The sequence below is a fragment of the Fringilla coelebs genome, assembly GCF_963513975.1.
Source record: "Fringilla coelebs genome assembly, chromosome: 2".
In the NCBI taxonomy this organism is placed as follows: Eukaryota; Metazoa; Chordata; class Aves; order Passeriformes; family Fringillidae; genus Fringilla; species Fringilla coelebs.
The window spans coordinates 35421890-35540181 of NC_140029.1; the positions used below are offsets into that span (position 1 = coordinate 35421890).

The 118292-nt window shown below is 39.4% G+C and overlaps 4 protein-coding genes across 5 annotated transcripts; 3 read left to right on the forward strand and 1 right to left on the reverse strand.

Annotated features, from left to right (window-relative positions):
- The first annotated feature begins 13232 nt into the window (after window positions 1-13232).
- Window positions 13233-40695, forward strand: LOC311166286 (CD99 antigen-like). 2 transcript variants are annotated; one of them, XM_084226181.1, is made up of 11 exons: window positions 13233-13373; window positions 30225-30263; window positions 30590-30634; window positions 31111-31143; window positions 32058-32099; window positions 32254-32286; window positions 33307-33378; window positions 34774-34815; window positions 35322-35432; window positions 36216-36272; window positions 38861-40695. In XM_084226181.1, exons 1-11 carry the CDS (start codon window positions 13313-13315, stop codon window positions 38884-38886), a joined length of 561 nt encoding a protein of 186 aa, XP_084082307.1. In that variant the 5' UTR covers window positions 13233-13312; the 3' UTR covers window positions 38887-40695. The 2 variants fall into 2 exon arrangements, with proteins under 2 accessions (XP_084082307.1, XP_084082308.1); XM_084226182.1 differs by having other exon boundaries at window positions 36219-36272.
- Window positions 40696-45225: 4530 nt separating this feature from the next.
- Window positions 45226-64391, forward strand: XG (Xg glycoprotein (Xg blood group); the record flags this gene model as incomplete). Its single annotated transcript, XM_084200997.1, has 9 exons — window positions 45226-45286; window positions 55122-55163; window positions 55495-55551; window positions 59080-59115; window positions 61577-61642; window positions 62527-62574; window positions 63204-63242; window positions 63518-63637; window positions 64384-64391. 9 exons carry the CDS (start codon window positions 45226-45228, stop codon window positions 64389-64391), a joined length of 477 nt encoding a protein of 158 aa, XP_084057123.1.
- Window positions 64392-67291: 2900 nt separating this feature from the next.
- GYG2 (glycogenin 2) lies at window positions 67292-84112 on the forward strand (the record flags this gene model as incomplete). The annotated part of the gene is made up of 9 exons (XM_084226375.1): window positions 67292-67352; window positions 73787-73928; window positions 75643-75817; window positions 77075-77237; window positions 77742-77868; window positions 78754-78976; window positions 81123-81263; window positions 82966-83076; window positions 83951-84112. The coding sequence occupies 9 exons, from the start codon at window positions 67292-67294 to the stop codon at window positions 84110-84112; spliced, it is 1305 nt and encodes a 434-aa protein (XP_084082501.1).
- An 8682-nt stretch (window positions 84113-92794) lies between these two features.
- On the reverse strand, window positions 92795-109285 carry LOC311150941 (arylsulfatase D-like; the record flags this gene model as incomplete). Its single annotated transcript, XM_084200998.1, is given in 14 exon segments — window positions 92795-93153; window positions 96704-96825; window positions 97630-97717; window positions 97720-97791; window positions 99136-99247; window positions 99250-99287; window positions 100986-101122; window positions 102013-102190; window positions 102193-102435; window positions 103276-103398; window positions 104222-104340; window positions 105070-105210; window positions 106133-106198; window positions 109272-109285. Coding segments are annotated over 14 exon segments (1812 nt in total).
- Between the last annotated feature and the right edge of the window lie 9007 nt (window positions 109286-118292).

The window sequence follows — 118292 nt, forward strand, 5'->3', positions numbered from 1 at the left end:
AAAAGGCACTCCTTATGACTGCTTCTGCAATTACAAAGCAAGTCTCCTAGATACTATTTTCTCTTTACTTGGGCAGATGAAGTCCTTATGTAATAAACATGCCTTCAATTTCTGAGCATCTGTACTGTATTTACCTCAAAGGACAGACATACTCCACAGCAGGACCATAACATATTGTGATTCCCAATCACCCTGATTATGGGATCTCCTGGAAAATCTTGCAACTATATCCCATGTTCAAATTTTCAGGAGAGATGTATATGCAGGTCTTCACCTTACTCAATACAGAAATGGTGCAGAGAGGTACATCTGAAGCCGAGGGGTGGGAATCGCTCCCAGGTTCCCCTGGTAGAAGCGCAGCTTATGCAACTGTTGAAGGAATTTTTTCATCTGTTTGAGAAGAAAGTGCATGTTTCCAAGACAATTTAGCTATCTTTCTGTTGTGTATATCTCTCTATCTGCCTGCTTTCCCAAAGACAGACATCAGGAGTAACAACATATAGCCTTGTAATTTGAAGAAATTAATACTGCTTTTTTCAGGAACACTGGAATAAAATCTTTTGCACTCCATCTATTACATATTTAACACTAAGGGGAAAAAGGCTGAAGAATCCAAATGTTCTCTGACAGTGTCTTCCCTGGACAATTTTCAGTTTCATCCTATTGCCTTTGCTCTAAGTTTTCTCAGATTGCAGCTCCATAACACAGCACCACTGCCAGTGATCTCTTCAGGTTCCCCATTTCTAATGAAGAACAAAAGGTCTTGGCTTTGCAGGTGACATGTCAGCTTTTCTTCTCAATACAACACAAGGTTCTGGTTCCTTCCCCAGAACCTCAAGGACCAAGCACCAAGCCCAAATCTCTCAGAGCCCTCTTGTAGAGCTCTGAAATCCAAATAAAAGCTGAGGTTGAATTCTTCTTCCTGATTTTCCCCTAGACAGAAGAGGCTAACTTCACTCAGCCAAGAGCAGGAACACTTCCTCAGCCCTATCCTCATCTGAGATGCATTTAAGCAACCAGTCAGCTGCTTTGAGCAACACAATGTTAAAAGGAAATAAAATATTTTAAATTATATGTAAAGCCTATAGAAATAACCAACATAAAAAAATCACACTGAATATGACTGTTTGAGTATGCACCAGAGAAAACAAAATCAAAATTCTAGATATTCTAGCACAGAATTTATAAGAGAGATACAGAAATAGTCCAGCCAAGCACTGTGGGAGTTGCCTTTGAGCTAAAGATCTGAAAATATTTGGTCTTTAAACTAAATATTTTGTGACCAACTGTTATTTGGGGCCAGCTTTGTTAGTAAGATTCACAACAATTTAAGAAGAAAGGTGCAATAGCCTGAGGCTAGAATTCAGTATTTTTTCCTGCAGTTCCTTTTCATACTGCATTTAGTCAAAATATTACAATATTTCCAGTGCAGGGGAAAAAAAGGAAAAGAAGCACAGAAATTTTCAGCTTCAGTTGCTCACAGACCAAACTATGCTGACCTTTTCCAGACAATTACATAAACCAGCAATGATAAGCAGTAGGGATCCCTATTAAAATATAACCCACAGCTTTTGTGTGTGTGCATGCCTCCTTTTTGACCCACGGTTACTGGCTACACAAAAGAAGATTTTATGAAGAAAAACAACAGATATGACAAATTCCAACAGAAATCAACTTCCAAATAAGAGCAGCAAGCATAATCACAGCTGAATCCAGCATTTGCTTAATTCACCAGGGATGGTCCAAGGTATTTTTTATCCTTCATATTCAACTCAAACTAGGCATGCCAGTAAACCCCCATTCATCTGTTTCATGAGTCATAAGCATCTTTGTTCTGTGCGCTTTGCTGACTGCTTCCTCTATCTGAGGGTGGAGAATGTGCTTTGTATAAAGTTTGAAATTGCGGGTAAGTTCTCTCTGGCAGAGTGCATGTGCCCCACCCAAAAGACCGCCTTCCTTTGCCACATACTTCTGCAGCTGAAATTAGCTGGAAAATCTCAGGCAGGATATCCCTTAACCTGAACTACAGAGTTGTGCTTCCTATAGCTCCTATTGCTCATTCATTGTGCCTGCTGCAACTCCCAGTTCCTCTTTGCCCAGACTTGGTAAGAAATGGAAATAACTGAGCAGGTCATTGGTTGCTTGTATGTTAACATAAGGTGTAGGCAATTGCATCTAACAAAGAAAGTAACTAAATCTAGCATCAATGCTGCCTTGTAGGAGTGATTGTGGTTGGGAAATAAGTTATGGTGGGTTTTTGTTTGGAGAAAGCATTTTTCTATGGAAAAAGAAAAGCAACCTTTCCTGCACAGTTTGGAGGACATCAGGTATCAGTTCATGGCTACTCTTCTTGACTTTTCCAGCAAGAGTGGGCATTTCTCAGACATTCCCCAATGTTTGAGGATGGCAGCATAAATGAATGATATTTTCTTCTTGAAAACAAGCTCAAAAACACAACCAGTAAAACACTCATGGCAACATAAAAATGCATCCTCCTCTCAGCAAAAAGAAAAAAATGTCCAACTTAGGCTTCTGAAGGAGCACACTTCTGAGGATGTCTAGTCAATTATTTTCTTCCACTCTTCCATTCTCTATTAAGGAATTCTTTCTGAGCTCTAAAATAGCTCCACACAAAATTAATGTTGTTGAAATAATGAAGGGTCTGCAAGCCAGATGCCTGAGAATTTTATCAAGTGATCAAGTGTTGATTTTTACCTTCCCCTATGATAAACTAAAACCCTTGAAAGAGGATGTAAAAACTTAAGCAATGTAAACTTAATCTAGTTAAACAATATTATATTTTGTTTATATAACAAATTAGTTGTGTGTATCAACCTCATCTTTTATGATTTAAAATCCTTTCTATCACTGTACAAACACTTCACTGAAGACATACTGAGCACAAAGCAGAAGACAATATATATTATACTGTAAATTACACTGGTAATTAAACATACTTGTAAATTCACAGGAAGCTTAAAAGAGTAGTATAAAAAAAATTAAAGTTGTATAAATTATTATTTGTAAATAAAGGCTAACAGGCATGTGCAAGAACAGCACAAACTTGACATTCAACTGTTGCCAAAACTGATGTGCTGAGCTGATGCTTTTCTGAAATCCCATTGTGTTGAGTTTAAAAAGTTCACTGCAAAAGCGCTGGGTGAGAGCAGAACTTGTCGGGTCAGATGCATGTTTGTCCATTGCTTCACCCTCTTAATGCATCCTCTCCTGCCCAGCATTACCTCTGAAGCAGAAAATTCACTACTCTAAGACAAACAAGCAAATCTTGATTTTCCTTCTCATTAGCTAAAGGTGTGAAGACTAAGGCCAATGAGTAGAGTTAATGCAGCAGAGAAAAATGCTGTGAAACCTGAAGGTGTTTCAAAATATTTTCAGCTGTGCATAAGAGTAAAGAAGAGATTCTTCTACCTCTGTCTCAGTGCTGTCTTCAGAAAGTGAGCTGGGAAGCTAATGTAGAAAATGGCTGGCAGAGCAGGGAGGAGACCTTTGTACAAAGTTAAGCCTCTGGAAATCAATGGGTTGTTGCTGCTATGTCAGAGATTGTAAACATCTGCTTTTTCTGGCGGTATCGGTTTCGTGATGACAAGTCCCCCCAGCACCAGAACGTAACACAGCTGAGGCTCAGTGTGCTGCATGCTCCCGCTCACACAGCCTCTGCAAAAACGTTGCAATAAAGCTTTGGTCAGTTTTTCAGCTGTGTCCATTTCAGCTGTGCAGCCTGAAACATATCCTTCCTGGTTCTGTATCCAGGAAGACATAAATTAAAGACATAAATTATGTTTATTCTACCTGTGGTTTGTTCAAGTCATCCAATGAATCTGCATTAGCTGTATCCAAGGTCAGCACCAGACACATTTTATCTTGTTAAAAAAATCTGAGCTAAATTTTGGAAGTTTAAAGGGTGTCAGTCCGCATGTAGAGCTATGGAAAGAAATTAGAAGCAGAGATTCTGGTGCTTTAAGATCACAAACCAGGAATACAAATCTCAGTTTGTGATCTCCCTATTTGCATCACTAAACAATCACTGCCTTTGCTCAAAATATGGAAAGTCCTATTTGAAAGTCCTTTATACAAGCCAAAAATAACTTTGTACATTCTGTACCCTAATATAGCAGTGGAGGTCTGTAGGATTGGGCTACTTTAATTATAAAAAGACAATTCATTCCCCATAATCACATTGCCCCACAGAATATTCACAGAAAGAGGCTAAGGGCACCCTTCTCTACCTTTCTGCAATGTTCATCTAAACCACACGCTGCAGCTGTCCCCAGTGTGTGCCATTACATGGTAGTCTCCCATGCTAACAGGATGCATATGGTGGTAAGGGTAAAATATATTTGGCACACAAAGCACAGATGTGAACATGCAATTAGTTTTTACTAATAAGCAGGAAGAAAGTAATTACAGGCATCTGTAGTATTTTTTACCTTTAAAAAGATTGTCCCTAGCACATATATCAGCAAATGCTAATTAGAACTGGGGACCACCTATAATAAAATATATCATTAAGGTAGAAATGCACTTTGCAGATCTATAAACTTTACTGCCCTTCTGAGATATAAGATATGATCAACTGACATGCTCCACTTTCTTATCTGGTTTTGAAGTACTGAAGTCTGTCACTGCACTTAACACAGTGCAGGCTGAAGCATAACAAACCATCCCAGTCATTAGGGTTTGGCAACAAATGAGATGCAACGTAGTCAGTAGCAATGCAAGAACTCATCAATACACATTTGTGCTTTTGATCCCTACTCGACATCTGATATCACTATGTAGTTTTAGCTTCTTTTAAATCTTGGCAAGCTGATTTTACATTAGAAGGCTGCAGGGGAAGGGTCTGCAGTTAATCTCTCTTTCAACATGTTCTCCTCTCTGACTTCATTGCACCAGACATAGCTGGGGGTGCTTAACATTAAAGCTGTGGTGAATTCCTTTGCTGGCTCCTGTCTACTGCTTTCTGCTGACAGCCAGGGCAAGTCTAATTGACTTTTCCTATTACCCAGATGCAGAAGAAGGAGACAAGGCAACAAAATGAAGCAGCATCTGGGGAAAAGAAAGCAAAGCAATGATAAGAATAGCAAAGAATAATAACTGAGATTTTTAAACCTGGCAATAACAAGCCTTATAAGTGAAAATCCAGCTCTGTAAGGACAAATAAGACGTCACTCCAATTCCCCACTCCACTCCTGGAAAAAAAAAAAGGCAAGAGGACTTGCTGTCATTTGTTTAAGCTTTCTGATAGCACTCCAGGCACTTAGGAAAACAGCAGCATAAAAATAAATGAGTCACAAAAATGGATGTGGGAATGACAAATGCATGAGCTATTTTTCTCAAGTGACGCTTGCTTTCCACGTTTCCCTTATTCTGTGGAGAAGTTATTCACAGCTAGTGTTCCCAAGGCAGGAAGAGTTATGCTAGCTTGTTTTATGAACTCAAATTTTATGAGTTCAAATGGAAAATGCTGTATTGTTTGACTGAATGGCTTTTCTTAAATTACACAGGCAGGAAAAGGGGGTGTTCCAGCTGTGTGGTTTGTATTTCACATACATACCAGTTTGCCATTTTGCCTTGTATTTATCTTTTTTTTTTTTTGTAATTTTGCAATGTAGTAAAATTTAGACAATCAAGAACATTATCATTTTACTTTAGAAAGCTGCACTTTCTTTTTTACATTAGATAATAAGAGGAAAATATTATAAAAATACAGTTGGGAATGTTCTTGATAAGAATTAAAGTGTAGATCTGCCTCCCCAGATCCCAGCATTAGCAACAAAAACACATATAAATATGTATATTTTTATTCATAAAATATCCTTTAAGGGAAAAAATAAAAGAGAACTTGAATTATTTAGTCGTACTAAGTGCCTTTCTGTTATATATGCTTTTATTTTGCATGCAAAGGGAGAAAGGCAGAAGTGAAAAGGAAGCAAATAATTAGTAGAGAATAGGAGGAAAAACTATTGTTGTCTGTAGTATGGAGAAAACCCCCAACCAGTTTTACTCTTGACCTTCAACTAAATTTAAATCACTAGTTTCAAAAAAAAAAAAAAAAGTCCCAATAGGAATTAGCTGATTAATTTGTGAAATTCCTTGCAAGTTGAATCATGTAATAATTTTAACTGCTTTTGTTTTCTTTTCAGCTGGACTACAATATCAATATCAATATCAATATCAGCAACTCCTCAACTCTCTGCTTTCTCCACCCAGATGAATATCTAGGCTTCCCTATCATTACACTGTTCTTACCACCACTGTGGTACACACTGCAAGGGAAATGATACCAACAGCCCCAATCTGGGAGCAAACCCAGGAAACCAACTTCTTTTCACCAATGATATGCACAAGAACAGCCATGTATTTCTGTGTCATGATCTGAAAAAAAGCTCTCTGGGCTGGGAAGGGAACCTCATGAGCTGGCTCATCAGCATCATGTCCTAAACAGATGAAGAAAAAAAACACAAGAAAGATCCTAAAGCAGGAAATACAGTGCAATGCTGAAAATTATTTTTTAAAGGAGAATGTTCAAGTTTTCAAAGGGAAATAAGAACTATGTTTCCTAGACATCTTTTCAAACACCCACCCCACTGGGTGGTATTTGACCCACCCCACATTTGACTATTTGGATTCATTTGTTCCTCAGACCACCCATGGCTAGCAACATGTTTAGTTCTCTTGTGCATGACAACAGATATATTCTGGGTATTCCCATATTTAAAGCACTGCAAGTTTCTCACAGCCATGACTTTGCATTCATGTTTATAACTATGTCTTTTCTAGATCAGTGTCTTACTGTCTTCATGAACAGGCACCAAATTGAGCATCTTTCCCAACACATGACTTGAGTTTCTTTTAGTCTCATAGTCCATAGCCAGGCTACACTCTGACAAAGACCACTTTCTTTCAAACTGTATTAGGGGTTGAAACATAAATTTAAAAGCTTTAATCACAGAATGGTTTAGATGGGAAGGAATCTAGTTCTAACCTCTTGCCATGGTCAGGGACACCTTCTGCTACATCAGGTTCTCCTAGACTACCCCTTGTCCTCTCACTACACTCCAGATAAAGAGTTCCTCCCCCTCTTTCCCGTAGCCTCTTTAAGGCTAAGGGCAACAACAGTACACTTCATAACGTACTGGAGCAGCTGCAGCACAGAACTAAAATAGTTTATTCCTGTCAGGCTGTAGATGGCTGAAGTTGCCAACAGCATTTGCCACAGCATCTTAATGAAGGAGATCTAAGCAAGGAATACAGAGATGGTTTTGTTTTATCAGTGGAGCTCAAGAGATTTTGCCCTGATGTGATGCATCTCGCATGCATATACGAAAATCATTATGAAAAAAATGCCTTCACAGATGGCTGTAAATTCTTGCCATGTTTGTCAGATCTGCTGGCCTCTTTCAAGAATCCAGCTACACCCTCACCATGTTTACGAAACTGAGCAGTCACATAACTCATCCTACATAACAGAGGTGGAGATACAGAAGACAACAAACCATAGAAGAATAATTAGCATTCATTAAACCTTCGTTTTCTTCCTTGTTCTAAATCAGTTTTTTTTTAACCCAAGCCATCAGCATAGCACATAACCTGGGATTATCTCATTGGAAATTCCTAAATCCTGGTCACCTTAGAGTTCATGCAGTTGGTATCAAACTAAAAGCCCCTCAAAGGCCACTGGTCCAGCTCATGTCCCTGGGGCAGGTGTCCTTGCGGCCAACACTGCAGGAAGCTGCAGCTGCATGGAACAGAGGCCGCACAGGAAAGGAAGCCCTAATAAGCCCTGGTTACACAGAGCTGCATCCCATGCAGTGACAGGTATGACTGCTTCCTTCCATTCTTACAGGAAATATGTTTTAGGCAACTTGATTCTGAAACAATGAGACATGCAGACTTGAACTTGAAAGGAAGATTTTCAAGAATAAGGGAACTTTTTTTTACTGTCTAGACAATGTCAGTACTGGGAATACCACAAACATTGCTCTGTTACTGAATATGAAGGCATTCCAACTCTGTTTTACTTCTTGTGAATATAACAGCTTATGACAATGAGCTATTTTTCCTTTGAGGAGAAAATGCAAATGGGAACAAAAACCTTAAATAGGAAATATTTAGATAATTTGGCAAATGGCAGCAGTACTTGAACAACTAAAACATATACTCACATGCTCCTGTTTTATAGAATAAAAGACCTCTAATATATGTCAGGAGTGCCAAAATTACATTCACTTAGACTTGGAAGGATGCAGCTCAATCAAACAGTATAAACTGAATGTGGCACTTACCTGTTTAAGAACACCTTCAGTCAGTTTTCTCTTTCCTTTCTCTCTGAAGAGCAGAGACAAGCAGAACTTTGTATCAGGAGAGACAACATAAAAAACCAGCATAAAGTTATAATCTTAAAATTTAATTATTTTCTTCTTGAAACAAAAGGAAAGAAAAAATTGGACATCACATGTTTTTCAAAAGGAACAAACACTTAATTACTAAAAATGTCCCTTTTCCAAAAAGAGAGGAAAGGTATTCTAGATTTTTTTTAGTAAATCAAACATTTATATTAAATAACAATGACGTAAAATACTCAAAACGAAATTTTCATGGTAAAATGAAGAGATAGAAGAAACAGGTTTGAAAAGATATGCAGTAAACCACGAAACCTGAAAGTCAGCAGTTAAATACTAAGACAAGTTTATACAAATAGCATAAATTTAAAACATTATTAGAAGAATCAAGAGCTCCTATCAGCAGAAGACCTACTTTACTTTCCTTGGAAAAATTTATACCATAACCTGCTTTAAAAGGCTTTATCTTAAAAAAAAAAAAAAAAAAAACCCAAACCAATCTTTTCACCATAATTTATAGGCCTGTGTAGAGGTCTGTACCATCTATTGCTACAACCAGACTACTTACAGCATTTATATTAGACTAGATATTTCTAGCTCGCACTTTATGAAGAAAAACTGACATAAATGTCTCTCTAGACACTAAAAAGCTCAACTTTCTAGAAGTCAGTGAAGATTCTGTAGTCTAATAAAACAGGAGTTAAAGAAAAACCATGTTAAGGGTTGTTTTTGAAAGGAGTGCATGAAAAACAGTATCTGTTTTAGATAAAATACAATATTACTAAGAAAATTCTTTCAAGAGATACAAATTATTTAATTAATTAACAAAATGCATTTTCTCTTATGGAACTAATCTTTGATGGCATCCATGTCATAAAATAACAGTTACTTTATAAACAACATTTTGGGTAATGTCTTTTCCAATGCAGATCAGTATGCAGAAAATATGATCTAAAAATCATATTTTCCTTTATGAACTGTTATATAAAAAGGTGTAATAGACTTAGGACACAGAAAGGTATTTGAATAATTACTGAAAGATTAAAACCAACAAAACAAAGTACAAAAATATGTGGGGAAAATCTGAAAAGGAAATAATACCCAGCTAGTATTTATAGTGGGAGAAATGGGCTGAGTTTTAAAGGAGATGGGCTTTCAGTTGCCATAGACCTGGGTACCAAAGCACAAAAGCCAGTGCTGAAAGTCATGTAAGCACACTGCAATTATTGCTGCTACTGGAGGGAACAAGAGGTACCAACATGGAGGACATTTGCTGCAGGAAAAGCTCAGGGTGGCAAGGATCAGGTAATTTGCAGTTGTTCAGAATCACCTGCAGAAACTCCTTGCTGAAGCACTATTTGTTATCAACCAGCTCATTTTAGAGAAATATAGTTTGCTTCCTTAGGAAGAAACACTTAGGCTACAACTCCCTGAAAGGTGGCTGTAGTCAGGTGGAGGTTGATCTCTTTCACCAGGCAGCAGCTGACTGAACCAGAGGACACAGTCTTAAGCTGCACCAAGGGAAATACAGGTTGGATATATGGAAAAAGTTTTTTATGGAAAGAGTGATTAAGTTCTGGAATGGTCTGTCCAGGGAGGTGGTGCGGTCACCATCCCTGGATGTGTTTAAAAAAAGACTGGATATGGCACTTGGTGCTGTGGTTTAGTTGAGGCGTTAGGGCATAGGTTGGACTCGATGATCTTAGAGGTCTCTTCCAACCTAGTCATTCTGTATCTTAATGTCTGCTGTCTTGCAAGACACAGAGCATCAGAAAATAGCATCCAAGGTGGAGTCAGCAGAGATTCTGGAGCCTCTTTGGACTCTTGCTTATTCTGAATATATCTTTAGATCTGGGAATACTACTATCACTTAAAAAAAAAACAAACCAAAAAACAACCAAAACCTAACCAAACAAAACCGATAAAGTTTTTATAATTTCTGACCAAAGATCAAACAGGGCTTACCAAGTTCTTTATATTTAATCCTTTAAAAGAAAAAATCATGATTGTATTGACTGACTATACCATATCTGATTTTTTGTAGTCCTAAAACTTCCCTTACTGATAAAATATTACATGAAACTTTGCTGGTGGAACTAGCCCCTTGTTACTGCTCAAGATGAAAAGGCTGGGAGAAGATAAGGTGTTTAAGTTAAAAATACATACAAATGTAAACATTTATATCCTCACATCGAGAAGAAACCTAAAGATGAGAGCACATACTTCAGTAATGACATGACAGAAACCAGAGATGAAACCCCCCCCTTCAGTTTGATCTCCAAATGAGTAAAAAACATGAGATACTTTTGGCAAATACTCTTCTAATACACCCAAATCCACTCCTTAAATGTGTGTTCTTAGCCTCAGAAGCATTGTACCTGAAATATAGTCATTACAGAGTATTGCCAGATGCTGGTGAATTGAAAAAGCAAAAAAAGACAACATAATTTCTAGGGTTATTTTCACGCTCATCCCAATTTTATAGCATGTAACAGAACACAAGGTTGAACCAAAATATAGTTTGCCAATCCTGCCTTTATTTTTTTCTTAGTGCCATCTTTGTCCATCTGCTTCACCATCCATGGACAGTCGCCCTCTGACCACACCATGAAGATCTGGTTTTTAGCAAATGAAAATCTATTTGACTTTCCTTTGCTTCTTTAGACACCTGGAGAGCTATGATGCTTCTGGCAAGGTTGAAAACTCATAAGTAAAAGGGGAAAAAAATTAGGGTGAGACAGTAAAAGAGCAACAAGGATCTTATTTCAGAAGAGGAACTGGGGGAATCTGACAAGAAAGAACATTTACCTTCATAGCTCAGAGACAGCTCTTCAGTTGTGCACATCACAGATTTTATTCAAGTTGGTACAGTTTCACCAAGGTTTACAACTTCCAGCCTTCATTGTGATGCTCTATAAGTCACATTTTTATGCAGGTCAAACCACAGACCATGCATGCCTTTTAAAGTTCCTGTTCTTTAGAAATAAGCCATAAGGCAAACTTTTCTCCTACTACAGCATCTTCAGATCAGAAAAATGCCCACACTGTCTGCAGAGACTTCCTGGCAGAGGCAGTGGACAGTACAGAGAGAGTAAAAGACCTGCTAGGTCAACCATTGCAGGCTGGGCAAGACAGAGAAAGGTGCTGTTGGAAGAAGTGGGTCTCAGATTATGACTGTTGCTCACACAATAGGAAAAACTGCCTTGCTACTAAATTATTTTGATTTTTTACAGAAAAGTTTGCTTTATGTGTGAAACAACAAAGCCTGGACTTTTTTTTAATCAAGTCCACACACAAAAGAGCTGGTAACAACAAATCAGGAACGTCATTTTCACAAAATATCAGTGAAAATTTCAGATCATAAGATTAGTAAGACTGAAAAAAAATTACCAGATATCTATAAATTTGGAAAATTTATTAGCCATTAAGTGGCTAGTGCCAGCTAGTTGTGCCCCTGCCTCAAGGACTGAACCAGGCACAAGCTGTAGTACAAAGTACAGTTATTTCATGTCTGTTCTAACAGGAAGTTGCTTTTACTTCATCTGAAGAAGGTAGCTCTGATGAAGAGTAATTTTGGCAACAGGAAGCTACAGGGCCCTGTTCTGACATGGTAATATCCGAGAGATAACTAGGTTTTCTCTGTTAGCTCTGCAGTTCTTAGGCAGGAAGCATGTTTTGGTATGATGTGATTAAAGTGTGCAGTAGTCTAAGGAGTACCAATTCATGTTCTTTTTGGCAAGGGACCAACTTCTTATGCAATTCTTAACAACAACCATAAGCACTCTGTTAAAGGACATCCTTTGAGCAACATGAATAATTTCCTGTATATATGCACACAGCATTAATGGCAAGATCCACACACTGATGGATTACACAATGCATGTGTACATATTCAATCTTACCTTCCAGGCTTGACGTCTGGCAAAAATGGCAGCTGGTAACCACTACATAATGTTGACTTCAATACCACTTCTGCAAAACTCAGATATTTTAATGAAAAAGCTTATCCTTAAATTAAAACACAGCATAATTTTAAGTGCTTTTATTAGTACAGTTAAACTCTTTTCTGCCTTAGAGTAAATCTAAAAATAACCTGATTAGGCACTGTCAAAAAATAAAAAAAATAAACACCCACCAATTTATGGACTGGTGACAATGATTTGACATTCCACCTTTCCAGCTGGCAAGGTCCCACAAATGCTAAGTAACAGGTATGGACCTCTCTGAGGAAAGTATAGGTCTATGACTACTGAATCCAAGTCAGCTACCTTCTAAATGATACTGTGTGTGTCCCTATACTGTTTATTAGCCAGTCAATAACCAGTGCATACCTAGCAATTGAACCAGGATTTGGGGGCAGTGTATTTTTCATATACACCCCTCAACACAGCTCAGCACAAGTGTCAAATACAAAACTCAAAACTCTTTTCTTCTGACTAAAGAAAAAGCAAGCCTGCCACGGGCAGCATTATTAGGTGCCCTGGTGTGTTTTGTGTTGGGTGACTTTTCTTGAGGAAAGGCAATGAACGGGAGTGCCGGGTTTAAGAGAGGGCAGCGGTACTTGAGCCCCTGAGCATTCACCTCTGCTATTAAAACCTGGGACCAGATTTAAGCCCCGTAGCCTCCTTTCGGAGCTCCCTTCGGTTCGCAGGCAGGCTGCACGGCAGCGGTTCGGGCTGAGCAGCACGACGAAGCAGCACCACGAACTCCTTTATCGGGGCCGGCAGGGAAAACCCCACCCCCGGCACCGGGCGCCGGCTCCCGGAGCTATCCCGCCTCCCAGCTGGAAGGAGGGCCCCGGGGCGCGGCGGCCCCAGCGCGTTGGGGCGGTGGCCCGGCCCCGGGGCGGTGCCGCCCTTGCAGCCCGGGGAACAGCTGCGGCGGTGCTGGGAGCGGCTGTCAGCTGCGCGAGGTGGCTGTTTGTCTGTGAGTTTGTGGGGCGGGCAGCCATGTGGCGCTGGAGGCTCCTTCTCTTCCCGCTGCTCCTGGCCGTCCTGGTCTCCGTCAGAGGTGAGGAGGGGTGGGAGTTGCGGAGCGGCCGTGCCGCGGCTCGGGCGGGCAGCGCTCCCCTGCCCTGAGCCCCTGGGGCGGGGGCCGAGCGCTGCCGCTCGCACGGAGCCGGGGCAGCAATGCGGCTCGGCCAAGCCGTGCCGGGAGGGAGCCGGGCGGGTCTCTGGCTGGCCCTGTCTATTAGACCGGGGAAACAGCGCTCTCCCTCCTCCGGCCTTTTTTTTTTTTTTTTCCTTCTTCTTTCTTCTCATTTTACTCGCTGGAAAAGTATTCCTGAGCTTTCTGCCCGCCTTCCGCACTGGGAACTGACTGGTTTATCATCTGCGGTGGATACGTGGTCCTCGCTCTAGTAGGGCTCTTGGGTGCACGGTGGTCCTCGAAGGGGGTTTCGGGTCCTGGGGAGCTCGGCTGGAGCGCAGCTTCCATTTTAGGAGAGAAAGCGGAGTCACGGCAGTCCCGGGGCATCGGATAGTTACTCACCAGAAAGTCTGCCGTCACACGACAGCCTTTAAAAAATAATTATAGCAAAACCGCACGGTGAAACACACTGGTATGTTTTCTGAGAAGCTTCTCGTTGCTTCAGTATGGATTAGGGACGATTTTCCTGAACCCTGATCAAAAAAAGTCTGTATGTAATAGCACGTTGGTATTTGGTAAAAAGAAACATTTGGGGGTGGAGAAAATAGTAAAGTCCCCAGTACGAAGGTATTTTTCCCGGTGGAGCACTGCTGAACTGGAATATGCAGTCCAAGCTGTCCTTTCCCATTCATATGACTTTTTTTTAAGACTTTTTTTTCTTCTTTTTACTATGCCAGTAAGCCTACTTGTTGCTACGTCTAGGCTGTTTAGTTTTTTTCCCAGGTACTTCATAAAAGCAGCACCTCAAATCTTAAGTACCTACCTCTTCACTGTGAAAGAGAAGGAAAAATGCATGTTCTTAACGTTGATTGGAAGCTGTAGGTAGTGCACACGTGATGCCAGATAAGCAGTTTGACAGCATGGCTGCTTGAATTCAGTTCTGTTGTGGCCCTATTATGCTCTTGATTTGCAGGTTGGGAAAGCTGAGCTCTTGGAAAAAATTGTACAATTTTATGGAAGCCACCTTTAAAACTGAGTGATGACTCAGGCTGCTTACATTTATCATCTTACTACTTGTGTGGAAAATTTCCTCCTGTACTTCTGCAAGAAGTCCTCATGTTTGTGGACAGCAAGATCTTTGCTGTGATGCTCTTTACACGTGGAAGTATTTGGGGCCACTGAGAAACAGTGTCTTCTTACACTTTTTGCCAAGAAGTGTAGACATGAAAAGAGATGTCAGGATTGTGCTTTACTGGAGGGAAGGTATACAACAACTGCCTCTAAGGGTTTTGTTTTGAATTCTGAGGAAAATTATACTACTGCTTCAAGCAATCTAAAAGATTGCATTTAGAAAGCTATTAATTTATATGAGTACTGGTTAATGTCAGTAATGCAAACTGAGTAGATAGGTTATAATTAGCTTGGACACTTTTTCCTTAAACAAAATGTGTAAGAATTTGAGAACTGCAGAGAATGTCAGCCTGGAGAGGGTGGGGCCCTCCAGGGGAATTTCAGATTTGTGCTTGTGCCATCTTAAATGACAAAAGCAAAACCTGAATTAAATGTTTTTGAAAAACTTAATTTTCACTGTTGGGCTGTCTGTAGTCTGAATTTACAGAACTACTATAGAAAGTTAAGGGTCTTGCTTTATCAGCAGGCCAGCTATTAAGAAACTCTGTGGAGTTGACTATTTTCAGTGGGGGACTGCCTGCTTTCATGATTCAAGCAGAAGAATATGTGCACTGGACTGATAACAGGATCATCCATTTTAGGCACAGGAAAGTTGTTAGTGTTATATCAATGTTCACTATATCAACAAGAATTTGAATGGATTATTAAGCAAGGATGCACTGTGTTATTTGAGCTTACTTAGAGAAAGTGCTCACAGTTTTAACCTCAAAGCTGCTATTTAAGTGTTGTCTCGTGTGCCAAGTATGAACTCTGCCAGTCTGGCAGAGCTGGAATTTAGATACTGTTGGGGCTGTATCCATAGGAAGGTTAAATGTCAGTTTTTATATCACCAGTCTATAGGCAGTCTGACAACTTGCCCCTTCTGAGGAGCGGGATCTCTGTTTCTCTTCCTTTTTTTTTTTTTTTTTTTTTTTTTTTTTTTTTTGGTGCCCATCTAGGCGTGCACTGAGATGATTCAGCTTGATAAGTCAGCAGATGACTAATCTGCATTGAGTTTGCTCTTCGGAGTGTTTGATGGGTGTTCCTGCCAGCACAAGGGAGTGGCCCAGCCTGGCATGGGAGAGTGGAAATGAAGTGGGGACAGGGAAGAAAGGGCAAGAGGCTTCCTGCTGTGGCTGGCTGTGAGGGGTGAGACCAACTCAGCCATCTTATACCTGCAAAATCATCAGGTTAGTCCTGTGTCTAATTTGAGGCATGTGGTTTTCAAAATACAATACAGAAAAAGCAATGTGTATGAAGACCACAGCAGATGAAGAATCAAACAAAAAAAGCCTTGCATGATACTCCACGCCTGAAACTGCTGATCTTAAAGATCTAAACTAAGCTCAGTGATTCTCTGTGATTCTGTGCATGATGAGCAGCAAGAAACTGCTGTATTCAGACACAAGGCTCAAAAGTCTCCCTTATCTACTGCAGAAAGATCAAAGCATGAAAAGCTGTCTGCTTACTGCAGGCCTGGAGTTTGGACTGGGATATATGGTTTACCTATCTGTTGCAAGAATTGGGGAGAGCTTGTTGATTGAAACACAGCTGCCAAAAGGAGGTGAGCAAAATACAGGCTGGAAAATGAGGTACCCATGTTGAAAGATCAGTAGCCTGGGGTGAAGTGCAGGTGGAGATCCCTTCTTTCTAACACCTCTGTAATCAGAGGGCCCTGAGGAAGGGAAGGAAGCACTTGAGCTTCTGACTTCTTGCTGAGGCAATTCAGTGTTGAGAGAGATGACTAGTTGGATGGAAGATGGTGAAATGATCCTGTTTGTAATCCAGTAGGTAGAGTTTCAGCTGGGACAGGGAGGTGCTGTAGGGACTCCTGGAGACTGAGCTCTGCTTTGCAGGTTCTGTAGTTTTTTGCCTCTTAAATCTGATTTTAAAAACCTAAACAAAACCAGTAATAAACCAACAAGCCACCCCATAGTTTTTATTTGAAAAATTTCAGTAGCAGTGCTAGAATGCATTCATGGCAGTATGAACTTTAAAAACAAAGTGCTTGTTTCTCCATCTTTCTATTTTCTCTAATGTGAAACAGCTAATAATTTTTTCATGTGGTGTTATATAAAATGGCCACTGCACTGTTATATCAAAATGATGTCACTGCAACAATCCATAAGCTTTCCTTAAGCTATAACTGTTAGTTACACTGATTTAGCTTGGCAAGAGCTAAGTGTGACTCAGCCTACTGCCATCTAGCCAAGACCAATTTCAATATTTTCCTGATGTTACTCTGGTTCATATGATTGGTTCGCCTGTGCTTGAGACTCTTGCCTACTTTAACTCTTGCTGTCTTGAACTTCCCACTGAAATGACTTTGTATTTCATCAGGTGTCAGCTGTGTTAGAAAATGCAATGATAGTAGTAGTCATTGGTTAAGATCATTTTGATGGGAGCATTCCAATTTCTTCTAGCCTTCTGCAAACTGCTTTTGGCACAGGAACCTACTCTCTGGAGTCTAGTAAAAATGTTTTGAGAGAGCATTATGAGCAAAACAGTCTCAGTGCATGGGACTTATACTTAAATTAGCTCTCAATCAATGCAAACTTCTAATCATGGGTTTGAGAATTGAGAAAAAAAAGTTGATCCATCAAAACCTAAAGGCCCTCCCTCTTCCCTGCTTCAATTTTAAGCCCAAACAACCCTACCTACTCTATATCAGCTTCCCTGATTTTCACTGCAGGTTGTGCTCAGCCCATCTTCTACACCTTTGCTGGGGTAATATCAGAGCAAGAAGTTGTAATGAGCTTAATGGTGTCTTTCTGCTTCTCCTTCATGCTTCATGCTGATCTTCCTCTGCTCCTATTTGCTTTTCAGTGTCCTGTCCACTATCGGGGTCACTTATGGTCCCTCGGGGCTGTCACTGTTCTGTTGTGGGTGGCCCTGGTGTGAGTGGCCACACTCCCTCAGGTGTGTCTTTGCCATAGTACCTCCAGGAGGTCTCCTGTTGGCATGGAACCTCTACTGTCCAGAGCACATCTACAGCCACATGTTCCCTCTCCAGTCTCCCGCTGTGAGTCTCTCAAACCATGTCTTCCTGTGTCTCCTGTCCCTGCTGGCTGACTCCTCATGTGTGCTCCAGCAGGAATACTCTGTGCTCCTGAGACCAGCAGAAGGTTTGGTGTTGTTGGAGTTTACGATCTTTCCTATTGCTTCTCTCTCTCATGGAATTTTGTCCCATCTGTCACTAAGAAACCATGACTGATGCTTGGGAGAGACAAGTTTCCACAGGAAGGGTGTAGCTGCCCGCTCTCTTAGCTGGGGGATTTCTCTTGGAGGGGCAGAGATACCACGAGGATTGGGCTGGGGAAAACGGGGCTAGGGCAGCTCTTAGCCCTCTTGCTCTCTTGACTTTGGAGAAGGATGGTCGAGCTGTTGCTTGGTGGGGGCTGCCAGAGCCCAGCCCTGCCCTGCTTTCTCCTGCCATGGGTGAGCCTTTGCTCATGAGCGCAGCCATTGAACTGGGACCTTACTGGCACCCTGCCTCACTGCAATGGACCCTTGCCATCTGTTCGGGTGCCTCAGAGGAAAAAACCGATACCCGAACCCTGTCCCCTTTCCTGGAGGGTGTGTCTCCGCGGCAGCTGCTGAGGAGGAGCCCGGCTGCCACTGCCCGGCCCTGCTGCTTTCTGCTGCTGCCTCGGGCTTTTTCACTGCGCTGTAACCCACACCTCTGCCTGCTCGGACACCCCATGGCCCCTGCAACAGCTGCGGAGTTTCTGCTGCCTCTCCCGCTCCCTGGGCTGAGCCCAGCCTGCCGTTCCAGCGGCCTCTCTGCGGTTCCTGCTGCGGCCGTGTTTGCCATCCAGCCCGTGCACCATTGCCGTGTGAGGGCGGCGCGGCTGAGCTGGGCCACAGCGCCCCCTGCGGGCGCGGGGGGATCGTGGCACCGCCCTGCCCGGCCGGGAGCCCGCAGCGCCCCTGCTGGCCGTGCCCGGAACTGCTCCAAAGGGAAGCGCCTGCGGCCGGGGGGCTGGGCTGGGCTCGGCTCCCCCTGCTCTGTCTGCTGCTGCTGTGCTTGTCTTCTATCAATAGAGTAAAGAACTGTTAATCCTTTTCCCATATCTTTGCCCAAAATCCCTGTAATTTCGAAGTCATAGTAATTCAGAGAGAAGGGGGCCATAGTCTCTTTTCCAAGGGAGGTTTCTGTCTCCCTTGGCAGACACCTGTCTTTCAAACCAAGACAGGTGTGCACTAGCAGTGTCAGTGCCACTGTGACATAACCATAAGTGATGCTGGGCAGTTCGTGGCCTCTTCCCAGACAGGGCAGCTTGCTGCTGGAAACCTGCCAAGTTCATGTCCTGTACTTTCATTGATTTTCATTGCATGGTCATAGGATGGTTTGGGTTGGAAGAGACCTTAAAAATCATCTGGTTCAAATCACCTGCTATGGGCCTGAACACCTCCCATGAGACCAGGTTGCTCAAAGCCCCAACCTGAGCACTTCCAGGAATGGATCATCCATGCAACACATTCTTGACCAGCCTGTACCCAGGAATTGCTTGGACATAAATCTTCAAATGCCTACATCTTGTGTCTCCGAAACACATGGCATGGTTTAGAATTAAATTAGGACTATTTAGGGTATATAATGGCACATATCTAATTTCTTTATCATTTTTTCAAAGGCTTCTTAGTAGGTAATACCTGGTCCTCAAGTGATAAGGACTTCTTCCTTAGGAATTTCAGTTGCTGCAGGAGGATAAACACAGCCTTGTGTTCTAATTCTGGCACCCCAGGGGCTGGCTGGTTCTTTGTCACCCAGTTGAAATTGGGATAAATTGCTATCTATGAGACTGCTATGGTGAGTTCCTACGCTCGTGTTGACTGGCTCCCCCCACCTTCATAGAGTTGAGGTTTGCTCTTCCTGGAGTGTAGTTTGGAGTGAGACATCGTACAGTTCTACCTTTCTAGATGCCAGGGGTTAGAAGGAATATGATACACCATCTCTGCTCCACGATCTTCCCCTCATTCTTCGACAGCTGTGGTTTTGAAATGATTACTGCTAAGCCTAGCCAAGGCTGCATTCCGTCATGCCAACACACACACATACATTTGTTGCATCTAGGGTGCCACCTACATTATCTTTCCAAGTAGAAAATCGTCTGGCAGCTCCTGTCTGACTTTGCTGCTGCATGGACTGGTGTTGTGAAGATGAAGGGGGCTGCTCTACTTGCCAGGCTTCTTCAAACTTCCCTTCCTCCCATCACATTTACAGTTTCAACAACTTTTCATGCATGTCCTATTATTCTGCTGATTTCACACTGCCTTATTGCTTGCACTGTGGCTTCCTGAGACCAGTCTAAGCTGTATTTCCTCCCTCAACCTACCTGGCTAAAAATATCTTTCCTTTGCGCCCACGCCATAAGCCTGTACTGGCAAGTCTGGCTAACTGATCAATGTGGTTACTATGTTTCTTAAATTGCCTCTGAATTTCAGATAATCTTATTTACATCATATGTTCAAAATATTTCTGAGTAGCTGTTGTATTGCTTGCCATTCTTCTGATATTGGAAATGGTTTTCCTCCTTGCTGCTGATTAACATGACTCCAGTCTCTGAGCCTTTTCTGGACTACATTACTGATCACTCAGGAGGCTGTGTATATGGATTCTCAGGGCCACTGGGGCTCCCAAGCATGTTCTAAGGCTAACACAGGCCATCACTGCTGCAAATTCATGGCAGCCTCTTCAGCATATAACTTGTCAAATGCTGGGGCATTTTTTAGCCTGAGGAGTTCAGCCTTCGTGTTGATTTGCTGGCTTCAGATTAATCAGATCAGGCTGGGGAAAGACAAAGACTACATGGTGCCCATTCCTTAGTACTGTTTTGAAGGTTTTTCCTTCAATCAATATAGCATCAGTACCATGGAAAAATTCTCCAGAGATGTTGCCTTGAACCTTTTTGGATGGTGCCATGGAAGATGGTAGGGCTGCATTTCTGTCCCTTGTAACAGCCAGTTCCAGATATATTGCACACCATTCCAGGTGAAGGCCGACCAAAAACTAGTGTTTGGAAGGTTGCTTGCTATCATACAAGATAGTTTTAGTTTATTTTTCATTTAAAAAGAATCATTTCTCTATATGTTTGTAAAGTCTAGTCTAGGAAGGATTTCCCAGCTTGCTGCAGAAAATTTGTTGCTCCTTCCACGGGTACAGTTTTCACCTGTTGAAAATAAATGCAGTGATAGTCATCACAAACTCCTTTTTAACTGGTTTAGTCTCCACATTTGATATGACTGTGAAGCCCAGAATAATAAGATCCAGAAGATTTTCTACAAAGAATTCCAAAAAGTCATAAGGCACATTCACGTGAAATTACAAGAACTTAACATCTTTGTGGTGTAGGGCCTGTTTACAGTAGTGTGTCTAAATCTTGAATGGGTTTTTTAAATGTAGAACAGTGCCTTTAAAATACAGAGTTGACATGTAAAATGCAGGAGAAATTCAGATATGTTTTGGGAAAAAGATTATTTTAAAAGAGAGCATTTACATTTTAAGCCAGGTCTGATCACACAGCATCATAGGTTGCATTTGGCTTACTCTGTGCACGTTTCAGTCGCTTGTTAAGTGCCCACATGCTATAAACATCTAAAACTGGCATCCTTAACAGTACTTGTAAAAAGGAAGGAAGGCCTCTTGACTGGAGCAGTGGTTATTTAAATGCAGATGTTAATTCTGCTCTACTTTTCTCATAGTTTGCTTCATGTAAAACTCCCATTGGATCTCTTCTTGCTCCCAAATTTTTCACAGGAAGTGGTATCCATTTCTTGATGTGAGTAAAGTACCCACAAAGCTCATTTCACTCTGAGCCCAAGAGTTTTAATCATGGCAAAATCCAACTTTTTTTAGGATAGCAGTTTTTTTTCCACTGGTTACAAGTTCAACTCAGTATACAAGTTAATCTTTCCATGAAATAGAAGTTCTTTTTGATTAAACACCCATCAATTTAATTAGTAAAAATTTGATTTTAATTATCAAACTGTCTTTGCATGCTTTTTTTGCTTAACCACAGAAAAATGTTGCTTGTGTATTTTCTGTTTGTGTAGAACTATAACATTGTGAGGATAACGTAAAGTGAAAAATTTTGAAACTAATATTTCCAGGAAAGCAAATTCAAGCAATATTGGTAGGATTACTGTTTTTATGACTGACACAAAAATATTACACTCTAAACCTTCTGTTTCTGGAAGAAGTGAAGCTAGAGTGTTTAGACTTCTATTTTATTTTGTTCCCTGTGATTTGGAGGAGAAGAGTAAACTATGTGAAAAGGAACTCGTGGCGATAGTAGCAGTAGTAGAAGTGAGATGTGAATAAAAAGTGAGGCTGTTGTGGTGGGTGGTATTCAGTGTTTATTAGAGCTGATGCTATTGTTGGACAAACCAGACAGCTCTAGAGTCACAGAAGTCGTTGTTAAATTTAGAAATGAGATTTTGGGATATGCTTTGGGGGAGGGGCTTTGGGAATTCTATGCAAAAAGCTTTTAGATAAGTCTTTTTCTACATTTTATATCCTTATCTTTCAATGTACTGATTCTTCCCTCACCTCCAGCTACCCAGACCTGTCTGTGGTTTTTCAACACTAGAAATGCTTTCCTGCCTTCTCTCTGGTTCTCATTCCATCCTGGATGCCAGGCCTCTTGCCATTGGATCTCAAATTCAGGAGTTACTTCACCATCTATTCCCTGCTCTCTCCCTCCCCATATGTTGCAAATGGTTATTGAGACATCTCTTCTTCATCTCTGCTTGTCTTAGCCAGCAAGTTTGCAGTGTGATTTACAATATTCTTCTCTACTGTTCTCAAAAAAACTTTCAGCTTTCCTTTTTTCTAATTTGGACTTCTGTGAAGCTCTTTGTATACTAAGCAGAGATGTGGACCTTTTTCCCCCAAACTTCAGGCAAGACTTGAGATTCTGAAGCTTGTGGCTGTAGTGAACTGACAAGTCCTCTGCATCCAGATTTCTCCCTCTCCTTCCCCTTCCCTGTTGCTTCTACTTCTATCCCATTGTCAGTGGCTCCATTGCCAGTCCTATATCCTGGCCCAGCTCCTTCAGCTTGCAATTCTTACCTGTCCTGCATCCATTCTTATTGCTTTCCTGTGAAATTCTATGAAATTATTAAATTTTTTAAAAATAAGTAAATTTATGGTGCAAACTGAAGTCTGGCATGTGTACAGGCAGCCTGCAAGTGATTAACACTGGAACATAAAATCCAGTTTGATTTTAGGAGGTGATACAGAATCAAAGCGAAGATTATGAAAATAATTCTTAGAGTGGACATGGAGAATTCTTGTTAAAGGTTTTGTCCAAATATAGCAGTAGTACTTTCACAAGATGCAGTTGAACTGGAAATACTAACAGTCCCACTGTGAATGCATTCCAGCTGTTTTTCTGGGCTCATGAACACACTGAAACTACTAAGAACGTAACCTTGGTACAAAAGGGAAAACTTGCCTTTTCCTCAAGTACTAAAGGATAGGAAGTTGAAAGGAAAACCTCTCAACCTTATTTTAAATGAGTAACAAAACTTATACCATGCTTCTGGTTTGCCATATATTTTTGCCAACTCCTGTGATTCAAATCATTGCAAACACTGTACTGAGTCTGGTTTCCTCAACCCACACCTTCCCCACAGGAAACCCTCATCCTAAAACCCAAAGTCTTCCCCTCTCTTTTAGCACAGGAGGTTGTAGCTCATTTCAGGTACACAGATTGAAAAGCTTGAAGAGTCTTTTTAGCCATAACTGAACAAGTCACAATGAAAATAGTCTGGGAAAACAAAGTTAGTTTTACTGTTCAGTTAATGTTTCTGGTTAGATTGCAGATTTTGTTTGGACTTTGCTATTAGCATACAAACTGTATTGAATTGTTGAGAATTGTGGTGAGGAAGGTGAAAGAAACAAGCTGTGAAATTGTCATCTTACAAGTATGAGCAGACACAGGAGTTCTCCTTACTGTGAATCTTCATTTCAGTGTGCTGCTATAAAAATAACAGGGTTGATCTGGCTCTGTAAGCATTGCAAGTGTATATTTCAAATACATTTTATTTTAAAGAAGGAATTTATAAATGAAGATCCAAGTTCCATTAATTTGTTCAGCAGAAATTACAATTTAACCTTTTTTTTCCTTAATCAGAGTGAGGATTATTTACCAGTCCAACAGTTGAGGTTTTGGGACCAATGCCCTTGCCAGTTTTTACTCTATGTCGGCCAGATCTCAGATTTTGGGTTCTTAGTTCTTCCTCATTTCTTGTGCTAAAACTTTACCATATTTCATACAATGCAGATTGCCCCAATCTTTTGGCCCCTGAACCTTGCTGCTAGACTTTTTTTTTCTCCTTTGAGCCCCCCACTACACCGGGATTCCTCTTACTTCCATTCCTTCCTGCCCCTATCCAAGAGGCCACGAGTGATGCAGTGTGAGGATGCAGACCAAACAAAATGCTGATGTTTCCTGACTGTTTCATGTGGAGTGAAACCTTTAATTTATCATCTTACCCACTTTATTGCTGTATAAAGTGTTTTACTGAGTTGGGATCAGCAGGAAAAGCACACAGCCCTTGAAGTCATGCCCCAGACATCGCACAATTGCCCTGCAAACACTTCACCCTTTCTCTGCAGTAGACTGGGCAGGGTTCTGAGCTCTAGAAATGCATGTAGAGGTTTGGCTGCTTGTGATGGGGCCACTGATTTTAGGTACACAGTTCAGGCCAAGAGGCTTCATGGATGTCAGTCAGAAAGGTTCTTGTCAAGAACTGCTGAAGCTATTGCCAGATGTAAGTGTAGAAAACCTCGAGGAGTAACAAGAGTCTTTGACTGGAAGAGGGAGAGGTGCTGACATACTAGCTTTGACCTTTGGAGGATGTTATGAAAATGGGCAACAGACCCTTGAGGACTGAGGAGGAGGGCTGGGATGCAAAATGCAAAACTACAAGAATAAAATTTGTGTGCATGAGGTATCCTAAAGAATTTGGGCCATCCTGAATGTGGTTTTACACTGGGTTCTTGTAGATTTCAAATGTTGAATACAACACAATTTGACTAGTCACTGACACCCACAGTACTGAATACTAATAATGGTAAAACTTTAGAAAGCACCTGTATTTCTTACTGCTTTTCAACTGATCCAGACATTCTTGGAATCAGATTCACTTTATTTAATTATTTGTGATGCCAGCCAATACTGGGAGGGTTTCTTAGAGGTGTTAGAGTGGTTAGGATGCTGACATTATGTTGGTTGCCCAAGCATGTATTTTACTATATCTAAGCTTCTAAGAAATAAAGTCAGTATTTACAGGGCCAAGCTGTCCTTTGGTTTCTTTTACTTTAGCATGTTCAATACCAAAGTGTCCAGTAAAATTCCACTACCCACATTGCATTGTAATCTAAAATGTGAACTAACATATATTAACAAAGTTAATATGAAACTGACTGATATAGTGGTTAGGAAAGGAATCTTACATAGCAACAGTAAATGTGAACCTTGTGGTCAGAGTGCACCTGGTTATGGAAATGTAGAGTATGTGAGTAGTAGCTGCAAGGCTTGTCAGCTTTGTGAAAGCTTAAAATCCTGTCTGTTGAACAGCTTAAACTTTGAAGCTGTAGACTGTGAGCAACATGTAATTAAAGAATTTTGGTATCTTAGGCCTATAAAAAAAGAACAACTGACATTTCTTATGCCAAGACAGAACTTCAGAAGTGTCTGAATGCAAAGCAGGTGCACAGTCTTTCTTGATCTGGGTGAGATTTGAGAACAGATTTTCCTAAGGCTGCTTCAGAGCTCCTGATCCAGCCCCATGATCACAGAGGCAGTGGTGGAGGTCAGAGAGGTCTTGGCCCATTGTGAGCCTCCCTGGAGGAACAGTGATGACCCTGAGACCTGGGAAGAGGGGCAGGGGTACTCCTTGCCTGCTCCAGGGGGTGAAGGACAGGGCTGGCTTTGCTCTGCTGGTGGAAGAGAAGGCAGTGGCAGCCGTGGCTCTGGGGCTGGCCTTGATGACATCAATTAACTTTATGTTTAATGCACAGAGCAACCTCAGTGTGCTTTAGGGTGGCTGTGAGGAAGGTGCCTTGAACTGCTGCACACAGATGCAGACAAGCCCCTGTTTCTGTCTGTCAGTTGTATGTTGCTTTAGTCCCTGAATTGACACAAAAGGTAACTTAGTAATAATTAAAATGCTCACTAATTTTAGTAATGTGTTTGTGTTTGGTATGGGCAAATACATTGGTGAAATAGCAATAAGTATATTATATGACACTTGCAGTCTTCAATTGTGGTCAGGCCCTCCTGAAATTACAGGTAAGAAAAATGGGACAAAAAAATCAAATAAATACATCCAATGACTTTGATTGCTTGCCATGTGGATTCAGTACCTTTGTTACATTTTGCAAAACCCTTTTCCGTTCCTTCTACTTCCCATCCCAGTGCCCCCAAAACTTGTCATTTCTTGGTGGAAGTGTCACGCTTCCATCACCCAAATGTTCTTCTAGCAGCTTTTGTTAGTGTACTTAGGTTTCTGCTTACAAACTTCAGGAGACAGAGCAATGTATTTCAGTTCTCATTTATAAAAAGAATTGCAGACAGAGTGACTTACTTTATTTTTAGTTCTGTGACTGCAGCACAAGGAGTATAGTCCAGTGACTAGGATTGGTCCTTCTCACAGAACCATAGGCTGCTGAAGCTGGTGCCCTTTCAGTCCCACCCTCTGCTTCAGAAGGGTCAGCCTCTGCAGGTTGCCCAGGACTGTGGTCAGCTGGGTTTTGCTTATTTTGAGTGTGTGGAGGTGGTACTTCTCTGCCTTCTGCAGTGGAATGTGAATATGACCAATCTAATACTGTAGCAGGAAGTGTCTGAGAACAGTGACAGGTCTTTGCACAGGCCTTTGCACTCTTATTTGCTTACTTGGATCTCTTGGATACCCTGTAGTTCTCCAGCTATTCAAAACCTCTGTTTGCTCTTTTTCTTTTGCCTATTGTTTTCCCCCCAGCTAACACAAGCTGCGTTGGTTACTAGAGACGGCCTGGTGAACATCTGTGTGGGAAATTGAGGACTCCTGGACAACTAACCAATATGATTAGCAGAAGCTGTTTATTGTTTACATTATGCACTTATTTGTACATTCTAACTCTACTGCCCATGCTGATCAGGCATTTCTTATTGGTGCCTTTGCTCATCCATGTGTTTTGCATGCACTTCTCAGAATTTGTGATTGGTTACTGCCCAGGTGGCTCACAGCTCTCTGGTATCTCCTTCTTGTGGTCTTGGAATTCAGTTTCTTAGCTTCTTCTTTCTTACTTTAGCACAGTTTATGTTTTAGTAACCTTGATGAATTCCAGAGAGCAAAATGGTTGGTGCACACTGTAGTCTGAGTGGTTCAGATGCATTGCTGCAGATCTGTCTCTTGAGATCCAGGTATTTGAGATACAGAGGTGAAAGGAAAATAGTGTAGACACTTCTAAAGTATTCTTTAATCTGCTCATGCTCCTAGGAGCTAGAAATACCTGCTGTATTGTTCTTTATATGCAATACAATATCTGCTCTATTTGTAAGTATCCTTGTTTATACTAAGAAAATGCTCATAAGTGCAATTGCTCTGGGTGTTCCTCAAATCTGTAGGGAGTGCAGCATATTCTTGCTGACTTTTCCTTCTTGGGCCCTGATAGTACCTTTGTTCTTCATCTTTATCTCTTGTTTTGTAATTACTTTTTTCCTGGAACCATCTGAATCATACTGAGCTTTTCTTCTTTTAGACTATGTCACTGAACTTCTTCTTTAGTTGGACCCACCCATACCAAAAGAAGAGTGACTACATTTATAAAAGCAACTGTTTTAAAGACGTAGGAAGGTTTGTCATGAACAGTGGAGAAATACCTTTCTTTGCTGGGAAAGCTGACTTCCACCACCTTAGAGGGCAGATTTTTATTGTAATGAGTTCCATAACCTAAGTTTTGGCATTTTTTGCTACCTTATCTCAAAAAAGTAATGTATATTAGAAGCCTGATATGCTTGCTGCATGCTTGGAAAGCAGAATTTTGGTTTCAGAGTAGTAATTCCAGTCAATAAAGCATGATTATATTTTTCTTTTATTGGCTCTCAATTTTATTTATTCCTCTGTCAGAGCACTTTTTAGATGAACTTGGCAGTGAGCAATCTCATCCTAAATTATTTCTCTGTGAAGCTCATGTACAAAATCCGTTAAAATGGCAATGTCACTGGAAGCACACCCTTTTACAAAGGTTTCCTCCTCTTGAGGGAAACTGCTGCAGCTGATGCCATTCTGAGTTCCTGGACTGAGTTTTATGCTGGCATTGGGAAACTCTTCATATAGCCTCTTTTCTGCTCCAGGTAAAATTTCAGCCGCACCAACTTTTGTAAAGTTGAGTGTATGTGCTTGTTTTTCCATCTGCCTGGAAAGAAACAGGGTTCTTGAAACAGACACAAACCAGTGTAATGTTCATTGTGTTTAGTGCTATACCTTGGACTTTGAGACAGATGGTGTCACCAGTTCCTGATGGTCCCTCCTCTGGGTGCTGCTCTGGGAGAGTGTTTTGAGGATTGTACATTTTCAACAAATTCCTATGCCTGCCCTCTTGGAGTTACACTACCACATTCTGATCAGGTCCTGTCTTAGGCATACCTCCCAAAGGACTGTAGCCTGAGAGATGTATGTGCTTGAGAACACAAGCAAACTAGAACTCAGCTTTGAGGAACAGCTGTGCAAATGCCTGTTAAAATTTCTTATGAGTGCTTAGACCTTGTTTTGCCTGTCAATACAGAGGTTTCTTGGTGTTGTCTAACCAAAGGAGTAACTTCAGAAGTAACTGGCATTTGGGTCTTAGCACCTGCTAACTTTACAGAGGTTTATAACATTGTATTGCAAGTTGGTGTAGACTTCAGTTAAATGACCTGCAAATATTTTGCATTCTTGTGATCTAACAGAGCTTTTGGCCTCCACCTGAAATAAGGGATACCAAGTAAAATATCTTCTTGCTTTCTGTTCAAGATCTACTTTTTTTATTCAGGAAATTTTAAATGTGCTTTACTCATGCACCACAATAAGGCCATCAACCACCTCTGTTTCCATGAAAGGGCTCTGTCAGAAACCAGGTGGGTCTCCTTACTTGGCTGTGAGCAAGGTGATTTTAGTTCAAATATTCCAGTATGGGAATTACTTCTTTGACTTCAGATTTCAGTTTCTGCTGTAGCAGTTCAGTTGGCCAGAGTGCACGTATTTTTTTATTCCATTCCAGTTGCTTCCCTATTACCAAAAAAAAAAAAAAACCAAAGGTATCTTGCTCTCCTTTTCTTTTTCTAGAAAAAAGGCATTATTAATGCAATTATATGAGAAGGAAAAGGGATTTCAATTTTGACCTCAGTTATGGCAAAAGATGTCACCAGCTATATAGGCACCCATCATTCTTGATATTAGACTCATGACTTGGTCTCTCATGTAAGTGAAAGGTGCATTCTGCTTCTAGTTTGATTTTGATATTTGTTTTTATTCCTCTCTTCAGACTTTGCAGTAGCTGCTTCTGCCAGACACATAATACTTTATGCAGGTATCTTCTGAACTAAGGTGGTTTCTGTTTGGACATAACTTTTGCTCTGGCTGGCTTGATCCTCAGTAGGTAGAAGAAGTCCTCCAGCTTCTGTGGGGCTGAAGCAGTTTATTTAGATGTATTTTTCTGGAATGGCCGATAGTTACTTTCCGGTCTTTTTCTTATTCCACACTTCAGTGAAAGTAGGGATGATGAAAACTTAAAAACACCTCAAGCAGTTGTTTTAGCTATCCACTTATCTTACAAGGCTCTGCTGTTGAGATCACACCGCTCCATTTGTGCTGGGAAATCAGTTTGTGTCATGTATGTCTTGAGTTGGTGTGTTTGCAGTTGGATGGGTAAGCAGCAGTAGCTCTAGCCCCTGATTTAATACACCAAGAGACAGTGTTCTTTTCCTAAGGACTGAAAATAGAATCTAATCTCCCTGTAGTGGAGACCCCACGGTGGTGCCAGCTGCATTTAGCTGGGTTTTAGGAAGTTGAAAAACTGTTCAAGATCATTTGTGCTAATATCTTAAGCACCTCCATACTGGTAACCCTAGTTAGGGGGAAAGGTAAGTCTTACAAACCCATTGAAATTAATTTTTAATGCCAAGGTATGAATTCTATTACATCACTTTCATAATGGCCTTTGTGCTCCAAAGCTTTTAGCTTATTTTGTGGTCCAGGGGAAAGAAGGGTGGGAAAGAATAAGCTGTGGATGGCTCTAAGGAAACATGCAATAGCAGTGGCAAGAATAAAGTGCATTATTGGCTGCAGGAATGTATGTTCCAACCCTTAAGGTCATTTCTAGAGAACAAATTTTTTGTATGGTTCTTTTTTTTTTTTTTTTTTTTTTTTTTGAAAAGACGTATGGATAGTGACCTGGAGAAATAGAGAAGAATGTCTGTCTTCAATCCTGACTCAAAATAGTCTTCTAGATTGACTCAGGAAGCAGAAAGCATACCTCAAGATTGATCACAGATATGTTTATGACTTTATTAAATGTTGGGTTTGTGTAGGAAAAAGTAGTGTCCTTACTGTTTCTTTTATCTTCTATAGGCCAAGATGAATTCTCCTTAGAAGATGCACTTTGGGGAGGTAAAAAAGTTTCTTTCACCTGTTGATTTGTTAGTATCACTGCATGACCAAGCATGACAACTTTGCCACATATGGTTTGTTTAAACCTCAGTGGAACAATTCTCAACCATGTGTTTGTCAAGGTGTTGACCACACAGAACTCAAATCTGTCTTTTGAAGACTTAAAGATTTCTCTTTGAGGCAAAATTGTCTTGATGTATAGATTTGATCTTGTGCATTTTGATGTATAGACATGTACTTAGATTTGTCCTTTGTCCTTCATGTACCTTCTGAACAGTGTGTTAAATAGTCTTTAATTATTTTTTTTCCCTAACCATACCTGACAGAAAGTACAAAGAAGCCTCCTGCAACTCAGAAGACGCCATCATCAGGTGAGATCTAATTGGCTTGTAATGCCTTTTGCTGTAAAATCAAGTGTAGTATGCATACCAGTTTGAGGTCCTGAATTTTTCAATTTAGTGACACACAGGGTTGTGATATTTCTATTAAAAAAAGCAGTTCCCTAACAGCAAAAGGATTTTTTCATTTTGGAATCTGCTCTCAGAAATGTGTTTTGTGATTTCACAAGCTTCAAAACCCTGTGAAAATGCCTTCTGTTGGCTTTCAGTCTACGTGGTTGGAGCTTGCTCACCTTGAGCTGGCCCGTGACAGGTCCCATCTACTCCAAAAGCAGCAAGTCACTTGGTAGGTAATGCCTGGTTCACTTTGTAGGCTTTTCTGTGAATCACTGATGAGTGAGCACATCTTTCATTTGTGGAAAAAACATTGTGAGGTCCATTTTGTTTAAAAAGTAGTCTAAGAGTACAGTTTTTGCATTATATTTAAAAATTCCCTTCTTTCTTTGTAGGTGATTTAGACTTGTCTGATGCTTTTGATTTTGGTAAGTATCATATTTTCCTGGACACTGCTCAAATGGTGCAATATCTATCCATCCTATATGATCTAAGTATAATAATGCACTGACTTGATTAGGGTAGCAGACTGTTGATAAAAATAACTGCAGCCTAGTTATGTTTGTTAATCTTAAGGTTCTGGATCACTAGAACTGTAGGAATTTCAATAATTTCTTAGCCAGCTTCTACTTGTTTCATTGCAGTTTTTTCACTAGATGGCACTGACTCCATAAACTATTACTTATGGAAGTAAATGTTAATTCCAAAGTAATCTCTTCCATTTCAGGAAGTATTTTTAGTAGCACAAGGAAACATTAATCTGTTACAAATAATTTGAAGAAAAGTACTTTTTCTAATGTGAAGGTTGTGACAAAACTGTACAGGGATAATTTCTAAGATCTCTTATTTTCCTATTTTGTGGCAAGCCAAATGAAATGTCATTGTGGGGACCTAGTCTATCTCTATTCTCTGTACTTTTTCTTTTTTTCAAGTGAGATACTAGACTTTATATTCTATTAAAACCTGGAAATTTTAAAAAAGAAAACAGACAAGTAATCTGTACCTGGTAGAAAAATTTTAAGAAACTCAGCCTTTGAAATTAAATGTTCAAACTAAAATGCTGCTTAAGATTTAATGAGTTTTTCTGTGTATGTTCCATCCTAGCAAGGATCTGACATGCTGGTTAATGTAGCAGGAAAACCCTTTTTGGCATTAAAACACAGTGTTTAGCTAAAATAGCCAAAGAAACACAGCATTAGCTAATGAAAATAAAATGACATGGGGAAGTTTTGATATAATTTAGGTCACATCATCTTTCAAGGTCACTCACTCCATGCTCTGCTTTTGGTTTCCTCACACTAGCAATTTTGCTCAATTTATTCTAACTATTATTTGTCTACAGGTGATCCCAAGCCACATCCTCCTGCAAATCCTAGAGACACTGGTAAGACTGATCTAACAGGAATTTCTGAACAGTAAAAGAGTATTTGTTAATCTCTCCTAATCCCTTTGAACATTACTGTGTTTTAGTCTGGTTTTGTTATCGTAACATTTTCTTTTTTTTTTTTTTTTCCCCTACATCGCTCTTCTGTTATTAGATAACCCCAAGAAAGATCAGCCTAAAAATTCTGGTAAGGCTTCTAGCACAAACTCCTGGTTTTACTGTCTCAGTTCCACTTCCAATAATTGATCCTTGTTCATTGCCTGCTGTGGATGTCAGGTGTGGCATACATCAAACACTGAAGATTGAGAAAAAGTTGTCTTGCAAATAAGCTTTGCACCAGTCTTGAAATTCCATAACAAACCTGTTGAGTCACTTTCACTTAAAAACAGGATGAGATGGGGAGGAAGCAGGATAGGATAGTGTGTGTGTGTGTGCTTGGGGCAATGCTCTTCTTGGCTGCCTGTGGTGAAGTAGCCATGTATTGAATTGAGTTCTTTCTTCTTTACAAACTCAATACCTTCTAGTCATGCTCAAAATTAAGTAGCAACTGCCTATGATCTTTATTCTTAAAGGATCTAAATTAAAGGGAAAGCTCTAAGTTAAAGGGTTGCTTTTTTTTTTTGTTTCATTTTGTTTTGTTTTATTTAAAGTCCCCATTAAGAAATACAACTCTTTGTGTCTGAAAGTTAGGTTTTAAATACATGTCATTTCCTGCATGTTCTGCTTTAGAGGTCCTCCCTATCTTTGCCTAACCCAGAAAAAAAAAACTGACTGTGACTTAGAGACCAAACTCTGAAGAATCATTCACAGTTGCAGCCTTGGAAGTAAATGGTCCTTTTCTGTCCACATTGTTACTTTGCTTTCACAGGCCAGTGAGATTTGGGCTATTAGAGTTTAGCAGCTTCTGGGGCTCCTTGCTTGCTTAACCTGTTTGTGCAGTACTGCCTGCTCTTGGACACTGACTTCTCTCAGTTGTTCAGAAAGTCCGGAGAAAGGAGTGCTGCTGTCAAACTCTGTAGTGCTGAGCTGAAGGGACTTGACATTGGGAGGGCTTTTAAAGGTTAAATGTTCTGACTCTGGTGATGAGCCTAAAACCGCCACAAATTCAGTTAAATGGTCTTGAGAAAATTTCCATGTTATTATATGCCTTGGTGTGTCTTATTCACTGAACTTAAAACATGGTAATGTTATTTGCCTTATTTTATAGACAAATTTGATGATTCAGATCTATTGGATGGCAATTTACCAAGAGGAGGAAGTGATGGCAGTGACAGCAATGGTAAGATAGCAGGCTGTGCTTCCTGTTGTTTCTATGGCTACCTGAGCTTTTGATTGAAGCCTGCTCACAAGCTGGTTAGACATGCTCTAATTTGTAATGCATTTGGTTCTGGTAACTGAAACTTAAGAGCAAATTTTCGAGTTCAAAAGTTACGTGTCCTGTCTCTGACAAAAAAAAGCCCCAAATATTTAAGGGGTAAAACTGATCTACAGCAAACATTTTCAGTGATTTTTTTACTGTTGTGCTAAGAAATATGGCTTCTGAAACTGAAATGTGAACACACTACTTACTTCAAAATTCACCATAAATGCAGTTTTTAAGGGCATCCAAGTGCTGTTTTTGATCTTTTATGGCATACTCTTAGTTTATTTTAGTTCTTGTAGGCAGAGAGCCTAGGAGTGGGCCAGAAGAGGGTCCACCTTCTGTTCTCAAAGATTTCCTTTGTCCCACAGGATGAACTGATATTTACACTTCCAAGTGATCCTTAGCCTTCACTTCTTTGCTGTGGTGGCAGTGAGGCAGGTGAGGGAGTGAGAAGTTGTAGATGCTCCATCCCTGGAAGTGTTCAAGACTAGATTGGATGGAGCTCTGAGCAGCTTGGTTTAGTGGAAGGTGTCCCTGCCCATGGCAGAGGATTTGAAGCTTGGTGATCGCTAAGGTCCCTTCACCACCATATGATTCTAAACTCTGAACAGTATAAAACCATTTCATAGCTTGCCAAACTTTTTTTGGTAATTTGCCATGTCTAAAATTAGTGCTTTACTGCAATTTTACTATTTCCAAATCAGAATTAGTGTAAATATCTTGATGGGGTTTGGGATGTGCTAATGGTAACTGACTTCTCTGAAGAGTTGTCCTAGGTAGAGACTAGTGATGCCACTTTTTTGGGGTAGGGTTCCTTTGGGGCAGTACTTGAAAATTGGAAGGGGCAAGGAACATCTGTGGAGACTTGTGGTTTCATCTGAGGTGGATCCTGCCTCAGTGGTACGAGTTGCACAGTGACAAATAGAGTTAGTATTTATAGAAATCCTGGCTTGCTTGTGAAGAGAATTGCAAAGGTAGATGAGGCTGGGATTTTAGGAAAAGGTTCTGTGGAAATACAGCTGAATGTTACTCTGAAATCATATGTGTTCTCTGTGGTTGTGCACAGGCTTATTAAACCAGATTTCACAAATGTTATTGGCTCATCTTGTAGAAGTGCTGAGCACTGAAGGCTGGAGTTGGCACTGCTCTGAGCCATGCTTTGAAAATAGAAAGTTTCAGTGCCAGTTTAGCTCTGTATGTATATAATAAATGGCTGGTATTTTTGCATAATTAATTGACAAAATGGTTGTCAGTTATGATATGAGTGTTCTTTAGACATATGAAATGTAAACTCTCCATTTATTTTTACAGAACGGAAGGGTCCAACTCCAAATAGTGGCCAAGAAGGCGAGGGTAAGTGCATGAGTGTGTGTGTATGATGGTGTTTAGATGTATGAAACGTGTTTTCTTGGGGTTTCTGATTGCTAATCTTCTGCTAGAATGGTCACTGCTGGGAGTGGGTTACAAGTGAAAAGCTTTTGTGCAGTCTGCAATTCTTACTTTTAAGCTCTGCCTCCATAGTCCTTTAACATTTCTATGTTACAAATGATTCCCGAGTGTGAAGGTCTCAGAGATGCTGGTGCAGTGATTGCATGCATACAAAGTAGATATGGCAATGAAAGGGTTCCTTTAGTTAGTGGAACTTAAAACAGGCATGCTCAATTTCTTTAACAATGGGCACTGCTAAGAAATCAATGGTTATAAAATGAGAGGATTCACTTTTCATTGTGCACAGGGTTGAATATTACAATTTTACATAATTTCAGTTTAATGTTTTTTGGAAGTGTTTACTTTGAGACAATATTTTGATGTGGCTTTGAGTTCTGAAAAATGTTCATAAACATCTCTGTTTTCTTCAGGTTCTCAGGGAGTACTAGCTGGAATTATAAGTGCTGTGGGTGCTACTGTAGTTGCATCAGTAGGTAGTTTCATTGCTTACCAGAAGAAGAAACTCTGTTTCAAACAAAGTGGTAAGAGTTCCAAATTAATTTTGGGTTCCTACTGTTTAAAGAGAGGCATTTTTGTATTTATGTGTGGACTATAAATTGATCTGGTTTATAAGGTAGTTGTAATAGCCCAGTGAATTTATGTTCGCAGGGAGTAACCTTTCCTACTAGTCATTTAAGACTGACAAATTCCTTGCCCAAAAACTAGGAGGACTTAAAACTTTAAATTTCTTAAAATAAAAGCACTTCTGGCTAAAATTAAGCAGGAGAGACTGCAAAAAATACTTTTAAGGAGAATCAAGTGAAGGTTGGGATTAGAGATTTTTCATGCTGAAAAATATTTTGTAGTTTCTAATGTTATAAATTTTGGCTTTGTCTTCACAAGATGTTTGCTTACTTATTAGTTTTATGACAACTTACCCCAGTATTCATCCCCAAATTATTCTTCTGCAGTGATATACTGCTTGATTCCTTTCCACCTAAGTAAGATATAATTTTGTGAGAGAACTTTGGGAGTACTGTGGGGGATAGGATGGGCAGAAGCTTTGGTTTTGTCTGTTTCTTTCTGACTGTTTATGAAGAGCAGTCATTCAGCCAGGCACTGCTGTTTTGTAATTTGGGAAGTTTGGAAACCGAAAAAGATCTCTACTATGTATGTTAAAATTAATGTGTAGACAAAACAGGGCAACTCAACTGCTATCAGTAGCCCATTGTTTTCACTGCTGTTTCTTCTCTCAAATTATCTCTATTTATCAAGAGCCTCAAATATAAGAGAATTTGAATGCTGAATATCTGTTTTTTCCCCAGCAGATGAAGAGAATGTGAATATGGATAGCCACAGGGGAGCACAATCTGAGCCACCTGGTAAGGCAAGAATCTAGATGGAAGATCAGGTCTTCACTGGGGATCCTGTTAAATGCACTTTATTGACCATCCTGGAGAAAATGAATTGTGCTGTTTTGTTAAAAAAAAAAAAAACAATTAACAATTTTGGCAGAATATGAGCTGACAGTGTGCCCAGGTGGCCAAGAAGGCCAGTGCCATCCTGGCCTGTATCTGCAGGAGTGTGGCCACCAGGACCAGGGCAGTGATTGTCCCCTCGTACTTGGCTCTGGTGAGGCCACACCTGGAGTGCTGTGTCCAGTTCTGAGCCCCTCGCTTCAGGAAGCACTGGGGTGCTGCAGCATGTCCAGGGAAGGGCACTGGATCTGGGGAAGGGCTTTGAGGAGTGACTGGGGGAGCTGGGAGATGTTTAGCCTGGAGGAAAGAAGGCTCAGGGGTCATCTTTTCACTCTCTACAGCCACCTGAAAGGAGGTTGTAGCCAGGTGTGTGTCAGTCACTTCTCCCAGGTAACAGGTGATAGGACAAGAGGAAATGGCCTCAAAGTTTGCCAGAAGAGGTTTAGATTGGATATTTGGAAAATCTTTTCATGAAGAGGTTTATCAGGCATTGGAACAGGCTGCTCAGAAACTTCTCAGGAAAGCACAGGAGCTGTCATCCATGGAGGTATTTAAAAGATATATAGATGTGGCATATAGGGACATGGTTCAGTGGTGGACTTGGCAGCCCTAGGGTAAGAGGTAAAATGGATGATCTGAAAGGTCTTTTCCAGCATAAATGATTCTGTGATTCTATGATTTTACCATGAAGACAAACTTAGAAGTGAATCAAGCTTTCAGTTCTGACAATATGGTTGCTTTTCTCGAGTTTTTTATTGAACAGATTGGTTTATTGCCTTGAGAGTGCATTGAAATGTAGGTGCTTAGAGAAAGTGAAGAACTGAATTTTCTCTGCAGAAGTATCATTAGAGGCAATTGGAAAAACACAAGCCTGCTCTATCAGTGTGATGAATAGCTACAGTTGGAAGTTTTTAGTGCATATTTTTTCTGATTAGAATCTGAAATTTTTTCTAATCATAAACTGATTCAGAGCACTGCAAGAATGTATAGTAAAAATTTTATGATATTTGGACAGAGATGAAACCAGGCTGGAAGCAAAGAGGACTGAACTCACTAGCATGTTGTAATTAAAGCATTCTCTGTTGTGAACAGAGAATGATTTTAGTATGAAAGAACCATCACATGATTAATCTTTCTACAAAGGTGAGAGCTGTGGAGGGATCTCATTTAAAGCAACAAACACTGAGAACCTCACCCTTCCACGTATGGTTGTGTAGGGGATTTGGATGATGGAGCAAGTGATAAGCTCCAGGAATCCATGGATAGAGCTAGAAGGCATGGTATAGGTGAAAACTTGGCCTTATAGTCCTTGTGACCGGTCAACAAAGGAAGAAGCACTATAACCTCATGCTGAAGTTCATTGGTTTTGAAGTACTGAGTATTAAAATCTCAAAGCAATATATATTTGCAGTATATTCTTCTGTGAGTTTAATCTTAAACCTGCAGAACTATTTCTGGGGTTTTTATAATTGAAAAATAATTATGCCTTATTTCTCTTGGGTATTTCATCAGTTTGTTATAAACTTTCATCTGGTTCATTATCTTCTTTATAAACACTTTAAGCTGTTAAATATATGAAACTCTCAAGTACAAAACATTTTCTTGTGACTGGCTGTAAGCACTGAAGAGACTCAGGTATCCTCAATTCAGCTGTGCATTAGGGAAGCAAGTAGTATCATTTAAAGTCCTCTACCAAAGGCAGTTAAAATATTAAAATATGACCTCTAGTTGGGTTATGGTGAAATTCTGGCCAAGATTCACCAGAACTCAAAAGTGAAATGCCTCAGATGATGCAACCTTATTTTAACCAGTAAAGTCCCACTTGGAATGTTGTCAAGTGTGATTACTTCTGCATGTTGATCTAATCTAATTTATTATTGATGACATATTTTGTCCCAGATTTCATACCTCTGTTATATTTTGCAGACAAGCATGATCATGTGTTGAGCTGAGACTGGGCAGCCATGGTCATGATGGTGCTGCTCCTGATTTGAGTTCTGGGAGTCAGCAGATGTTAGGTCTGCTTCTGGTAAGAGATGTGCCTACATGGCTTCCAGTTAGAAGCAGTCTCTCATTAAGCCAGGTCAAATGGCATAGCAGAATAGGTCTGTGTTTTTAAAATTTTGTCTAAACCTACCTTTGACTTCCTGAACCTAGGAGCTTATTTCCAGTAGCTTACTTTTTGTATGAGCAGCCTGTTTGCATCTGCAGGACCTGCCAGCCTGATCTGAGTGCTGGGTTACAGTGCAAGTGTAGATAGCTTCCCTGTATGTAGTAGGATGTGGTTATTTGTGTGAGAAATCTGGGTATAATGTTCCTTGCTATGCAGCCAGTTGGCTTCATAGAATCAAGCCTCTACTTTCCTAAATTTATCACAGGGTGTCAAACATCTCCTCAGTGTTGTTGACTGCATAAAGTGTTACATAGTAGTGTATAACTTGCATTGTGTACTAACTTAGTGCACTTATCTTGAATTGTTTTTCACTTTTCAGTTCAGCGCACGCTTCTGGAGAACTAAATTAACGGAAGAGTGGTGAAGAGCAGATCTTTGGAACTGGATAAACAACCTGCATTCTGCCAAAAAAAAAAGAAAATGAAATGGAAAAAAAAGCATAACAAACAGCTTCATGAGAAAACAGCTCTTGTTTGAAACACCTCTGTGACTGTGACTTAGACCTGAGTACTTCTGTATGGTTAGCCCTGTGAAGCACTGTTGCACACCAATACACAGCCTTAATGACAGGAGTGTAGAAGTATGTTGTGCCTTTACATTCTTTCCTTTACTCCTCTGACAAATAGGTGTGTCTCAAGTGCATTCAGTGTAGTTAACTTTTCCTTACCTCTCCAAAACCAATATGCAGTTATGGTTTCTGTTATGTTATTGCTCTCAGGCAATACAAGCCTTTTTTAAAATAACCTGAACTCAGTGAGTGGACCAACCAACCAGCTTGGTGTATGTGGTAGGCACATGAAAGCAAACAGCTCACTGTGGATGGATGGTGGATCTAGGTGTGGGTGCTGCTGATCCAATCTGTGTAGCTGCCTGGGCCAGCTGCCAGGGAAGAGCTGCTTGTGCTTGAGCATTCAGGAGACAAAAATTTTTGTTTTGTTTTTAGATTTTTTTTCATTGCATCTGTCTGGTACAGATTGAGAAAACCCAAAGTTAATGCACACCAAGCCTTCATCCTTTCTGGCTCTTCCTGCTTGACAAGTACTGAGCTGGTCAGTTGTGGAATAGCCTGTTTTGCAGATCAGAAACATAATTGGACTTTGTATTTCTGGTGACATTGATGTTTGGCATCGTCTAAAAAGCTGTGGATGAAGAACTTGGGAGTGGGGATTAACATTTTCAGATTTCCGTAGCCAAAAGCTTAAGTAAAAATAGTGTTGAATTCAGAAGGCTTATTATACATGTGTAAGGGACAGAAACAGTTCCAAACTACAAACAGCAAGTGTGACCAGAACAAGCCAGCCTCACTCCACAGGCATCCACTGAACAGTAGAAATAACAAACACATGAGAAATGCTTTTGGACTTGTGAAGGATTCCCCTAGGGTGATCCCCTATGGTTGCATCCTCCTCTGAAAGCACTGGTGACCACTGCTGTGGCTCTTGAAAGCAACAGGAAGGTTTCAAGGATCTGTGGAAACATGGAAAACTACAACTCATAAAGGACTAAATCTGGAATAATAACTAGTTCTGTCAGGAAGGAATGGTCTGACCAGTTTTGTTGGCTTTCATTCTAGTTGCTTTAAATTTTCAAGCAGTTTTACCATATGTGTCTTATTAATGGGCTTCAGCCACCTGACAAAGTTCTACAGAAGATGACATTTCATGGAACATCTTAGAACTTAATGAATTTGGGTATTAAACCTGTAAATATATCTGTACATTCAAATGCGAATGTATGCCAAGGATAATTCATTTGAGAATTTCTTGTACATGTTTCTTAGCTTGCAACAAAGCTTTTCACAAATGTTAGTATTTTCTTATGGAATTAATTTGTAAGTCTCTCTTTGCCCTATGTCTGCTTTTAGTATGAAAGTGCTAAAGCTTTTAAGTGTGTTTGAGAGTGTTAAAGTGATTCCTACATAAGCATTTGCTTTATGTAAATACAAAGAAATGTACTGCTTGCCTACATGAATAAACAGATACATCTATGCCAAGTGTAGAGTAAATAAAAATAACTGTTTGTTAGGGATAAAATGGCAGGAGGAGCTCAAACTAGCTTTTAGCTAACCAAGACTGTTGAATCCTTTTTCAGCTTTTGTGAGCCTTAAAATTACTTACTAAGACCTATCAACATTGTGATTTTTCTAAAAATAAATTTAAAGGAAAGGTTTGTGTGTTCTTCTCTTCTGTAGTTCTGAAAATAAAAAAACTTGGTGCTCACTCACCTAGGGGAGGATCCTTTAAGTAGTTTGTCTACCATCAGCAGCTCAGGTTTATTTCCTACAGACATTTTAATCATTTTGGAATTAAGTTAGCCAGAAGCAGCAAAGCTTTGAGCTGCTTACCTAGGTGAAGTGTAAAGAAGACATCTGTCTGTTTGAAGGACAGGCATGGCTTTTGAAGAAAAAGATTTGGTAACCCAGGATCTACTGAAAAGATGCACTTAGACATCTTAGTATGGGCAAACCTAACAGTGTTCAATTTTCCTCATCGAATCATCAGACCCTGGAGCAGTAGACACTTCTGCAGGGCCTTGTGTTCTCACTTTCGGACGTGGGAGGACCATAAGAGAAGGAAAAGGCAAAGCAGGGGTTGCCAAGTGCCTGAATAGTAACAAATTTACACATTTTTCCAACTTACTGATTTGTCCAGTAGTGGTTCCACAGTCTGGAGTTGTGGAAGAAAGAAGAAAGACTGGTTGCTGCCACCTGGATATAAAAGGTTAAACAGAAGAACTGAAATTTCAGTCTGTTCTCTTGTGATAGTGTGCCAGTTTATGGGTTTCTGTTACTTACCTGTGGATAAAACATAGCAGTTCACTTGCACTTATTGGGGTATTAATTGTTGCATTGCTATTTGTCTCACTACCCACAGAAAATATGATCTTGTGTCCTTCTCACTCAACTGCCGTTATGTTACAGAGCTAAGTACTCCAATTCATTATTTCTCCCACACATTGGGACAGGAAACATTATCAGTCAACCATTATTGACCACTCTATTGAAGTCACATCCCACAGATCAGCTGCTGCCCATCGTGGCCTTATGAGTTTCCATTTGACTTTCTTTCAGATGTGGGAATTAACATCGTTTCTATACAGGTTTTGATCAGGCTGTGCAATGGAATGAAAAGAATACTGTCCTTTGAGTCCAAACTGCAGCTTGATCCCTGTGAGGTACCTTTATCATCAGAGTTAAAATGGGTGGCAACAAAGAGCGCTGTCCCATTCCTCTGGCACACGCTCTTCACTTCCATTTCTTACTCCAATCCACCTCCTCTGAGGATGAGGAGGGGTCACCATCAGTAGTAGGAGGAAAAATAATCTAAGCAGGATCTTATTTTAGAATAATACATTACTTCAGCTTCTACAAGGTAGTTGCAGTGGCAGTTTATTCATCCTATTGGTGGAAAAGACTGCTTGAAAAATGTTTTGATGGTTTTCAAATGCAATGTTCATTTCAAATAATTATTCAAAGTTATCCAAATGAATTCATTGGATTGTGCAAATGAAAGCAAGTAAATCTTAAGCATAACATTTGGCAGCTTTTTGCTGTAGCACCTCTTTGTCCATATTTCAGTGTCTGTGCCAAGTTTTGAATGCTAAGAAAAATATTTTAGTGCTCTCAGTTTTCAGTATATCTTGGGCTGAATAACACTTTCAATGCTGCTTTTCTGTGTTGGCTTTTTTTTTTTCCACTTTAGGCCACAATCTCAACCACATGTTCTATGTGTGTTTTTCACTTGAGAGGCAAGTTGAAAATGTTACTTCCTTTTTGCTCTTTTCTGTTACACAGATACAAAGACATGTTTAAAAGGAAGTGAAGAGATTATTAGGAATGGGAAGAGGACTTAAATGGAGCAAACCCACAGTTTTCCCAAATCTCTGTATTTGGAGTATGTTAATAACCACAAGAATGAAATACATGATGCTCCATCTGCTTGTGAAAAGTCATTGAAGCTTTAGCTAGTACGTAGTAATTTTATTCTTCTGTTGTCAAGAAATTGTATCACCAATTCACTTGTGTGTTTGGCTTACATTTACATTAATGGTTTATATTACTGGATGCTTCATTATTTTAATTAAAGTACTTTGCTTTTATGAAAAAAGCAGATGAGTAGTGTAGGATATTAGTGGCATTCCCGAGTAGTTCTAGTGTATAATTCAGTTGTTTCATCTCCAATAGGCACATAGAGCAGGTTACCCACACCAAAGAGAGCAATGTTTGACCTCTGCCCACAGGAAGATGGGGCTGCCACTGTGATGAGTTGTGACTGAACTCTTGTTCCCTTTTAGCTTGTCTCATCTAAAAAAGGCCTGATGGGGGAAAAGTATGTGGTGTAAAGAATGGACAGACACACTGTCTCCTTTTCAACCTCCATTTGAGTTTCTAAAGTATTGGAGTTTTCCTTAAAAGACAAATAAAAAAGTAAAAAAATGTAGGCAACTCATCCACCTTTTCAGGTGAATAGTAGAGAGAACTTTGTTTCCCTTTCTGCAGAAAAAGATGGGTCAATGATTTTTCAAGTGTTAAAACTGCTATTTATGGTCAGGTATTAGCTCAAATATTTCCTTTTAATATACAGCCTTTTTTACTTGCTGTCTTGGGCAAGCTCTTGTATGTTTTTGACAGCACCAAGATCAGGAAGTTCCTGTGATGCTCCCAAGAACAGGGAGGGGCATAAGCATTCAAGACATCCTGACTCCTATGCTAGATCCACTCCTTCCAGTGCTGCCTACTTTCATATTGTTACTTAGCTAGACAGGGCAATAGAAGAACTGAACAAGATGTGCATCATCCTCAAACTTTCCCTGAGAATGTTCAGTATCACAATGAAGTTGTGCCAGCAGGCAGGTGAGACAATGCATTTTGGGAAGACTTCACTTGCAGGAACAACTGTTTTGAAATAAAGCTACTGAATGTGTGTAAGCTGTTCAGACCTGCCTGGGACTAGTACCTGACCCTGCCAACATTCCTGTTCCCTTCAGGCAAATTCATCACTTGTATGAAGATTTGCACATGTGGCCCTGCTTTGGCATTCTGGAAACAAAAAAAGCAAAACCCCAAACAACCACTGGATTTATGGGATTGCTCATTTCATGGTATAATTCTTGTTTTAACTGACTGAATAAGTCACCTCTTCAGCCTAAATGTCCTTAGCTGTTCTGAGATTGAGCAATTGGCCCTGACATGGAGAATGATGGTACTCAAATCGAACTTTAGAGCTTCTATTAGTAGCTTTAAGCCACACATTTATAAACCATTCTGCTGTTTCAAATTTGAGCAGGGGAGAGGGAGGCAGTTAACCTAGTTAACCCAGTTAACCTAATCAAGCTTCTTGAGGACCCAGTACCACCAAGTTCTATCAGTCCATCTTCTGCTGTTGCACCTGGTTTCTGTACCATAAAAGCATGAGTTCTGTTGTCATGTTCTGGGTAACTCAGCAGAAATGCAGCTGGGGGCAGCCTGTGCCCCACACCAGACTGGATCACCCTGCAACACCACAAGTGCTCAGGTTGGGCATTCATGGCAGCAGAGTCCTGAGCTATTTGCTGCCCTAGACAAAACAGCTCTGACAAAACCTCCTGCAGCTCATCCCCCAGCACAAGGGAGGATGCACACCAGTCACCCTGCTGGTGCTGGGCACCAGGGTGATGGCTGCAATCCAGTTCACAGGACAAGGCTGTGTTTGCTAGAGAGATGCATGAGGTAGCGATGTCATAGCGATGCTATGACAAAACTGGATTTAAATCACATCAGTAATCTAAAAGTAAGTCTATGTACAGATAGATGCATGATTTTTTTTTTCCAAAGCTTTGTACCATCACAGTCAGCGCTATCTGACATCTCTCCCCATGAACGATATGCATGGATATTTGTATTTAAAAAAAAAAACAAAACCAATAAACTAGATCAATACAAAACAATCATGATGGGCAATGTTTACCTCTGAAGATAAGCACCTACTGGGGAGTGGAGCATGCTTCAGTTCAGTAATCCAACATCACATTTTAAATTCATAAAGCTAGGTTTTTTGTCCTCCCCCTGCAGCCAATCCCAAAATGCTGCAAAGTGGATTCCTAATCTCCATCCACTTCCTTTATTTGGTGGCCTGAGTGAGGGGTTAAGTCTGACAGGATTGCTTTTATCAGCTGTTATTGCTGAGCCAAAAAACAAGCAAGAAAGTGCTGCTTTGAGGACACAGTATGTCTGAGTGATCCTTTCAAGCATGCTTCAGAGAAAGACAGTCTCCCCTTACAAGCTACCTGAGCTCCCACAGCACCACGCCCTGCTTTGAAGGCGAGGATGTCAAACAGGTTGGCTTTCCCCTCTGGGAAGGAGGCGGATCCTGAGTGTTCAGGCACCCTCCTCACTGGGTGCTGCCGCTGCTTCCCCAGCTCTCTGTGCTTCCTGCCTGGACAATAAATAAGTTTCTTGGAGCACAGGTAGCACCTAATGTGCTGCTCACAGCTTGGCTCTAGCAGGGTTGCTTGTTTTTGTAACTTGCCTTGTGAGCAAGAAGGTTTCTCTCTCTTGCAGAGCTTGGGTGCAGCGGTGAAGAACCTTTTTGGACAGAGCTGCTGAATCCAAGTGCCTCCCTCAAACCTTGGCACTGCAGTTGCAACATCTGCCATCACTGCTTGGAAAAAACCAATTGGTGCAATCAAGGCACTGCGTAGAAGAGCATGGAGAAATTCAGAAGTATTTTTCTTTTGTGCCTTGGCTTCCTCCTAGTCCATGTAAGAGGTAAGTGACCTTTACCTTGGCTTATTTTTAAGGCTAGATAATTAAAAAAGGAAAAAAAAAAAACTAAGTTCCCAACCCTTAAAAGGGATGTTTGTTTATTTGGAAATGTTCGGTAGGTTTTTTGTTGGTTTTTTTTTGGAGCTACTCTTTAATGAGAAGCATTCAGAATTGTTTATATGTACTTCACCAGTTTCCAAAGAGATACCTGTCTCTGACTGATTGTTCATAATAGCTGTGCTAGTTGAAGTTTGTTTATTATAATTTTTTTATTTTCTTGCTAGTATTGCTTCCCTAAAATAATTCACAAGCTTAGGCTTGAGTATAAACTTTTTTTAAGTGGAAGCTGTAAAATGAGAGCTTCCAGGGAAACTTAAGAGTTTTCAAAGAGATCTGTAGTCAAATAATGACTTCATGTCTTAAAGCTTTTCTTGGTTACTGGTATTTTGAAATCTGTAAGTTTTATTGTAAAAACAAATTCTGATGCAGTTTAAAGGTGTTCATGCTTTTATATTTGGGCATATGCTTTAATAAATTATAAACTAATAGTTCAGTTACCTTAGTAAATGTATTCCACACACAAGCATACTTTTTCATGCTGGACTAATTAAGAATTGAAAAAATCTTGTACATATTTTTGGTGAATAAATAGCAATAGGGAAAATAATGCCTTTTCATACTGAGTCATTTTACTATATTCAAACATAACTTCTTTCAGCAAAATATTCTTTAAAACTTTTGTTGAGGTAAAACCAAATAGAATTATCTTTGTGTGCATCTGCCATGTGGTGTAACCTTTTCTTTTTTGTATATTAGCAATACTGCAGAAACTTTTTGTACAGTGTTGGCTGCAGGAAGCATTCATTAATCACTAGTTCATTAATCACTAGTTCCAAAATAGCTGCTGACCCTCCCACCACCCCTGATTTAAATGAAGTCCCTAGGAGATCTTGCAGTGATGGCCAGTGAAAAACACCTTGTCTTAATTTAGTTTAATAGTTTGATTTTAACAAATGAGGAATTATTTAGAGGTTTTCAGCAATGAGCATGGCATAGAAAGAGCAGTAGGACTGTGCTGTGCTGCATGTTGTGCTGCAGGCCGTGGTGATTCATGCAGTCTCTCACCTCTTGGCATGCAGACTTTCTTGTTCTGTAGCTGTCATATGTTGAATAGTTCTGTTCAGACAATCTGAGCATGAGCTAGCCAATTTGCATATACTCTACTATTTTAATTACAAGGGTAGTCTTCATTTATACATGCGTTAATTTAGAGCCAGTTCAGGCACTGCTTTGGGGGAGAAGTCATTGCTGAAAGTTGCTGTGTGCTTTGGGCACAATCTTATGACTCTGGAAACTATTTAATCCACTTTAATTAAGTAAACTTAATTATTTTAAGTCTGTGGCAACAGCCACTGAATTTTATCATCAAAGTATTCACCATATTTCAGGGATATTTACAAGAACCTCCTCTCAGTCCCAATCAAGACATCATATGAGAAATGCTTGGCCATGCTGGTAAAAAGCTGGTCCAAGTACTTATGAAGGGAATGTCTATGGCATGATTCACCCTTTTATAGGCAGCTTAATGCTTTTCTAAATTGTAATCCTCTGTGATAGCATCCATAAACTAATGGACTGCCACAGCCAGACCAGATGACATCATTCCTCTTACCATCCAGCATTTCCTCTATGTCCAACTATCAGGAGTTAGTTAGCTTGACTGCCTTGATGGACACATCTTGACAGAAGCATAACGGAACCAAGAGCCATATTGCACAAGGAAAGTGAAATCTGATACAGTTCAGAAACATATATGCTCACTGCAGTATTCCATTTATAGCTACACTCTAGCTTTTGGAATTTCCAGACTTAGGTAGGTTGCATGAAGACTCCCATGTAACTGAGCTTCAACAACTAATTGTCTGTGAGGCTTTTAGCCCGATCCAAATGAAATAAACTTCACAGAAACTTCTTCCACTGAATTTCATGGTAACATCCCTCATGAGTTCCTACAGCTTGGCTGATGTCTGGTGATTCAGGTTTGGCTGTGTCTGCAATGCCCATTTAAGGGCTCAGACACAGCTCACGTTGCTCCCCTGAAACTGTTCGAAACATGGGTCCTACCTGGGCCCCAAACCTGTGTGCACACACCTGCAGTGGGGAAGCTGTGCAACCTGGGGGCTCTCCCCATTATGGACCTGGAAGGCAACTGAGACTCACTCAGACCTGACTGCTCGGAATGTGCCTCAGATTCCCAGTGTTGATATAATCCATATATCCATGGCCTTTAAGGCTGGATATATGTGATGGATCACATGTTTAGCCAGTAAAAAAGACAGTAAAAAAGACAGTGCAAAGACTGATATGTCTGAGATGGTTTACATTTACTCCATGAGGTATTGAATGGTACACAGGTAAAGGGAACAGCATTTGTTGCTAGTCAGTAAACCAAGCACCTCTGTTCAGCTAAGGCTTACAAAGCTTTTGACTCAAAATCAGTTGTAGTCTCAGTTAATCAGCTGTGCCCTTTATGGGAAGAAAATTGTAGACCAGTTTGAATTTGAGACCCTGTGTGACTAAGTGCTGTGAATAATGTAGTTTTCACTGGAGTGAAAAGACCGAATGGGAGAGATTACAAACACAGTCCTGTTCTTTCTTATGCTGCTCCATGTATCTGCAGTCCTCACTGCTCTGTGTGAGGTCCCTGTGGACGTGCTGAAGCACTTACAGATTCAGCAGGCAACAAATTCTCTTTTACTGACTGCCAAAACTATTTCACTCCCAAGACCTGAACTGCAATTATCCATAGGCGCATCAGTGCTATCAGCTAAGGGTGGAATTGCAGTTTGAAAAATCCACATACCTGAGCTGGTTGAAACACTAACAACAGTAGAACTGTTGCAACATCAGAGAGCTTGGGAAGAGAAAACAACTGGTGCTCTCAGGTTCACTTTTCAAACATTGCTGCCGTGTTGCAAGCCTGGCGGCAGTGACCAACCTGCCTGAGTATGTATTACTGACTTATTTGCACCATCAATTGTCAAACCCTTTCCATCCCATTGAGGGTAATAAAAACCAAATAAATGTCAGAATTCTTTCAAGATTAGAAATCAATAAAAATGGACCTTTCTGTGGCATTTCGCCTCATAGTAGGAGGAGAGAGATTCAATTTGTTTTGATTAGAGTCTTCCTTCCTTTCCACAGGCTGACATCTATAAATGTTATGGGAAAATATTAAAACACTTAAATCTGACCTGTTGTACAGTATCTTCTGAAGGCAAACACACCATCCCAGCTGAAAGAATGGGCTTGGATGGGTTATGAAAATATAACAGTCCCACTTCCAAGCATTGCCTGTTATCAGCAGATTTTTAATTTGTGAAGAATTCATGCAAAAGTTAAATCACGGCAATATGTTTTCAAAGGGCAACAATGCTACAGAAAAAAAGTGAATGCAAAGGCATTAAGTAGGCACTAAGATTAGCAGACAAGTTGAAGTTCTTCCTTACATCCCTGGTCTAATTACAGCAGTGGTGAAGGAGCCAGGGGCTATTGAAGGTCAAGAGCTCTTTTGCATGCATTTCACCAGTGTACCTGGTGTGAAAGTGGGAAGAGGAACATTAAAACACATTCTGTGAGCAAGAGAAACAGCAAATCTTGGCGTCCCTCTGACCACCTATATTACATTCAGTTCTCTCTGTTGTCTCCAAACTACTCACTGGGGAAAGTGGGGATTAGCCAGCTGGTACTTAGGCAGCGAGTGGTCACTCTGAGAGCCCAGCACAGCTTTTGTCTGTGTCACACAAAGGATTTCAGTAGGAATATCCATACAGGTCTCTTGCTTGAGTACAGTTCTTGTGTAATGTGACCAGCATTAAGCCTGAGACTCTCAGACCAAATGGCTGAAAAGGGCTGGTTGCTTCATGAACCTGTAATGACAGAGAGAAGCTTTGGATGAAGAGCCCACACTGTGGGCTAAGCTCTTCTGCTCAGGACACAAAGCTGAAAATCTGAGTGAGGTGCACAGGAACATGTATGTTGCTTCTTCATGGGAGATCCCAAGTCTTTTGCTCTGCCTGCAATTTTACAGCACACACCATCTTCTTCTGCACTCTAGCAAAATACAGAAAATTAGACCTGTTTTATTTTATGTAAGCAGGGCATATCATAAAGAACATCAGTTACCTTTGAACTGAAAGGCAAATATCATAGAACTAAAAGATTTTTGTTTGTGTTTGGTGAGACAATGTTGCACAGAGCTAAAGCAGTACTGCCACTCCTAGTTTATTAGTGCATCTTAGTTGCTGGTAATTATTTAAATATGTTCTTGTATGAATAAGCAAAAGAGTCCTTTTCATTTGCCCTGCATTTAAACTAAAACCAGAAAATGGCCTAGCAAAAATATGAAGCCAATAATGAGGTCCACATGTTGTGGTCTATATGCTGGGCCTTGGATGTTAATTATAGATTTTAAAGCATACTCATTTTCCACCCCAGCATCAAGGGGTTGTAATGGCAATCGTTGTTTATGAAACTAAAGGTCCTTGAAGGAAAAACAAGCTACAGTAACATCATCAGGAAATATGGATCACAGGGCTATTACATGAAAGAAATAGTACCTGCTCATTGAGATTTTGTCCAGTGTCCACTCTGGGGTGTAAACCCTTGTGTTCTCCCAGAAATCAGTAATTTCCTGTAAACAAACATATTTGCTTCCTGGGCAAAGTTGGACCAGTACACGGGTATGTTCCAAGACTCATGCAAGGGAAAATACATACTATTTTCTCATTATGGAGTCTATAGGTTTCTTGATTTTATTATAATCAGAAATGGTCTGTGCAAAGAATTGCTTACAATTTCAGCTAGAAAAACCTATAAAATTAGTTTAATGAGTGATTTTGGTAGCATATTGTTCCTTTTATAAAATTTTTGTTCTCATTTTGAAGTCACAGACTTCTCAGTCTCTTTCAGCTTCATAATGTTTTAAGCATGTTGTATTCACAGAACAATTCCTATTTAATTACACTGAAAAAATCTTACTTGTTCAAGTCTTTAAATACTGCAAAATCAACTTATTCTCCCTATCTTGCTCAGAATTAGAAGTTAGTTGCTTCTAATTTATTTGTCACACACCTAAACTCATCCCAAACATATGACTACTAGCAATGTACCAAAACCCAATTAATTTAATCATCTTAAGGACAAAATTATTGATCTAACACAATGCACATAAATGCATTTTTGTTGTGTGTCCAGAAACATGTACAAACACATTCAAACACCTTTTCTCATGGATTTTAGCTTCCTTTTTAATACTAGACTATGCATATTAAAAACCTGAGAAGTTAATTTCATTAGTCACATAACCTGATTGTCACTTAGAAATATTAATTTCTGCCTTATTTAAATCTGCATCATTTTAAGGGCCACAAGCTGTGTTCATTGGAGATTGAAAATTGCAGAGAGATGTCATGGTAGCCTTTTGTCAGAAACTTGACTGCTGTTGTCTTGACAAACTGGTAACACTTACCTGCGGACTCCAGCCTTGTTCCTCATCAATTCAACTCAAAAGCTGTAGGACCTCAGACCCTTGTGATCAAACAGATAAATGGTTAAAGGGTGGTGAATCCACTCAACATTTAGATAACAAATCAAACCGTGGACAAAAGATGTTACTGTCTGCATTTTAGTGACTGGATATTTGGGTCACGTTTTCAGAAAACTAATATTCAAAATTTGTGAACACTAAATGCAGATGTGCCTGAGGATATGAGTTTGCAAGCATTTTCTTAAATTCTCTGTTATAAATCATTGAGGACCACCCACAAAAAATACTATTACAGTAATTTTATTTCTTTGTCAAAACAGGGATATTCCCAGAAGAAAGGTTAGAAGTAATGCCAAGAAATGGCATACTAGCCAAGAAGCAGCAATAGCAGAGATAACTCTGAGATAATACCACCTGCACAGCTAAATCTCATCACAACTTTATCCAGATTAAAACAAACAACAAAGCCAACAGCAACAAACACAAAACCCCCACCAATTAAAAAACCCCAGTGCTCTTTCTGCCCCACTAAAATTTCTTTCATTCTCATTATCATCAGTATATTTCCAACTCTTTCTATTATGGAAGCTGCTATAAAAAAAAAGTGGATAATTAATTTATTTCAGTCTGTTTTTTCTTTGGAGAGCTTCACTAATTTATTTATTTTGTCATTTATCTTCAGAATTCTCTGAAGTGACTGCAGCTCCTATTGAGCTAAATATTTCCTGAGACTCTAATGTGGTTTTGTTTTTAGACTGACCATGGTGTGTATAAAGTCTGAGCTGTTCAGCTTTTTAACCAACTATCCTCCTTAAATTAGGTTCTTAAAAATGTCTAGGTACAGTCTCAGGAATGGTAATTAGCATTTGAAATTCTGCTCCACAGAATCTTACTCCTTGTGGTCATTTGATGTTATTATCAGAGGAAGCTGACATTGGAATCCAAGCAGTCTTTAGGTTTATTGCAGCATAATTTACCATGCTGCACAGATGTCCTCATACAAACTGCCCATCTGCCAAGGTTTTTGTTTACATAGTCAAAGAAATTTCACTGTGGACTCTCCTCTTTTACTCCCAGGCAGCCATTCTGTGTTGATGTCCTTTTCTTTTTATTACTTGGTTAATCATCAGAAATAATTTTTTTAAAAATCAATCTGAATAATTTTTGAAGGAGAATTTCAATCTTCTTTTTTCTCATAGAATTTCTATAGCTTTCTTCTGTTTCTCACTTGAAGTCTCAAAACAGCACCTTTTGCCTTTTCACACCTTTTCTATAACAGAACAGACATAACAATAGGAGAGGGAAATGTTGGTATTGTCCAGAAGAAGGGCAGGTGTCAGAAAATATTTCAGTCTTTTGTTTTGCTTTAGTTCTCATGCAATTGAAAGCAGCTGCATCATCGTGCTTGAATTTCATCATCTGATTAGATTCCACCTTCTATTTTTGTTTTTCCCTAACTCCAAAGAAATAGTCTACCTGAAAGTTTTCCACAGTCTTCCTTCAAAAATTATTTTGTCACATTCTCTTTGCAGCATTAGGACCTCAGTAGTTGCTTTCCACATTGTTAGTTCCTGCTTGTCATGACCTGTAACAAAGAAGCTGGTTTGGCCAGCAGCTCTTAGGTATTACAAAATTAGTTCTCCTGACTCTTATTCTGATTATGGTCACAAAACTGTTCCTGATAACTCACTCCAACAAGAAAAGGTTTTAGCCATTGATCGTGGTATCCTGAGGCAATGGGATTTGGGTCAGACAGCCTCCTCCAATACTCAGGATGCTGATCAAAAATGAGGATTTTGCCAGAGGTCAGAATCAAAGGACTGTCAAGCTTGTACCGCTTGTACTGCTGGCACTGAAGAAATGCTTCAGAAAAATATAATCTGACCATGTAAGTCCAGGCAATGCCAGGATGTCTGTCTGTGCATAGCGTGTCTGCATCAAGATCAAAGGGTTCTGTGGCTGGGGTGACAGCCCATGGGCAGAACCTCAGGGCCAGTAAGGGCTGGTGGCACTCAGGGCTCAAACAGAAAATACCTTCCAATAGATTTATGTATATAATGGATTCAGATTTAAAAACCTGTCAGAGTCTTAGATTATGGCTTTAATAATGGCTTTAAATTGAAAGAGAGTAGTTTTAAATTAGATACTGGGAAGACTTGTTTTTTTACCGTGAGTGTGGTGAGGCACTGGAACATGTTGTCCAGAGAAGTTGTGGATACCCCATCTTTGGAAGTGTTCAGGGTTGAATATGTCAGTGAACAATCTGGTCTGGTGGTAGGTGTCCCTGCCCATGGCAGTGAGAGTGGGAAATAGATGGTCTTTAAGGTCCTTTCCAACACAAACCATTCTGTGGTTCTGTGATGCCATGAATATTATCCACCTGGAGACCCAATCCAAAAGTTAGTGAACTTGGCAATGTTGGCTGAGGGGCCAGGGTAGAGGAGGGAGAGGTGGCCAGATGAGGCAACGCTCTAAGAATAAATCAAATAATATAGAGATAACCTACCAGTCTGCTAGCCTTACTGGGAAAGTATTATGGTTACCTGGTTTTCCTTATCAAACATATTCCTCTTAATATTTTATTGAGACAGTTTTGCTTTAGAAGCCATTCCTACTTCGCATTCCAGCCTTGTTTTATCTCTTCCATCAGACCCCATCTATAATTAAGTCCACAGACTTACATTAAAATCCTTGTGGGAATCAAAACATTTCTACTTTATATTCTTGCCCTGACTGTTATTTGAGGATCACACAGTGTTTCACCACTGATAATTAATCTTTCTGGAAGCTCTTTGACACAGGCAAGAGCTATTATTCAGGAACAGTGATTAATGAGAAGAATGCCATGAAGATGTACAGGACCTGTCAAGATGAAGGAGCTGAGCTGAATGCTGAGCACTGCTGCTGTGCTGGCAAACCTCTGGCAGCCTCTCTCTGTTCCTCAGCTCCTTCACTTGAACAGTGATGCCTTTCTTGCTGTGAAGTGTGCAGGACTTGCCAAGAAAAAGTCCTTAATGAACAGTTAGGTATTAGGCCTTTCAGAAGGGATAATAAACATATGCAGATCAAGTGCAGCTTGAGGCTTACTCGATAGAGCACAGTAATGCATTTCTGTTTAGGGAAGTCATAGCATGTCATGACTTTTTGTGGGTTTGTGTAGGCTGATCTTATGTTTGGAATGCAAGCACAAGGATGATGCACCACCCTGGATGAAAACCAGTGGATACATGTTCACCAAGCAAGTGTTTCATGAAGCCTGTATATTTCAAGGAAAGTGGCAGATTGCAGAGTTGAAAGCAAAACTCACATGAATAACTGTGTGTTTTCAGTTCAAAGTCATCTATTTCAGTTTATACATTTAAAATATTTCCTAGTTTTCTTTGCCTGCTAACTTCAAAAGTACAGATGCTAATTACTCTTCTGTGACATTTAAAGGTATTGTTGTCACCTACAAGAGAAGAGGAAGAATTTTTTTTTCCCTTTTCAGATTTTTTAATTTGCACAGGAAAGTAAATTAAATAAACACATCTTAATATATTTTTCTTATGGCCCATGTTACAGTAAGAATTAAAAAAAACAAAGTTGATTTGTGTTGTAAGTGATCCCAAGGCAGGCTTTACCGTAAAGCTGCTTGCTAAGCTGAGCCAGTAAAATAATAATGAAGATTTTTTTAAAAATTATATATATATGTTATATATTAATGAAGATATATATAACAGATTATATAATATATATTACATGTATATGTACACATATATACATACATATATATATACACATATAAACACATATAAATATTATATACACACATATAAACAGACATATACATATATATATTATAGATTTATATATAATATATATTAAATATATATATGTTATATATTAATGAAGATATTAAAAATTCTCACCTAGTGATTTTGGTTCACAAATAATATGCTGAATGCTACTTTCAGCTGTCTCGTGGCAATAGTCCTGTGCCCTCTAGCTGGCAACCTGTGTTCTTCAAAGGGCTGTTTGTACAGCAGTTGAATATGATAACAGGAAAGAGTCGCTTCTCTTTGGCCTACCTGTACAAATAACTTCCTTGGATTAAATGAGCCCATCTCTCAGAGTCATTCTGGACTGTGCTGTGCAGACATGACAGCTGACAGCTTGTTCTGTGCCTGCTGCTGTTTGGATGGGTCATTCTTTTGCCTCTTACTGGTGTTCTGCTTCTGTACTGAGCCCTCAGGTCTGGAGGTGATGGAAACCTGCCTGCTGACTTTGTGTCTTCTGTCACATTCCTTCTAGGTCAAGATGATTTTGATTTAGCTGATGCCCTTGATCACCCTGGTATGTAAATTTTCTGTCCTTATTTTAATATGGCATTTACATCTAATAGTAAATCTTTAGTCTTTTTCCTTGAGGAATGGAATATTAAGTGGCTACTACTTCTGTTCAAGATACACAGAACTGAAGAATGCTAGGTTTCAATGTTTCTGCCACAAAATGAAAATCTTCTTTAAAACAAACAAAAAACTAGACTTGAAAACATATTCCTTCAGTTTAGGCTTCTGCTGTGGTGCATAAAGATTTATTGAAAGCAGCTCTCTACATCTGCACATACCTGCTTTTGTCAAGTTGAAGCTGTTAATGTTTATTGGCATGTCATTGTGTTCAACAGATGACATCATTACCAGGAAACCCACAGTGATCAGAAGACCGACAAGACCTGTGTTCAGTGAGTAATAAATAATGGCTCATAAAACTGATCTTGTATACGTAGGAAACTTTCACATGAGGTCCTTTATCATATTTGCTGCTGTGTTTTAGCTGAGATAATGTGTGATTAACAGCTGTCTTCTTGAAGTAAAAGAAGTGCTCTTTTGACAATTACCAGTTACGTGTCTTTACTGCTTCCAGTGAGACAATCGAGCATGGCTGGCCAGTGATAGTATTTTATTTCCTGAAGACCTTCTTCACACTTTTCTAGATGGTTCTGAACTCCCTGGGGAGTATAACAATGGGTAGCTGGTGCTAAAATTGGCTGTTTCTCTACTTTTTTCCCCTATTATCTTTATTTTTTGTATATTTATTCATGATAACAGAGTTGGAAAAGAATCAGAATGAAGTTGGGGCTATTCTTTTTTCTCACCATGTATTTAATTCATATTATCTACTATTGATTGATACAACCACCTGTGTCAGAAAGGAAAAAAGGCTCTGAACAGTGGAAAGCTGTAGTCCTGAGAATGCCAAACAATGAATTCCAATGAACACTTGTTAACATAGAAAAAATCCAAATTCCAAACAAGAACTAAATTGCAGTTGTGATGGAACTGTTTAAGACAGCATAGAGTTTTGGTTTTGTTTTTTTTTTACCTGAACTGCACTGGAATAATTTTCTGTCTATCAAACAAAATGTTTGGAAAATGCTAGATAAAAAAACCCCAACAACTTCAGGTCTTTTTCTGGACAAACTCTGAAATAAGATTTTAGGTGCATGGAAGTAGTTACATTTTCCACACATTTCTCTGGCTCCCTCTTTGAACAAATAGGGGCAGTAATTTGTGAAAGTGGTAGCTATTGTATACTTTAACGGTTGCATTCTTCCTTTCCACTTCATTTGGCAAAAAAAAATTCAAGTTACTTGAATTGTGCCCTAAAATACTTTATCCTTGGTCATGTTTAAAGGTAACTTAGGGTGCCAATATCTGCACTCAAGCTACCTCAGTCAGGTGAAAGGAATTTTTTATTTTTAGGGACTTCTAAATCTGTTAGAGATATGAACATGAGATGAATATCTGCCCTAACCAAATCCACTTACCTAATTTTTGGGCAGGAATTACTCCATGTTTTCCAGTCTTTTTCAGAGTGTCCTTCAGGGCTACAGATGACTGCAGAAAGTTTAAAAAAAAGCAATTAAAAGTTATTAGAAAACCCAAGATCACAATGTTACAAATCAATTATTGGATTTGGAAAGTGCAGGAAGATGGTACAAAAGTATGTTCTAGCAGCTGCTCAATGCTTCATCTTAACTTCAGGATTTCCTCCATGTCTCCTTCAGAAGTGAGGCTCGCTGAGATTTTTGTTCAGCTGAGGCCAATTGCAGGCAGTCATGTCCTCTGGGCATCCCATGCACCTCTGCCTGAGTTAAAGCTCTCCTGTAGGCACCTCCCTAGTATAGCAAGATTCATCACAAAATTTAGTGGAAGGTAATGTTTATTTACAAAATCTCAACGTAAGGTGATATTTACCCACTGGCATTGTTCCTGCATTCTGTTCAGTTCAGCCATACCCTCACACCCTGCTCATGAGCACCAAGATGTGTGTGCTTAGGTGGTCTGGTGAACATCGTGTGCAACATGAGACAAAGCTTGCCAGCTACTGAGCTCTTATCCTGTCTCTGTGCTTCTTCTTGATCAGAAATGACAAGTAGAATCCACAGATCTTTTATATCCTTCAGGAGGAATCAGGTATTATAGAGAGGTCCTTTGCCTCCTAATATTTCTCACTCCAGTGCCTCTGAACCCTTGGTCAGGTTGTTGCCCACCATATTTTTTTTCACTTGTTTGGAGTTCACAGGCTGTGCACAGATTATTTTCAAGGTGGATGATCAGAAAAGTAGTGATATGCTGCAACTTTTGGTGTTAGAATGCCTTTCTGCTTTTCCTCTGCTGACAAGTCATCTGGGCTGTCATCAGAGCATAGGCCTGCTGGTTTTGACAGAAACAAACACATTCCCCAGTTTTACTGCTGGGAACAGTGACCTTTAGTCTGTTCTTTTACCATTTTACTGTTTTTTCTGGTCCTGACACACACAAGCATTTCTATTTTTATTTCATTCGTATCAATCTGAGCATTTCTGCAACAAATCTCTACATGAACCCTCCAGAGCAGAACTTGCATTTTACTGGAATTCTTCATGTCAATAATAAATTGAATCCCGTTTTCAATTTATTGCTTCTTAAAGTTTTAACATTTGACAGGTAAAGGTATTTTTGAAATGCAACTCTCTGCTGGGGAGACACAGGGAGGACCTATACCTGACATGAACAAACCAAGTCATGTATTAGGAATTTGTTTATTTTCCTGCCAGATTTCCTGGTGACATCAAAGCATTTCTGAGTTGTTACCCAAGTGAGACTAGGTACTGTGGAAAAGCAGCTTCCCAGTCCTCCTAGGTATAGAGGACAGAAAAAAACAGATTTCTGCATGGTGATTTTCCTATGTTTCAGGAATTCTGTCACATCTATAATTTAAAAAATTGTTTAATTGAGAGTCTATCTAATTGTCTGTGAGAGCAAGCACTGTTATCAAAATTTAGATAGGTTTTGCTATCCCTTTTGTTCTTATTCACTGTACCACTCCATGCATATAAGCATCAAGGAAGGGATTCTTGAAGTTAAAACATCCATCTAATGTATTTCTTTCAGAACTCACCATCATTCCATTCACACCTTAAAATACCACCCACTCATTCATATCCACACCTGCATGTTAGAAACAGAGTTCCTCTTTATGCATCTGCAGCTCCTGGACAAATTGTTTATTGCATGGAAAGGTTCCATCCCAGGTACAGCGAGTGTATGGTGCTGGGCAGGTCACAGCCTGGTGATTTACTGGGTAACTTTCACATATGGATGTTTAATTCTATCTAAAAACCTTCCTAGCACAAGCAAATAAGAACAGACTGTCTCCCAGCCTCAGACAGGTGCATATGATTGCCTGAAGCAAGCAGTCATCATGACCTTTACATAGATATTTGATTCAATATCTCCCCAAGCAGGTTTATTGCTCCCTAGTATTTTCTCTTGAAATGGATATTCAGTTTTCCTAGTTCAATAAATTGCACTTAAGCCAAACATACAAATTTTAACCACAGAAATAAACGCTAATAATTAAGTATATTTTAAAAATTAGTACAGTTACATATTATAACATAGCTAATTTTATTTTTGTACTTGCAGGTATGTTAAAGAGGGATTGATCTTGATTCAACTCTAAGATTTATTTTGACATAATTTAAAACAGGGAAAAAAACCTTTGTATTTTGAGGAGAAAATACTGTGCTATTTGTCAATTAATGTGTGGGAAAATGTTAGAGTCTATAAGAGTTTTCAAGGAAAGTGTGATAAATTATTCTGTGACTTGAAAAAGATGCTTGGCAAACATGCAGTTGTACACATTCTAATAAAAATAACATTTCATTTCTCTCAAGAATTGTGTGTACCTCACTTTTCTACATCTTTCTCCTATTCCTTTTTAGACAATGATCTACATTTAGGAGATGCTCTTGGTGGGGGTGAGTACTCCCTTGTTTCCTTGAATACAAGGGGATTTTTTTCTTTCATAGTCTTTTCCTGAACTCTGCCTAATTTGTAAAAAGAGATCTCAGTACTGCAGGAGGTGCTATGGTCATGAGAGTCATAAAACCTCATGTACATGCAGCCCTTCTGCCTGAGGCCGTCACACAGAGTGGGGACAGCTGCTCAGAGAGCTTCCCGCTGCCCTGCCTTGCACGAACTGAAGTTAGCTGGGGCTTGCTGTACCATGGCAGGGCACCCCAGGCATGGCTGGGCAGAGCAAATGTCACCCACTCACTTGGGATGGCTCAGGGTGGAGTCCTCTGACAGAAGCTTGAAGAAGGTGATGGCTGTAGTTTATTTAGCTACCAAAAATGAGCCTGTCTAAGAATCAGGAGTAACACTGGATGGGGAGGTTTGAGCTTCTTGTAGCTCTGCTGATGGCAAATTAGAAATTCAGGAAGGAATGTTTCAGAGATGAGCACTGGTGAATACAGCTTGAACTTGAAGCAGTCAAGCTTTTGTAACATGCTGTTAACTTCCAGACCTGACCTTGGAAATGTTCACAGTACTGTACTGAGCTGTGCAGACATATGAAATCCTTGAGGCTGGGAATTTGTGCACCAAATTTTATTTAGTGTGTTTAGAGATATACCAAGGATGTGAAGTACTCTAGAAAGGTTCTTGAATACTGCAGTTACCCAAAATGCAATTAGTATTCAATCAAAGCCTAAAATTCCACTTTAATCACAGCCACACAAAAGAAAAATTGCACAGAACCTCTGAATCAGCTGCAGTGGTCTGGTTTGCTCATGTTTCAGTCTTAGAGAATGACACTTTTTATATTGGTTTTTTTTTCCATTTCTAACTTCCCCTGTGGCACTTCATGCCTTTGTGTGAATGATATATTAATCCACATTTAACACAACTGGATCTTATTTTGTTAATAATTCCCATGTTTATAATTTCATTTATTCTTCCCTGTAATAATTCTTCCATTCCTGCAAGCTTTTATTGAGTACTGTTATGAGAGGATAGGTTAAATATGTTGGCTAAAGTATTAATTAATAACTTAATTATCTTAAAGAAACCACATCTTTTCATTCCAAGGATGGAAAACTGTATTTCTATTGTTTTTTATTTCTTTGTTCCATTTTCTGTTCAGGTTCTTAATTGACCTTCATACATGATATAATAAGGTTAAAGTTATGCATCTCGTTATCAGTATTTCTGAAGACATTATTTTTTCACCAGCTGTGCCACACAATATGTCTTCTTATGCTTAGAGAAGACTAAGTGCAGCATCATGATAGAAATTAAATGTGGGATTGGTGGTTTTCTGCTTTTGTGCCACAGTGAGTCTTAGTTCATTACACAGAGCTAGAACTGAGCAAGTCCTTCCTCTGCTGAATATAATTAATTGGGCACAGTCAGATTCAGTAAAGCTTTATGACTCTACCTAAAATCCATTGGCTGTAGACTAAACTCACTTGAGGTTAAGCATATGCCTAAATAATTTTCTGGATCAGAACCTAAATGGTGCTCAGAAACACAAGCACTGTGTTTAGCAGCTAGGCAAGAAGAAAACATAGCAAAAGGGCATCTGGCATGTTTGGAAGGTGAAAGATTTAAAGAGGGGGAGGGAAATTTCTATTTATTTCTGTGACCTGATTTTGATTTATGCAGAGAAAAATGTACTGCCTGGCATTTTTAAGAACAGTTGAATACCTGGTTGAATTGGTTGACTAAAGGGTAGCAAGAGAAAACTGACTCTATACACAGAGAGCAGCAATACTAGATACTAAATTTGGCAGGCTTTGAGTGAGCTCTTCAGCATTGTATATGCAGTTTGGAAACTGCTTTTAGTGATCAGATCTCCTGCTCTATCCAATGCATCTCTTTCTAATCCTTTGGCAAAAAGTTAAGGCTAAATGCTAGCACAAAGTTCTAAACAACAGCAAAGCTGAAGTCTGAGATAATTTTGGACTCTTCAAGAGCAGAAAATTCATTATGCATTAGATAAATTCAGCATCTGTTAGATGAAACCAATCTGCAGGCGTTATTAAAACCTGCTGATGGCAATGAGATAACCTGTTGTTTCCTGCCCAGCCTAGAACACCAGCTTCTCTGTTGGCTCTGAATAACTGCACCACTGACATCCAAAGTGACTGACACATTGTGCCTCCCTGCTGTCAGCTTTGATCAATGTTAGCATTTGCCAGATATATGTAAAATATTTTCCCTCAATGTTTTTTGTGAATTCTTCTTTTGAAAATATTCCCTATTCACTTCCAAGTCGGTTTTTATAGCTAGCCATTTGTTGATATAGTGCTTAAATCTTCTTAACTACTGAAAAGATCCTTTTCATGGGAGGACAAATTAGAAATAGGTATAAAATGCTTTTATTTAAAGTTCCCAGTGTTGCCTGTTCAATCATCTAACAGTATTAATTCTCAATAGGTGACATCTCAAGGAAACCTTTATACCCACCTCTCCCACCGCGCCCAGGAAGTTATGGTAATTCTGGTAAGACTACTTGCTCACAAGAACATGTGGTGCTATCAGCTGTTCAGAGCAGGCATTTTGAATACTTTGATGTCTTATTTCTCTGGTAATAGCTTTTATCATCCTCTTCCCACGTCTTCCTTTTGTAGTCACTGTCTCTGAGCCACAGGTGAGAAAGCTTTTTTCTGAATGTTAGTGTTGATTCCATAAGGTTTTTTCAAAATGTGGGACGCTGCATCGTAAGTGGCACGAGACTAACATTTAATCTTGTTTGTGTTTTCATTTTGGGTGTGTATACACTGAACTATGCAAAGGCTCAAATTTGACATCTAGCCACAGGGCAGGGATAAACCTGTGCTCAGATCAATTTGAGATGTGCATCTGAGATGGCCCCGGGGCATACAGCAGATGGGGCTGGGCAGCCTCTCGTGCTTTTGAGTTTGGTTCCAGACATTTGCTTTAATAAAGTAAATGTGGCTTATCTATTCTGGCTTTAACCCTGTACCTGTACTTACTTTGGGCATGGCTGGAGTGGTGAGCTGTGGACAGGTCCTTCTGGAGTCTTTCCTGGAAAGGACCCACTGACTCTCTGCTTCAGGGGTCACTGGCACTCAAGATGTCCATATTATATAAGGATTTGTGTTACTGTGAGCCCAATTCCACATATTTCACAAGTACCCAAAACAGACACAGAATACAGAGACTCCAACAATGTCAGTACTTCAGCTTTCTGGTGAATTTGGTAGGTGACTGTTCAGTGTAAAACATGTCACCCATACACCATGTCAAGGCTGGGATTTCAAAGGTCCCTCACTCTTCCCTAGAATGCTACAAAAGGAGTGGACAAGGGAGCTGAAGGGGTTACCATTGTATATAATTTTGCAACTGGAATCTTTATCTTGCAGGAGGTTTTGTTGACTCAGATCTGAATGATGGAAAGCCTTTACCACCAGGTAACATTTGCCTATTTCCTTTGCAACATGTTCCTAACACCTGTAAATTTGAGCTGGTTGGTTTTGTTTTTGTGGTAATCTGTTTGTCTCTGAAGGTATAGGACCAGACTCCACTGTTTTCATTTAGGTTAGTTATCCTTCATAAAAAACCAAGGGTTTTAGCCTGAAGCTAGAACTTGAATCATATTCCAAAACATTTTTTAGATGTCAGAAGACTTCAGGTTTTATCCCTTTGAATTCAGCGAGGAAAAGTCCAAAAGCAAGGGGCATGCTGAAATAGATGGACCAAGACTAAGATCTTGATGTAAACTACTGATAAATGATCTGATTGTCTGGCAGTAGAGAAGAGATAGAGTATACTGGCCTCCCTGTGAAATCAGCTTGATGCAGCCTGTTACAGATGGTCCTTCTATTAGATAATTGCATTCTCCCCCCAAAAGGGAAGTCTCAAGAGGATGAACAGTTATTCCTCTGGCCAGCACAGCTGTCAGTGGGGAGTAGAAGGGGAGCTCTCTCGTGCTGGGCCACCCCTTTTTCCCCTTTGCACATCACACTTTGCTGAGTAAAGACTTAGTTCTCAAAACAGGATGAAAAACATTTCTTTGATGAAGCTTCACCCTCTATTCCAGGAGAAGAGGAGCATCATTTCAACCATGGAGGGAACACAGGTATAATAAATAATTTACATTATTCTGCAATTGATTTCTGATCTTTTTGAAATACTAAAAGAATTATAGCCTTACAAAGTAGCAGATATTATAAATTAGGCTTTAAGACATAATTTTCACATCAGCTGTAATATAACACAATTTTTTATTCATCTGCTTAATTCTATAGTTTCACCAAACTATTTTTATAAGTTGGTAAAGGCACACTTTAAGAGACAATACACTTAAACCGTTTAAATGCCTCTGAAAAAAACCCTTTTCTTTCTTTTCCACAGATTCGGGTTTAATAGCTGGAGTTACATCTCCTGTAATTTCTGCTTTTGTGGCACTGATTGTTGGATCCATAGCAGCCTACACAGCTTACAAGAATAAGAAACTTTGTTTCAAACCACGTGGTAAGGCCCAAAGAGTTTTCCACTGATTTAGTGCTGAAGTTGATGGGAACTTGACAAACAATTGTCTCTGCCAGCACAGAGGTGCCTGGCAATTGTGGCTCAGTGTGTGGAAACCAGCCAGGGTGGCCCAGGTCGGACTCAGAAAAGCTGGCAAAGAACACCCATACTGAATGTTCAATTTTCATTTTTCAGGTGGGGCTGCAGTGTAAACACTGACAGAAGATTTGCTGTCTGATCACAGGCTCCTTTGGTTGGTGACATTCTACACTGCCACTCTGACAGAAGAAAATCTTTCTCTAACAAATGTTTTCTTGAGACATTGCAATCCTGCCCTCTCTAACCTGATGTCACTTTTGCACCTCGAGCTTTATGTCATCAAAAATATGCTTAAGACATCCAGGGATTTTATTGCCCTCTCTGACCTGCATTCATAAAGGCTGGATACAGATTTTGACTCGGAAGTTATCATAAACAACAAAGAAATCAAGTTTGATATAAGCTAAAAATCAAAGGATTCGGGTTTGTGAGGATTTGAGTCACCAAATATTTTTTTTTCCTGTTTTCAAAATTAGCCAAAAAACTCAGTCCTGATAGAATAGGAATAAGGAGTTTGCCATTTCCTTTCACACCTGTTGGGTTTCTCCAGAATATTTCTGTAATGTTTACTATGTTTAAAGAAAAATTGTAATTGTCTAAAGGATTAAAAATTTGAATGCCTTTACTTTGTGTTTTTGTCTGAATTTTAGCAAAGTGAAAGGAACTATAGCTAGAAAATCCATTCTTAATTTTATAATATACTGAAAAAATTATGTATATTGATAAACCACTGTTTAAAAATAAAACAGAGAGGAATACATGCTGATTTTATTTATTTATTTATTTTATTGATTAATTACTGAACTGGTGTTTAGCTCTTCTCAGGAACTAGAATTTTACATGAGTTTCATTTCTGTTCTTGAAAACTTAGGCCTGACTCTAGGAACCTTTGAAGGCACTAATCTAGAAAGATGGGTTTTTTTAAAAAAAATATTATTTATAACTTCTGAAAAGGGAAAATGGGTACAAAGATTTTTCTAATTCCTTTAGGGATGCTTCAATCTCTAAAATCTAAGTCACAATGACTTTTGAGCTTCATATTATGTGGAGGTGTGGTTGACATAGTTTTTCTAGTCAGACAGTTTCACTTCTTTCCTTCGTTCCTGAACAACCTTGCTGTGCTAACAATGTCCTCACGTAGACAAACCTATAACAAAAATTGACACCTTTCCTGTCTCCCTGCCTTCATTTAGCTAACTGGATCAAAAAACCAGCAAGTGAATGAAATACAGATGAAAGTTGGCAAAACTAGCAGTTTACTGACATAATTCTGCAATAGAGACATTTTAACTGACATTTAAAGCATAAGAAATTGGTGTGGTTTTATCTTCATTTTGTATGCAAAGCATGGTTTTTGTTATTGCAGTTCCACATATATGGACATCACTGAGAGGAAGACATATACTAAAAAAAGTAATTTTTCATATAATAAAATACTTTTTATCTGAATTATATTTTAAATTGATATATATCAGTTGCTTGCTTAGACTGCCACTTTTTTTTTTGATCCTGAAAAAAATATAATGTACATCAGTTTAAACATAGAAACATCTCAACAACATACAAACAAATGAACACCTTTGTGGATATCACTTTCAACTTATAAATGAGAAAATATTTTTAATATGGTTTTCAAGGACATTTAATATTTCTTTTTAAATATTAATTTTCCATGTTAACAGTTAAAACAGATTGATGTATACTTTGTCAGACAGACATAAAGATTTGATTAATGAAATGACAAGTGTTTTGGTATTACAACTTCAATTATTTGTTCAACCATGAAAATATATATTTTGTTTCCTTCTCTTCAAAATTTTCAATAAACACCTACTTTATTTTATCTAAGATGACCCAGGTTTTGTTTGTTTTGTTTGCTACTTTCTGGGACATGTGAGGGTTGATATATTCTGTATACAAGTTTAACTATGTCCCACTAGAGAAAAGGAAATGCTTCAAATGAAAGAAAAATTACAGGAAAAAAAATGAAAACAGCTTTCCTTTTTTTCACTTTCTTTTTTGTTTTTATTTTACTAAGTGTCTAGAGAAGTATCTATGTGCAACATTTTTAGTTTAGCTATGACAATTTTAAATTGTTCATAAAATTTTCAAAATAATTTATTACTTGTGTTGATATTAATAGCCCAAAACCAGATTTATTATGGAGAGTCTGAGCAAACCCCATGAATCTGAATAGATAAATCCGGACTACCCAAGTGTTTAACCCTCTGAAGCTCTTTGGTCTAATTTGTCAGCATATACCAATATAACAATATACCAGCACGCAGATACACTTTTAGGTGGTAATTTCCCTTTTAACGAGAATGATGATGATGGTAAACACAAATTTTTAATTTTTGTATTAACTATTTCTAGTATTATTGTTTCAGGTGATTGAGGGGTTATGCAGGGAAGCTCTCGTGTATTTAAATTTGGAAAGGAAGGAAGGAAGGAAGGAAGGAAGGAAGGAAGGAAGGAAGGAAGGAAGGAAGGAAGGAAGGAAGGAAGGAAGGAAGGAAGGAAGGAAGGAAGGAAGGAAGGAAGGAAGGAAGGAAGGAAGGAAGGAAGGAAGGAAGGAAGGAAGGAAGGAAGGAAGGAAGGAAGGAAGGAAGGAAGGAAGGAAGGAAGGAAGGAAGGTAGGTTGGTTAACTGGCTGTTAGAACATCGAACTCTAGCTTGTGTTACTGGCTCTGATACTTAAAATTTATTCTATACTGTAAAAAAAGTTGCTGGCACACAAGTAAAACAGATTATCATCTAAATATAGACATCACTTTTATTACCAAGGAGAAACTTTTCTTAGTGTTCAAGTCCCCCAACTGAAATAGATCTGCCAGTAAAATTATCTTAAAGAGTAATCACGGTACTGCTAACTATGTTGTCTAGTTGATTTGTCTATGTAAGTCAATGGTGAACACAAATCCCTGAGAATTTTGTTTCTGTGGGATAAATAAAACTCAATTTCCTATGTGTTTATGTCCATCCTTCCTTCCTTCAAACACTTCACCATTACTACAGAGCAATGACACCGTCTTCACAGGTGGACCTTCAGGATTCTTCCAGGGTGTGAGAGAACAAATGCTGCAGCTTGGAGCGGCAACAGAGATCTCTTGCAAATTGTTGGAAATAAAGTTTTAAATAGCTGAGTGGTACCACTAGGCAGTTTTTTCAGTGGCACACTACCTGAAAGTTGTTTTCCTCTGCTACATAGAAATTGATGTTCACAGGACATTTTGAAACAAAAATGCCTTGGCTGAACCACATCAGCCTAAAATTACCTTGCAGAGACATTGTATGGGTGAATTATGTGGCAATTACATGACTTCTAGGCTAGTGAAAAAAGCATGCTGTGCAAGTAAATGTGCATTTATTTATGCACTTGTGAAAACATTTACAGCCCTCTGAATAGCATGATCTTCCTGACACTGGAAACATCTCCTTGCTTATCTGGGTGACAAGTGATCAGACCGTGAGTATCTGTAGGGGATACGATGGCTCCAGGGAGTTAGGGGCAGACCCCCTTCATTCACGGTGAATCCCGTGTATCTGTGTGACCACATGCCACGCTGGAATCACCCTACTCATGCTCTGAGACCTTTTTCCACCCTCCTTCATAGAAGTTGGTGTTGGCAGCGGAGTCTCCCCAACCTGTGTCCCTTCCTCTCGGTTTCTACACAGACTTGTGCCTGGTGGGGAGGCTTTGTCGCAGCAGCTGAGACTCGGAGGGCACCCAGAGCATCGGGCAGGCCGCGGGACGAGAGGGAACAGGAGGAAGGGGAGCGAGGGTCTCTCCCATCCCGGGGTGGGCGCAGCCGCGCGGCGGCCAATGGAGCGGGAGCGCCGCGCCCGCTGGGGCCCGTGCCGGGCTGCGGAGCCGGGCCGAGCTCCGGGCTGTGCCCATGTCGGGCCGAGCTGTGGGGTGTGCCTGTCCAGGGAGAGGTGCCGGGCCGAGCCGCGGGCTGTGCCCGTGTCGGGCTGGTCTCTGCGGTGTGCCTGTCCAGGGAGAGGTGCCGGGCCGAGCCGCGGGCTGTGCCCTCCCGGGAGCGGAGCGCTGAGGGCAGGAGCGGCGGCGGGAGCGGGCCCCTCTCACAGCAAAGCCAGCGCCCGGAGCAGAGCGGGAGCGGGGGCGGGGTGGGTCGTGCCAACCCCCCCGCCACGCTCTCCGCCGCTAATGCCTTTTCTCTGCTGCTGCTGCGCAGGAGTCCCTGCGAATGTAGTTCACCTGCCGGTGCCTCCAGCAGGAAGGAGGCTAATCCCATTGTGCGGTTTAGCGGCCCCCCCGCCCGCAGGTGAGGCGGCAGGAGCGGTGGGCGCCGCGGACCGAGCCCTGCCCTGCCCGGCCGGCCCCCGCCTGCCCAGCATGTCCGGTGAGTACCCCCGTCCCGCAGAACCCCGCCCGGCTTGCCCTGAGCAGCCTCTCGGGAACGATCGGCAGCGCAGCCTGGAGCCCGCCGGGGCTTTTGCCCTTCTCACATCCCGGTGCGGGAGAGGGTCCCTGCTGCTTTCTTGTCAGCGGAGTGCTGTGCTGTAATGTGCAGCTCCAGAGGAGGATTTTAACTGTCTAGGTGATGGGGTGAAATAAGTGAACTCATTTATGTATTCTGCTTGTGTGTACAGCATGGCCTGCTTAGGTCTCTGAGTGCTTTCCTGGTGGATCCCCAGGGTGACAGGCTGGGGCTGGCTGTCTCAGTCTAAGGCAGATTCAGGGAAACCTTTCCCATGCCCCTTCTACACAGCAGTGGTATTGGTCTTACTCAGTTGTCCTTAAAGCCAAGAGGTAGGTACTGATTTTAGGGTAATCACAGGGGGTAGGTGCAGGTGCTGCTCTGGCTCTTGAACATACTCAACAATTTTTCCTTTTTTCTGATTTGTGAGAATAGCAGCTCCCACAAATCTTGGTTTATTGAACCATTTGAAGGGTGTCAGTCATCTGGACTGAACAGTGCCAAGTCTGAATTCATGTACGTGACGCTTCAGCACTGGGAAGATGCAAAAAGTGAATCTGCAAATGAAAGGATTAGAACATTGTGATTTTGTTTCATTGATGTTCTTGTTTGTTTGTTTGTTTTAGGTTCTTTGTTTCTTTTTTATTTTTTTAAATTTTTTTTTTCTTTTGGTTGAAAGAAAAATGTGGAAAGACTGGAAACATCTAACTTGATATGTACTATAAAGTTCCCTGTGCTGCCTCTGGATTGCTTAAGCAATTATTTCTAATAATTATTACCAGTTATTACTAATTTTGAAACTGTTTTATAACTGTTTTGGGACTAGTTTTGGGTGTTATGTGTTATGGTTATTTGCGCTTACAATATTGTTGCATTTGACTTTTCGTGAGGATCATTTAAGATCTGTTGAATAACAACATTGCAGAGTCTTGAAGCAGAATGTATCAGTTTTTAACTGAAAGACACATAATAAAAACTACAAAGAACTGGAATCCAGTGGCCTTCCAACACAAGAGCAGTAATCCTGCCAACTAAAATTCAGTACTGTTTTAATAAAAGATAATAGAAGATTTGGTTTTGGATGAGGCAGAACTTCATTAGGCCAAGAGAAATATTGTATGCCATTGAATGTCAATTTAAATTCTGTTATAAAAAGGTCTGTGTAAAGTGTTTCTTGTTTATCTTCATTGGTAACATCAATGTTTCTACTACTGGATCTAAGAAACATGGGAATTAAAACTGCCAACTGTCATTTGTTTACTAGGGCAAGAATTGCTTCTCTGCTGGAAACTTGCATAATAATTTTTGATGGGGCTCTGACTCTATTGTCTGATGCTATTGTTCATTTTATCTACTTACAATGAAATATTTCTTAATTGCTTATAAGGGTGTGGGTGTCAGGAGGAGCAGAGCTTTCTGTTCCAGGATATGGCTGTGCTAGGCCAGAGAAGTGAGAAGCCTACAGCTTGTGTTCTCTCTTTTTGGCAGTCTAACACACCTTCACGGGGTGCTTCTGGGGGAAGAGCCACAGAGTCCTTGTGCAGTAGAGGGAGTTACAGAATTGGTGTCAGGAAACATGCTGTGATTTGGAGCTGTGTCATTGTCACCTGGGATCTCAGAGGGGTGCTTGGCTCAGTGGGTACAGGTCAAGGCTGCAGCCTGCTCGTCCTGCAGATTGTCTCTGGAGTAGAAGGGGGGAGGTGACAAGAGAGCAACAGATGGCACATAGGAAAGCAGTTGTACAGTGTTGGTTAATATGAATGGCAGTAGGCACTGTGGGCCTAACCAGCCTGTTGGAAGCTTTTAGCTATTGATTTATCTGCTCTTATTTTTATGCATAAGATGACGACATGTGACTTAGAATATTCTTACTGAAAAATCATAGCATAGAAGCATCTGGTCTCCTCTTGCCATTTTGCAGTGGGCAGCTTGGCAAATTTGAATTGTTACATTAGGAGCTACAGCTGGACTAAATTTATGCTTCCTCTATCAAAAGAAATATAAAAATATTATTTAAAATTTATGTCTAATGGATTATGAAAGAAAACCTCCCTACCCTACTTAAACTTGTCTTGAAGTTGGAAGGTGCACTTGGGTCACTTGCTATTATCAGTCATTCCTGAGTCTCAAAATGGGTACCTGGTGTTTTTTAATCCTCTTTTTCTCTTTGAACATGCAAGTGAGCACCACCCTGTCTGCTTGCTCTGTTCGTATTCTAAATAAAGATTTTAAGTGCCCTAGAATTAATTGCCACTCCTGTCAAAGAATTTTGCCTCTGGCAGTGTCAGAGGTACTACTTCTATGAGTAAGTAGCATAAAAAGTTGATGATCTTGGCTAAAAAAGCTGTTACAAGTTCCACCTAAGATCATCCTGACTGTAGTGGTTCACATTACTTGTGTTGTCTCTTCTGCGTAGCTGCAGAGCAGGTTCTAGTATAACTCAGCAAGTTAATTCCTTGAAGATCCTTGTTTTGTTCTAAGGAAGTATTGTTAGCTAACAAAACTGAGGAGCCACTGCTGATGATAATGATTTCTCCATTTGCATCATCATATGCTTTGTGGTAATCCAGACAAGAGAAATGCACAGATTTGTAAGTTCATATGACAGGGTTTTAAGGGGATTCTAAAAGTATGCTGTCTTTTCTCATGGTTCACTTATAGCCAGTGGTATTATATTAACCATAAGGATCCACAACTTGAAAACAATTTGCTTGAAAACTTAATACCCTAAACAGTAGGTGTTGTCCATAAAAAATCTTATTGTCATTCAGCGCAAAGAATTAAAGTTATGTTTAATTGTCTCCTTGACACTCAAAAAAAACCCCAAAACAACAAAAAAAGAACAAAAAAACCCCACCTACCCAAAAAACAGTTGCAACAAACTTAAATATCTACACCTCCTGCTTTCAGACTTAAAGAAGATTTGCTCTTTTAAAGTCAGTGAGTGAAACTCTGTATACGTGCATTTAATGTGTCAGCTAAATGGAAACGTTCAGGTAAACCATTTACTTCCAAAAATGTATATGAAAACCTGACCCTTTCTTTCAGTTCTAGAAATAAAATGTTTATTTATTAGGCTGTATTCCAAAGAATTTTATAAACAAGGCAAGAGAAGTAACACTTCTTTCTTGAAAGCAAGGGTTAGATGAAAGGAAAGGTAATTATATGATATTTTTATTTTAAACCCCCAATGGATCCTTAATGAATTAGTGATGCCCCTGTATGATTTTAAAATCATTAGGATTTGCTTCTCTTAGCACCAGAAATATTTTAATGTTAAATATTTTCAGTCAATATTTTGATTATCTATTCAGTTATCTCTATGATAATTTACTGTATTAAGAAGGCCATAACATGTATCCCTGATCCCAGCACCTGATTCTCAAAACAGGCACTTAGCTTCTGTTCTTTGTGAGGTATCTGCAAAAATTTCTTAGAAGCAGCAGTTGTTTGGCAGTTTGTTTCCTTGTGGCTATGACCACAGGGGTACAGGGCACAAAAGAATTTGGAGAATGTAATAACTTTCCATACCAATTTCGTGAACCATTTAATTAGTAATTTGTGTATTTTTCTATGTATTACTTTAATCAATATTCAGCTTCTGTAGCCAAAATAATTTGCAAAAGCCATGTGAAGATTGTGTTCAGTTTTGTGGTTGTTATTTAAAACAGTATTTTAAGATTGGAACTCCCACTCATTTCATAATTTGTTTTTTTTTCGGTTTTTTTGGTTTTTTATATATTTACCTAACTCCCACATTCCTCTCAGCAGTTGTTTTATTACCTTTCTTTGGCTGAAGATGCTTGTTGCCTAACACAAAACTGCTTTGCTTTTCTGATCTTTTCCATCTTTTCAGAGTAATTTTCTTGCTGAAGTAGCCTTCACCTGTTTTTCTGGTTTACATTGGTTTTTAGGAATGCTTATATTTATTCCTTTAATCCTCTGGGAAACTGCAGTAGGAGCAGTTTACTTCACATCTATTGTTTTAAAGCAACTCCTTATTCACTGATTTCTGGAACACCTGTAACTTGCTGGAGCTGTTATTATAATGGGACATGTGAAAGTTCAATTCTTCATTTGCTTTGTCTGGAAATTGTAATTAGAAATGTTACTGGAGTTTGCTCAGCTGTGGGCTATGCTAACTATTTTAAGTTTGGATGGATGATTTGGGGGTTTTTTTGGCCAAGTCTGACACTTACTGGGATTCTCCTGAGGTGCAGGGATGTGTGGCAATGTCAGCAAATGTAAAGTATGTGTGCTTGAGACAAAGCTGGCTGGCTGGAGATGAGTGAAAGAGGGCAAAAAGTGGGGGGGAAAGGCAGCACACCAGTGGGCCTGTGTTTTGCTCTGGGTTTGGAGGATGTGAAAAATAAAAATGCTTAATATCTTTTAGCTTATTGTGGGCATCAGCCATGCTTTACTGCATACCTTGATGATGGTTAGGGGCTAGAACTCACTCATTTTGGCAGCCTCTGGCTGAGGCAGCCATGAGGTCATTTGTTGAGTTCTCTGCATCTAGCTCTGTGAGATTCTTTCCTAGTGTTTCTCACGGGCCCTGGAAACTGTATGACAGGTTGTTTATGTTGGTATTGTTTGGTTGTTTTAATTTATTTAATGCAATTGCCTGTCCCTTAAGATGATGGTGGTTCTAAACAAGTGTTTCAACACAAGTGTTTATTGAAGTTCTGTAGAGCTCAGTGGAATTCTCTTCATCTGTGTGACCTGCTCATCTTGTTCTGGTTAATTTTGCAGCCTAGTGTGTATCATCCTTCTGCTCCAAGGAGGCTGTTCACCTTGCTGAGGTGTAGGTCCTCCCCAGAAGAGCTCTGACAGTGGTGGTTATATCACAGGGCAGAGCTGAAGAAGCAACCCCTTATGATCCTGCCATGGGAGCGGTGTGTCTACAAAATACATTTTCTCCTGTTATGCAGGAGTGTGGGTTGCTTTCTTTTTTATTGTAACTTGTTTCCTCATGTGTTTCCTGACAATAAATTCCCTGGAGTTACCTACTTGAGGTAGGGATTCTCAGCTTCTGGGAGGTGTACTGCTCTTGATAGGAATTTCTCTGCACTTGTTCAGCCAACACCAGGTACCCTTGTCCAAAAAAGGCAGAGCAAAAATAATGTTGGGTTGATTCAGTGGCATTATGGAAAGAACATTTCTGGCTAATACACAACGTCTTTTTCTTTTCCTTACCTTCCAGCACTGTATAAACAAGAACATTTTCCTTATTGGTTGTATTATACTATGTTCATTAAATACAAAATCTAAATATGTGCAGATCATCTTTTTTGATTGACATTGTGTTTTGGCAATAAGACCTAGGGAATTATCCGTTTAAGGCTAGTGCAAAAATTTTGTACCTGCTATTGTGTAAATCAGGCAAACAAAAATAATAAAAATCAGAAACACACATTCTGCACTTAGATTCACTGGGTTTTCTATTCAGTTGTGACTTTTGGGGGGAGTCTCATCACAGGAATGGTTTTTATAATCACAATGTGGTTGTTATAAGCCACAGATCGTTGTTTATCTGGAAGAAGAGGGAGCAAGCTAAAAGGGCTTACATTAAAGTTGGAAAGTGACTCTTCTGAATATCTTTTTGCAGTCACAGATCAAGCCTTTGTGACCCTTGCTACTGATGATGTGTACTGTCAAGGCGCTCTTGTTCTTGGACAGTCACTGAGGAATCATAAGACATCTAGAAAATTGGCCGTTCTAATTACTCCAGAGGTTTCCAGTGGGATGAGGTAAGTATTAATGTGCTTTTGGAGATTTAAGTAGTGGAACAATAAGCAGCAGCACGAAAGATTTTAATAGGTTTCTGTGGATTTCACAGCATTGTGCCTAGAACTTCCCTCTTGGCTAGTGATTTTTAAGAGGAGTCTCAAATAATATCCATTATAAGCTCCTAAGCCTACTGAGAATTCACTAGCAGAAGTAGAGCTTGTGGCTGTAATTTGTCTTATAATTAAGAACCTGAAAATTTGGAACAAAGGTTTTAGTTTCTTGCACTACTATTGTTTTTCTCCAAATTTTTTCTCCGTTAGAGTGAGATACATAACCACCTGTGACATCAGAACTCTCCATAGACCTACAGGCCCAGTTACATGACTAATGTTCTTAAAATATTGGTGCACAGCTATCATGATAAGAAGTTAGTTTCTTTTTGCTTTTTTGTAGAAATCACTTTGCAATTTGTGTTGTGATTCTATAGGCACTACAGAATAGCATTTACAGAAATCTTATTACATCTGAACTCAAGCCCTGTTATTTGGAGGGCTTGTTAAAAGGCATGCCATGCCATAGCAACTTAAACTCTTAGTTCTGCTATGTCTTAGGAAGTGTGCAAGCTCATTTTCTGTATGCTATGTGGATGTATTTGCAATGCACATGGCTCAAGAAATAAATTTTCACATTTTTGCTATGACTGGATGCACAAAAATCTGTTTTTACAGACTTTTGAAGTATGGACATTGTCAGAACACTGTACCCTTCCTGAGGGAATATCGTATCCATTTGATGCATGGGTCCATATTAAATCTGTAATTGTTTTCATTTCTGTTGAGTGGGAAGAAAAGCACTTATAATATATATTTAAAATCAAGGATACCATTAAAAAAAAAAGAAAGCAGAAAACAGAAATAAACTTCTAATCATCTGTTAATTTAGTTCTTTGCCAGTTAGTTCCTGTTCCTTGAAGATCAATCAGGCAAAAGCTAATGATCCCAAAACCTAGATTTTGAACAGAACTGGTTTTCTTTTTTTGTGCTTGTGAGACATTGAGGACTTTGATTATAATAGCATAGTGTAAGTAAGTTAGCTGTGTTTTAAAGACTTTTTTTCTTGCTTCTTGAAGGAAAATTACCTACTTTGGTGTTACCTATAGAATTCCCATTGAATACATGCATAGAAAAAAAATGTTTAGCTTAAAGTCTCATTTGAGATGCTGCATAGTAGTGAGGAACTGTATATATTGAGCAAGTATATATGCACCTTATAAAGGGTGCAGTTTTGAAGCAGTGTTTACTTGGGCACAGTAGGTACAAATGAGTGTGCTGGCAGTGCATGTCTCATCCTGTAAAATGCAGAGGGAACACAGTATGGTACTGTTCTTTGGAATAATTTGTGCAGAAGGAAAGCTGCTTTAATTTCTGTTGGTGTTTCCATAATGGATAAGTGACTAGAATGAAGGTTGTTTTTTCCTTCAAACAGCAGCTCCCACTTTTGAGATGTGCTGGCCCCCATAGTGGGGAAGACAATGTTTTATGGCCTGATAGCTGCCTCTTCAGCAGGCTGTTTCCAAAGACTTTTCACTTCTGACTTCTTACTCTAAGCAATCAATCTAGCTTTGTTTATTGTCATAATTAATGCCACACTGTGTGTCACTGTTGTCATGCCTGAAGTGAACTCTGATGAACTTGTCTAAATCCCTTTCTTTCTCTGCACTGCTCTCTCTGGCAGGTCAGTCCTCAGCAGTGTGTTTGATGAGGTGATCGAGGTGGGTGTGCTTGACAGCGCTGACTCAGTCCACTTGGCTCTGATGCAGAGGCCAGAACTGGGTGTAACCTTCACTAAGCTTCATTGTTGGACTCTTACTCATTACAGCAAATGTGTCTTCATGGATGCAGACACTTTGGTGAGTGGAGAGGGAGCCATGGAAACATTTGTGTCTGTCTCTGACTGTGGGATGCTTCCTTGCCAGGCAGCCTTCAGGCCTGTGAAGTGACCAGATTTGCTGGCGGTCACAAGGTCGCAGGAGCTCCATCCTGGCACGTTTTAGCTATTCTCACAATATTTGTGCTGGCTGCGTAAAAATAACTTCAGTTTGGAGAGTAGCCTCAGGGATGTACTCAAAAGAGATCACAAACTCTGTGTACTGGGTCTTCTGACAGAAGTTTAAAATAGATCTCTCTCTCTCTCAAAACTTTTGTTTGGAATTAATGTTTCAGGAAGGCAGGATGGTTTTAAAATAGAAAAAAAAAAAGAAATTCTAAACATTAATTATTTTTTTTAAGTTTTTAGATGTATAGAGATTAAAATGGTCATAATTTTGGTGAGGACAATCATATCAGCCTTCCCTTGTGCTTTCATGGCTCACTCTGAAAGACTGGGATGCATTTTAATTTAATAGGATTGTATTTGAATTAGAAACCAAATTAAGTTATTCTTCTTGAGGAGGAAGGCTTACGATTTCTTGCTTTACATTAATGTTAAAGGAGGAAGGCAAATTTTTGTCTTTTTTAAAAATTCAATTAATTTATTTTGCTTGTAAAAAATTTTTCTTCTGCTTTTCACAGTGGCTGTGAAAGGTAGGGGTCCTGACTTTCACTGACTGCACAGCTGTCTTTCCACAAACTTTATCTCTGCCTTAGCCTGACTGATTTTCCTACTTCCTTGTGAAGCTTAAAAGCAAACAGAAAAGCAAATATCTGATCTTAAGTCACATCAGAAAACTGGCAGCAAGAGACAATTTTTCTACTAACCTTTAGTCAGTCTGTAGCTTACCAAAATGATTTAGAGTTCCAATTTTCATTCAGTTCTGTTGTAGTTATCAAAAATAATGGACTATGGAAAGGTGAGTTAAGAAGGAAGGAGATGGTGTGTTTTCATGGTATAATATTTAAAGGGACCTTTGATGGTCTCCAAGCTTCATGAAATAATTTCACGGGCTTTGCATTTTATCAGAGAAATCTCAGAGAATCACAATTAATGTTGCCTTATTATGTAAAGAATAGAAGTTCTGACCTCTAGCACGTTTTACAATGGCACTCCTTTTATGCTCTGCAAGCCATGTACTAGGCCAAGCTATCAGTTTACTCCATTGGTACTAATTTGACAATTCTTGCTCGAGACAAACATTTACTCTAGCATCTTTTTTCCTACTCTTCATAAGGTACTTTGCAATGTTGATGAGTTGTTTGATCGAGAAGAGTTTTCTGCAGCTCCTGATTCTGGCTGGCCTGACTGCTTCAATAGTGGTGTGTTTGTGTTCCAGCCCTCCCTGAAGACTTACAGCCTGCTGCTCCAGTTTGCTGCTGAGCACGGCAGCTTTGATGGTAAGGGGCAGGGCGTAAGGAATGAAATGCTAGACAGTTTCAGTGCTATCAGGCAGAATAGAGGAAGGCAGGAGTTCTCTGGGCTCTATGTAAGAATTCAAAGTGCAGAATTTTGCCTCTTAGACAGTATTTAAGACCTGCTGACTGTGCCTCCCAGAAAAGGGCAGTGAAGGGACATTGTGTCTGCGTCCTGTGAGGTTAGTTTTAATTTTGCTGTCTGGCTAAGGAGAGAGAAACACACCTGATCTTCAGTCTTCTGCCCTGAGAGAGACCAAATGCTACTCCTTTCTTCTTATATTACAATAGGACTTCATTTACACTGAGCTTGCATTGGAGTGAATCAGGTATTACTCACTTGTACATGCTCACATGGCCATATTTTCAAGTCCAAGTTGGAGTCCCATGAACACACCAATCTCAGTCCCCAGTCTCACTCCCATCCAAATTTTGATACAAATTTGAGTGTACTCATGTTATGGTAATACTGTTTTATGTATTCTTTAGGAGGTGATCAAGGCTTGTTGAACAGCTTCTTCAGCAACTGGGCAACAGCAGATATTGGCAAACATTTGCCTTTCCTCTATAACTTGAGCAGCAGCTCTGTATACACCTATGTTCCTGCTTTCAATCAGTAAGTAATAACACTTCTGTAAACCTTTGCAGTTTGTTAAAGAACATCCTTTTGTAAGAGAGACTAATAATGGCATACTCTGTTAATTAGAAATCACAAATGATCCTATGTAGAAACCATGCAATAGAAGCTTAAATTTAATGTGAATGTCTGGACACAGGGAGAGTCCCAGAGTTGGCTGCACTGTCTTTTATGTTATTTCAAAGAAGCTTCTTTCATTTTGACAAAATGTAATTACTTTGGCATTAGGTTCTGACAAGTTTGCTTTTAAGCTTGTTCCTTTGTTCTCAAGTAATTTCTTAGAGAAACAATTGGCATTGCTTAAACTTTTTGAGCCATTCCTTAACTCCTTCTATGAAATGAAATTTGTGCTACTAATTATATGATTCCAGACAATGCAGTTGAGAATCTTATCTGGTAAAAGGCAAGCTGGATTTAGGGTGTCATGAATTTCTGTTCCAGTTGCACAATATACTCTTATTGGAAGACGAACTTAGGCCAGCGTATTTATTAGAAGTTTTTAATATGGGATCACTAATACCCAATTTTGGTGATTAAATATTTGAAGTGATATATATTTTTTTGTGAATAGAGCATAAAGGAGGACTGGAAATAGTACTGCATGAGACTGTCAGCTTCCTTCATGAACTTTTCTACTAGAATTAACAGCTGGAAGCAAATGGCAATGTAACTTTTTGTTTTCTGCATGTTAAACAAATGAGTTAAACCAGGAAGATAGAAATAAAATATTAATACATATAATCTCAAATGTGTTGCTGTTGCAAAATGTTAAATTACCTCACCTGTGAGTAAGCATGTTTTTTCTAGGAGTTTATATAGCTAAGAAATATTTTATGTACAGACCTGTATATTTGATCTCTACAGTTTTGGTAGAGATGCCAAAGTTGTTCACTTCTTGGGAGCAACAAAGCCCTGGAACTACAAATACAACCTTCAAACAAAGAGAGTTATGCAGGATGGCACCACATCTGGACCTTCTCATCAGCTGTCATTTCTTGCCCTCTGGTGGAATATATACAGTGCCAGTATATTGCCTTTGTTGGAAAAACTTCAAAAGATGGAAGAATCAGAATCTGAGGAATGCAAGGTAACCGATAAGGAGTTAGTGGGAATATGTTGGAATCAATAGCAAAAATTCTGAAAAGTGATAGAGGAAGAAATTATATGATGTGGTAGGCTGACTCTGGCTGGATTCCAAGTGCCCACCAAAGCCATTCTATTGCTCTGCTCCTAAGATGGACAGGGGAGAGAAAGTGTAAGGAAAGGCTCACGGGTCTGCATAAGGACAGGGAGAGATCTCTCACCAGGTACCATCCAAGGTGAAACAGGCTGAACTTCAGGAAATTAATCAAATTTATTACCAATCAAGTGAGAGTAGAGTAACAAGAAATAACACAAAATTTGGAACACCTACTGCCATCCCTCACTTCCTCCTGGGTTCAACTTTACTCCCTCTTTTCTCTGACTCCCCCCCACCAATGGCACATGAGGATGGGGAATGAGGACTGTGGTCAGTTCATTTCATGTTGTCTCTGCTGCTCCTTCCTCCTCAGGGGCTGGATTCCTCACATTCCTTTCCTGCTCCAGGTGTGGAGTCCCTTCCATGGGAGACAGTCCTCCATGGACTTTTCCAACACGAGTCCTTCTTATGAGCTGTGGGATGCAGTCCCTCAGGGACTGCATGTCCCAGTGTGGGTCCCCATGGAGTCACAAGTCCTGCCAGCAAACATACTCCACTGCAGGTTCCTTTCTTCATAGGTCCAGTGGTGCTGCCAGGAGCCTGCTCCATCATGGGCTTTCCATGGTGTCACAGCCTCCTTCAGAGATCCACCTTCTGTGGTGTGGGGTCCACCATGGGGTGCAGGTGGATCTGTGCTCCACCAGGGACCTCCATGGGCTACAGAAGGACACCCTGGTGCACCATGGGATGCAGGGTTATCTCTGCCCTGGCACCTGGAGCACCTCCTCACCTTAATTCTTCAGTGACTCCAGTGCAGGATTCTCCTCCTTCTTAACTCTCTTATCCGAGAGGAGCTACCACCATCACTGATGGGCTTGGCCTTGGCCAGTGACAGGTCCATTTTGGAGCCAGCTGGCATTGGCTCCATTGGGTTTGGGAGAAGCTTCCAGCAGCTCCTTACAGAAGCTACTCCTAGAATCACCAAAACCTTGCTGTGTAATCCCAATATGCGTTGGAAAACTTACTAGCCATTTAAGTAGCCATTTAAGAAGGATTTCTTGTATTATCTGCTTTCCCAAGATATCCTGCAGCCATCTTAATTGATAATGTTTTTATGGTAATGTATGTGCATACAGAATATGATACAAATTAGCCAGAGAAGGGATAACCTGGCCCATGAAACAAACAGACTTTTGTTTTTCTTGTAACTAAATTGATACAGACCATATAACTAAGTCCTGAACTGTAACAAAATTTATCTTTTCAGTACTACACTATAGCTTGTTTCATGAGGTCGTAGCAAATAAATCCAGTTTGCAAAAGCAGTGTTAATTGCATTTTATGTTATTTAAGTTGTTTTGTACAGTACTTCTGTATCATCAAACATTTCTTGGTCTCTTTATGCTTTTTTTTCTTCAAAAGAAATGCAGCAGTGTGCTTTTCATGAACAGAATAAAAAAACCCTCTGTTTATAAATAGATGATTTCTTAGAGACCAGTAGCATAAAGAAGTGTGTAGAAGTACAATTTTCAATTTTGTCTGGATAGACATGACAAATTAGATCCCATTTATGCATGCGTAAATATTTTCTTAATGCTTTCTAATATTATACTATTAACATAATTGAACTAATTGCATAATCCCCTTAAGATCAGTTGAATATTTACCATCAAAGCCCCAGAGAATAATTTGGCTTGTTAACCTCATGACAAATTGGAAAGCAGAGGAAGGAGTGGGTAGTTTTTGATCTTATTCTTTAACGAGCTTTAATTTTTAAGGCATTGCATATTAAAGAAATATTTCAGCTATGGGAAATGAAGGTGGAAATACCTGTTAGATTTACCTCATGGTGCTGGTGTGCTCATGAGAGCAAAAAACCAAAAACCTAAATTGCAGCATGCTCTAAATCTAGCACCATATACCTTTTTTTTTGCATTTATTAAGTTATTCCTTTAATGAAGAGAAGCCTCTAAGGAAGTACAACTGTTGTAAATAAGTTATTGCTGTCCCAAAAAATTGTATTTCAGTGGTGAGATGTTCTTGTTTTCATTAGCACGCTTTCAATGGAGTTGAAGTTACCTTGAAGAGGGTCAGTCCTTTTGTGGCCAGTTCTCTACAAAAGCCTGAGCTCCCAGAGCAGACAAGTGAAGTAAATCCCACGGCATGCTCACCTGAGGAAACCGCTTTCAAAGCTGTGAGTGTGCTGTTTATTATTATATGCACAAACAAAGTCAAATTATATACTAAAAGGAGATTCTTTTTGTTTGGAAGATCATATCTTCAATTTGGCTGCAGCTATTGAATTTTCTCACTAGCATTAAAAATAATCTGAAGCCTATTTATTTTCTTAAATCTTTAGTTATGCATGTATGATGTGTCTGGAAGTTAAAAGAGTTTGCTTTGCATTTTAGGAAGAGGTAATTTATTCAAAGTTTTTAAGTTCTTAATCAAATGTATTATAAAAAATATGCTGGCAAAGCAATATTTTGAATATTAATACTTTTGTGAATTAATATATTTAAAACTAGATTCCTTTCTGTCATTCCTCTGTAGAAAGTTTTTTCCCACAAGTGTTGACCTAGAAAACTGTTTCTCAAATTGCTGTGACTTGAGCCACAAGGAGAGCCTTGAAAAAATCCACTAATGAATATTGCAGTCTTTCTGCTTCTTTTGTCATTTTTCTTGTATTTGTGTGTTTCTGTTGCCCTGAATCTCCTTATTTTATGCAGGAATTAAGTCGGACATAATAGCACAATGCCTCTGCAGGTGTAAGTCATTACATATTGTGTGATAAACCATATTACTCCATGATACAACTGGGAGAAAATAAAATTAGTGTTCTAATGTCATCTGCATTGTAATTTGTGAACTGCACTCTAGAATGATGAAGACAACTTTTAAGATGTTCTTTCCTTCTTTAGCCTATAGTAACTCCATAGAGTAAAACTGTAATTTTCCTTTCACATTCACCCTCTTCCTCCCCTTCTTCCCTTTCCCCTCCGAGTGTGAAGGAGCTGAAGGAAAATTGCAAACCTTACAGTTCTATATCTTAAGAATCATGTATTTGCAAAGGACATATTTTTTTGTGTGCCTTGTGCATCTGACTTCACTAAAAAGGCTCAAACTAAAAAGGGATACATTATCAAGATGTTTCTTTGGGGTAAAAAAATCATAATGTCTACTTAAAGCAGTTTCATTAAAATTTAAATTTCTATTAATATTTTGATTACTAGGACTGGCTTATTAGAAGACCATATTAATTGGAAAGTAATAGCTTGGTTCCCTTCTTACTTAAGAATACCATCATCCCACTTTTTGTTGCCCAGCTTCAATATACTCATGGAATTGTTTGGGGAGAGAAGACTTTAGAATGGGATCTGTAATTTATGTATTGTTATCTGTCAAAAGCAAATATTTGGGACAATATTTTTTGGGCAATCTATTTTACCTCTATTTTGCAATACTTTGTTCTTTTCTTATTTCATACATATTAAAAGCTTATGTGAGAGCAAGCTATCCTGAAATGAGATTTTTCTTGTTGAAGTTTGGCTGCATGAATGGTAGGAATCGTGGATGGTAAGCTTGTTTCCCAGGCTGTATGTGTAGTCCCTGAAAAATGACAGCCATTTTGAACCAATTTCAGGATGAGATGAGCTGCCCTCTGGAGGTACTTATCCTAGATTGATTGTAGTAGGAGCTTTGATTCAATGCCATTTTTGATAGCTAAAGCTGGGTGACATGAATTTTCTCCTTGGTGATAATGTGCTTCCTTACTTTCCTTCCATCCATTGCTTTACCCTCCCCCAAAACTGAAAGTATTGTATTGTAAGAATTCTTATGAAAAGGAAATTATGAGAAAATATTATTTTAATAAAATCTCAGTGGCTGTATTTTAGCAACCTGTACACAAAGTCGAACCAAGAGATTCTAACGTCCATCCCGCTGAGCCTGACAGACCTTCAGAACAACCTGCATTTCAACCTGCATTTCAGGAAACCTCAGAAATGGTACATATTGCTTTGTGCATTCAACATCTATAGATAAGTGCATGTGCATCTTTGCTGCCAACATAATTTTAGGAAAGCTCAAGTAATTATAATACAATATGCAAATAAATTCCTTCATGTTTTAGCCATGTAATTCCTTAACTGTTTTCAAACCTGTGTTGTGATCCCTTTCTAGTTTTCTTTTCAAAACTTTGAAGTTTTAAATGTGTATTTTCTTGTGCTAACCCTAAGTAATCAATGTATGGTGTTAATTTTAGTTCTCCAATACTAACACAAGCAAAGCTGTTCAGGTATTTTGTGTTTGTTAGTTCTGTTATGTTTTGTTTTGTTGTGGCTTTTTTTACCTGCTGAAGTGATGTTTCCAAGCAAGTGGAAAGGGAACATGCAGGAGTCTGAGTGTGTCTCACATCTGCTAAATAATATTGATCTCACTGGAGAGAGAGAGTTTTATTTATTTATTTTATTGAAATAAAACTAATTACCAAAAATCCTAGAAATGTATGTTCACATGAAAGCTTGTTGGAGACAAGATTTGAACAGATAAATTATAAATTCTTCCTTGCAGTAGATATTCTACTCTAACCAGGCAGTATTTGTAATATTTTCATTGTATTGTTCCTGAGTATGCCAAGATCTGAGTTAAGATCAGTAAAATAAATGTTTGGTATGTTCAAAGATGCCATGGAAAGCAGTAAAACCATGAGAAAATGAGGTCACATTATCAAAACAGGAGTGAACGTATGAATATTGTTTATTTCATTGTTTTCACAGGGAGTGTACAGTGCAGAAATTTACCATTTAAGGTTTAACATCACAGTATTGAAATAAGAAAAATCAGATGACTCTTTTCCCACTCTTCTTCTTCTTTCCACAGAATGAGGTTGCACATTTTGTTTCAGAGCTGTCTATTCACTTCAAACCAGCAAAACCAACTCCAGAAGATGAACGGAGAAAATGGGAGGAAGGGCGCATGGACTATATGGGGAAAGATGCTTTTGAACATATAAAAAAGAAATTGGATGCATTTCTACACTAAGATAGGGTGTACTGCTATGCCCATCATGATAGATTTCTTTATAAATGTTATTCTTGAATACTTGGCTGTCTTAACCAGTTTAGGTGACACCAGTTAGAGGTGATTATGGATCCTCATACATTTTTGGGGGACCTTAACAGATACAGAATCTTGGTTTTTAACTGATAAATGTGCCTCGACTTTATTGTTACATATGTCTCATCTTCATTGTTCTTACACAGTGCCTTCTAAAGAATAATGAATGGTACCTTTCTGAGTTTAAACTCTCATTTATCACTCTTCCCTGATGCACCCCATCTGCATTCTGCAGAAACAGTCATGTGTAGGAAACATGTTGGAAGTTGAGATTGTTTTGGAAATTGAACTTCTCCCAAAGTGAGATTATTCCCAAAGTACATTCAGAAGTCGCTATAAAGTATTTAAATAAGAAGAACTTATTCTTGAAACCAAATTAACACCTTCAAGGGTGACCATGATGTAGACTTCCATACGAGAAAGAAGTGATGAAATCCTGACCTCATAGGAGTCTGCCACAAAACTTTTTAATTTAAACACATTTAGGAGTAGAGGAACTTCAGACTTCATCTGAGATCACTAGTGGATGCTCTGCCCAGTTATAGGCAGCTGCTCAGGTCCATAACTAGTGTGAGGAAGCATGGTTTAAAACTCTTTAGGACAGATTGATAATGTATGTTAAGCTTTTATATTGTTGCCATAGGATACTGATGCTTTTTGAAATATTGTAAGCTTTAGTTGCATATTCTGAGTTGTGTGGTCAGAAGAAAAAATGCAGACAGCATGGCGTAAACCTTCTGGTGCTTTTTATAAATTTGTTTACAGTAGTTCAAACTGCAGCTGATAAAGGCCTTCTTTGGCTTAGCATTGTTGCCCCATACTGCAGGCAATTTGAATGCAACTGAAAACAAAATTGGCACTCGTTTTTGTAAACAGGCCCTTTGAAAATCTTTTAACAATAGCTGTGTGTGGGAATCAATAAATCTCTGAATTCCAAACTCTAAAAAAAAATCTACTGATGAGACTGCATTATATTAAGGACATTTATGAGAGAGTGTTTTGTGTATTTGTGTACTTAAGTTTGACACAGTGAGTTTACTTTAACAAACAAGTAAAATATTTTTTTTAAAGGCAAAAACTTTTAAAGAGTCTTTACATTTATGCTAGTATAATAATAGATTTGACAGTTTTTTGTGCCCTTGCTCAATATTGGAATAAGAATTCTGCAGTGATGTTGCAGGACTTGAAAAGTTTTGGTCTAAATACATCACGAATTTTGGCAGAGAGATACCTGATGAAATTTCTGGGGAATTCTGTCTAAAAACAATGATGCATTATGCATAGATGCTAGCAGGAAAAACAGATAGCAGGATAGGAGGGAAGAAGCAAATTTTATTTCTTTTTCCTCCCATCAAAAAGGATGGGAGGGTAGGGCAGGGAATAAATGCACAAATCAGGAAAGGAAGGAAAGAGTCAAAAGGTCCCTTAAAAGAAGAAAAAAAAAATCTTTGAGTATCTCAGAATTACTTCCTAATATTCACATTTGTGAATTTGCTTTCACTTTTGTAGGATATTTCTGATATCTAGTTCTCATTTATCCTTAAACTCTTAAATGGGGAATCCCACTGGTGTGTCTGTTGACCAGCTTCTAGGTCCAGTTAGGTGTTTAGGGGCAGCAGAGAAATTGAGAACAGTTCTCCCTCTGCCGAACCCTGGCACCCTCTCTAGCCTGTGTTCCTGGGTAGATGACCCTCACACTTTAACACAGGTAGGTGTGTTCTACCTCTTGGTGCTGTGGCCCAGTGCAGCAGCTGCAGTGTGCCCTTACTCACGTGGCATTTGGTTATCCCTGTTTCTTAGTGATCCTTATGCACTTCTGGGAAAGTCCTCTGTTTTATGAACCTTGCTGCTAATATACTCCTAACGCTTTTGAAGACTATGTAAAGCTGTGGCCAGCAATGTGGACTCATGCTTCATGCAGCTGTACATTTTATATTAACTACTAGCTCTTATTTGGTACATTGATTAGATCGTGGAAAAAAAAGACTGATGTGAAATCAGTGACTGAAAGGTTTTAAAAGTAGGCATATGAATTTAGTGAAATGTGTCATTGAATACATTTCAAACTCTTAATATGTACAATGGTACTCTGTGTGGCATATACAATGTTTTGCAAAGAATTGTAGTACAATAATGTAATGGAAATAAACGAAATGGAAAGGAATCTGAAGTCATGTGCTTAACAGACAATGAGGAGCTATAGGTTGTTTACATTATGCCAGGGAATATTACTTGTGAATAACTAGTTACTTTAATATATTTTTTAATTTTATTGAATTGCTTTTGAGACATTAGCATTACCTGCTGAGCAGAATTAAAAGCTGAGAGTAATAATTATTTCTACAGCCATACATAATTATCATGTTTAGGATCTTTTGTATTAGCAAACAGTAGTTGGTTTATTGTATTTCATGGAAAAGTCAGGCTGTTAAGAGCCCTGTCCTAATTTTTGTGTCCTGTCTTCACACACAAAAAATTGAACTAGTTACTGGTAATGTAGTGTTGCAGAGGCTTATAGCACACAACTGTTGCCACCAGGCTGTGAAAAGGGAGAATTTTGTAGGTGAATCCAGTGCTGTGCTTCAGGCAGCATTCTGGGCTTTTATGGCCATGAGTTCTGAGCTCCTGGGTCACAGGCAGGTCTGATGGGTGTTATGGGCTGTATGTGGCCATGAACCACAGTGCTGAGCCTTGCTAAGTTGAAATGAGTCTTGAGAAAAAAAACCTGCTGAGCTTCACCTTGAATTTTTTCCCCACATTGAAGTGGGGTATAGACTCGAGTATTTTTAGGGTAAAGAAAGTTAAGAATTGTAAGCTTTTTGGTGGCACTATTCATCTTTGAACAGGCCAGACTATGACTTACTGCTGTGGGACAGAATTTGTATTTAGAGAGGACAACTTGTGCTTAAAACAAAACATGCTAATTCTTCTGTCATGTGCTTAGAGTTATTCACAGCTTTTATTTGCCGTACAACAATTTTATTGGGTGCTCTTCATGTATAAGAAGGAGATAGTGTGGGTGTGCCACAAGGAAAATTCTTGAAAATTTTAGACGTGTGGGTTAATGAACTTTCCTAGCCTAAAGGAAAAAGGGATTGGTGTTCTTGAAATATCATTTTACTTACTGTCTAGTGTTTTGTGAGGACATTTCCATCTGGGTTGTTCTTGGGAAATAAGTTTTCTTTGCCTCTCTAAATCAGTCAGCTCACAGCAATGGTTTTTCTAAAGCTGGTACTTGAAAAAATGCTTTGTTTTGTTTGGTTTTCTTCACCTTGATTTTTCCATCCATGAATGGGAGGCTGGGTTAGTAGCAGGTTCTTGGGACTTTTGTGTGCTCCTATAAACAGCTTGGTTCACACCAGTAAGTCTGCAGTATGTCTACTGATTTCTTAATGGATCTGATTCTGTTGCTTTCCTAATCTAAACTCTTTTGTTTCCTAGGACCTTGAACATAACATTAAATGGACCTGTTTTCTTAATTCATATCTCATTAATTGAAATCTCACATTCCAGTTCCCCCAGTTTTCTTTTTATTATTTTGGATTTTATTTCTGTGGTTTGAATTTTTCATGGTTTGTGGTTTTATTGTTTGGTTGGTTTTTTATCAACCCAATATATGAGATTAAATAAACGGTAGTCAATTTTTAAATAGCCTCCAAAAATACGTGTCAGTTAAGACTGCTCACTGAAGTAGTCTGCATTGTCAGCATATTGGTTGCAAAATGTTTCAGCTAAAATTCTGTTCATGGGTAGCTCATAAATAGTTTGTTTTGTGCTAAAAATTAAAAGCTGTTACACTCAAGTTATGTTTTGCATCCTTGTATAAACTTTTGTTTTGTAATAACATCATGCCATAATTACAGCAAAGGTAGCTAAAAAAATGCAATAATATATAATTGATTTAAACTTATAAATAATAATTTCTAGAAAACTGAGAGTTATATTAATAAAGGCAAAAGAAATACAGTTGCAAGAATTTTTTTCTTGAATTTTGCTCTGTTGTGAGAAGCCTTTCAACTTCAACAAACTGGAGGTATAATAACCCTAAAAATACAAGACAGCCAGTCTCCTGGTTGTGATTATTTTAATACTTTTCAGGATGGAATAATATTTAACTGCCTTGGAGAAGTGTTTGTTCAATTTTATGGCACTGTGCATCATTCTGAACAATGATAAATACATAAACCAGATTTATTTTTTTTTTTTATTTTAGAGCAATAAGATTTTCAGAGCCTTCTCACAGGATCAAGTACTTGGAACAGAACTAATTGCATGTCATGGATGGGTACCTGTTTTGTTTTGTTTAGTTTAGAGGCTTTTTTTTTCCTTTTCAATTGTCCATTAATTCTTTCTGTTTCCAAACCTTTTACTTACAGCTTATAGAGAAATGGCAGAGCAGAAGCCAGGGTTGTTTGGATCCTCTAGTAACCCCATTTATCTCAACATGGAGAGTTGCCATTTCTATTCTGGCATTCAAAAGATCTTAGTAATGCAGTAGTAGGGTAATTCAATGAGAAACAAGGTTTTGAATAAATCTGAGTCTTTTTAATTGAGTTGATTAGATGTAACATTACAATCAAAGCATCCTACAAAAATCTTTCAGTGTCATATTGAGTTCAGCGTTACATATATGCCTGTGTATGTGTTTATTAACCTAAAACCTGTAATGAGCAAAAGGTTTTTTGTTTCTCCTTGGTCATTTATGTAATGTCTCTCAAATATACTCAGAGGAAATTTTAAACTGGGTAAATTTTGAGCTCAAGTTGCTTTTCTCAGTTTATTTGTTACACAACAATTTTGCATCCTTAGAGGATGAGATCTTGTGATCTGTGTGCTGGCACTCCCTTGAGTCCCAGCAGGGAGCAAAGCAGTGTGTCTAATATTTAAACATGGTGAAGTAAGGCTTCTTAGAAGCTTATTGTCTCTCTCTCCTCTGAGACTTGACAATTACTCTGTTGACTCAAGTCTAATGCAACAATTCCAAATGTCATTTAATAACGATCAAACGAGTAAAGTGGAAGTCAGCTTCATACAACATGAATGTCAAACATTTACACAGTACAACCACAGCTCTTTCAGTAAAACAAACTTCATTTGTTACACAGTAATACTTCCCTCTCTATGGTGTCTATATTAAACCATGTGTAGGCACATTCTTGTATAGCTTGGAGATTGACCAGTTGCCTCAGGTTTTCCTAACAGGCCATTTTATATAGTCCTTGTGCCTTGCTACAAAGGGAGAAACCATGAGAAAAGAAGGGAGAAAGCATACAATTTAGGCTTTATTCTTATATTGATATATTTTGAAAAATACCATTACAGATGTTTTTTCAAGGAAACCTACAGAATTAAGAGTTTCCAGTGTTATTCAAAAAGGTTTTGTGACAGAGCTTTTGCCTGTAAGTGCATTTTACATCAAAGGGCTCATGAGGACAACTTGAGTGTGATGTTGGGTTCATCTGCTTTATGAGGAATATGCATTTGCCAGAAGATCAGAGGAACAGCTACTGCAGAGCTTAAATGTTCTTGTTAAAGTGGATACAAACAAAAAAAATTGCAACCAATCCATGGCTAGGATCTGCATGAAACATGTGAAATAATTAACCTCCCTTTCCTGCTTACCACTGTCTCCTTCTCCTCAAAATTTGTACAATTTAAGATACATTTAGCTTTAGACAGTGAAAGGAACTTAGGAGTTAAAATAGTTTTCTCTCCTGTCCTCTCTGTTTTTTGGAGCGATGTGCATCCAGTTCAACAATTTCCTATTACTTTGCTCTCCTTGCCTGCAGATTCTCTGTGGGCATTGTCTGCCCTCTCCCTCTCTGTGTGGGAAAAGCACTTTTCCCTGTGCCTGGCTGAGGTCTCCCAACAGTTGACAAAAGCTGGTTCTCTATGTTGCCAGCCCTAATTTCTCCTCCTTCTGCCTGAAAGTGCCTCTGGTTTTCCACAGATGCCAGCCAAGATAAAATTATCTGTTTGGATGTCAGAAAGGCAACATGGAGTCCATGGATACCATGGACTCCTTAGCATCTGACTCTATACAGCAGTTCAGCAAATTAAATTTTCAGAGGAATGAGGAGTTAAACCAATGTTTAATGTCTACATTTGTACAGGGTGATTTTTTCACACTGTGTTTAGAGATGGAGTTCTGGGTCTTGCTGATGTGCTGGCTTTCCTAGTCTGGCTTCCTAAAGTTTGCGTCTATGGTTGCATCCTGAGTGAGTGCTTGAACACCATCCCAGCCCCTGGTAAGTGCTCTCATCATGGCCTAGTTCTTGTGTGGGCATGTTCTTGTGTGTAAGTCATAGAACATGCTGAGTTGGAAAGGACCCAGCAGGATCATGGGGTCCACCTCCTGGCCCTGTGTAGGACATCCCAAAAGTCACACCATGGGCCTGAGAGCATCATTCCAATGCTGTTTGAACTCAGACAGGCTTTGTGCTGTGACCACTTGCATGGGGAACCTGCTCAACCATCTTCTTCTGAATAACTTTTTCCTGATAATTAAGCTAAAGATTGGAGTGGGTGAGTGGGGAAGCCAGTGAAGTGAAAAGAGAAAAAACTTATCTTTGTACCTAACTGATAATGTAGATGCTACTGAGCTGAGTGGCTTGACAGCTTTTGGCTTTGTTCCCCACTGAGCAGTAAGATTTGTCCTCCATCTCTGAATCAGCCAAACTGGCTTTAAAACATGTGATCTTTTGTGCTTTCTCCTTGCCTGAATCTAGTGAAATGCAGCTGCTCTGGTTTCAGTCCCTGTCAGGCACAGGGAAGTGTCAAGTCTGACAATTGTGTAGCAATGCTGGTGCAAATTTAAACACTATCAGGAAGTGAGAACAAACATATTTTTGGATGCTTCTATTAAGTGTGACATTGAGGCATCCAGTCAGTTTATGATTTATGTGGAATGTTTTCCACTTAACTTTCTTGTTGATCTTTTAGAGAAAAGGTGAAATGGCAAATAACCTGGAGAACTGCCTGGTCAGCTATTTAGACTTGCATTTGGTGCTGCATCATGGTCATAACCTATGCTGTTTAAACAGCAGTGACTCACCATACCCCAACCTTGCACACTAAGGGGCAAGTCAGGAGGTTCCCAGAAACACTGCATCCTCTTTTGTCCCAGGGCTGGTGAAAGGGATCTGTTGGGGCAGCTCAGGAGCTGAGAGAGACACTTGCTATGGGCCTTCTTGTCTCTTCCTGTTTCTAAAAGACAGAAAATTACACCCAGGCAACCTTGGTCCTTAATAGAGCTGCACAGGTGTGGCTCCTTGAGACAGCAAGCTTTAAGGAAACATGTCACCTGAAGTACCTGCTCTGCAGCACTTACCATCACTTGTTACTATTTAAAGCCTGGGTGACCATTACCTGTACAGTAGGAGTTGAATATACAGTGTTCAGGAAGACTTTGAAGCTTGAATCTGAGTCTCTTGCCCACAATCTACTTTTTTTTGAGAGGAAAAATACAGGAACATCCATTTGAAAATTGAATTTGACACAAAATCCCTGCAAGAGCGTGGTTGGGATTATATCTTGAGAGATGAATTTATTTAACCTAAGGGCAGCAAGAGAGGATTAGGTATTTTAATACCCTCCTTTCCCCTAATGACTGTACAGAGTGCTGACACTTCTTTGGCTTGGGGAAGATGACCTGTGTACAGAAGTGATGAGACTGTGAGGTGAATTTTTTTTTTTAACACTTCCTACTGAACACATACTGGTTTTTTCATTAAAAAAAGAATATTTTTCAGGAGGCATTGTCACTCAAGTGGGACATGCAGGCTTATGAAGTGGTCTCACAGATAGGTCCCAAATTTTGCAATCTTCTCAAGGCAGCGGGGTGATGATTTTCAATGCTCTCACAAGTGAGACCACCTAACTACATGGAAAACACATATCAGTAAGAATTGTTATGGTTTAACATTTCAGAATAGCTAGGTACTTTGCTACTGCTCTTGGGGTGCTAACTTTAGCTAATTTTTAAAACATCCTTGTCAGTTCAGTTTTCCCCAGAAAATCTTGCATGACAGACAAATCAGTGCACAGATAATGAGGCAAAAAACTGCTGTAATTTAATATGTGCTTATTTCTGAGAGGCCAATGCATTTCGGTATATTTCCAAATTAAATGTGCAATTTTATATTTAATTTTTTTTCATTGTCATAATAGTTTCATTTTTGTGCAAAAGGTTAATTTTAATTAAAAACATAAGGCATGAACAGGGATACCCTCTTGGGCTCAGTCCAGTTCTCTCAACAAGTATGTTTCCTATCCAGACAATTGCTATGAAAATTTACTTTTTTAGCTGTCATCATTTGCTTGAATTGTAAGCCAGTAAGAAAATAAATTTTGATTCACTTATTTGACATTTAATCCTGAATTATTCACTTGAGAGATAGATTACACAGATGACCCCTAATTTTTTTTAAACCACAGCCTTACTTAATTTCTGTGGATAAGAGAAAAGGTTGAAAAAAACAATCACTAATGTCCCTTTTAGTTATCCCAGTATAATTGAATCTTTAATTTCTTTCTGAGTGTAGTCCTGTGAATGTGAAAAACTATCAATTTCTTTAAAGCTAGCTGTACTTTGACTTTGGTATTAGACTATGCTTTGTTATTTTCTTCATGACACCCACAGGATGGGAATGTCCCACAGCATGGCTGCAGCCATGGCTTCCATACATTATTGTAAGGAGACAGCTGTAGTGGGACTGGAGCTAGAGTCTTGCGATGCTCTTCCACAGCTCTTCTTATTCTCCTCGCTGCAGTGTCAAACAAGGGCTCAGTGTCAGCTGATAGAGGATTTGCCTCAGACGGATCTTGTGAGAGATTGAACAGCAGTGGAGGGTCATGATGGGTTACACCATCCCCGAAACATGGACAAATTCCTCTTCTGAAACAGGCCCCAGAGGCTTCTGGCTGAAATACTGGAGTAGCATAATGAGCTTTCCATACAGTGCCACCTGTCACAGGAGAAGCACATTTGAACAGCCTAATGTCATTAGGAGCTGGGGGTGGTCCCTGAAAGGCTGGTTCATGTTTAAGTGATCTGCTTAGGTGGTTCTTCTTCTGGCTCTGTACATCTGAGTGAAGAAGTACATTTAGGCAGAAATTGACCACAGCTTATTTCTCTGCTCATCTTCCTCCAGCACACTTTCAAAAAGGGTGGTAAGTGCAGGCCTTTAAAATCTGGAGTCTAGTTTTTAAATTAACATGAAGAAGGCAAATAGCTCACAGCTTTAGAGCTTGTAATTCATTAAGCTCTTGTACTGACCATGGGATAAGCACAGGTTTGTAACTTGTGGTGAAAAAGTGGTAAATTACTAGGACTACAGCTGAATGTAGTTCATCAGGATATTTTACTTCTGCCTCCCTCCTCCTTTTTCTCCTATTGCTTACCCCACATTTAGAAAGCACTACACTGAACTCAGAGGCAAGGATGTACCCAGCAAGAAGACAGCAATTAGACACTATGTCTGAAAAAGGAGACAAGAAGAAAGGGGGCATTCACCACTTGGAGTCACTTCTGTGCTCAAAACAATAGAGAGCTGACAACTGCATTGTCCCTACATGGAATTTTCTTTTTGGTTCAATGGAGTCAGCTGAACTTTTCTTCCTTTCTTCTCTAGTGTCCAGAGCTGTTCTTTTTGTCTGGAGCCTGCAGCTTTATTCTTCAGTCTCTCTCTTGTCACTACCCTAGAACAATTTTTTGTGAATAAATAGAATTTTGAAACTTCTTAAAAGGTGAAGAGGAACAAATAAGACATACTAAGATTCAGGTAATATCTTAGATTAAAATATCCAGTTGCTGGCTAGGTGGTTGGCTCTGTATTTCTTTATTTTCACCACACAATTTCCACATCCTGCTTCTGCACTTTTATGGAGGGATGCTGTCTCAATGGTTCTGAAATGTTTAGGTGTAAGAAAATGAAGAAAAATTTTAGATATCTCCATTTCTGAAATTGTGAAAGAAAGGATAAAGAATGTTTTCTGAAAGAAGAAGGGTTAGAGCAAAGTGGCGATATTGCCAATATAGGTGGTAGTTTCAATCCCCAGATGGGTCATTTCCTTAAGGGCTGTCATGATGATCCTTATGGGCCCTTTCCAGCTCAGATTATCATGGATCTGGAAATAAAAATGAAATCTTTCAACTTTCTGACAGCTTATGAGGGCAGACATATACTCCTTAGGTCTCTTTGAGTATTTGCTTTGCTGCTGGCTGCATGTCCACTGCATCCTCAAGCTTATCCCCGTCTTGTTACCAAAAGAATGTTTGTTTTGTGACAGAAGTGCAAGCATCCTCTGTGATATCAAGGTGCCCAGGGCATGGGATTTGCTTCTTATGTCTGTTGATTAGTCATATCAGCATAGATATTTCTTACAAGGAGTTAAAACAAGCACTCCCTGGGACATGCATGTTTTCTGATTATCTGGCTCTAGTTGGAGTGCTGGTATAGTACTACTAAAGTAACCATTTATTATATCAGATGGACACATGGACTGACCTAGATGTACATAGAAATTAGTGATCAGTGTTCAGAAAAACTGAATTAAGTAGTCATTCTTTTCCATAAATAATTGAGCTGAATTCTTTAAAATCTATACACTGTATGGTAGTGAGTGTTGAGTGTCTGGGGAGAACTGATTCTGATAATTTAACATTCACTTTTCACAGCTGCAAATAATTACTGGAGTTGCAGAGTGGAAGAAAGACAAGTCCTTGTTAGTTCACATAGAAGGATAGAGAGAGGCTGATTCTAATTAACCTGCATTGGTGAGCAGAGTAGACAGCTGGGTTACAGAAGGATAAAAGAAAAAATAGATAGAAATCAGCGCTGATAAAAGCAGTGGGGGTTTCACTCATCTCCAAGAGGCAAAGAGGGATATACAATTTGCTACTGAAGTAGCTCTGACAGAATCTGAAGGGTGCATGTACATGTCAGGGCAGTGTGTTAATTTAATATATCCAAGGGAAAGGAAACCTGCTGCTTCAATCCAAACATGTCTCCAACCCACCTCCTAACAATCAATCAGTTTAATAAGCAGAAAGAAAGGGACTGTCACTAATAAGACTTATGGTGCAGAGGTAAAGGAAATGGCTATTTAACATAGAAACAAAGGATTCTTCTGGCTTCAGTGAAGGTCTTAAAGGACAGGTCCTGTCTGGGTGACATCAAGAAACAATGGCTCGATATCTAGGTATCTAGGCTGCTCAAGAGACAGATGTTAATAAATAAGTAATGATAATAAATGATGATAATAAATAAGTAAAGTGAGTGTGACACTTTTAAATGAACTAAAACAGCCTGGTCTGTCAGCCCAATCAGAAGAAACTGCAATTGCAGCAAAAAAATCAAAATTTTTGGATGAAAGCTGAGCTACATATTTGATTAGCTGGTGTTTTATATGCAGAACATGGTATTGTTTTTAGGCCCCTTGCCATAAATGGTTCAATGGGAAAAACTGTAGAAAGGCACGCATAAAAAATCTAAATGTGCACATGGCTTCATAGGAACATGAAATGGCACAAAATCCACCTTGTATCTGCATGTTGTATGCATAGGTACTTAAGTGGAACTTACATAGTTTAGAAGAACAAGCAATGTAATTTAGGCAAGGAAAACACCAGGAGAACCTGAAAAGCAATTCTTCAAATGCCCCATTTGATTGGAGTATGAATTTATCCTCTCCCTAAGGAAGTGTGGCATGATTCTTCCAGCAGGAATATAATCCAGGAATTGGGGCAGTCAGACACAGCTTTCTCTGCTGAGAGACATTCTGTGCTCACAAAAAATGGTGTGCATTACAGAGAAACAAAGAGAGATCTCTAAGAATAATAAGAGATTCTTGAAGCTCTACTTCTTAGGAAACAAACCCCTTCATCTCAGGCAAGGCAGGACAACAAACAATGAGGCCTTGCAGAAGAACTGGGAGGTTGAGACAATGAATGAAGCCCATACATATATATGTGCACATATGTGTATATGTACATTTTTACATTATATTCTCTTGGAAGCTAGAGGATGTTGCATCATTTCTGGTCTGCAGGAGGGGGACGTTGTCACGGACATATTTTATGAAAAATCCTTTTGATAGGATTTTTCTCCTGAGAAGCTGAGAGGCCTCAGAAATGAAATGTAAACAATGATTACCTGCTGCTGTGGAATGCAACAGGTGCATCTTTGATTGGTCTCATGTGGTTGTTTTTAATTAATGGCCAATCACAGTCCAGCTGTCTCAGACTCTCTGGTCAGTCACAAGATTTTATTATCATTCCATTCCACTCCATTCCATTCCATTCCATTCCATTCCATTCCATTCCATTCCATTCCATTCCATCTTTCTGAAATCCTTTCTTCCATTCTTTAGTGTAGTTTTAGTATATCATTTTCTTTTAATATAATATCTATAATAAAATAATAAATCAGCCTTCTGAAACATGGAGTCAACATTCTCGTCTCTTCCCCCGTCCTGGGAGCCCTGCGAACACCACCACAGGATGTTTATACTCACTGTCCTTCTGGTGCCAGCGCACTGCATGCAGGAACAGCCCGCAGTAGTGGAACAGGAACTCATGCCTGGAGTGCTGCTCTGTCCCCTGCAGCAGGGGCAGCAAGGTGTGCCCATCCATGACCCTGATGGAGAGGACCAGAGTCACCAGACACCTTCAGAATTTTAAGTCTGCAGCTGAAGCATGAGCAGTACTCACTCTCTGTGTGCAGCATTAAGATTTCAAGTGTCATCACTAAACCAAGGTACTGTTCAGCTAATGAGCCCTGAGATTTTTAATTGGATGAATGTGTGGAGACCAGTAATTAGCAGTTACTAGAAGTGTTTGCATTTACAGCAAGTTCACATATCCTGCCTGGGGAGATCAGACATCGTTACTGTAATTTTCCTGGAAGTGATAACAATAGTGAAGGCATGGTTCACAGGTTTTAATTTTGCCACCCGAAATAGAAAGCACTGACAGCTCTGTGAGCTCCAGGCTTTGTAAAAATAATTTTAAAAAAAGAAACCACTTACTGAACTACCTAACAATTCAGTTACAATCTGGGTTGTCACTGGGTTTAGTTACAATCTACCAGTACTTCTAAGCTTTTTGCTGAAATGGCTTAGCCACCCACACTTTCCCATGTCCTTTAGAGAAGTCTGGTTTTTTCAGTCATCCTACTGTCCCAAATCAACCAAGTTGCTTTTTAGTGATAAGACAACTGAGTTATCTACATGACCCTTGATACAACATATGGTTTTTTTTCTTTGACTTTTTCACATAAGCAGACAAGATGGGGAAAGCTGTGCAGAAAAAAAACCCTAGAGAATTGCCTGGTTTAGAAACAAAGAGAATTTAACGCGTGGCTGTTAGGATGCACAACACAGTCAGCTTCTGTTTGAATAAAGAAAGAGAAGCAATATGTTTTATGAAGCCACCTCTGTACCTGTCCTGAGGCACTGCCCCTCCAGCCAAATGAACTACTGTAGGATAAACGTCCATAAGGCTTGTAGGTTCATTGATAACTGTCCCGCAGGTAACACTCCTGGCCATCTAAATATTCCTGGGACACGGATTCCTCCTTCCCAGCCTCCCATTCCTTTTCCACCTGTTTTAGAAGGGGAAGAGGTATCAAAAAGATAAAAGAATTTTATGCTCCTTTAATGAAAACACACTAAATCCTGGAAAAGAGTAGAGCGTCATTCAGCAGTAGCTCTTCTCATTATTTGTATGTGTGTCTTATTTATCTGCTTGTTTTTAATATGCAGTTGCCAATAGCAAGAGTGAGTTTTACAGATATTTATTAATTAAACTGTATTTTTTAATTTTGCCAGTTTGTCTCACTGGGATATCCCCTGTTCTGCTGTATGTGGGCATAAATAGTAATGTCTTTCTATTATTGATATCTAAATTGATATTGTATCCCCTCTTGCCTCCTCTCTAAGCAGGCACGATTTCATCAGGATTTCTCATCATGAACTCCCCAGTCACATTTCTCATTCCCCTCTGGACTCTCTTGTTACTTATATACTTGTGTTCAGCTAGTGGAAGTGAATTCCTTAGATTAGTTTGTAAGCTATTCGAGTGAGCCTCTTTTGCATCTATTTCTGGCATGGAATCTTCTTATCAAGAACTAAAGGCTAATTTTACATTTAGGACTGTGTGGGGGTGGATCCCAGCTGTATCAAACATTGCTTGTGTGGCTCATCAAGTAACTCAGTACTAGACAATGTGCATTGTGATGCTGAGCAAGGTCAATGTGCATATGACTCTTCTTCTGTAGGGAAACTTGTGATGGATGCAGCTTTCAGTCTTCATTGTACAGTAAGTGCCAAGCTGCCCAAGATGTCACGGTGGCTTTTCAAGGCTCAGTAATCTGAAGGAAGTACATACAAGAGATTTCAGAGAACTTTTGTCACTGTGTTGCTAGCCAGTCCTAGAGAGTCTAGAAGTCTTATATAGGATGGGTGAGAAACTGGAAAACTGTAGTAAAGAAAAATAGGCATCATGATATCTGCTAGTGTTGACATAGATAATGAGTAGAGAGGAACCTTTGAAATTCAACACGGGTAAATGCAAGGCCCTGTGTCTTAGGAAGAAGATTACAGGGCTGACCTGCTGGAAAGCATCTCTGCAGAGAAGGATCTGGGTGTCCTGGTGAAGAGCAAGTGCTCCCTGAGCCAGCAGTCTGCCCTTGGGGCCAAAAAGAGCAAGGGTATCCTAGTGTGCATTAGGAAGAGCATTGCCAGCAGATTGAGAGGAGTGGTCCTGCCCCTCTACTCAGCCCCAGCCCTATGAATAGCAGATGGCCTGACTCTGTTTCAGCCCTACAATCCAAGATTATAATCCCATTGTATAGTTTATTAAATGTAGTATTTTTGGATATATTTTTTCTACCACTCTTTTTTTTAAAGAGGAAGTCTTATGCATCTACAAACTACTAAAATTTTACCTTTATATATCCCATTCCATCCACCCAACTGAGAATTTCGTCTGTGAGCCTCAAAGAATCCTCCATGATCAGATGCAAAATAAATGAATGTGGTATTCTTCAAGTCCTCTTTGGACTTGAATAGTCTTTGTCAATAACATCCAGAAGCCTGCCTATAAACAAAGCAAAACATCAGCAGACACAGATTTTTTAGGTCTTCACTCCACATTCAGTGAAGACTGAGTCCATTTGCCAGTGAGAGCCCAAGAGAAAGCTGATGAATGTTTATAACATTTATTTCTGGTGTCTATAAAAACAGGGAAAAAAAAGGAAAATAAATGAGTGATACTTTTATTCAAGCTAGTCAAAATACTCTGTCAGCTTTGTTCTGTAGATTCTGCATCAAAAATTGTCTTCACTATGTAGCCTCAAACATCTTGAAAAGCTTAAATAGCAGTGCTGCTCTGATTACTAACCATAGAAAACTGCTGTGTCCCACCAGGAACTGAACAAGGACTCTGAGACCAGGCTGCATACTGTCTACCAAAATAATTTCCTGCTGTAGCAATAAAAACTTCATATACTGTAATTCAAACCTAATTTCATAAGGAATGTTTTCTATACTGATATCATTAAATGTTTATACAGAATGTGATTTTTCTTCAATTAATTGTCTTCATCATCTTCTGCATAAAATATATTTGCCAAGAACAACTTCCATACCTACAGAAGCAGCAGCAAAAGCTGAACTGTACAAGAAAAAAGCACAAGCCAGTGATCACCACTTTTGCTCAATTTCCTTTCCTTTCCTTTCTTTTCCTTTCCTTAACTAGTTATTGACCTTACCAAACACAAAAATTCTTTAGATTGAGTCTAGGTATATTGGTTCTGAGAAATCAGAGAGCTATACAAAATCAAGAGCTATCCAGCTCTGGAGAGTTTTGTCCTCATTAGCTGCTATCCTGTTTCAACAGCACATTCTTTATATCTTGACTTCTCCTATCCATCTCTGCTTACAGAACTGATGTTTGAAGGCGGCTGGTGCCAAAAGAGGAAAGAGGAGCATGGCTGAGTCCTCTGGTTCCACTGGATCTTGCAGGAGTTTTCAGCCTGTCTATTGAAAGAAATCCGGTTCCTCTCAAATTACGATTTTGTAGACATGCTTATTGGGGGAAAAAAGGTTCAGGGATTGAATCGTGGTCTTGACAGGAGGCAATGACTTTGTTAATAGAGCCTTCATTTTTGACAAAACAGAAACAGTAGCTATCTCTCTCTCTCTAATTGGAAAGAAAAAACTAAGTAAAGGTTAGGTTTTTAAACCTTATTAACCAATCAGAAATTTAACCTGATTGGTACTCAAGAGCCTAGACTATGAGCTGAGTGAGTCATCACTGACTTCACACAATTTATTAAGTGAAACTTCATATCTTTCTAAATTTTGGCTAGGAGAGGATTCTGATTTTTTTTTTCAATAAGAATGCATAAGCACACAAAACAACCATCATATAATGTAATATTAGGCAGCGACTCTCTACATCTTCTAAGACCAGAGCTGGAGAAATATCACACATTTTGATTAACAACATGATCAATTATTTGGTTATTTGACTGCATTGAACACTTCAGAGTAGAAGCATGTAATTTAAAAAAAGATAATGAACAAATCCTTACAAGGAAAGTTTAAGCTTTCATCTTAAGAAAATAAAAAAAGATGTATTGTATGGTTGTGGTATGGCAATCTCTGAAATCAACTAGGTAAAAGGTGGGTTCGCTGATTTTTACATATGCCAAAAGGGAGTTTGGTGATGACCCCTTTAATGCCTTTTCCACATACAAGAGGATGAAGAATTTTTTTCAAGACCAGGACTTACCAACTATCCAGTCCATCTCCTCTACATTATCTCCATACAGGCCATGCCTGCTTCTTCCCTGAAACTTCTCTGTGGTAATGAGAGGGGTGTGAACATGTAAAAGGGAAACAAAGAGAAGACATGATCTATGCTTGTTTCTGAAATAAAAGAAAACAACTGTCATTTCTCTTCAAACTGTCACTTAACACGAAATATAACAGTGGTATTGCAGTTACTCTCTCAATTTATATTTATATTGTTGAGATCTAAACAATTTTTATTTTGACATCTTTTTGGCTTTGAGGTTTTGGAAAGCACAAGGGATTAAAACATACCCCTCAAAGATGTTTTTGTCTATGTTAAGACCAAAACAGTAATGGGTCATTTCTTTTTCCAGTTCAAAATTAGACATGCAAAACATTAAATAAACAACTAGAAGAGGTCATAGCCAAAAGACTGACACATTCCTAGAAGCAAGGAGAACAGGACTCACTTGCCTAAACTTAAACATGGATGTGCATCATGGCCACCTGAGGTGTTCTCATGGAAGAGGCAGATATCACCCACAGTGAAACATCAAGCCAGGTAGAATATCCTAGGAACCTGAGATTAACTATGCTCAAAGTTTTAGAGGAGGAATTTATATTATCTCACGTCCTTCAAAAAACAAACACACAGTCCCTAAATCCTGACAAAAATATGGATATGCTCAGATTTAGCACACAAATACTTTTAAAAACTTAGCAGTTTTTTCAATTCAAGTTGAGGTTACTGATAATAAATGAAGGACACATTTGGGGGAAAAATAAATGAAGGACACATTTGGGGGAAAAAAATAAACAAAACCCACAAAACTAAACAAATTCACTATCACTCTCCTGTTTCTGAAACATTAACTTCATATGACACTTTGTATGGCATTCATCACCCTGAGATCATTTTTCTGTTCCTACTGGCAGAAGGCACAGTATTTGGCCAGGATCCCTTTGCCTGTTACCCCCAGTATTGCTTGTTCCCCCCTAGCCTGCTCCTCACCTCTGCTGATTACCTTTCATTGAATTTAATTGCCTCCTTCAACATATTAGAAGTAGTTTTTTGTAGGTTCATTGGTTGCTCAGTGGTATCATGGTTTCTCATCAGGATGCAGTTCCAGTACTTGGTGAAACCATAGCTGGAGAACCAGGAGATGAAATGAAGGAGACCGCAGATGGCCAGACAGATGATTATTTCCATTTTACTGGGAATAATTTGGCAAGTTTTCCAATCACAAGGGTAAATACTGCAAGGATGATCATCTGAGTGTAAAGCCAATATGTATCTTGCAAAGTCTTGGCAAATTCAGGGTCATCTGAGCCTTGACACTCATTGAGAAGGGTAAAAGGCATGCCATAAAAATAATCAAAACCATGATTTAAAGGATGGTGGCAGTGATCATGGTGGGTTTTGCAGTTCACACCCATATGCCACTTCCCTAGAAATAAAAAGCAAAGATCTTAAATCCTGTATTTCTCTGTTAAGGTGCAGCCAAGGGAGGAGCTGGTGTGGAATGGGGACAGACACAGAGCGGTAGTGCAGCAGTAGTGCAGTGACAGACATTGTCGAGGTCCCCTCCCAGCCATCTTTTCTCAAATCTGCACAGCCTATCTCCCTCAGTCTTTCCTCATAAGAGAGATAGTCAGTCCCCTAATTATCTTCATTGTTGATGAAGAAGTTAAACAATATTGGTCTTAGTGCTTAGGGACAGCGCTGTTGACAACTTTTCCCTGTGGCACTGATTATAACACCCTGGATCAGCTGTTCAGTCAGCTCTCACCCCACTTCCCTGTGCACTCATCCAGCCCACACTTTCAGAGTTTGCCTATGAGGATGTTGTGAGAGAGAGTTTTAAAAACCTTGCTGAAATCAGTTTCATTAGGACCACTGTGATGAAATTCATATAATTAAGACCACTGTGGCGTCTCAGTGCCAACTGGCAGATGACATTTTTCTGCTCTAATACATCAGTAAATATCTCTGCTGGTTCATCCTAAAGCAATCTGTACTGGGCAAACAAGATTCTTTCCTTTGAATTTACTTCCCTTTGCACTGTGTATTTATGTATTACATACACCTCATTTTGGATTTACCAGGTGTGCTGTACTCACATTGGACTTGTGGACAGTGTTCTAAAAACCCTGCTGATTTTGAAAATCATGCATACAAGAAAATCTAGTTTAACTGATCCTGGAAATTTTGACCAAAAAATGTATTTACAGAAGTGACCTAATTAGAATACCGAAAAAAAAAAAAAGGCAACAACTTTGTTTCATACCTACAAGTGCTGTAGAATGACCTTGCTGGTAGAGTATTCTGGCAAAAGTAGTTTCATTTGGTGGGAGCCCCCCTGTACCACCATTCCAGAAGAGAACCTGCCATTGAGTGCTGGATGCCACGCCTGGAGAGGAATAACAGTCTGGAATAAAACAAGCCAGACTTCAGATTTCCAGTCCTCTCAGATTGTGCTTTCCAATGAATGGGACTCAGTTGCCTAAACCTAGTGCCTTTTTATAAACCATTTCCGATGCCATAGGATATTCTGCTTGACCTCCAAAATTATGTCTTTTCCAAGTTCCATGTCATCACATGCTAGTCCAATGCAGATGCCTCAGCTATGGCAGGAAGATACCTACATCTGGACATTAGGCAACTTCTTACAATCAAAGTTCTATCAAAATACGATGTTAACAAAAAAAAAAAACCAACAAAAAAAACGAAATAAGTTTTATCCAGAAGTCAGAATCACATCAGAAGCTGCACTGATTATTATTGCTATATGCAGTGGCAAAAGTCTTCTGTCATAAATTTACATGGCTGAAGTAAATATGTTTTAAGACACAATTGCTGAGAACTACTCTACAGTCTGACATATTTCACTGGGGAAAAATTTGCCAGGATATTAAAAATATTACATTTAATATAATCCTAGTGCCACTGAACATACAACATCACACAATTTTCTCGTTTCTTTTTCTACCTCTGGGTGCTATGTAGTGTTTGGATTTTTGCCCATTTCTGTGTTGTCATTTGACCACATATAATATGTTTTATATGCGGATTTTCCCATAGAAATCAATCATTAGTCATCTCTAACTTTTTCCCATTTGACTAAGGCTCAAAATCCCAAGATTAACTGTTCCTTAACATGGTTTATTTAAGGGGATTTTTAATATCAACACTGACTAGACTAACTGCAGCAAACCATTGGAGAGAGGCCCAACCTGATCTGATGGGGAAAGCAGTCAGGAAAGCAGCTCTGCTTGGAGTACAGACAGCTGCTGCAGCAATGTGCTGAGTAAGTCTCACTCCATCCTTTGCCAGGCCATCAATGTTAGGGGTCCTAAAGAGAAAAGTCCCATCTCTGATGAAAACATATTACACAGAAATTCATGGCATGCCACTCGTCCCAATTTTGTTGAGCATATCACCATCAAATTTACAAAAATCTCAGCTAGAAAGGTTCTGTGTTTCACATGTATTTTTGAGATACCTTGACTCCTTAGAAATGGGGTTTCTATGGGTAAATGTGCTTTTATTAATAACTAAAAAAAAAAAAAGGTGTGGGAGGAGAAACAAAATCCCATGCAGCATAGGGAAAAAAAGTCTGTTCACAACACAACATCCAAGAAAATAATAGGCTAGAACAAGGACACATCATTCTCTCAATAAATCTACATACAGATTGATAACTGCACCAGGGATAAATATATTGCATAGACTGACGTGTCATTTAAAATTAAGTCAGCTAGAGTTGTTAACCGATTATAAATTCTAACCTCATTCCTTCATATTTCAGCCCTGGAATTATGGGAATTCATGTATTATACTCATGCCTGACAAGTACAGTGCACAGACACATTTGCAAAGTTCTAAGTCCCAGAAAGTTTCTCAAGCATGCCTGTACAATTATGACTCCAGTAGGAATTACTGTAGAACATGCATTTTGTACATAGTTTGAAAAGAAGCGTATCTGGATAAATGAATAAATTAATAATGAATTTTAATGTTAAGTATCATCAGTAGGTTTTTTTAAATGAAGTTCACCAGGAAGGGAGAATTTATTTCATACCTTATTGTATCATTGCCATAGCAACCCACATGTCCAATACCAAGGTCATCAGCCAGTATCAGTAAAAAGTTAGGTTTTGAAGGATTTGATACAGAGGTTCTTGGAAACAGGCATAAAATTAGCCAAATGTTTAAGTATCTCCTAAAAGCAAAAGTAAAGAGGCAACATTACAAAAAAGCAGTTGTAATTTTTACAATAGACTTTAAACTACTATTCTTAAAGTTTTATCGGGACTCAGTATAGCTGCAAACAGCAATCATAGAGTGCCAGCAGATGGAGCTCCTGAATATGTCTAGAAGCCCTTGAGTTTTATAATATTAGCACAATTTTCTGGGGTTGTTATTATTATTACTTCTATTATTTCCCACAGGAATTTTGTGTCTGAATTTCTTTATTGACATTTGCACTGATCTCTGCAGGTGTTCCCAGCAGAATGAGTCGTTGGATAATTCCAAGTGTCCCAAGGCTTGCCCTGTATGGAGCTGTAGGATGCTCCTGCTAAGGCTCCTGGAATGAGTGGGACAGGAGCACAAAGGTGGCTGGACTGGTCATTGTGGCATCTGATTGTGGCATTTACTGCACCCCCTGCTACACACAGTGTCTGGAAAGTGCTCCTTAAGCCGTGGGACCACCTGCAAAATCAAGGTGCAGCAACAGGCTTAAACTTGATTATCTTCTAGGAGACCCTAAGAATATCTCTGCACATTTTAGTTGCTCAAAGTATTTGCCATTGGAAGCTTGCAGATGCTCACCTGAATTAAAATACATGTGCTAGAACACATCTTCTGACTGCTAGTTCATTAGTAGATACTACATTAGTTCATTAGTAGATACTACAGTATGATCAATATATGGTGAGTGTACCATACCATACACTACATACTCCTAACCTCCATGTCTTACAGAAAGTAGGCTAATAGGTTTTGGAATGCCAATAGAGCCAAACCTGTATTAGCTGCTATGGGGGTGGTGGTAGCAGGGAAAATGAAAGATTATCTGCTTATGTTTTCTTGAGCACAACACCTAAAATCCAGGAAAGGGCCTCAGTGAATGTGTTTCTTACCGTTGCTTTTCCTGGTAAACTTCATAGCTTTCCATTTTATGAAATAGGTACCTAGTCATATAAATTCTGATGAAAAAGGAAAAGAAAGAAATCCAGACTCAGAAGTTCTGTTGATTTTGCATGCAGTCTGGTCTGTTTACAGCTGCTGCTAACTCCAGGGGGACTTGTGAGAATTTGGAAAGAAGGCAAAATGTTAATGGCTTTTAAAAAGTGCCAGAGGTGCCTATTACTCAATACATGCACAGAATTGTTGGTGTTCACTGAAAGGAATGCTTTCATCATTTTACAACTGAGGTAAAACTATTATCTTACTTTTTACTTAACCTGAGATCAACTTTAAGAAAAAAGAATCTATCCTTTACTGTGAGCTTATGAACTACAAAAAATATATCAAATAAAAGCCATCGTGGAAACTAATGTTGTCACTGTCATTCTTAGGAAAGAGGCTGTATTGTTCTTTGATTTAGATGCCATCTAGTACATACAAGACAGGGTTTCTATCTGAATTGTTATTAAAAACTTCTAGAAACTAGAAGTTACTTGAAACATGAATACCTTTATGACTATTTCCTTAAAGGACTCCAAACCTTAATGACATTTGTAAATTTAACAAGCCACTTTTTCTACCTGCCAATTCTATGAAGTCAACCTGGACTTTAAAATTCTAGAAATAATCTTTTTCTTTGTTAAATATTTATTTTTGTCTGGAAAAGCAGATTTTATGAGTGGAAGTGATTTTCTCTGCTTGCTGAAACAGTCACTTTGGGAAAAAAAATGGCTTGGGAAAGTGCTTTTCCTTGTGAATGACCTAGGTGATCTACAGATAATGTTGCACTGGAATTGTGCAAGGAGTTCTGCAGAAGTACATGGTAAACACTGGCTCCAGTGGAGACTGGCACGTGCTCAGCTTTGTGGTGTACACTGAGCTAAATTAGAGATGCCATTCATTCCATCCCTGAGAAGAGAGAAAAAGATTGGAACTATCCCACCCATGCAATATACCCACTTTTCCACACTTCTTGCTATTTCAAAACAGCACAAGACAAAAGATGTTTTTGGCTGTGCCAAGGAACAGATTGAAAGTAATAGGAACATTTTCTTCTATAACAACTCAAGACACATTTGTAAACACAAAGTCACTTCTAAACACAGAGAACTGAAAAGTTCTGTCTTGATAATGAAAGACTTGGGTTTTTTCCTCCAAAAATAAAAATACAGCATTTTCTGAGAGCTTTTTTCCTGCTTTTTATTACACAAGAGTTCACCTGGAATGCCTGAGGAATACTAAACTGCCCAGAGCAGAGTAAATCCTGCCTCATGCTTTTCAGAGGATGAGCCATATGACAAAAAAAAAAAAAAAAAAGCAGGTATTGTTATTCTGATCAGGAAAACAGTATTAAAAGAGTCAGAACTTGCGGTCCCTTGATGATTTTTCCAAGCAACATCCAGATTCTTCTTTGGCTGAGACGATAAGGGAAATAACAAACCTGAAAAAACGCCAAAACCCACTACCACCAAAACAAATAAACATATCCCCCAGCAAAACAGAAATAAGCCCCTCAATCAAACAACAAAACTCACAAGAACAACAACAAAGCAACAAAATACCCAACAAACTCGATCACTGTTAGGTATGGAATTTTCTACAGTGTTGATGTTTCCCTTTGCTGTTGGCAGGATCCCACAAGGCAGAACAGAAAGCTCATCCTCCCTGCCCAGTGCATGGGCCAGAGATGATTGGGAAGGCAGCAAAGCCTCTCAGACTCAGTGCAGTGGCTGTCTGAAGCATGACCTTACTGTGAATGCAGATGCCAGGACCCCACTATCAAAAAAGCAGGCTGTATTAATATGGAGAAAAGGACTTGCTAGAGGATCTCAAATCTTTTTGAGATGGCAGTGTAGTGGTGCTTCAGTGTCACAGCCTGCAGGCAGCTCCCCCGGGCCCCAGTGAGCTGGGGCAAGTGCCTGAAGCCATGAATGTGTGACAACAGAGGATGACTGACAGCTCTGCTCATCACCTACAATGGCAATATCTTCATGGTGCATTAACAACAGGCAGAGCTCTGCCTTCCCAGCCACTGTTTGGCAGCATTACATTTAAAGAGCTCATACAGGATTAAACCCAAACATTACAATGAATGGGTTTACAATACTGTTACTGTGAAAATCTTCAGTCTACACCAAGTAGCTGAGGATCAGCCCCTGGAGCAAAAGAACCAGACAGATCTGAACATCTAAGAAACCCTTGACTTCCCATGGTGGTGTTCAGCTTTTTAAGCTCATACAACAGCTCTGCTGTCTTCTACTTTCTCCCCACAGGTTCTTGCATCACAGCCAGCTGGTCACAGCAGGCACATCAGTGTTTAGACAGAAACTTACGTAGAGTCCCTCAGAAAAACCATAAATTTGAGCTGAGTACTGGTGGCATTAAAAAGATCTAAGTACCATTGGATGTGGCACTATCTGATTTACTGTAAGCCATTTTAGGAGCACTTCTCTTACTGAAGGACTGCAAGAATGACGACACAGACTAAAAAAAACACCACAATTTAAATATGCATATTCACATTTGTCTGTTAGGGTTTGATTCCTTCTGAAAGCAAAGTTCTCACTGACAGGACTAGGATGTGATGAACCCACTACTGGGCCCTAGGGCTTGTCCAGTTTCCTTGGCTATTAAATGAGAAAACCCAACATGATTTATAAATCTAACGGCAGCCTCTAAAAATCAGCAATCTCTTACAGAAATCCAATAATACATCAGACAGTAATTCCCTCTGTAAGCCAGTGAGCCGCAATAAAATGATCATCAGGACTAATAAAAAAGGCCAGTCCCTTTTAACAATGAGGAAAACAAACCCTCTTCTCAGTAATTCTTGTTCAGAAATCCCTCTTGCTCCTGGATGTGCTGGGCAGTCCTGATTCTCTACAAGGTGTGGGGGTGAAAGTGGGCAGGAGCTGGCTCCTGTTCTTCTGGCTCTCCCTTCCCCCTCTCTCCAGCCTGGGCACACTGGGATCCCTGCCAGCAACAGCCAGGAAGCTGGAAAAGCCATCAAATGGGAGCAGCTATGCAGGTTTTCATGAATTCCAGGCAAAGCACAAAGTCCTTCTTGTTCAAACACTAGCACAGCATTCCTACCGCCTCTTCTCCATTTCCTATCTGGTTAATTCTGAGAAAATTTGTATATAGTCTGTCACTGCTCTATTTCAGTGCTTCAGAAAAGATGATATAATAACAAAATATGCTACAAATGGTCTTGTTTCTCCCACACAGCTTTTCCAGCCTTCCAGATGAGATAAAAGGACTAGCTTGGCCTCCTTTTCTTCTGTGACATTGTTTTTTCTGTTTTCATTGTGTTTACTAGAAAGGCAGGCATACCCGTGCTGTGTTTATTTCTAGTGTTTACTATCCATCCCCTTCTTTCAGATCTTAGCTCTGCTGTAATACATTTTACAATTCAGAAGCTCTTGAGCAATTGTAGTAGCCTTATTTATTTGCTGACATTTTAGCTCTCTGTGCTACTTGAATGCAGCAATTGCTGAATTTAAGACTGTGTTCAAGAAGAGAGAGGGAGTCGGTGAGATGGAAAGATGAAGCAGCTAAAACTATCAGATTCATATAATCTAGTGGCAGGGATAACCAGGATGGAAACAGTTTTTTATTTTTTTACCTCCTTGCACTTATGACTATGCACAGTTATTTTTATGTTGTGACATTTGGCTTCTGTTATTCACATCTATTTGACTGTAATACTTATTTTGTATGACTGCTTAACAGCTTGTGATGCTTCTGGTGCAGACTTGAAAAAGTAATATTTCTCAAAAATTACATCATACTTTGGGAATGGCAGATCTTTGAAAACTGCCAATAATATGACTATTAACTTTTACTGGCTTTCATCCAAATTATGACTAAACTTTTCTTTGACTATTTACATCTTTCACACGATGCATTTATTACTGAAGATGGGCCCATACTGCTGCTGACATGACATAAAAATGCAAACTGAAACAAACTGCACTGCCCCTGCCACCCCCACCACCCCCCTCCCAAAAAAAAAAAAAAAAAAAATCCCACACCTTCACATTTTTCCCTGCTAGCAAAACTCTATCTGGAAGCAAAGACCTCACATTCTGTTTCTCACCACTAGGTCACTGACCTAACACAGAGTAAACAGCCATGATTACTTATTGTCTTCCACAGAAGTAAGTTTTAAACACTTTTTCTAACAAAAATAGTAAAGTAGATAAGTAACACCAAAGCAGAAGGGAGATGATTTTCATCTCTGCAGCTTGAGCCAAGCAGTATTTCCTCCTCTTCAACTGACCAATTTTTCACTGCACCTGAGCACAGAACGCTGCTGTTTACCCCCTGCTGTAAACAGGCAACAAATTCTCTGCCAGGAAAAACTTTTTTTATTTTTTTGAGGCACTGTGTGTTTTACACTGATGTTTCTTTTCTGCCTTTTTACACAAGTTTAAGTACTAAAATCCAGCACTAGCATTCATTTAGCTCCTTCTCCCTTTGACAAGCTTTCTGAGTGAGCATAAATACTGATATGACACATAAAATTCCATAGGATCACTTCTATCTCAGACATTGGGGGAAAAAAAATCTATTTGCCAGTCTTGTATCACTTTAGAGTAGCAGGGAATTAGAGTGGCACAATGAATCCTTTCAGAGCACTAATACATTTAGGTAGAGTTGCAGGGGGAAGGTCTCTAAAAGGACCTTGCAAAGAGCAGTCTATGACAGCCCCTTTGAGTCACTCAGGCATTCTTCCTTCCAAGATGGGGACAAGAGGAATGCTCTCCACCCTTGCCTGTCTCATATTTAAAAGGAAAAAAGGTGCAAATTATGAAATCTGCTTTTATCTGTGTCTTCAGCCCCATCCCAGCTCTTTATTCTCTCATGGTATTAAATACTGGGTATTTGCTGATCCCTGTGGTGATCCTGCTTGTGGATTAAGATAGGGTCAAGGACAAATTCCACTTCAGCTAACATACTGCTTACTGTTTCAAGTCCATATTCCAAGTTGTTATGTAGCAGTATTGTGCACTATATGCTTAGAGCTCCAACTGATTATTTTTCAGCAATCCGTGGAGAAAGACTGTATGTTCAGCTACTAAACACCAGTAAACTTTGAAAGCAACAGGGAAAGAAAGAGTATAAAACATACATATGATACATACACTTGTAAACCTTCCCTAGAATGTTATTTCTGGAAATTATGATAGTGGCACAGCCAGAGACTTCCACTCAAGAAACAGATCTCATTGCTTAAAACTTGGAAACATTCAAAGAAAAAAAAAATTGGCAGCTAGTATTACTGAGGGATTGTACAACATCTGCTTAATGAATCAGATAAGTGCAAAACATCAGAAAAATACAGGCAACTATGATGTAACTTCTGTTTACAAGACTCAATATGGACTTACACAGTGACTGAGAGCCTTATTAACAATGGCTCACAGGGGCTTATGAACAATGACCTGGAGCACAGAGCAGAAGCCACTGGCACAGGCAATCAGATGTGGAAGAAACCCTATTAAACTATAAAAATTGGTGCTTGTGCTTTCCTTCTGATTATGTGCTAAACTCACACTGCTGTGTTCAATGTGCATCTGGAGAATGACAGCATTGCAAATTATAGCACCCTTCTAGTCAAGAAATCTGCTCCTTCAAGATATCACAGGGAAGCTGTAGCTGTGCAAGAGCCTTACACCTTAGACTGCCTCTGTGAGGGCTTGTACAAAGGAAAAGACAATTTTAGTTCTGTGGCACTCACAGTCAGGGTATGATCAAAAAAAAAAGGGCAGGGGGAAATAATGACATAATTTTTAACACAGTTTAATTTCCTAAATGATGGTAAAGAAAGGAAAAACTTAAAGCAAATGAAGCATCAGGTAAACTGATTCATTTGAGTCCAGGGTTCTTGGGGAAGAAATCCCAGGAGGATCAATTCAAACAACACAATTCTAATTTGTCCAAGTACAAACAAATGCATTCAGGAAGGAGCCAGAAACTTGCCAGCCTGAAGAGAATGGCAGCAATGGCATTGCAATGCAGCAATGCAATCCTGAAAATAAATTAAACTTATAGAAAGCAGCAAATTAGACACAATCACCAGCCTGATTTCAGAGGTAAAAGAGGAATTAAATAAATTCTTCTAACTTTTTACATGGGAGACATTATTACTCTCTACAGCTAACTGAAAGGAGGTTGAAGTGAAGGAGTAGCAGTCTATTTTCCCAAATAACAAGTGACAGCACAAGGGGAAATGACTTCAAATTGTGTAATTGGAGGTTTAGACAGGATATGAGGAAAAATTACTCCAGAGAAAGAGTTCTACAGCATTGAAAGTATTTTAAAGGTACAACCAGAAGTTAGCAGAGCATCAGTTATTAAATCTGGTACCTCCACATAAGAGATCAGAGGACTCTAATAATCCAGTCTACACATTTCTGCAAAATGAGACCAAATCCCACAGAGGCCCAAACAGCAGAAACTGGCCAGCTAATTTTTTGTGGACACACTAGCTTTAAACAATTTTGATTATCTGCAAACCTTATCCAAAACTTATTTTTTTCAGCAGCTGTTACTACATATGACTGCTCTACCATTTCTTTCTCCAAACTTGTCAACCATGAATGAATCAACTTCCAACAAAAATCATTCCACAATAATGCCCCAAGGTCTGCAGCTGCCTCAGCAGTCACTTGAAGAGATTTAGCCAAAAAAGTTTTGCTTAGTTTATTACGGGGCTGAAGCAGGTGGACTTAACATGGATTGGTGACAACTTTCTTTAGCCAGCAGCCTTGTCTAGGCTCTGGTTTGGGCTTTTTTTTTCCAGCTTTGCTTTACAGAAAGCAAGCTTCAAGCCTGAAACTGCTAGAAAAATACTCCCTCCTTCCCCAACAGCAGCTTAGCATTGGGTAGCTCCCTATTTCACTTGTTGAATGTATTCCTCGATTAGAATCAATCATTCTTGATGCGTTGAATTGAATTTAAAAAAAAAAAAGATAAACTTCCAGAGAATAAAAAAATACAAACCTCCACTTTAAAAATACCTTCTTGTTAGCAAAATATTTATTGAAGCCAGGCGTATCCCATGTTTCACCATCATCCCCAAAAGCCTGGCACTGCCACTGCTCACTGAGAATCCACCAGAGTGAAAGGAATGTCTCATTTTAAAAATGCTAAGAGAGATCCAACTCCAGCAGAAAAATTAGGAATAAATCCTTGTTAATTAAGCTAAATGACTGTATTTACACACAGAAAAGAATTTGCCTTCTAGTTTTCTTTGTCTGACTTCAAATGGTGGAAGAAATAATTTGCACACTGCTTAAAAATCAGAGCAAAACCCCAAATTCTTTAACACTTATTTAAATATTTTAAAAGAGAATTACAATTATTACATATATAGAAATATTTACTGGTGATGCACAAAACTCTCTCTTGGAGTCTCTCTCTGCTTAGCTGTTGGCTGAAAATAGATGCTTGCTTTCCCCCTTATACAAAAGCATGCTACAGAACAGCTTCACCTCAGTAAACAGTATATTAAAATGTAAGCACAAATGTTATTTTCATATTACATTAGAGCTCTGAAGGAATCACATTCAGCCTGCCATATGCCACATACTGTTCCACCCTGTTGACCCCTTTTCTTCCATAGCTTCTAGGTGTACAGATGTTCAGAAGAGGCGAGGTAACAAGTGGGGAAAGACAGAAGAAATTAAGAACTCCCAGCTGGTGTGAGCACAGCCAGTTTCGCAGTGCTTGCAGCTGGTGAGCCAGAGGCAGGTGCTACTCATGAACCAAAATACAAGGGATGCCCTTGCAAGGATGCCAAAAGCAGGAGATCATCAGTGCCCTCTCTTTTTTCCCCCCCCCTTTCCATTCTGCACTCTCAGGGAACCAGCTTCAATAGTCCTGACTAGGGGGGATACAGTTTTTATTGGCCTGGAAAATATCAATCCTTGCTCTCTTATATTGATTATATTACCACTTAGCTTTGTGCATTTTCAGTTAGTAATGCTCTCATGGCAAGTTACCCAAATTTTGGAATTTATTATGGCAGCACCCTGCCTTCAGATCAACAGCAGTAAGGGATGGTCTGGCCCTAGGCTGCAAATTGCCTTGAGCTTTTTCACATTATGATTAGCAGTCCTTGGTCTAAATTATCTAATTGTGCCTTTTGGCTTCAAACTACTCACCCAGGAACACAGAACTTTCCTTCCAGCCAGGACAAGAGCAATGCAGAACTGGAAAATCAGAGAAAGAAAGAGGGCAGAGGAATGAGATTAAAAGAGCAGCAACTAGGGGCACGGCTGCTAGAGGAAGAGTGAAGAACACAGGGAAGCAAACCGGAGGTAAATAATGCTTTGTGTCTATCCCTATGAAATAATAATAATAATAATAATAATAATAATAATAATAATAATAATAATAATAATAACAACAACAACAACAACCTCCAAAAACTGAACTGGAGTTTGGTTTGAAACAGAAGGGAAGGAAAGCACAGCTAGTTAATTATTGTACTCTGCTGCTTCTCCCTATCACACACTGCTGCAATTCTGATCACACACTTTTTTCACTTTTTTCGACCTGCTGGACCAGCTCCACCGGCAGGAGGAGGCTGAGAGCTTGGCAGAGGAGGATGGCACTAAGAGGCTGGATGCCTACCCCCAAAAGAGCACAGCTCTGCAGGGCAGAGTTTGCTGTTCCTGCTCAACTTCCCAGCACTGTCCCATGGGAAGTGCAATGGAATTTGCCTTGGAAAGCTTTGGTGGCCACTCCCACCCCGAGCCCCAGGGTCGCAGGGCTCGGCAGCAATTGATGGCAAATTCCCTTTTTGCCAAAGATGGCTCAGCTCTGTTTAAAGAAGGAAAAAAACCAAAAAAACCAAGTTGTCTCCAAAAAATTGGCAAGGGTGGGGTTTTTGGGGGGAGGAGGTATTTTTGGGTTTGGGATTTTTTTTTAACAGAACAAAACAACCCAACCAAAAAGAGAATGAAAGAAAGAAAAAAAAAGAAACCTAAACATCCCAAAATTCAAACAACCCCCCAGTCTTTTACTTACTCCATACTCACTCACTGCAGGAGCTTTGTTGTTACTTCCCTCTTCACCTCAGGCTTCCTGATCTTTGCTTCCAAGGAGGGGTTAGCAAAACCACGGTATCGTTGTATCAGAATAATTGGCAAATGTCAGTCTCGTTTAAAAAAGTGGGCAAAGGCAATGACTTCATCCTGTCTGCTGCAGGGGAGGGCTTCCCTGCCTTCCCCTGGTGGCATGTGTGGAGTGAGGAGGAATTGCTCTAAAGCAGATGCTGGACATCCACCTGCTGTTACTGCCGAGGCAAACAGAAGAGCTTGAGCAGCAGCTGAGGGAAAGCTCTCCAATCCCAGCAGTGAGGCTGTCAGCCACAGCACATTGTGGGAAGAACCACCCTGTGGATGGAGGAGCCCAGCCTAATGCAGAATGAGCCAACCAGCTCCCTTGGGATCAAAATCCATCATTGTGTTGTCACGTTGGTGTGCCCATGCCAGTCCTGGCAGCCTGGCTAATTCCCTCTGATGTTCCTCTCTTTGTGAGCTCTCTCCTGGGCCAGCACAATTGCACATGTGGTTGCACAAGCTGGCTTGCCATGCATCTTCTCAGTCCCATGGGAGTACTGGACCCCCCTTTTTACCGGCTCTGTACACTTATACTGGTTTAAGAAGAGGGTATAAAGGTGTTGTGCTGTAATACACTGAATAAGGGCTTTATTCAAAGAAAGGCAGAAAACAGGAGAGAGGTTATTGTTGTAGACATATTCCTGCTCAAAGGCCAAAATCAATATTAATAAAAAATACTACAGCAAGAAGGAGAACACAGAATTTACTAACTAGTTTACTAGCTAGTTTACTAATAACTAATTTACTAGTTAGTTTGCTACTAACTAATTTACCCTTGATAATTGCAATGGTTTCACAGCACCGTCTGTGGGTGTGGTGTACAGAAATCAAGGGGAGCATTAGGGTCTTAAATAGTATCAGCATATAACAGTAGTTAGTGCAATAATTTCACTAAAAACTTCTGCCCAAAAAAGTAATTGGTGGCTGGGGAAAAGGGTAAAAGGGTAAAGAAATGAGATTGCAAGGAATGAGGTTCAAGCCTCACTGTTGAGAGTAGGATGCTTGCCTGCATTAGGGAGAACATATTAAAGGAGAGCTTCAGAAATAAGAAGATAGTTTTGTTTCTTTTCTTTTCTTTTTTTTTTTTTTTTTTTTTTTGAGAGACTTGGAAAAACTATGTAGGAATGGTACAATTTACAATTCAGGAGGCAGCAGAAAATTCCTGGACTAGGAACCAAGACTCAAGGGAAGGATCCACTCTGCAAAGACTCGGTGAAGAAAGCAGGGGTTTGGGTTTGGCCCTTTTTCTCCAGGGCATATCTGATAACATCATTTCCAACTCTCACATCTGTGGAAATTCACCCTGTCCTGCTAGAAAGGCTCCTCCATCTTGTGTCTCTGGCCATCTACCATAATCACAGGCATAGTAAGGTGATGTGATGCTTTTAAAGCACTCTTTAGTTTGGCCTGCAGAGAAAGAATGAAAAAGGGTGAAATAAATCAATTTATGTATCATCTCCGGGTTGTTAACAGTTTTTCTTGATTTCTCAACTTCTTTTATATAGATTGAACGTCTATTTTAAAAAATACTTGCAAATTTGTGTTAAAAATAATTCATTAATTGTAGCAGTGACCAGTAAGAAATAAGGGAACTGCCTAATAGTAAAGAGTCAACTCTGTAACTGGCTCATGTTTGAATTTGGCAAGTATCCCAAGTATTGCTGAGATTAGTAAATTCCTTTATAACAAAAACTATCAACGAACTGTGAAGGATGCTAAAGTGTGCAAGAAGAAAACAGTGAAGCCCCAGTGAAAAAACAATGCAAATTGAAGTGAAATCCTGAAAAGCAGGACAAGTAAGAGCTTGTTCTTTATATATTACCAGTAATTTACAGTAATAACTTAAATGGCTTCTTTTAGATAGGATAAACATGCTTATTTGTAAAACACATGTGATGTTATGACACACAGTGGAAATTATGAGGCAATGTTGTGTCCCTTCAGTTTCATGGTGCTGACAGATGCTGGGTGAGTTTTTAAATTTATAATCCTGATTTTGACATTTCCAGGTACTGCCATTGATTACTGATATTTTAGTTTGCCCCTGCAATGCTATTTGACAGCACAGACAGTCTTGTTTGAGATGGTGTTCAAGTGTAGACATCACTGATACCAGCTTGCATGTCCAGGGACAAAACTATTAATTAAGCCTGACAAATTATCAGAATATTCTATCATGGTGTCCACAGAGGCTTAGCTTGAAATGCTGAAAACTGTGATCTTTTTGATGATTAAGTCCTGAAGTCAAGCTGAAGCACTTGACCAATGTGTGTCCAGGAGAGTTCAAAACCAACTTAAAATTATTGCTCTTATGTAAAAACAAACAAACAAGCAAACCATAAAAGATCAAATACTACAATACTGCTTATAGAATGATTTCTTTTTTTTTCCCTTGTTCTTCACAGATCTCCTTTTAGTAAAACAGACAAATATTTTATGTCCAATTTTCAAATGAAATGAGATCATTATGTTTTTAACAGCGTGATTTTCATGCTCAAATCTTGCTTTCCACTGTGTTTGAAAACATTTTCAGCATCCAAATTTAGATCTTAGGAGTTTTGTAAGATGCTCTTGAAATCCTGTTGAACATTGTCAACGTCATCTTAGGCTATGACCAGCATAAATCAATGAGATGCAAACTGTGCTGTGACTAAGCAGAAAAAGTCAGTATTACCAAATTATTTGCACTGAAATAGTAGCCCATGAGTAGGAAACAGAAAAAGAAATGTGAGCATGTACATAGGCAAGCTAATTAGTATTTGCTAGTTAGAGTGTTTCCAAGTATGTTATTGTCAAGGCAGCCTTTATTATTGCCTGACATCACTCCAAGTGTAGGATCCTTTCTACCCCAATGGTTGTTGATCCCATGGCACTCTGGAGATCAGCAGGGGATGGTCACTGTGCTTTCATGTGCTGGCACCAGCATCCAGGACAAATCCTAGCTCAGATGTTTTCCAATGTCCCCTGATCCCAATGGGTA

Coding starts and splice junctions, on each gene's coding strand:
- LOC311166286 (XM_084226181.1), top strand. CDS start 13,313: ATGTGGCGCTGGAGGCTCCTTCTCTTCCCGCTGCTCCTGGCCGTCCTG. Junction 13,374..30,224: donor CGTCCTGGTCTCCGTCAGAG/GTGAGGAGGGGT, acceptor TATCTTCTATAG/GCCAAGATGAATTCTCCTTA. Junction 32,287..33,306: donor AGATCAGCCTAAAAATTCTG/GTAAGGCTTCTA, acceptor CTTATTTTATAG/ACAAATTTGATGATTCAGAT.